Raw genomic sequence first — 144,179 nt, forward strand, 5'->3', positions numbered from 1 at the left:
AATTCATCTTTTTATTAATGAGCTGATGTGTTACACATAAGTTTATGTTTAATTCTCCAAATATTCCTTAAGAAAAGATGGCATAGAAAATGTATCCCCCCCCCCCCCAATAATAAGATAATCAACAATATTATGCTAGGGGTGATATCTGAGGCTTCGGCTGAATTCTTACATGAGTTAAGTTCAATAGTACTAACCTTGTCTGCCCCAGGTTGTGATGAGCCCTATACCTGAAAAAGGCCATACGCCGAATGTTATATTTTTTGCCCAGCAACTAAGAGATGGCCTAATGAAGCAGATGGAGATCAGTCAGACATTTTCTGTGCATATGGATGGCTACATTGGGAAACCACATCATTGTGCAAGGGCGGATCAAGCAGAGGCCAATCTCACTGGGCCAAGGAAGGGAAGGACGCAGCTCGGTTGTCAAGGCAACAACGCCCTCCCCCTCACCTTTGCCTGCCGGTCACCCAGCTGCAAAACAGAGGAGCCAAATATTCTGTTGCCATGGCAGCAGAGATGCTTACCCGTGTTCTCGCGGGAACAGGAAAGAGAAGGGAGAAAGAGAAGGGATGCGCCACTGAGGGGAAGCGCGTGCCTTGTATTCGTGCTTCCAAATCCTCGCTCGTTTGTCTCCCATTTAGTCTTGTTTCCGTCCTATTACATTTTCTACCACTGGGTGGGAATCCATGTCTGTTTCCTGCAACCGACTTTACACGGAGATTGACCATGTACAAAGTGGGGGGCGAAATAGATGAGATTTATGCTGCATTACAGAGGCTCACGTGATGTTAAAACACAGATCCAAAAACGCTGTACGTTCGTCAGCAACAGAGCTGCAATCCTACAGTATTGCCCGTCACAACAGAATATTCGTCATCGTACCGATTGAGTGGCACTGTGTAAAACAGGAGTTTAGTGGCACTGGCACTTCTGGTCATAAATAAAGGCTAACAAAATTTATTCCAGCATAAGCTTTCATGATCATTGCACAGGGCAAGAAATGCCGTAAAAGAAGTAAAACATGAATAAATAATAGAACATATCGGCTGTAGTTATTTGTCTAATCGACATTCCCATATCCTAGCCGTAAAATGCCATTGGATCCCTGTTTTATTTGCTGCTGTAAACTAACATGCCTACTGATCTGGAATTAGCATGTATGGCTGTGGATTCTGCTCACATCAAAATAGGTGAATTGGATGAACCAAGAGATGCCCCTCTCTAGTGCCATGCCTGCTGCATGCTGGTCCAAAATCCAAAAACAAAGCACCACCCCACATATAACCTGTTATTGGGATCAACCCAAATGATGCAAAACAATATGCAAACTTTCAAGTACACCAGAACTTTTCATCAGGCTGGATGTTACAAAATAAAATGAAGAACAAGGCAAGGACGGACCCGGAGGATTTTCTTTTTAAAATACTCTTCTGGTCATAAAATCCCTTGCAGGTTTTCGCTGAGTGGCCTTTCCTGTTTCAAAACTTTGCGCAGCCTCCTTCACACTCACACAACCAGGAACATGTCTAACCTCAGTCCCCCAGGGCTATACTTTTAGGCATCAAAAACTTTTGGGTGGTCCAGGGACCGAACCTGGAGTCGTCAAGCACATGATGCCACGGTCCTTTCCCTGGACTCTTTCACCCAGCATGAATAATGCACTATGATTCCTGTTTGCAGTTCGATTTCATTGTGTGAAACGGGAAAGTGCAAACGATCGCTAAAATGTATTGAGCGTGGATTGAAAATGTATGTGCGAAGGATGAAAAGGGACATTTATAAGGCTTTGGCTAGCCTCTCCTTGTTCTAGTTTCAAAGCCGTCTTCGAGGAAAACCCGTTGCTCAGTGACACTACAAATACTGCGTTGTCCTTCTGCCGCTCGCTTCCTGTCCGCTTAGGGGCGAACTCTGGATCCCATTTGCCACCCGTCATTTAGCGTGGAGGGGAGGGTGACTCGGGGATGAGGCCGAGGAAGCTGCCGCAAGGGCTGCTGGGCTGTAGGCGGGCGGGCGGCCCGGGGCCCGGACCTAAGATGGCGGCGGCGGCGCTGGTGGGGGGGAGGAGGAGAAGGCGGAGGCGGGGGTGGCGGCTCCTGTGGCTGTCGCGAGGCTCGGGCTGTGGAGGCGGCGGGCGGCCGTGCCCGAGCTCGGGCTCGCAGGGCGGTTAGAGCGAGCGAGCGAGGCTGGGAGTAGGTGGCTGCAGAGGACCTGGCTCGGGCCGGGCCGCCATGGGTTCCCAGGTGGTGCAGATCCTGCGCCAGGGCGTGTGGGCGGCCCTGAGTGGCGGCTGGTACCAAGACCCTCACCAGGGCGCCGGGGTCAATGCGCTGCACCTCTACCTGTGGCTCTTCTTGCTCGGCTTCCCCTTCACCCTCTACATGGTGAGTGAAGTGACGGCAGGAGGTGCTCGGGGCAGCCGGCCTGGTTTCCTTCTCCCCTCTCGGGATTCCTCTCCCCTCTCCCCTCTCGGGCTTTCCTCTCCTGCCTCGCGGTGGGCTTGACGCCTGTAACCCCTGTGTCGCCCCCTCCCCGAGCCCCCTTCCGACGCTGGCTTTATTTTTGTGGTTTTTCTTGAAAGTGGTGGCTGATCTCACTTGGCCAGCCTCTCAAGTGTTTGGATTTGACTCTGTCCGGCCTTTGTGGAGTAGGTTAAACGGCGGCTTCTTTTTTTGCCACTGCAAAACATAAGCAGGGAAGGAGAGGTTGCAATGGGCTGTGGAGGGAAATGGCTCAGAGATCTTCTCTAGGGTGGAATAAACAAGGGTTGATGGGCTGGTTTGTAGTGCAACTCCATACTTTCGTTATGTATACCTGGAAGGAGTTTTTGTTTAGGAATTAGCACTCAGTCTGCCGTGAAAGTTAAAAAAGAGATGTGTAAAATTGTATGTGATGATCACACGTTATCTCGCTGAGAAGTATGGAAACACTGTTGAGAACTGTATGTGAAGGGTAATGTTACACGGTGGGGTGTGCCTCTCTGAATGTGATTGGGAAGTAGTTGTCCTCTGCCACACAGAGAATGCCACAGTTGGAGATGTGATGTGGCCATCTGAAAAGGTGCTTGACTGCTGGCTATTGTGGGTTTTCCAGGCTGTGTGGCCATGGTCTGGTAGTTTTTGCTCCTATTTTGCCCGCACCTAAGGCTGGCATTTTTAGAGGCATCTCATCATAACATGCCTTTGAAGATGCCCGCCATAGATGATGGGTGAAATTTAGGAGCAAAAACTACCAGACTACAGCCACACAGCCTAGAAAATCCACAACAGCCAAGTATTCCAGCTGTGAAAGCCTTCAACAATGCATTACTGTATTGCTATTTTCCATCTTTCCCTATTTTGTAGCCTGTGAATGTTGGTTGCTAACCTGTAACTATGATGCTACCATTAAGGGGATCACAGAAACATCTGAGGCTACAGGGAATGACTTGTTTTTGGTTTATTGCATACATTTGGGTTCCCTTTGAATTGATTTGTTTTCCTGATAAAGTTTAGGATTATCTTTCCTTGTGCTAAGTATGGACTGCCAGCATTTGGACATTTTGTCATTATGTGGGAGATGAAGATTGCACAAGATTCTGATGAGCTCCGGAACCTCTCCCTGCTATGACTGTATAAAATCTGTAAACTTGTGTGCCATGTTTTAGTGTGGGTTGTATGTAGGGAAGGAGAGCATGGAAGAGTTTCTTCTTCATGTTTGATCCTACATAACAAATTGTGGTTAACGTTAATCTGTCCATATCATTTTATCGCTAGTAGTGACAGATTTATCAAACCCATCAATGCATGATGAATTGATAATATGCTGGATGCACCAGCTTTACCAACTAGTTTTTTAAAAATGTGAATCATGCACACACGTGCCCCTTTATACTATTTTAGGACATCTTATCCTCAGGATAGCTGTATTTCTTTATTTTTTCTTCCTGGGCAAAGGTAGCCAATCTTCATGCCCCCCTCTAATTTTGATAGGTTGCAGCTTCATAGTAATAGTTAAGGCGTTTCTGTAAATCTTTCTCAAACTGTGTGCTCACCTAATTAGAATTTCTAGGACTACCTGTGGAATTAGTTGTAATGTAAGGAATCAAAGATTTTGGAGGGTGTTACAGACTGAAATTGTGAAATGTCTTCTCTGTTATATGCATTCTCTGTAGGGATACTATTTCCTACCTGCCTGCTTCCCAAGACTTTGTTTTGTTCACTTTATATGGTTCCAGTGAGCGCATGTTGCTCTGGCAACCAGGCAGTGATCACATTTAATTCCTGGCAAATCTAAGTAAACAGACAGCGCAAGGAAAAAGCAGACTTGTAAAAGAGGTATGTGGTTCACCAAATGAGCCTCTAGGGAGAGCCCTGTGCGAGCTTGCAACTGCAGGAGATGAAAAACTCATTGTGAGGGTCGGGGTGCTTCATTAGGTCTTACGTTAGCTTGACAGAAAAGTAGACTCCTTGCCATTGTGAAACAGTGAAAAAAAGTGTTGCTAAGCAAGATCATAGATGGTCATATTTTTGAAGATTGAGATTTTTAGGGTTTTTCCCCATTATACTTATCTTTGGAGAATTTAAGGAGACAGTTTCAGAGGGTATCCATGTTGGTTTTTTAATAGAATTGTTGGATTTGAGTCCAGTTGCACTTGAGAGACCCAACAGGAGGTTCAGGGTATATGTTTGCGAGAGTTAGGGAGCTTTGATTCTCAAAAGCTTATATTCTGAAACTCTTGTTGGTCCTTAAGGTGCTGCTGGACTCGAATCCAGCTCTGCTAAAGAGAGAGTGACATCCTGGTTTTATTATTAAAGTAGTAATGTTTACTAGATGAGTGATCATAGTTTGCTCGGACTAAACAAATGCCTTGAAAGGTGGCTGGTAAGGCAACACATTTTTTAAACATATATTTTCCAGCTTTTGACTTTGAGGTATAGCTGTCCTGTATTATTCTGTAGTAATACTGGGTGTAATTCACTTGATCAAACTGGAATGTTAGGAATGTGGGTTAAGTGGATCTACTCAGTTGATCAAGTGCTTCCGCTTGAACCAAACTTGCAGCTAACCTGTGCTTACTGTGTGCTTGACCACTTTTGACAGCTTTGTTAATAGCATAATAAACGTGGACTGAGTTGCAGTGAGGGTCGCTGGTCAGCAGTTGGTGAATCAATTGCATATGTGTCTCACCAAAGCCATATTATTTTTTAATCCTATGATTTCAATTGTGTCAGGTTTTAAGAAATCAAATGATATTAGCATTGGGCGTTCTGATTATTTCAACAGGGGAAAATACCTCTAAGTTGTCTCTGGCTTGTTGTCATCCAGATAGTTCTTGATGTGCCTGCCATTTAGTCTTGAAGTGCTTAGTGGAGAACAGGCGCCAAATCTCTGTACTTTGCAGTTGGGAAGCTTCCTGTGTATGAAATGGTTTAAAATCCATCTGCTTCATCATAAAAAAAGTGATATAATGAATTTTCAGAACTGTACTTTTACTGGAGTACTGATTGTTTTACGGACTCTGCTTTGAGATTCTGAGTATTGTTTTTGTTATTCTGTGATATTTTATGAGCAGCTGTTCTCAAATTAGGGTGGAACGTCAAGAGGATGCAAACATCCTGGGATGGAACAGAATCATACCAGTATTGCAAACAGTGACTACTAAGAAAATGTTCTGTGTCCCTTGCATATTTGTGAAAAACTAACTGGAAATAGGTTCTGCTGAGCTTGGGGTTTCAGCAACTGGGTGAGGCTATCTCTGGGCAAATGGGAATAGTAAAGGCAGACAACTTTGGAAACACAATTTTCTTCTTACAAATGAAGCACCCAAAAAACTTCCACAGCACCTGCCTGCCTCTTCCAGCTTCACAGACAACTTTGGCATAGACAAGGCTAGGAGATGGAAATAGGCTCTGCTGGGCTTGCCAGTACGTCATTCCAGCTTGTTCAGCAATTATAGCACCAAAATGGGGCGTAACCTAATTTGAGTCTAGTCTAATTTGAAAGTTCATCACCTTTTCCTATACTCTCACTTCAGGCACTTCTCATAGATAAAAATGAAGTGACAGACAATCTGTGACGTGATTTGGGCGGGAGATGCTTGCTACATGGTCTTGGACAAACAATTAAGGCTTAGCAGTGAATATAGGCCAATTAGTCACAAGTTAAAACAGGTAGAGTCATAATCGGCTGTCTCTTTCACATTTATCCATGTGCACGCAGTCTAGTCTAGACATATTTTAAATACATAGATCTACTGTGGTCATTTCATTCCTTACTTCCAAAGTATCGTTTACAGAAGGCATTCTGGAGCTGTGCCACTATGACAGTTGCACAATACAGGAATATTTACAGCACATTCTTTGAGGAAACCCGCAATCTTAGGATGTGGTTTATGACTGAGTACTTATCTTCATGATTACTTAAAATATTGAATGTGAAACCATCCAAGTACCAGTTGTCAGAAAAAAAGAAACCTCTGCCAAGTGTGCATTGGTTGCTGCTTCTTTAGTGTGACAATTCTATTACTGTCGGAGGCTTTCACGGCTGGATTCAACTGGTTGTTGCGGGTTTTCCGGGCTCTGTGGCCATGGTCTGGTAGATTTTGTTCCTAGGAAAACCCACAACAACCCACAGCCCAGAAAACCCACAACAACCAATTCTAATACTGTTTTGGACCATCCCCAAGAGCTTAATTTTATAAGGCCTGTACGTGAATTGAAAAAATCCAGTGTGGTATAGATGTTAGTGTTGGACTAGGGCCAGAGAGTTCCAGATCAAATCCTTACTCACCCATGGAGCACACTGGGTAACTTTGGTCCATTAACTCTCATTCTGCCTAGTCTACTTCACAACCACCTATAATAAGAGGAGAGACCCATGTTCCCTGGATTAAAGTCCTCGGAAAATGGGTGGGATAAAAATGTGGTTGATAGAATTCCAGAATGTGTAAAACTTAACTGCTGAGCCTGGATGTGGTCTTGTGATTGATACAGGATTTTCTGCACGTGTGCCAGGCTAGTGCTTCAGATCCAAATATATACATCTTTTTCTTAAATAAAATGGATGTGCAGGCTATCCCTCGGGCATTTGTAGAGAAAAAAATCTTACAAATCTGGTTGATGTGTCACATGAACCATACTGGGAGAAAGCTTAATATTTCTCCTGAGTAGCCTAACCCTTTCTGAGGACCTTAGTGGGCAGGGATATTTCAATTTATATTACTACTTTCAGATGTTTAATAAATGGAACAGCTTTAGATTGCTACTGGGCTATATTTTATGTGGGTGGCAATAGTAGTACGTATCTCAAAACATTTGAGAAGCAGTTTTAGCCTTAGTGTTATACAGATTGTATTGCTTTAGAGTAATGCAAGTGTTTTTTTCAGACCCATGAAGCCTCTTGTATTGGGCCAGAAATTCCAAATTAACCTCTTACTGGCTATCTTATTTCTCATGTGTGGATGAAGGCATTCTGGTTTGTGCTCTCACTGCGTCCTTCACTGGTTGCTTTCCATGTGATACCAAAGAGGTTTGTGAGTATAGTGGTGCTTTCCTCCCATTTACGGTAATTTGCTAAGGGTTTTGTGTGTGATTGTGTTTTTCTATAAGTGCTTCTGAACAAATGAAAACTTTTGGAGGACTATGAGTGGAGAAGAGTTTGCAAACAAGGATTTCTCTCCCTTACTCCTCTTACTATAACCTACTGAGTCCTTTGAAATTGTGCTCCTAGGAGGATCAGGGAGCCCTCACAAATGGCACGAGGGCATTGTTGGGATATCTGCAGTGAGAAGAGGGAGACTGGTAAAAAGTTATCCTTTCCTTATGCTCAGTGAAACTGTTGCTCTGACACCCCCCCCCCCCCAAATACAGTTGGTTGCAAGTGTTTATTGGGAAATGGCAGACAAGTAAAACCCCTATCAAGGAAATTGCATCTGCAGCTAATACTTCAGAGATCTTCCAGTCAGCAAAAATGTTAACCTAAGGTTTGGTTTAAATTCCTCAGCAGTTAAAAAGAAAACATTAAAAGGCAGCTTTGGCTTTCAAACCACTCACTGGGTATGCTTGATCATAAACTAGCTTATCATTTTTAAGCCCAATGGTGACTTTATTTTTAACACATATGAATGCTTTTTGTTCAGAAAGGACTGTACTATTTTCTCTTGCATCTTTCCCACTTGATTTGTCTAACATTCACTGCACGTTTGGTTTTAAAAACCTTAGTTTCACATTAACTGCTTATTTGTACCCAGGGTACACAGGCCTAACTGAGTAATGTTTATGTACCAGTAGAATTCAGTTTACTGCTCACCGATGCAGACAGGAAGGGAGTTGGCAGGCGATGAGAGGAAATTGTGGTCTAAAACTGGGAAAGAATAAAATATGTAGGGAAATAAACATATGGAGCCATCAATGCAGAATTTGAATACCTGATGTGTTATAAGAACATCCAAGAAGTGCTCTGGATCAACAGAGATGATCCCCCAGTTCAGCTTTGTGTTTTTAATGCTGTCCAGAAAGTCCAAAAGCTCCCATAAGCACTCATCCATTTTGTCGTCCCAGCACTGATCTGTTGTCAATGAAGTTGAGCAACTCTGTTTTAAAGAGCTGTATAAGTGAACTGTGTTTACTGACAGGGGAGCTTCACTCTTCCCAAACCATTCATCACCATCATCAATACATCTAATTCTGAAAATGGCGGCATCTGTTGATACCTAAATCTAAAAGTTAGGGCTCTGAAAAGACAAGGCAGATCTTTTGACAAAACTGAGCAACTGCTCAGGAACTTGTTATCATGCAGCTTGTACAACTCACCCAGGTACAACAGTGGCTGCCATACAACTTGATTCCACATCACTTGTCTGGACTGTGAAGCAGCCTCTGTGCAACTTGCGTCTGGCCAGGTCCAGTGGTGGCTACCATCAGCTCACCTGAATAATTGACTTCTGCACAACTTTTGCATCTTGGCCAGACTTCCCAGGGACAGGATGCCAGAGGGAAAGCTGAGAACTGGTGTGGTTTAGTGGTCAGACTAGGATCTAGATTCAAATCTCCACTGCTATATCCAGTCACACTTTCTTAGACTAATCTTCATCATGGGGTTATTGTGAAGATTAAACATAGGAGACAAGAATGATATAAGATGTTTGGTGTCTCTGCTGAGGAAAAGGTAGGGTATAAATGAACTAAACAAATCCTAATGACTTAGGGAAGATATAAGAAAGGTTGGTTGATGAGTGGGAAGTAGAAAAGGAAGGTGATGAAGGAGAGAGGAAATGGGAGCTGCGAGGAGGAAGAAGAGAGGATCATAGAGTGGGTAAGGGGATACAGCACAAAATAAAGTGACACCCCCCCCACATGGTCTTGTGGGTTCATTGTATATGTTATATCTAGTTTTGTACATGGAACAAAGTGCAGATCCTTACATCTGGGGATGGTTATTACTAGCAACCCCAAGGTACATTGAAGGGGGTGGGGTGTGACAACCAACGTGATAAACAGGCAGCAGCCAGAGCAGATAGGCGCTGAGTGTTGGCAAGGTTTGTTTGAGATGGGAAGGAGCCTGGCATCTCTATTAGAAGATCTGCCTGCTGTGCCACTGTGCTTAGCAGAAAGTGAACACCAGGATTGCAGTTGATGATACAGGTGGCTGCTGAGTCCCTGCTCCCCCACCCTCCAAGTTGGAGGGTAGGTAGGTGGAGTCATGTACCACCCTGGTCTCCCAAGAATTTGGCAAAGGCAGTGGCTAGAGGGAAGGTGCATACAGGAGTTGGTGGGAGAGGGACAGAGAAGGAGAAAAAAAGGGGAGAGCAAGTGGCTAAAGCATTGCACTACTCCAAGGTCTTTGTTTCTGGATATTCAGACTTCAGTTACACTAAGCACTCAGGCCTAAGTCAGGCTTAAGTTAGACTCAGTTGGATCAGCATGTGTATAAAGTTAGGAATGTTTTTGTCTCAAAACTCTTCATTTACTCTTAATTACCTTGAGTCTTGTTTTCCAGTTTTTTTGTGGCCCATTCAAAACATTTGGAGAAATCTTCCCGGAGTTCTTTCTTTAGACTTCACCATCCTGACTTGACTACCTCACTGCTGGTTTCAACTATTTATAAATAGCTTCTTTAACATTTATTCTAGTACAAATTTCAGGCAGTTCACAGCACTGTTTGTGAGAAGGGGCTGTGGCTCAGTGGTCTCTGCTGTGCATGAAGCAGGTCCCAGGCTAAATTCTTAGTATCTTCAGCTAAAAGAATAAGGTGTTAGGTGATGTGAAAATCCTTTTCCTGATAATCTGAGAAGTCACTGCACTCAACCTATACAGTGCTGATCTTGACGGACCCAAGATCAGATTCAGTGTAAGATAGCTTCATGCGTACGTTCCTTCATGGTGAGAACTGTCCACTAATTGTTACCCTCTGATTCTTGTTTTCACAGTTACTAATCTATAAAATAATATGCCCAGTTATCCTATGGTCGATAATTTTAGTCAGTCTTTACTGAAGGTCTATTTCAAAAAACTTTTTGAAGTCCACATATATAATATTTATTGGAGTGCCTCTGTCTGTATGTTGGATGACGCTCAAAGAATTCTAAACAGCTGCTGAGACAGGATATCAGTTGGCAGAACTCTTACTGGTAAATCTTCAGCAAGGTTTACGCTTCAATATATATAATAATTTTAACATGTAATGCTTTCTCGCAGTTTACTTGAGACAGAAGTTAGGCTGTCAAGTCTGCAATTTCCTGGATCCCTCCAGATCTCTTTTTTTAAAAATGGATGTTATGTTAGCTGCCCTCCAATTGGCTGGAGAAATAAGTTTACATTTGAATTCTCTACCATTAATTTGAATGTCGTCAAGCTGCAGTAACTTAAAAAAAACTTGTCAGCTCCAAAAGGTCATTGTTTGTGATTTCTCATTGTGACTGTGAAGTTCTGGAGAAATGCGATGAAATAACTTCCTCCTCTGTTTTTCTGAGGACTGTTTTTCAGTTTTTCCAGTGGAAAAGGTAGGAATGTTGAGGAGCTGAGGGAGGGAGGAGAGGGGAATCCAATGCAACATTTTCTCTTTTGGAATGAGTAAACTGCTTTTTAAGACAAGGAGTTACTCATTCAAAATGAGTAATGAGATTTTATGTGAGGCGAGGAGTTGCTCATTCAAAACGATTTTTATTTAAGACAGTCTGCAGCATTGGAGGATAGTTCTTGTGTGTATGACTTCTAAACTTTGTATGCAGTCTGAGGAAGGCTCCTACCCTCCTGACTTTCCACAAATTATGTGGAACTGAAATATTCAAGAGGGCTTTTATACTCAAGTGATATAATTACACTACACCAAATGATTCACAAAGTTTCTTGGAAGCATTATGAGGGCCTGTAATACTGTGTATAGCTTGCTTAGACTAGGATCCTACTATGGAATTTTGCATCATTTAATATGCCGTGTTAATGCTTCAGTTCTGTTTTTAGACTTCTGGTTGGTTCTATAACCCTAATCCTATTGCATTGTTTATTGAATGTCCCATTGATTGTATCAGATTACTCTGTGTAATCCACCTTGAATCCAAATGAGAAAGGAAGACTATAAATAATGTAAATAAATAAATGTGTAGAACATTTTGTCAATAGTATGTGACTAATCTTGTACACATTACATGTTATGTATATAGTAAGAGCTCAGTGTTTTCAATTTTATGAAATTTAACTCAGTTTTCAGAGATGCCGCTAGTCCTTTTATGGCTGCATGAGAATATATCTTTCTAAATAATATACTTTCTTTTATTCACTATAAGTATTTTCTCTTTTTAAATTTATTTTTTCTTCTCAGACAACAAAAACTACAATACATGTGCTAAGGTAGCACAGGGTGTAATTACAATGCATTCTCAAAAGTACCATTTAATTCCATGAATATGCCTTATAGTACAATTTTTATACTGCTGCCATTGTAAACTGTGCATTGTATGGTGTGGTAGCAGTACAATAAATTTAGGCTTGATAGGAAATCACTGCATGCATTTAAATTCTCCAGAACTTCTGGATTGAGAGGCTTTTTTCAGCGGCTTGCAAATTAAAGAAATTTTACATCTTGCCTGACTTGGATGCCTCTATTAAAAGTTATAATTTAAGTATGTTGACATCTCCAGTGTCCTCTGTAGTGAATGCTGATGAAAAGACATCATGGGCAGCACAGTTCAGGGGGTGAATCCCATCTGGTTGCAGAGTGGGATTCCGCTGGCATCAATGCCCCCTCTGGGGCACTTAGGTTGGCAGAATGGCAAATCCTCTGGCACCTGGCCATTCCAATTCCCTGCAATGCCTTGAAAACCCTGTGGAGCGGGCGGAGTGGCACTCAAGCGGCACTGTTCCCGTCCATCTCAGCTCTGGATTGCACTGTTAATCTCTTCACAATCTCCTTGTTTTCCTTCTTATAGCTAAAGGGTATCTCCTTGCTATTTTACTAATGCTGATGTATTTAAAACAATGCTTGAAGGTTTTTTGTTTTGTTTTTTGCTTTTTATGTCTTTAACAATTTGCTGCTCCCATTCCCTCATTGCATGCCTTATTGTTGATCTGTGGTGCTTATTTTACCAAAGAAGAAGCCATTTTTGCCTTGTATGGCTTGCTTGAAACTATTGAATATCTCTTTGTATTATTTGTATCTGTAGTATAGAACTTATCTGAACATATGTTACAGTGGCTTTCATCTCCAGGCTGCAAAAGGGATGTAACCATCCTAACTCTTTTAATGTCCCGTCTAGCTGATTTCTTTTTGGTGGAGAAGGAAAGAAACTCTGTCTTTTGAAATGTAACGTGATTGTGTTGCATATTCTACTCTAGTTTCACTTGCATAATTGTTTATTTTGGCTGTGATAACTGTTCCTGAGCAATATGGCAATTCTTGCCTCTCCCCCCACTCACTTTTTGCCATCAAGTCACAGCTGATGTGGTGGCTACCTAGAGTTTTGAAGACAAGAGTAACAGGTGGTTTACCATTTGCCTTCATGTCACAACCTTGGTAATCTTTTGGAGGTCTCCCATCCAAATACTGTACCCTTTTCAACAAAAAGAACTAAGTAGAATTCTAACTTCATCCGCTACATGCTAGACTGTCTTTGTTTTAGAATGTTATGCTTGGGTCCTAGTGCTTACCTTCTTCTGTTAAATAGACATTAGGACCCAAGCGGAGCATTCCAAAAGAAAGCTGTCCAGCATGTGGCGGATGAAGTTACAATTCCACTTCATTCTTTTTGTTGAAAAGGGCATATCCAAGACTGACCCTGCTTAGCTTTCGAGATCTGATGCAATCTAGCTAGCCTGGGCAATCCAGATCAGGGGTCTTGCCTCTCTCACTAGATTCAAATTAAATTAAGATTCACCTTCCCTCTCATTGAATTGATGACTACCTTTAACTGATGTTTATATGTTTCAGTAATTAAAAGACTCATTTAAGTTGCTGCATCTCTGGGGGAGTTGAGACAATTGGGTGTTGCAGCATTGTTTTCATCACCATGGTGCTTCAAGGCCCTGGAGCACGTAAGCTACATCTAGTCTGGCAAGGATAAGAAGACAGCTGTCTTCTATCCAAAACCAGAAAAAGGACTAAAACGCAAGGAACAAAATGCATCTAGAATAATGGTCCTTAATCTTTTAATGCTCTGCCACCCCCAAGTACATAACATTATCATTGAATAGTTTCGGGGGGGGGGGGGCATGTTAAAGTACATCAAACTTTGAGTCTCTGTGTCTGTAAAGTGAGCTACAACTCATGAAAACTTATTTCCTGGAAAATTTTGTTAGTCTTTAGGATGCTGCTGGATTTAAATTATCATTGAATCTATTTATTTGAATATTCATAAGCTCTCTTTCCACAAACTTGGCAGTTCAAATATAAAAACATAGCTACCCCATGTTTTCCCAAAAATAAGACAGGGTCTTATATTAATTTTTGCTCTAAAAGATGCGGTAGGACTTATTTTCAGGGGATGTCTTATTTTTTTCCATGATTTTTGCGCCCTCCACGAGACCAGATCAGCTGCACCGGGGAATCTGTAACTAGGGCTTATTTTTGGAGTAGGGCTTATATTTCAAGCATCCTCTCAAAATCCCAAAAAATCATGCTAGGGCTTATTTTCGGGGTAGGTCGTATTTTTGGGGACACAGGGTATATAGCTTTCCTTCATAGTGACCTTTTCCACCTGGGTCTTTTACAACTTTTCCTGCTGCCAAATCTACATTCTGTTTTCAGCGCAAACTTTCCCAAAGGTAGAGGGGACTATTTTAAACATACTCCCCACATAGAGATTTTCAGTGTGCAATAAAAATGGTGTTTGGTTAGAAGTGTAGATCAGTGCAACTTGAGGCATAAGGAAGGCACATTTTTGAAAAGAGAACCATGGCCACAGTGACCAGTCAGGACAGGCTTGATCAAGTTATGTGGATGTATTAGCAATTATGCGGTAGTCACATTGTTGCTAGAGCTCTAGCACAAAAAAGAGAAAAAATTAGGGTAAAGGTGACTGACATCACACTCTGACGGAATGAATCAATTCCTGTGCAGATGAGATTAAATTAATTTAAGTGAACAAAAACAACTCTGTAAATGGAGGACTATGGACAAAAATAATGGAAAATAATTCTAGGTCTCTGTGATCAACACCATATATACTATGGGGTGTGCAGAAAAGACCATTAGTACCCTCTTTATGCCCAATTTTTAAAAGTGTTATAGTTTGTGAAGAGGGATGACAGAGCAGCACTGCACACCTCTTTGCAAAAGAATTTTCCATGAATCCGCAGGCCCCCCCCCCCCTCCAAAATAGGCCAGTGCTTTGATTAAACTTGTAGCTCAAAAGGAGGACACAGTCTGGGAGAATCTCTGGGAAGATTTGGGGTTCTGAACAGACTTGCAACAAGTAATCATATTTTTAAAATAGTTGTACCCTAGAAAAGTCAGGGGTTTTTTTTCATGGATACTATTTACCTGATGTGTATATGATACAGACCTCAGTCATACATTCATTGACCCATGCACCCGGTATCCTTCAGCCAACTTCTTAATGTTAGGCTTGATTCCTATTTGGTGTGTGCCTAAAATTGCAAATGCACCCAAAATTCTGAGTGCCCCCTTCCCAAAGTTCATAAACCAGCTGGAGGCTGTGTTATTCTGTTATGAATTGCTAGTCTGCAACTTGGAGCACGAAGTTATTGGTGTGATCAAGAAATTGTTTCCCCTTGCACCTATACCCTGATCTGCGTACTCCTAAGCTAGCCTGATCTCATCAGATCTCAGAAGATTAGGAGGGGCCCTGGTTTGTATTTGGATGTGCAAGCTCCAAAGAATGGCAAATCACCTTCAAAGTCTTTTATCTTGAAAATTCCCTGTGGAGGTCACTGTAAGTCAACTGTGACTTGTCAGTACCTTGGGCTAGTCACAGCAGTGGCGTAGGAGGTTAAGAGCTCGTGTATCTAATCTGGAGGAACCGGGTTTGATTCCCCGCTCTGCCTCCTGAGCTGTGGGGGCTTATCTGGGGAATTCAGATTAGCCTGTACACTCCCACACACGCCAGCTGGGTGACCTTGGGCTAGTCACAGCTTCTCGGAGCTCTCTCAGCCCCACCTACCTCACAGGGTGTTTGTTGTGAGGGGGGAAGGGCAAGGAGATTGTAAGCCCCTTTGAGTCTTCTGCAGGAGAGAAAGGGGGGAATATAAATCCAAACTCATCTTCTTCATCTTCTTCTTCCTCTTCTTCTTCCTCTTCCTCTTCTTCTTCTTCTTCTTCTTCTTCTTCTTCTTCTTTTTCTTCTTCTTCTTCTTCTGTGCACTGACTTATATACTTTGCTTGTAATAACTTTTCTTGAATTTCTTCAATAAAGCTTTTTTGCTTTGGTTCATGTGAGTTACTCGGGAGTGACTTGAACCAACCTGGACCTAAGTTTGGTTATGTTATTGCACCAAGGCAAGATCAGTCTTGAAATGTGATTGGTTAAAATACATGCAAAGTATAAAGTTGTGTTTAACTGTGTTATGGCACAATGAAAAGAAAAGGAATAATTAATTTTTAAAGAAACCATTATTCACATTTCAAGCTTGACAGCTGCAACGTTCAGAGATTGACCTAACAGGATTAGCTTTGTTTTTGGTGAGTATCCTGAAATCTCTGAAATCTGAGGATTCCTAGTTTAAATATTTAATGTTTGAGGCTATTCCTGTAAAGAATAATGCAGAGTTTAGGGACGACTTAGTTTATCATCTGAGGTTTTTTCTCTGAACTGTGAGAAAACTTAAAAAACAAACCTTGTACCCTGCATTCATAATCTACCTGAATGATTAATTCTACAGAAACTTCCAGGTTTGAAGAAGTAATCCTGTTATTTGTAAACGCAATCCTGAATGTTGAATCGACAGATAAGAGCACTGAATAGTAGCTGTTTTGATGAGTATAGCTGGTGGTAAAAGTCGTGGTGAGCAATGAAATGCATTGTATAAAATAAGTCCATTGTTAACCTGTGCCTATGATACTCCTGTATATAACCTTTGCATTATTAATGATGGTATTTCAATAGAGTGTGCAGATTCTATTTTTAACACTAATAGTTCAAAAGTCCAGTGCTGTCTGAGGCAGATGTTCTTGCCAATAAGCTTCAGTTTTTTTTACAAGGCCTCTTAAAATATTCATTGGTTTAACTTGCCAATTTCTCTTATCTTCCAAGACAATAATTGGGGGTGGGAAGTGGTCTGTGGTCATGGCAGCCACAACTGGAAGATTCCCAGCAACTTTGAATTCTAGAATTGTTATCCCATAACTTCCATTTTCATAAATTGGCTTATGATGAAGATTTTTTTAGCAGGGACTTGGTGATTAGCTACTTGCCAGCCAGCCATTATTTCATTTTAAACAGTTTTTGGACATTCATATTTAACAGTTTGCAAAGAATGGACCCAACCAAGGCTTTCTTGTGAATTTTTAAAATTATGTTCACTGATCTCAACACACTTTATTTCATGCTATAAAGTGATTGAGAATTATTGTAAAGTGTGTGTGTGTGTGTGTTAAGCTATGCGCATTGAGACATTGCGGTTACCCATTATTGCCTTGGAAGCCTTGCTTAAGGAAAGAGCCGTGAACTGTCAGTGAAAGAGGTCTAAATAGGTGATATATCCACAGCAACCATAAAACATTGATCGGCTGCATCTGAGGGGATGATAATATTCTGGGATGTGACAGTACTATATAAGTAGAAGGAACAGTGTGCTGTCAGCTTGCCTTTGTGCACAGTTACTACAGAATTGCCAGATAACCTTTTGGAAGAACACTCATAGCTTAAAGCCTAGCATGTTTATACCATACTATTTTACTTGCTGGAAAAATGCTAGTAAAATCCAATTTAATATTCTACCTCTTCCTTCTACCTTCTTCAGCCCTTTGCTGGCTATCTTTGCTTCAGTTTATAGATAAATTACATTGGTCTAGTCGTAAATAATGACATTTCACAACTGAAGGATTTAGTATGTAGGAATTTAATATTAGAGTTCTATGTTTTGGTTTATTTGAAAGTGGTAACTGTTTGCCCCTCAATTTCCCCCCAAAACTTTTACTCTTGGAGATAAGTGTGTTTGGAGAGACATCTTTGGTCAGTCAGTAGTGGAATAGTTGACCCTGTTAAAGGTTTTGTGTACGGAAGGAGCATGTTCCTGTTAGCTGACCAGGATGCATCCCAAAGGTTATAGTAGAATCTTGTTTTCAGCCTGCTGATTATCTCTGCCAATGAACATTGCTCAGTGTATATCAGTAAATGTGTATCAGTAAACAATGACATGAAATCTCTGTTGCTAGTTCCTGGCATGGTTCTCTGATTCCATCAGATGGTACCTTAGTACATGCTTAACTTTATAAAATCATGATTACACTTTCTCCTGTGAAAACATTTGAAAAAACAAACGTATTGGAATAATACCTGAAATGAACCACTGGGGTCATCTGATCCTTTCTGTCACGCAAGAGTAAAATGTTAAAGCTAAAAAGAGTAGAAGGTTCTTTGTAACAATAATATATATATATTATTCACTGAGAATAATTGAGGACGTACAGGACTAGGAAATAAGGGATGAATGAGCCTGGAAGGGCAGTAAGGATGTTGTTGGTGGCTCATCAAAAGCTTTTCTCTCTTGATTACAGGAATCTCCTTCTTAGTCTACAGGGGACACTACTGCACATATTTTTATTTCTCTTCTTCTTGACAGGCTCTTCCTTCTTCTATGGTGATAGTTGCAATCTACTGCCCAGTGATAGCAGCTCTCTTCATAGTTCTGAAGATGGTAAATTACCGTTTGCATCGAGCTCTTGATGAAGGGGAGATTGTGGAGAGGAATGCAAGTGAGCATATAGACAGGGGTGCAAAAATGGAACAAGATGACTCTTCTGCAAGGAGAAAGGACAGTAACGGGCCTAGGTAAGAAATCTTCAGTGTTACTATGCATGTAGCATATTTTTTGTTACAGGTTATGGTGAAAACACAAAAATGAACTAAACTGAAGAGCAAGCTAACATAATCTAATAGGTTACTATTGAAACATACATGGGGGAATTCCATACTATAAGAGGCCCAAAATAATATGTACAGCTAGATCCTAGTTCAGTAGCACAGTAGAGACCAACATGATTTTCCAGATATATACTTTTGAGGGTCAAAGCTCCCTTTGTCAGATATAAAGTGGCTAACTAAAGTTCACCTGATTCCCCTGTCCATCTTTTTGCCATGACTGTTTCACCATAATTTTTTTTTACGTAAATAGAGACGGATGGGAGTGCTACACAAATAGCAACTTTTAGCCTGGCTTTAATCCTATCACTGGTCCAGTCAAAATCTGGTGTTGCTGTTGGACATTACCCATTTACTTTCAAAAGTCTTTTGAAAGTCCAAGAGTACCCTCATAGGTCTATAAATCTGTCCATCACCTGGTACCTATTTATTTTGCCCTTAGGAGTAGTTTAAGACAGTTTATGTGGTTTTGTTTTCCCCATGTTATCTATCCTCTGCAACAACAATATGAGATAGATTGGGCTGACAGTGGGTGACTGCCCTAAGGCCACCCAGAGAGGTTCATGATTTGAGTGTGAGTCTCCTACATTCTACTTCTCTAACAGTTGCACTGCTCTGGCTCCAAGTAATGATCTCAGAAGGAAATGGATTTCAGCACACAGCCCTGCTTGTTTATCTTTTGCATCTCATCTAACCTTGTTGAGTTGGTAGCTCTTTAAAATAGAGAGCATTTTTCAAAGCTCTTACATTTAGGTTCACATCCTGAATCTGCTCTTTTCTGCTCTTCTTTCTGCAGGTTACTAATATAGGTGAGATGTGAAGAGTTATATGAGAAGCTCCATAAATTAACCAAGATTTTTAACTGCTTCCAGCCATTTTTAAATCTGGTGTGGGAAGTCAGGAGCCACACAATTTTTCCAAAGCCTGTTTTGGAAAGTTGGGCATACCACCCTTAATCTCAGTGTTGTAATTAGCATGTCAGACTAGGATCTGAAAGATCCAGGTTTGAATCTTTACTTGTCATAGGCAGGCCCTTACCAATTCAAGTCAAAAGCAGCTCATAGCTGGATCAGTAGTTAAATGGAATCAAGCACCAAGTACAGAAGGGTGAAATAGAACTGAGTCCAGAGTCCAAAGCAAAATCAAAACCGGGTTCAGCCACTAGAAACATAAACAATAGCTTGCAAGTCCATTCATGATGTTGCTGCCACAATACAGCTTGACTACCAACCCTTTTATAGCAGATACCCCACCCACTAGTGCAAGCACTTTATTCAGCTGTGTTACTGCAGTCTGGCTTCTGCAAAGACTTCTTGTCAAGCCCAGCTTGCCCCAGAGCTGCTAACCTACTGCTGCATCTTCTTCCATGCAAACTGGCATGCAGCTTCCTCCGGGGATGCTCTTGGGGCTGTGGAGACAAAGAGGGCAAGAGGCTGGCAAGGCCTCCCCTAGTTTGGTATCAGGAGGCTGGAGAATTTCGGAGCTGGGGCCTGGCTGTGGCTCCCAGCCTGCTTGCTCTGTTGGAGCCTCTGGATCTGGTCTTGCAAAGACTACTGCAGGTTGTCTTTGAAGAAAAAGAGCAGAAGAGCTTGGAATTATACCTTACCTTTCTCTCCTGTAAGGAGACTCAAGGTGACTTATAAGTTCCTTTCCCTTCCTCTCCCCACAACAGACACTTTGTGAGGTAGGTGGGGCTGAGAAAGTTCTGAAGAACTGTGACTAGCCCAAGGTCACCCACAGGAATGTGGACGTGCGGAAACACATCTGATTCACCAAATAAGACTCTGCCACTCAGGTAGAGGAGTGGGGAATCAAACCCAATTCTCCAGATTAGAATCCACCTGCTCTTAATCACTACACCACGCTGGCTCTGAGTCTCTGGGCCAAGTCATTCAGGAGGCTCAGAACCTGCAAGCATTACCTGGGACTCTGGAGCCAATGCTGTGTCCTTTTTCCCATCTGAGTCCCCCTCCAAGGGGTCCCCAGCTATGCTGGACTGGGCCACAACGTTACTCTGCCATGGAAGCTTGCTGGGTGACCAAAGGCCAGTCACATACTATCAGCCAAGCCTACCTCACAAGGTGGTTGTGAGAGTAAAATGTAGGAGAGGAGAATGATGTAAACTAGTTTGGGTCTCCATTGGGGAGAAAAACAAAGTATAAATGAAATAATTGTATAATTACAGTTGGTAGCGCCAAACGATCCCTATGAACTGACTCTATTGGGGTGTTCACTTAAAAATCAGTAAAATTTGGATTTGGGTATATTGGATCCAAACATTTTTGGGTCCAGAAAAATCCTGAATCCCCATACCAGTTTGGGGAGTGTGGGGGTTTGTGTGTAAAGATTTTTTTTTGAGGAATCCAAAATTAATCCTAGGGGAGCATTTCTGAGGCTTGGGGAGCTGGTGCCTTTCATGGCAGCGGTAACAAATTTTCATTTCAGCTGCTGGTGACTCTGGTTAGAAGAACCACCAAGTTTGGTAAAGATTGAGTCAGCGTACAATTTTGTGTGCCCTTATCTATTCTCCATTCTTTTCAGTGGAGGAACGATATGGGCCCATAAAATTGGATCCCCCAATCCAATTTTTTTAACCAAACTGTAAGCTGTGTTGCACAGCACTCTTTGGGGGAAGGAAAGCAGCAGCAAGGGAGGGTTTGGGCTAGACTGTGAGGGATACCTCTCCTTTTCTTTGTTGCTGCTCAGCTGGAAAGACTGGTTGATCTCTACCTAGCCAACACTAAGGAAAACTGGAACTGCTCACCTGCTTCAGGGGTTAGTATGATGCAGTCTGAAGCCCCTGTTTCTCAGGAGATGTTTGAGAAGCCGTGTTCAATTTGTTTTACTGTATTTCAAGTTTTAGCCTTCTGTTCTTTTTAACCTTGTGTTTGAGCTCATGCTTGGCAATGAATGTACTATAGTTCTATTTGAAGCTCCAGAAGGAAATGATGTAGATTGAAAATGCTGAGTAGATAATTGTTCCATTATTTGTAACTGTGATAGCTTTTTATAGTATATCACATTATTATGTACTGATAAAAAGAGTTTAAGATCTTCTAGCTGGATGACCTGGTTTATTTGTGGGCAGGGAATATCTTGGAAATGATCGAGCATTATTGGTTAATTTCATTTTCTTTATGCTGCCCAGTTAATAGATAACATGATGTCTGAGGAAAGATTTTGCCTCAAGTGTGCTTGATGAAGGAACTTTGAAGTTAGTATCCAAAATAATATCTAAGTGGTCTTCATGGTTCTTTTTCAGTGATCCTGGTGGAGGGATTGAGATGTCAGAATTTGTTCGAGAAGTCACTCCTCCAGTTGGCTGCAGTTCACGAAATTCCTTTGCTGGCTTAGACCTAAATAACCAGGTAAGAACTCTTCCTGAATTGGCTACTTCTGGTTGTCATTACTGTAACTAGGATTTCTATGTTTTCGGTTAAGATCAATCTTTTTAACAGTTTCCAAAGCACACTCGTTCATTTTTAGTTTCTTCTTCACTGTACTAAAGCAGTTTAAAACTTCTCATTTTGTTTGTGCTTCTGGGTTTGTTTCAAATTTCTTTATGTAATTTGGAATTTTTTGTGTCTTTTGTGAGGTTGCATATGTCACAAATGGTTAAATAAGAATTTAACCCTGTTGTAACTAGCAGTTCTGTTCAAGCTGTTCGGCAGTAAGATATAAGCATTGTTATTGTGGCCCTGCATGGCACCTTTTAATCCTGGGCTGGTTAGGCTCTTCGAGGCAGTTAATATGTTACTAGACTGTACATGATAACAGAGTGCAGAGCATAAGCTCTGTTTGCTGATTCTTTCCCAGATCACTGTTTCTGTCAGAGGCCCAAATGTGTGTTGGTGCCATCATTGGGCATTCTTTACTTCGAAGATATGATAATAGAAGTTACCTTTTTTGACATTAAATTGTCTTTCTTCATTGCTGTTATTCTTGTGCATTTATTGTTGGAACACCTTTTAGTAATTAATTTGCTTGTATTTTTTTCCCTTCCCAAATGATGTGTTTTTCATGAGTTTTAATTTAATTTATAATTTAATTAATTTAATTTATGTCTGTATGCCGCACTGAGCCCAACTTTGGTCATGGATTGCAGGATATACATTTAATAAAATAAATATTAGTATATTTTTTCTTGGGAAATGAGAACACAAATTATATTATATGAATCACTATTCCTTGAGCTATAAGGGTAGCTTATTTTTTAAAAAAGGAAAAATGCTTTTGAGGTACAATAATGGACTTGGTATTCTTTGTTTATGTAGCTAAATATATTTTACAATACTATAGAATCAATGTTATTGTCAAGTCATTTGTTTCTTCAACTGTATTTTAGATCGGATCTGGGTTATCACGTCATGGAACTGCAGCCACTATTAAAGGTAGGGCTATGTAGAATCAGAAATAATTTTCTGGTAACTATAGCCAGTATTATTGGTTTCATGTAGCCTGCCTACTTTGGAAGTTCTTTCAATACATGCAGTTGACAGAGGAAAATGATGCACGGTACTGGAATAGTGAACAGGATGCTGACTATAGCAGTTCCCGTCTCTGTCACTCCCTGTCTCTGCTCTACTTTTGCCTTGTAGCCATGTAACAAAGCATCAAAATCATACCTGCACAATGTATATTCATGTTCTCTAGGTTTGCTGTTGTACTTTGCTAGTTTGCTGTACCATTTCAGTCCAGTGTTGCGCCACTAAAAAGGAATGTATCATACAATCATGTTTATTTAGTACACAAAATAGCATACCATGTTTCACCGAAAATTAGACAGGGTCTTATATTAATTTTTGCACCAAAAGATGCATTAGAACTTATTTCCGGGGTAGGGCTCATATTTGGGGAAATACAGTACCTTCACAATTCATTAAGGCGAGTTCTCTCTTATTTTTGGCGGAGGGCTTATATTTTAAACATCGTCCAAAAATCCTGAAAAATCATGATAGGGCTTATTTTTGGGGTAGGGCTTATTTTCGGGGAAACGCAGTAGTAAAATTTGTTTTAGAATTCCATCTAGCAGTCACAGTGTTCAAAAAAGCATTCTAAACAAGCCTTCAAGGTAGCACTTCTGGAAAATTCACTATATCTTCTCATGAACAGGCGATACCGACACTGCAAAGACTTCCGATGACATCACTCTGAGTCTTGGACAGAGTTCCAGCCTCTGTAAAGAAGGGAGTGAAGAGCAAGGTAAGACATCTTAAGCTGCTTTGTGTAAAAGTCCATAGAGGCCATTTTGGTAACTACTGATCTTGTGCTATTATGATTTTTGTGATTATTGTGCTATTAGGGTTTTTTAACTTCATAATTAGCAGTCTGCCTGCATGTTTGTGTGGTCACTAATGACGGTTTGAATTCCATATCCCGTATATGTCTATGTCTATGTGTGAACCTGAAAGGATGGTGATAGTATAGCTACCAGGTTTTTTTCCCTTGAGAGTTCTTTCTGTTTTAAAAGCTTCATTTTTAAAACTTCTTCTGTTTGTCTGACAAAATATACAAATGGTTAGATGTGCTTTCCTCTGTGGGCTTGTATACATTGTGTTTCATAGATGTAATATTCCTCTTTGTTGGCATAACTTGTAGAGAGATAGAATAAAACAGTGATAGAAGTTTTTGAAGACTATCTGAAGACTTAATGGAGCAGTCTTCCCACATCCCCCATGGCGTTTTGCATACTTCAAGATCTGCAGCAATTTTTTCCCCAGTAATCTGTTACAGTTAACATGGCAGTCATACATCATTCATAATTGGATGTACATTGGTCTTTGGTATAAAACACTTTACCTGAAAATGTCAAGAATCAAGTCTTCAACTGTCATGGTTGGGGAATCCCAGTGCAAGGATTAATTTTCCAACACACTCAGCAAGGAAACCCTGTACTTCATTTTTTTGGTAATTGAACCATATTATTTGAACATAGACATGAACCAGTGCAAATCTACTTCCCTTAAAAAGCATAAGACTGCCATCTTGGTCATCTGAGTATGTTACTCCTGCATGAACAGCATGGTTTGCTGGTTGGGCAGCACTTCCTGTATGTAAACATTAGAATTAGAAAGTCTTCTGAAAAAAATGTTCATGAGATATTATATTGATTTGGAAGAAGTTGTGCTTGGGTTTGTCTGTTTTTGTATAATGGGATAGTAAAATTACCCTTCTTTGAGAATTGCATCTCTTGTCCCCTGACATGTTATACTTCATTTCCTAACATGCAGATCTCCATTGTACTCTATTCTGCATTCTTCTGCCTAGTCTTTATTCTAATGTTGTGAGCTTCTGTAGGAAGAGATCTGTAAATGGCAATCATGTGGGCAACTGTGGAGATTGAAACTCATTCCTCATAAAGTTTCCTTGATAGCAGATTTGATCACACTGTCTAAAGAACAATAAAATGTTATTACAGCAGTAAAGGGAGCAAAACTCAAACAATAAAACTCCTGACATTTAAAGATGAAACATAATTTGATTTTGTTCTCTGATGCATTTACCCATATTTCAGAAAGAACAAACGTCACATTTGGATTGACTTCATTTTTAAAAGCATGGAGAACAACTGTCCTTTAGGTCTGTTGAAACATTACATTTGAAGGGGAAAACTAAACTGTTTTTTAGTCCCGGTCCTCAATGCAGAGAGAGCGTGACAAATAAAGTAGGCTGTGTTGTGCTTGTTCGAACAGTTATTGATAGATCACGTACACTTGCCAGTACAGCCAGTTCTCTTGTATCCTGGTGCACAGAGTGAGCGAAAACCCAACACTAATAGAATAAGAAAGCTGCCTTGAACATACGCCTGAGCAGACTTTTCATTGCTTGCAGTATTGTAACTCATGCGACAGTTGTCTCTGTTATTATTACATGTTGTATTGATGGACTTTGATCTGTTCACAGAGTTACTTTTATGCAAAAGATAATTAAGAAAGCGATAGACATAAAGACTGTGGGTGTAGTGCAATAATACGAGCATCACATGAAGTTTCTGCAATATTAGATGGAATGGAAATCGAGCATAATACTTATGGCAACTGTGAACATAGAAATTGTGATTATATTTTTGCCTCATATGGTCAAATTGATCTTTTACTTGCAAGTTGATAAAAGGTGGCTTACTTTACATAAATGTTTGCCAAAGAATGACTGATTTATTTTTTTTAAACAGATTTGACAGCTGATCAAAAGACTTTCCATTTGGTCTCCATTGATTCCTTTGTGTCCATCCAACCCTCGTTGTCATCTGGACAGGAGGTGCCAAGGGACAGCAGTGACAAAGTGTGCCTCCCAAATAATCAGCTTGCAGATCAGTCTCTGTCCAATGCATGTGACACGGAAATGGCTTCTCTTGTCCCATTGCACTCACACTCCTATAGGAAAGATCACAGACCGCGAGGAGTGCCAAGAACTTCTAGCTCTGCTGTTGCTTTTCCAGATGTGTCACTAGGTGACTTTCCCCTTTATCAACAGAGGAGAGGCCTTGATCCTGTCAGTGAGCTAGAAGCTTCCAAGCCTCAATCTGGATCCAAAGAATCTTTAGCTGAGAACTCCTGTATTTCTGGAGTCTTCCAACTGGATGATATTCTCAAATGTAGCAGCCCGCAGCTGCTGTCCAAAAGCAGCAAGAGCAGATCCTTAAAAGCAGACAAAAGTGCAGACAGTCTCAGAAGTCTGAGCACTCGAAGCAGTGGCTCAACTGAGAGCTATTGCAGTGGGACTGATCGCGACACAATCAGTACTGTTAGCAGCTACAAAAGTGAGCGGACTAGCTCAACTCACATAGAGAGTGTGTTGTCAGACCACGATCAGTCGCCTAAAGAGGAACAGAAAAGCAGCCAGAAAAAGGACTGCTCCATTGAGTCTGAGGATGGCAGTTTTGCTACTGACAAAAGGACTAGTAGTGAAGGCACTGCTATAGAAATGAGCATGAGCAGTTGCATTCAAGAGAAAAGGGGTTCAAATGCTTCAGAGGAGATGCACAGTCAGAAGGCTCTTAGTAATTCTGCTTCAGAAGAAGCAAATAAGAATCCTCATGCAAACGAACTGATTATGCTAGCAGACCAAACTCCTGGGAAGCCAGCTGAGAAGAGAGATGAACAGAAGGAGAAATCGTCCTTGGTTGAGTCAAGAACTTGTAAGGAGATGGTTAGCAAGCAAAAGGAGGGGGATGTCAGACCTAAATCGTGCAGCTTAATCCATCGGACCGCTTCCACTCACAAGTCCAGCAGGAGAAGAACAGGGAAAAAACGGGCTAGCAGTTTTGACACGAGTCGGCACAAAGAATATATCTCTTTCCGAGGCGTCTCTGCCACCAAACCCCACAGTGCAGTTTTTTGCCAGGATGAGGACTCAAGTGATCAAAGTGACTTGAGCAGGACCTCAAGCATGCAGTCAGCCCATCAGTTCAGCAGTGATAGCTCTTCCAGCACCACCTCCCATTCATGCCAGTCTCCCGAGGGGAAGTACAATGCCCTTAAGACCAAATACACTGCAAAAGAAAGGGACACCGACTTGGAAAGCTCTTACAAAATCCACTTGGGCTCTGAGGGAAATGGCAAAAAGCATTCAACCCGACAGACTTCCAGTACAAACAGTGCCAAAAGCCGTACCCGGGTTTTAAGCTTGGACAGCAGTACTGTAGCCTGCCTGAATGATCCAAATCTAATGATGCCAGATACCATGAAACAGCTAACAACTTCTAAATCTGATTTAGAAGCCAAAGAGGGAGAGGTGCTTGATGAGCTATCTCTGTTAGGACGGGCTTCCCAGCTAGAATCAGTCACTCGCTCTCGGAATAGCTTACCAAGCCAGGCTGTGTTTGCTGAAGGGGATGAACACGAACAGGGAATTGTTGGTAAGTAATCAAAGTGCTGAATGCAACAATGCTTTCAACTGCGACATTTGTTCTGTCATTGGAATTATTTTCCGTTTTCTGTACGTTAAATCAGTGCCTTCACACAGAGGCCCTGGTCTTCTGGTGTTTTTAATATAGTGCAATACTATATGGTTACTTTATATTAATACTATTACCAGTTCTTTTTATGTTTGTAGGTAATGTGGTGCTATTTCATTGGATCTGTAAAGACAAGTTGAATGTCATATAACAATGTGGTACGTTGGTAGTTGCAGTTTTTTAGTCTGGTACACCAAGCGTATACGTTGCCCTACCTGTGTTTAAACAGCTGCTCCACTTTTTGTGGTTAATTTAAATTGTGTGGTTAATAAGCAAATAACTTGTCATTCACACTTTACACTCAAGATCTCTGTATCTGTACATTAGATTTTTATTCTGCCTTTCCTCCAAGGAGCTCAAATTGTCTCCTCCATCACATACTTGGCATTATCACATCAACTCTGAAGAGCAAGACTGCCCCAAAGTCAATCTGTGAGTTTCCTGGCAAAGATTTGAATCCAGGTCTGCCCTGTCATAATCTAGCACTCTGACCTTTGTCACTGTGGCTCCTTTCTTTTCCCTGTAAAATGTAATGTCAGAATCTTGCTATTTCAGCCATGCTCTAGCTTTCTGTGCCCATTTGCCCCAAGTCAGCCACGAATAATATTTGCACTGCAGCCATTAAGCTTGCACCCAATAAGTTGCTCATGGCAGCTGTATGGTTGTAATTTACATATTATACATTATGAGAGTCAGCGTGGTATAGTGGTTAAGAGCAGGTGCACTCTAATCTCGATTTGATTCCCTGCTCTGCCACTTGAGCTATGGTGGCTTATCTGGTGAACCAGATTAGTTTGTGCACTCCAACACATGCCAGCTGGGTGACCTTGGGCTAGTCACAGTTCTTCGGAGCTCTCAGCCCCACCCACCCCACAGGGTGTTTGTTGTGTGTAGGGGAGGGGGGAGGGAAAGGGTTTTGTAAACCCCTTTGAGTCTCCTTACAGAAGAGAAAGGGGGATATAATTCCAAACTCCTCCTCCTCCTTCTTCAGTTGATATAGTGTGTAAATGAGCTACTTTTAACTTCTGAATTGTGTAATCTCTGTGAATAAAAGCCTATATGTGATGGTCACAACTCACATCCAGGTAGTTGCCATGCACACACGGCTTGGGGGCGGGGCTTACACAGTGGGGTGCTTGCGGGTGCAGGATGGTGACAGTGTTATTGTTGGAGGCAGGCAGGCAGTGGTGCATGCACAATAACAGATTTTGAAAATCTGAGAGTGAGAGGATGTGTCTCCCTCTGGAGTATTTTCCCTCTAGGCGGTGTCCATCCTTCCGGTGGCAGAAAGGGAGTGGAGGCACCACGTTTCCTTTCTCCTGTCTCTTCACCCCGCTCCAGGGGCCTCCTCGCGCCCTCCTTCGAACAGCAGCCGAAGACTGGGGCCCCATCAGATGATGCTCTCCTCAGCAGTCCCATCTTTCCCTCTAGCACACAAAGGTTTGATCCTCCTCCACCACCACATGGCCACTTGGGAATTAGGAAAGGGGCAAGCAGGTGTAGATCTCAAGACTGGCTTCCCGCCTCCTTCCTGTGGTGTTTGCTACAATAGGGATGAGGAAATGGCTCAGATGTGAAGAGAGATCCTGGGTGCTCTCTTAACAAGAGGAGTCCTGCGTCTGTCCTTCGCTTTAGCAAATATCTTCCGCTTGAAGATTCCCAGGCCGGTCATCCCCAAACCTCTTGAGGTGGTGTTATTTGGGAGTCAAAGACTCTGCCTGAGCCAAAACAGAATAAGGCAAACTGAAGAGATCTGGAGAGGGTGTCAGAATTCCACCCTTCCCCAAGACATATGCAGAAACACATTCGCTCACAGGGTCATCCTGGCCATCTGATTGAAGACACTGTAAAAACACCCTCTCCTTAAAACGATTTTCCTAGCGGTTCCATGCACTTTCTTTTCAACTTCTGGCTGAAACATGGCAACCACAGTCTATCCTTTTTAGATAGATGCCCCAATAAGGTTCCAAAATGTGCAGGATTGAGAAGGAAATCACATGTCTTCTGAAGGTGTCAGCTTTTGCTGGGGAAAAAATTGCTTGGATGGCAGGACATACAATTCTTTATGATAGCTATATAAGGAAAGCAAACTGGGCTTAGGGCATATTTGTGCCAGAAGTAAGCATCAAGTGCATCCCAGAACATGCAGAATTCCATAATTTGTTCAGTGTAAAGTCACCAAGCGCAGAGAAAAGGCAAGAAGGGCTGTTTTCCTTGATGGGCACCATTAACCCACCAGCAGTGGTGTAGAGCCCATTTTATTTGTTTATAAAACGGGCTTTACAGCTAGTTGAATATAATTCTTCTACTGAAAGTCTATATATGACTGGCTAAAGTAATTTTTTGTTGAGTTCAATTCTCTCCTCTGCCTACTTGTGTCACTGCTGCTTGGTCCTTAAAGTATAATATTGGGCTGTTAAGCATTGCTTTGATCATGTTGTCTTAATCCTAGGCTGATGACTCAGCTGTTACAGTTCAGACCTTTCTTTTTATTATTCTTTGAGAGGTTTTCTATGAGATTCCAAGTCTTAGAGGGCCAATCAAGGCTGATTATGTATGTATGAAGTTTTTATGCTTCCTCTCCAAGTAACCTGAATCACTATTTCCAGCAGCTTTTACTTCAGTATCTTGAGAGCCAGGAGATATTTGGGTAGAAACATCCTATATATCCATGGTTCCTAAATGTTCTCAGGCAGCTGCCCCATTGGCTCCCAGGCTATATCCCTAATGCCCCCCCCCCCCCACATACCTTGTTTCCCCAAAATTTTTGCACCAAAAGATGCATTTAGGCTTATTTTGGGGGTAGGGCTTATTTTAGGGGAAATACGGTGCCTTCACAATTCATTAAGGTGTGCTCTTGGCAGTCCTTTTGCTTCCCTGTCATGTGTGATGCAAGCTGCATCCTCATTGGCAGGGAGCACCCTGCTGGATCACACCATCCTGATCTGTAACTACTGGTAGAGCTTATTTTTGAAGTAGGGCTTATATTTTAAGCCTCCTCCAAAAATCTTGAAAAATCATGATAGGGGTTATTTTCGGGGTAGGGCTTATTTTTGAGGAAACACAGTTATGAACACACACCTCTTTCTTGCAAATTCAAAACAACTTTCAACACTGTAAATACACAGATGTGTTTCTCAAATAAAACATGACCTAGTAAAAGTAAACCAATTTATTGAGCTGTTTTAGCAATATGAAAGGGTATGTTTGCATCTCACCTGTTACGTCTTCACAGTTTTAATGGAATGGATCTGCAGGGATTTTTTCTCAACATTAGGCTGCAAGGCACTAATCAGTTCCTCACATTCAGTAATTTTCAGCCTGTTTCTCTGCTTGGGAAAAAGCTGGGTGACTGCACTGAAGCCCCAATCTGCTAAATATGATGTTTGGGAGGCAATAAAGTCTATCTGGACTCTGTCCAGTGCAGGGTAGCAGTCACTTTTTGAGAGAACAAAAGCCCCTTCCGCACATTCAGAATAATGCACTTTCAATCCACTTTCACAATTGTTTGCAAGTAGATTTTGCTATTCCGCACAGTAAAATCCAGCTGCAAAGTGGATTGAAAGTGAATTGAAAGTGCATTATTTTGCATGTGCAGAAGAGGCCTATGTAAAGGGGGCAAAGAAAGCGAATAATAAACATGTCTTTGCCTTGACTCCCCACCCACCCTGCTACACAGTGAGGAGAGTGAGGCTGCTTTTCCTTTACAAATTTCTGCCTTGCCAAGCAGTAGCGGTGGGGAAGCTTGCCTTTGCTTCCCCCCCGCCCCCCCCCCCGCCCCCGGGCTACACAGCAAGGAGAGTGTTGTTGCAGAAAGAATCTTGCCTTTCAAAGTAGCAGTGGCTTGGCTTCCCCTCCTTTCCTGGGCTACACAGTGAGGAGAGTGCTGCTCTTTTTCCTTTAAAACTCACCAGTCACCAGGATGGAAGGACAAGCCCTTTTTCTCACCAGCCGACTCGGAAATCCCTGCATCGCCTCCCTAACTGCTCCAAAATCCTTCACCATCCCCCTTGATGTCTCCCCCCCCTCCTTTCCTTGGACCAATATTGCCTGCTTTGGGAATCTCTACTGTATGTGAACCAGCTGTACATGTCGCTGCTAGTTTGCGTATCTGGGGAGACAACAGAGAGAGATTTTTTTTAATTAAATGAATGTTTGTAATGGTCTGCTTTTTTGATTTACAAGAAGAAGCATATGTTCAACATGTCTCAGGTGCTCATCGGGGAATCTTGAATGTACAGTTGACAGAATATGTTGCTTACAGCTATTACTGTTTTATGAATAATAGCTGTAAAATGGCATTATGAGAACTAGTGGTGCAGATGGTTAATTTACAACTGCGAGTGTCTTTCTGCCTTTGTTATGACTTTGCAGCTTCATATGTCTCTACTGTGAAATATGAAAGATCAGTAAAGTGATTTTTAGTTTGCAGTTTTACTTCAGCAGAAGTTTCAAATTGAATTTAAGCTAATAATGTTGGAAAACTGTCACTTTTTCTCTGACAACATTCTTATTAATGTATAGGTATAGGTGTGGTATTGGCTGAACTCCTTAACAGTAGTTAAGTGGGAGATTGGGAATCCTACCAGTCGCAATTAGAAGTGTGTTTGCTAGGTGGCACTAACCATTGCCAGTACAAATGCCATTGTAGACATACTTATGGGAACCATAGTTAGCTCATAGTTGGGGTAGATGGGAATTCATGTGTGCAAGAAATCTCATGATTAGAAAACTGGAGCAGTATGTCTGCAATAGGTTGACTAGTGAAATAACCTGTAACAAAACACTGGTCATTCTGTGCTTTTAGAAAGTACCACCTCTTTAGGTTAGTGTCCATTCTGACATTAAATATATTGCAATTTGCAATGAGGAACAGATCACAGATATTTGTACTTGCATTAGAGAGGGATAATTTCTATAACTGTTTTAAAACTTCAAAAGGGTGGCCTAAATTGTTTATAATCCCCAAATCACTGTCTCAGAATTGGCCTGCAGATATAATCAAGGCATTGTTCACCGTCCGAAAAAGTTTGTGGTGCATCTGTTGAAATGAATTGGATGTAACACATTCTAGTATCATGCATTAGTGTTTTAGCCTATCGCTAATTCTCACTTTCATATACGTTATACATTATGTAAATTTATAGCTGCTCTGAAAAGCACTGCTGCCAATTACATCAGCATTTGGGAAAGAAGGAGTATTTCTGTATGGTGTTTCCCTGAAGATTTCCTTTCTGCTAAATTTGCCAGAAACTTCTCGTCTGTGTTCCTTCACCATTTGTTGGCTTAGAACTATGCTATGAAGCAGTCCCGTCTTCCTTAAATTGAGAACATATACATTTTCTCAATCCCAAGCATTTTTACAAACATTTTTTTAAAAAAACCCTCACATTGTGTTTTCTTATCCATAACATTTGGTTGGATTAATGTTTCTCTCCACAAAGTCAGGAGTTAAACCTCCTGTATTCCTGTCCTCTGATCTACATAATAGAGTATTTTCTATCAGTTCTGTGTCTGTACTGGAACATTTTATCTATTTGGAGATATCATCTTGAAAGATCCAGCTTTTGTCTGAGTGATAAGATGGCACTGTCCCTGCTTCACCACCTATTCAGTGCAGACATTTTGCTGTGCCCATCCTCTCAGCAGTCCAGTGCAGATTTCCATTTGCTGATCTGTTGGGTGTATCATGTAATTTGGCCCTTTAAAAGTTTATGTGGAAGAAAAAAAGTGCCTTTGTGTTCAAGGCACTGGGTGGAGACTTAGCAATGATAGAAATATATTTTGCAGTATGATTAAGATCTAATCTGTACCACAGAGTGCAGGTAGATTAAATAAAAGGGAATAGGGGTTTGTTTGTTTTATTGCAGTGTTAAGCATTTGCCTTTTTAAAAAAAACCCAGCGCTTCTAATTATGGTTGTACTCTGATCTTGTAATTTATATCTTAATCTTCACAGACTTCCCTGGACTCATTGTGATTCATGGCGAAGAACTGGCTATCAATCAATAGTGTAGAGCTTTTTGTGAATATAGTCGGAACTTGGGAATAATAGCTTCATGCAGGAGTGTTAGAGATGTTTGTATGTCATAGGAATTGTATCTACCTATATATCTTCTGAGGAACAATAGCCTCTAAGGTGCTAGTGAATAAAACCTTTCTTTCCAAGTAGATTGCAAGAAGAACTAAAGGATGCAGAATTACTTGTTGATATATCCTTAAAAATGATACATCCACAAAAATGTCCAGTCAAATGCAAGTGTCCTCAACGTGGTGTCCATGGGCAGCACAGTGCTCACTGACATTTTTCCTGGTGCCCTTTAAAGTAGACAGAGCAAGGTGGGGCTTTTGCCCAGCAGGGCTTCTGATAGTGCAGATTAAAAGGTGTCCTGCTAAACAGCTTCTACCTGAAACGTTGAAGAATTTTTATCCATAATCTCAGCCCATGACATTTTGTGGTTGACTCCACTTCCTGGCCAGTCATTTGGTGTTCATTCCCACCACCCTGTGTCTGAATTCCTAAGGTGCCCTCAGGCTTAAAAAGGTTGGGGACCCCCACTGTAAAGATATAAGGCCACTCTTACTTTACTATTTGCTGTGCACTGGCTTATTTGTGTCATTCAATACCCCCTTAACTATTGACTGTCTTAGAAATTAAAAATCAATGTACATTATGCATAATTTTTCCATTAATTGAATTCTGTACAACTTGTATTGGTTTCCCAGATCTTCTGCAGCTTTCTTAAAATCTACTTATGCTTTAATCTGAGTAATATGAAATTACTATTGTTTTTGTAAAAGCGCAAATTGAAGAACATCCGTTATTTGTTACCATGTACAAATGTATGGAGGCTGATTAAATTACACAAAGCATGAACCCAAAGAACATAATTAGTATTGAAGATATATAGCTAATAACTGGGCAAATCTTTTGATATATTGAGTACTTGAAGCATTAAGTGTTCAGATTTATTTCATCGTACAATGCTTCAGGACATAGCTATATCTCTCTGTTTTCTGGTCGAAACATTCTGTGGTAAGTGAGGCTATCAGACTACACTATCAGCTTGGGTAACATAGTGGCCTTTGATTTTACTGCCATCATAAAAAATTAAAACCGTGAAATCCAGATCGCATATTTTCAGAAAACAGTAGTGCTTGTTCTACCCTTACAGTGGTTCATTCATTGAGACTTGATTGGCATCTGAGGCACCATGTATAATTTTTTGTCAGACACACAAGTTGTCATGTTTCTTATCTATAGATAACAGTTCCGCACAAAAGTCCAACAATTTAATTTAAAAATATTCTGTCAAATGGTCTGGTCATACAGAGCAGAATATTATTTGTGAATTGATATACCCCTCTCTCACTCTCTCTCATTCACATACACGCCTCCCCCGTCTAGAACACCCAGGAGCTCGAGCTATTGAATGGAAGAAGAAATAGTCATGCTAAAGCTGCACATCTGAATATGGGCAGTGGTTGCAATTGACTTGGTTTATGGAATTAATTGGATAGTCCTATCCGCTCCTGTTCGATCCAAGAGCTAAATGGAACTTGGCTGGTTTCTGCTTGCCAACCTTGCCAGCAGTCTGAGGCTGTGGGTACACAAGTAGGTAAGCTTTTGCTGGTGTCCACAGTCTTGACAAAGATTTGGCTTTCTGCTTCAGAATGCCTCAAGGCAAAAGGGGCCTGGACTTCAGAATCTACATGATTCTGATTGCTTAGTTTATCTTAGCGAACTACAGTTTAGTTCAGTTCTGGTGCCATGTCAAGCAATTTTACTATATTCAAATTTCAATCGAAACACATAGAAACCTTTTAATGACATATTCGATGACATAGTAGTTACTGAGGTACATTTTAAATTTACATGTATTGATTTAATCTTAATCCATGTTTGACATGTTACTGTAATAATTATGCAATCCACAGTAATCTGTATTAATAAAGTAGTAAAAATTCTTTTAAAAATCCCCTAGTTCTGTAAAGTGAACCAATACAGATTTTGTCACAATTCAGGTCAACACAGATCTACTCAATGGGAGCAAACGCTTCTGCAAAGGCAGGATGCCTAGCAGCCTGCAAAAACCTTCTGTACTGTGGAGGGTTTAGAGGGGGCAGTCAGTGATAAAAACTTTGGCACTTATTGAGCAACCCTGTTATGTTACAGACTTGGAAGGAAGTTATCCCGTAGAGGTAAAGTCGAAGCTTCTAGCTTGATAAGTCTTCCCCAGTAGATGATGTGCTGATTCTGTCTGATGTTTCTTTCCCTTTCACAATACAAGTGATCCGGATTGGGCTGTGGCTCAGAGGCAAAGCTCCTGCTTCGCATGTAGAAGGTCTCAGGTTCAATCCTACACCATCCCCAGTATGAAAAATAATAGAGAATATGAAAGAACTTGACCTGGGGCCCTAGAGAATGGCAGCCAGTCAGAGTAGGTGTTGACTTGACAATACAAGTGATGTGGTTTGCTTAAATGATTCTGGTGATTCTGCAGAATGGGGCACAGAACTGTGATTCTTGGAGGGCAGCAAAGATAGAACGCAGTTCCAAATATTTGCATAATTTTCCTGTGAAGTGATATATCTGTAAACACTTCGTTTAATTTTTTTAACCTGTTTAACAAGAGGACTTTTGTGTCTTGGTGGTTTAATTTTTTTTAAAGGATTTTGCGACCTCTGTGAGCCTTCATTTCTGGTAGTTATCTAGCAACTTTGTCTATATGTGTTTTGGAGTTGAAATGGGTCCTGTTCCAAAGGCTCAGAATTCATCATGGCATTTAAAAGCTAATCCAAATTAGTATCTCCAAGTCTTATGGTTTCTGAGCATTAGATATACATGCAGACCTCCCCCGCAAAAGAAAACGTCTCAAGGTTCTGTTGTGTAAAAGGGGGGTTCAAAGAATGAAACCAAATGCCAGAGAGAGGACTGACTTATACACTAGGCTTCTGAAAGACGGAATTCACACCCTGCCTTCTACCTTCTAAGCTGAACTCTGTCCATTGGGGTTACATTGATGTGGTAGCTATAGCAAAAGTTAGTTATCTAAACCAGGTGCCCCCCCCCCCCCAATTCTATTGGGAGTTAATATCTGTACAACTCACTGTACAGGAGAGCTGAACTTTAAAGGAGCTAAGCAATTGCAGTTTGTGTCACCTTGGCCATATTGGATGGGTAGATTGATTTAAATCAATTTAAACCGTGGTTTAAATCATAAAGAAGAATGGTTGTTGTGGGCTTTCCGGGCTGTGTGGCCGTGGTCTGTTAGATCTACCAGACCACGGCCACACAGCCTGGAAAGCCCACTCAACCAGTAGAGTCCGCCCGTGAAAGCCTTTGACAATACATAAAGAAGAATGTTTGTATTAAATCAGGTTTTTTATTTTAAAATGTATATACCATTAAACAAAGATGTCTGCCAACTGGTTACTAGAGCAATTCTAACTTACTGGTTTGAAATAAAATACTTCTAAGGAATATACTCTAAAAACTTTGGTCGTGCATTACAGTTAGCTCCTTGCCACCAAGCAAATCTAATACATTTTGTAACACTGATTTCTGTTTTGCTTATTCTGTACATGTGCAAAGATATGAAGCAATTTAGTTCTGATGATTAAAGGCCAGCATCTGAAGGATTGTGAAATGCCCACCAGGGCTTTTGGTTTGTTGTTTCTTCCCTCCCTTCCCGCCCCCCCCCCCCTTTCAGTTTTTTCCATGGCAAGTCATAGATTCATTTTTCAAAAACCAGTGTAGGTTTCAGTTTGTATTTATATTTCATTTAAATGCAGATGATACTGAAACATGCATTGACATTTTAAAATGTGAAAATTTCAGTTTTTTACAGATTATTTAAAAAATGTATACACACAGGTAGGAACACTGAGGATATGGCTTTTTAAGATTATGATTTCATCTTTAAATAGTTCTCCATTTGTGCATTATCTGTACAAAACTCTGTACTTGAGTGGTCTGGGCTGCAGTTTGACTTGGTCTGTCTTGATGCAGCAGCACAAGCCAGTGAGGAGGTGGTCACAGTTCGTCGTGAACGCAGCACATTTAGGCGTCAGGCAGTACGGCGCCGTCACAATGCAGGGAGTAACCCTACCCCTCCTACATTGCTCATCGGCTCACCCCTCAGGTATGGTATCTGTGTTCCACCATGTCTAACGTGCATGCAGCTGATCACCGCTACCCACTCCCAACAGTGTTTTAAATGCTTTGTTTTGCCCTTCCCAAATCCCTCTTTTTTCCAACCGGCCCATCTCCTTGAGCTGTTACTGCATGTATTTGAGATCTTTTGGAACTGTGCATGTGTACGCCAGACTGTTTGTGTCCTTCCATTTTCCTGTGAATAGGCTGGTGAATCACTTCCAATTCAGCCAAAATGCTAACAAACTGGCACATAACTAGCTCTTTCATTTATGTTTTGTGTCAAATCTTCAATTGTTTCACTTGTTTAAATGAGGACAAAAATATTGAAATAGCATTAAATGAGGCATCTTGCTACAGACTTCAAAATATCTGAAAGCAAGTGTCATGAAAAAGGCCAACTTGGAATACTGTGCAAAAAAATTATGTATTCTGAGCCTTGGGGGTCATCAGTTTGGGGGACATCAAAATGTTAAACTTCAAGCTTGATTTTTTTTATAGGTTTAAGGTGTGATATGTGTCTCTCAACTTGCTTATCTAGTTGAACTTTTTTGAAAAAAATACTTCATAACTTTATACTTTTAATCCTGAAATCCAATGCATTCTTCTCTTGGCATCTGTATACTACTATATGTGAAACAGAGATATCTTTAGAAAAGAAAGGTATTTGTGCACCGTTGAAAAACTGTTTCAGATTCCTTGGCATCACATGCTTGGAATTCTTCCAGCTCTATATATCTGCTTTTCAGCTTTGAAATCTGACACTCATGATTAAATTAGACCATTCCCTTTGTTCTCAAGGTCCAATTTAGCAACCATGATCTGTGTTAATAGTGTGAGACTATAAATAATAATTTACTAAAAAAGGTCCAGAGAAATACAGAATAGAGAGAAAACAAAGCAACTGAAGGCATAACAGATACGGGATAATATTAGTCTTATCTAAAATATAGTTAGACATATTTCAACAAATAACTGAAATTATATCAAGATTAAGAAAATCTAACATGAAGCAAACATTAAGCATGAATGATAAAATCATTAATAGTATAAGACAAAAGGTATGAAATATATTATGTGAAATTTCCAGAGAAGCATGCATTCTATAGCCTTTTGGTATATTTTACAGCAAACTTCATTACCTCATGCAAATTTTTAAACCTTTGGCATCATTGCCTTGACTAACCCTTTGAGTCATATATTTTATTTCTTTATTACATTTATACCCCAGATTTGTTCCCAGTGGTGGACCCAAAGTGGCATACATCATTCTCCTTTCCTCCATTTTATCATTCTGGTGATTCTGTGAGTTAGGTTAGGCTTAGCGTTTATAGTGGACTCAAGATCACCCACCAAGTTTCCATGGCAGAGTGGTGATTTGAATGTGGGTCCCTTGGACCCCAGTCCAGCACTAACCACTTCATCCCAAGGTAGACTTTCAGCACAATTTTCAATTTAGGTAACTAAATGTGCAATCCTATGAAATGTTAGATTAGAATTTAGATCAGAATCGCCATAATTAGGTCTGAGGCTATCCAGCCTTCAGCAAGGCCACTGGGCCATGGCTGGCAGGCTGGAATGGAATTGTAGTTCCTGAACATCTGGAGAGCCGCAGGTTCCCTACCCCTGATCTAGACATAGACTGGAGTGATTCCATTTAGGCTTGCACTATAAAACAAAATACAAGTTTTCTGTGTCCATTGAATCAAAGAGTACTGAAGCTATAAGGTGAGCAAAACCACTGATATACAAAGTTAGGCAGAATACCAGGTTGTCGAAACTGTAGAATTTTATTTGAGAGAGACCATGTGTTTATTACATAGTTGACATGCTGTGATGATTGTGATCTGAAATGTTGATTATCCCTGAAATGGGCAGTCACTCTGGTTACCATGACACCTACTTTACACTGTTCTGTTGGACTCTACAAAAAGGCCTCAATACTTTCTTGATTGGACCTCAAGGACATAGAGGAGCTGTGTGACAATCAAGCCTACTGTGAATTGAACTCTTACCTCAGGGCTCTTAGCTGCGCTGTGGGGCTGCAGTGTGGTCTACTTGCGTTTATTTATTTATTTATTTATTTTTGGAACTTTTATACCGCCCCATCCCCGAAGGGCTCTGGGCGGTGTACAACAGGTAAAAACAATAATACAGGTAAATAAAACATTAAAAGCAGCAACGATTAACCACAGTTATCAGAAGAGTAAAAATATAAATGTAAATGGGCCCAACATCTTAATTTTAAGATTCCCTCCCCACCCCCCACCCCAAGGGAGGCGTGGTGGTCTCGCTAGATGACATGACCCAATTGTCCGGGTCGGGCGAGGGCCAGACAGGGAAGGGGGCACCACATCAGCGGCCAGTTCCTCCAAAGGCCCGGCGGAACAGCTCCGTCTTGCAGGCCCTGCGGAACTCGCCAAGGTCCCGCAGGGCCCGGACAGCTGGAGGGAGAGCGTTCCACCAGGCCGGGGCCAGAGCCGTAAAGGCCCTGGCCCGTGTGGAGGCCAGCCGCATCATTGAGGGGCCAGGGACCACCAATAAATTGGCCTCAGCTGACCGGAGAGGCCGTGCAGGGACGTATGGGGTGATGCGGTCTCGAAGATACGATGGTCCCAGGCCGCGTAAGGCCTTGAAGGTCAACACCAACACCTTGAAAATGATCCGGAACTCTACTGGGAGCCAGTGCAGCTGGCGCAACACCGGCTGGATGTGTTCCCAGGTGGCGCTACCCGTCAGCAGGCGCGCCGCTGCATGTTGGACCAGTTTTAATCTCCGGATCAGGCGCAAGGGAAGGCCCGCGTAGAGCGAGTTACAATAGTCCAATCTGGAGGTGACCGTTGCGTGGATCACAGTGGCTAGGTCTGCTTGGGAGAGGAAAGGAGCCAGCCGCCGGGCTTGGCGGAGGTGGAAAAAGGCAGCCCGGGTAGTATGGGCCACCTGGGTCTCCATTGAGAGAGACAAATCCAGGTGGACCCCCAGGCTGCGGACGGAGGGGGTCGGCGCCAATGTGGCCCCCTCCCACACCGGCGGCTGGAAGGTCCCCCCCTCTCCCTCACGGCCAAGCCAGAGGATCTCCGTCTTCGATGGGTTCAGTTGTAACCTGCTCTGTCGCAACCAACCAGCTACCGCCTCCAAACAGTGCTGTAGAGCCGCAGGGGCGGCGGCTGCTCCCCCCTCCATCAACAGAATGAGCTGAGTGTCATCTGCATACTGATGACAAATCAGCCCAAAACTCCGCACCAGCTGAGCAAGGGGTCGCATATAGATGTTAAACAACAGCGGGGATAGTAGCGCCCCCTGGGGTACACCGCATTGAAGCGGGCACTTCCGGGAGGCCTGATCCCCGCACCTCACTTGCTGATTCCGGCCCCGGAGAAACGAGACTATCCACTGAAGGACCGTGCCCCGTACTCCGGAGACAGCCAGGCGGTGGGTCAATGAAGTTAATGAATGTGACGTATTTCAAAATAACGTCCCAAATGTTCACCCGTGTTCTTGTTGTTAAAAGTGTAATGGCCCACTTACTACTTCTATTGCAGCAAGGTTTGCTAGACTGAATTTCCTTGATAGAAATTCTTATTGGTTTTAAGTTATTTTTTAAAAACATTTTATTTGTTCCTTTTTGTTCTTTCTTGATGACCATTCACAGATAAACACTTTGAAAAAGTGAAGATGTACTGTAATATTATTCTTGTAGATATAGTTCAGGGACAAGGACAAGGACTCCCCTTTGCACCTTTATTTTAGCGTCACTTTCAGTGTTTTTCTTTTAGTTTCACTTTACCTGCTCCACACCCTCCATCTATCTCTCTTGAATTTATTCCCTGTTCTCCTGTCAGTGTGGAAGAAAGATCTGTGTCAGGAAAGATTGCAGGAAATTTCAAAGCACTCAGTCATCCTGCTGTTTACATCATAGATACCAGTATTCAAGAATGAGTTTAAATTGTGGAGAATTGGCTTCTTATGGAGAGCAGCAGTGGCGTAGTGGTTAAAAGCAGGTGTACTCTAATCTGGAGGAACCAGGTTTGATTCCCCGCTCTGCCACTTGAGCTGTGGAGGCTTATCTGTGGAATTCAGATTAGTCTGTGCACTCCAACACACGCCAGCTGGTTGACCTTGGGCTAGCCACAGTTCTTCTGAGTTCTCTCAACCCCACCTACCTCACAGGGTTTTTGTTGTGAGGGGGGAAGGGAAAGGAGTTTGTAAGCCCCTTTGAGTCTCCTTACAGAAGAGAAAGGGGGTTATAAATCCAACAACATTCCTCCTCCTCCTCCTCCTCCTCCTCCTCCTCATATGGTTTCATTTAGATATTTGGGGGGAAAAATTTATGAGATGCATCTCATGTTAGCATATTGTTCTTCCTATCCATGAACTGTCAAACTTTTCTCAGCTGCTGCTTTGAATTGGTCTTCTTTCAGTTGTATAATTAATTTGATTTTTGGCATTTCCTGTGAGAAAACTTGCAGAAGAAGTTGGTACAGCAAATCTTTCCCTATCTTCTGCATTCCTTCATCAGCCTGCTGCTGGTCCTAAGTGATTGACAGACCTTCATGAACAAAAGGACTATGTGAGGGCTGCAACGAAAAATCAAATGAATTATCTCTGACTGCAGACCCATTGACACATGGTGGGCAAAGCAGCAATTTTGCTCAATTTCTCCTCCTCCATGCAATACCTCTGTACAATTTTCTTTATGAGAACCCCCCCCCCCCCCCAATCTTTAGAATTAAACAATCCACTGAGAGAAGAGAAAGGCTGGAAAAGATTCACTTCTCCAACTTCTTGCACAATCTTTCTGTAACATCCCACCCTAAGCAAATGGTTGGTTACATCTTCCATTTGGCATGTTATACAACTCAGGAATGTAATATCATTTAGCTTTGGTGGTTCTGATAAATTATCAAAACATAAGATATATCATAAATTGAGACAAACGAACAATATTTGTATTATGTGCTATAATGCAAGTATTTACAATTAAGGCTAGTGATGTAACTCTTGTCCAGATAAATAAAATTACTTGGAGTGTTTGGGAGATGAAGCAAGAAAAAAACTAAGTCTTTTGGTAAGTAGGGTCACTGGATAGACTTTAGCATGGTGTTTTGGCAGATCTGTCTAGCTAAATTTTATTCATGGGTTGGTCAAATATTGATCAGATATTTTAAAGTATTAATTTATTAGAACAAAAACACTTACACTAGCGATTAAAATGCGTCTTCCAGAAAATTCTAGTTGTGAACTTAGTTATTTCAAGAAGCTGTTCAAAGTTTAGTGCATGCCAGCCAGCTGTTAAACATTAATCTTTACAGTCTGTGCATGAAATGTAAACAGTGCATTCCAGCCATTTGTAAGTTGCAGTAAACAGGAGTTTTGTTTGAATTTTCATACTTTCTTCCTGTTCTGAGAAAAGTTCCCTCATTCATAGATACAAGAAACAATTTAAATAGTACCATTTTCTCAAGTTCTATATGTAGCTGCAGCTTCATTGTTTAAGCAAACAGAAAAGCTAGAGTTAAATAAAACAAAATACTCAGGATCAGTGTGATCTTTAGGAGGTGTGGGCTCTTAACATTAACTCTCTTCGAAGGCAGTCATATATTCTGTTTCCATAAACATCTCTGTGTACATCGCCTTAACTAAGCCAATTTACTTAATTTTAAAAAGTTCAGCTGGATTTTCTACCATTACAGGATGGCCTTGATTTAATTGTCATCTTTATATTTGATACTGTGATACAATAGTAGTTTTCTGGGGGAAAACTAGGTTGCAAACACCATAAATACAAAGATAGCTTTTTATTATCAACTTGTGAATAATTGTTTGAGCAGTTCCATGTTTTATGATACTCCTATTTATTTACTTGTAAAGATAATGCAAAACTACCTTTGCTCATTTCTTGCCTTGAAAACCCCATGAGGGGTTACTATGAGTCAGTTGTGATTTGATGACAATTATTATTATATTAAAGTTCTTAAAAGTCTCCAAGACAAAGCTTTTCCCATAAATTTTGCATACGTATTACTGATCTCTTGGCTACATTCTAACTTACATTGATAGAAACTTGATTAAAGTGGTTTAGCCCCTTTGCAGTTGGTGATATGTTTGTATACTGGGTCATGGAATAATTGGCACTTCATTTCTAAACATATTTGCATGTCTACAAATCAGACAGTGAACTATCTCCAAGAATGGTAATTACGTTGTCAATCTAATTGCCCAGTGTTAAAGATGTTAATCAGAATTAAGACTGTATTTATGTGCATTGTGACCAGTATAGCCAAGTCAGGATCGTAGAAACTAAGCAGTGTTGCTCCTGGTTAGTATTTGCATGGGAGGCCACCAGGGAAGTCCAGGGTTGTGACAGAGGCAGGCAATGGCAAACCACCTCTGAACAACTCTTGCCTTGAAACTCCCACCAGCTGTGATTTGAGAGCAAGGAAAAAAGCAGAAAGGTTGCTGCTCCCACCTATGAGCTCCTAGGGTCTGATGTGGACAGTACAATGTGTTAAACATGTCTGCAGAGAAACCATGTGGGTAGAAGATGCTAGCCATTCTCCTAGTACTGTGGGAATGGTATAAGGGGCCTTTTCACATGATAGTGGGATTTAAATTCAGTAAATCTGGGTGGAGATTCTGGTTCTGGACCTGTGAAAAGCTCTTGAAACCCAGTTTAATTTCCTGACTAAGTTAGGAGAATTTACCTCACAAATTAGGTAAGAATGATGTGGTTTCTACTGAATGATTGAATCTTTTCTTGTCCGGTCAGACCAGCATCGTTCTTTCTCAGTTATATTGTTCTGACTGGACATGTTAGTATTTGCCTATGTATCTGTTTTGAATAACTCAGCACTGAATACATTTGTGATTGGCATTATGTTTTCATTGGAATTCCTTCTTATTGGCTGTTTCCTTAGTGCTTGCATAAACCAGAGTTATAAGCCACTGTTTTAAATGTACAGATGATTTAAAATAATTTTTGTTATTGCGGTGTTTTACGCACATGGGAGATTCAGACTGTGCAGGAACAGAGCTTGCTTAAAATACCTCTTCTTAAGGGTTCCTATTTGGAAAGTAGATGTGATGGAATCTGCTTCTGCTAAAGGGATCTTCTACTTGGTTGGTTTTTTAATTATCATTTTATATTATCTAGAGGAAATAGATATTTACACACATTCCAAAATTAGTTAGACTGTTCATCTAATGTGCCAAAGAACTCGTTTTTAATGAGAACATAAAGTGAATTCTTCCATAACAATAAGTTTTATATTTAATGCTTTTTAATTTTATTTTTAATTTCTTTATTGGAAGAAACTATGTTATTTTCCATGAGCCTGTTTTGTGCTATTTAGGTGCTAGATGGGGGTGGAAGTAGAAATTGTACTGTGCTTAAGGTGAGAAAATACATTGAGCCAGCTCTGGACACAACTGCATGTAGATAGGAATTTTTTTAAAGTTAATTTAATTTAGCAACTTTAGCATGTTAGTGGAACTGAAAAAAGATAGCTTAAACTCAGTTTGCAATATAAATTTCTAAAGGTCAATAACAGTTCCATTAACAGACATCACTAACTTATTGGAACCGATAATTGACCACTGGTTTTCTGACACTGTTTACACTTGTGTTTGTACTTGTGTCTCCCCCACCACTGACTTTGTAACAAAGGAAGTGGGTACTCCATGGAAGATCTGTTTACACAGCTCTTCCCCTCTCAATGGGGCGGGAGGGGGCTTGGGCCTATGTAGATATGGTTTTGTGCATGAATATATTAAGTGAATATATTAATTTAAAGAGGATATAGCCAGGTAAATGTGTCAACCAGCCTACAAGCAAATGAGATCCATGAAAGGAAGTTTATGAAAATACAATCTAGAAAGGTTTGACATTTGACCAATATTTAAAATTTTGTGAGCCGTGCATGTTGTCAGTTGGGGATTGATACTTATTAAGGATATGCCTAACTACTAAGAAGATGCAGTATTCTGGAGCAGGAACAAAGTGATAGGAAAATGGCAAGAAAAAGTACTTCAGTTGGTAGAATATACTTTATCTGAGACTAATGTTAATCGGTTGGTGGCATACAAAGATCTTCAAGCTGGTCTTGTGTTTATAGTTATTTCTGTGGCTATCTATCTATTTATTTATTTATTTATTTATTATTTCAATTTATATACCGCTATGAGAACTAATACCATCATTATAAATCTGTTGATTAGAAAATCGAAGAATCAGATATTAGAAAGTAATTTTTTATTATTAGAAAGAAATGTATATTGCAAAATAATTACTTCAATATACCTATTAAGCATTCATCAGCTTGGGTCCTAAAGTGTCCTTGTGTAAGCAGGTAGCGTGGAGAAGGGTGTCTGATTTCTGCAGGCTCCTCTCTCCTAGATATCGTGGTCACTGACACAACATTGAATAGTGTTCCAAAGGGCTGCCTGTCACTCAAGGGCATCTTCTTGGGCTGTAGCAGGGGAGAAAAAGAGTTATTCTGAAGCTAGAATCAAAGTGATTTTTTGGATAACAATTAGTTATCCTCGCGCCCCACCCCCCAATACAATTTTTGGACAGTGTCAGAGCACGTCATCAAAGTGTCCCACCTCTGCGCATGTTCTCTTAATCATTCTCCTGACAGTTTTCTTGTCTACCGAGTGATTGTGCTGCAGGTTAGAAGAATATTTCATTGCTCAGAACATGTGCAGATAATTATGTGCCCATGTTTTCCCAGTAAGTTGATTTAGAATTGAGTTTAGTCTGTCCTGATATCTGCCTGAAAGTGCTTAGTATCAGGAATGTAATATTTTAGATTTTAAAGTGTCTTGTACTTTCATTGTCTATGGTGCCCACAGTAAATCCGGGCAGTAAATGGCTGCTTCTCCCTGGGAGGTAAATGTCCACTTTAGAAGCGGTGAGTAACCCATAGCTACCCTGTGAGTCCCTGGCAGATTTTAGTCCTATGTTTTCTCTCTGTTATTAAATGTTAGAAACCTAATGGAAATGAAAAAGGATGGATATTTTTTTAAAAGTTAACTGGATAACATTCTGTGACAGAAAGCTGACATATCTGTCTTAATGGCACAGTTCTATTTGATTTTATGCAATGATTGGAGAAATATATCTTCTGCCTCACCCCAGGTATTTGAACATTTAAAGAAATCATAGCTGTGTGTAATGTCTAATCTTATTTTTCTTTTAAAATTAATGATTCTGGAGTTTGACTGTGAACCTACATGAAAGAGTGAAGTTTGCAGTTTGTTAGCAAAAAAGAAGAGCATTTTTTTCTTCTTTAAAAGTCTTCTCATTACTACATGATACACTGACACAGTTGTGTTTTCTCAGATGCTTAAGACAGACTTCTGTGCTGTTTAGAAATCTCAAAACTGACTCTTCATTATGAGTCCTAGAGACCTTTTGGAATGGCTACTTGGATGGGGTATTTTTTTTAATAGTTCTACTCCTGGACTTTGTCATAACATGCCCTTCATGCATACTGACTTTTTCCACTGTGCTGTTCTTTTGTGTTTAACTTTTTAAAAAGACTAAAAGTATTAACTTGGTTTGTAGCTGTTTCTGTATTCTCCCCTGTAATTTCTCCACCATCCATGTTCTTTCATAGCCTTCAAGACGTTCAGCAAGGTCAGCAATCCACAGCCCAACTCCAGTCCTGCCCCCATTCCCAGGCAGCAGTGCTCAGTGCTAGCGCCTCCTTGTTGGTGAGAAATGGGAGTGTCCACTTAGAAGCACCATATGACTATGCATCTGCTGTAGACGGTAGCAGTTTGCACAATGAACTTGGTATGCAGGCGTTATATAACCTTGGTGAAATTGAAGCATTTATCCAGCAATTTTCTGGGTAATAATGCACTGTAACTTGTTTAGTCTGAGCTTTGTTTCATAATTTTGAGAGTTTTCTCTTATAACCAATTGCTTCTGGCCTTTTCTTTTGCAACACTTTGTATTAAATGATTATACTAAGACAATAATGTTCTCTTGGAGGCGAAAGGCATCTTGTTGGGTGCTTTCCACCCTGGCTCAGGGAGGCAGGAAATAGAATTATGTCACTTCCTGTCGCGGCTTGGAACCCGCCCCTTCCCAGTATTCTTTCCTGCCTTCGCCAGGGAGTGCATGAAATTCTGGCTCTCTGCACAGAATTCCTTTTGACTGCCTTTATCCAGCTCCATTCATTCGTCCCCCTCCCTTCTGTCTGATCCCTTTGTCTCTCGGTGGTCTTTGCTTTTTTTTCTTCAGGGGTAAGTGATTGAGGGCCCCGGGTGGGCTATTAGAGAGAGCACTCTACAAACTCCCTCCACCTTCCCCGGGCCAAAAGTAGCTTCTGCTAATATGGCCGATTTCAACGTTTTCCCCCTCCTAGGGGATACTTTCACAAATCAGCAGCTGAGGCCACCAGGTCTGCGCGTAAGCACTCTAACTCCTCCAGGTCCCTAGAGACGATTGACGCAATCCCCAGGAACAACGGAGCGGCTTCCAGCCGCTCGGAAAAAGGACGCGCTCCGATTAACGAGCCGGACAAGAAGAAGAGCTCCGGCTCCGCCCCCTCTTCCTCGGTGCCAACTAAACGGCCAGGGCTCAAATCGCGATTCGAAGCGCCCCTTGAGCCCGGGCCGTCAGTTGCCAGCTAGTTCCTTCCCGGCCGCGACATTGAGTCAGCCACAGTTTACTTCTCCTTAACGTGCAGGCTCGCCTCCTTGCAGACTCCAGCTGCTTTTAATGGAGAACCGCAACACGGATGCAATTTAGATTCCCCTCCAGGCACCAGTAGACTGGAGCGCACTAGGGAGGAGGAAGCACCCTGCAACTTGGAGGAGGGGGAAGTTATGGTGGATGCCGAGGCCCCCTTTAATTGGCAGTCCCTCACCCCTTCAGACTTTGCCAATTTCCTCAATAAGGCGATTGAGGACAAACTGCAGCAATTTCACAGGGCTGGGGAGCGTGCCTCTTCCACCCTGTCCATTCCAGGGGCCCATCAACCTCATGCGTATGGGTCTAGGGGCTACCCTAGCTCCCCATCGCCGGTGCCAGAAGACTCTTCAACCAGACCTACTTCAAGTAGAACCAGATCTGCCAGGGGGAACCCCCCCCTCCTCATGAATACCCTAGAGCTCACTCCAGATCTCCATTCCCCACATTGGACCCTCTCCATTTCCCTGGAGATGAGGGACACAGTGCAGAAGAGGATGAAACCTCCAGAGAACTTTTCTCTGATTCAGAGGAGCTCCCAGTTGTTCCAGACAACTCTCATAAGTGCTTCAAAGATGAGGAATTAGCCTTCCTCATAGCCAAAACTATCTCTGCACTGGATCTTCATGATGCAGCAGATGCCCAGGTCCCAGGAACAGCAGCTTCGCTCCCACCTGTTAAGGGTTGCCCTAAAGGAAGCACACACTTCTTCCCTCAGGATGAAAACCCACAACTGGTTTTTCCCATCCCTGAATATTTCATCAAAAAGATCATGAAGGAGTGGGAAGCACCAGCGGCCAATAAACATGCCTTAGCCTCAGTCAAGAAACGTTACTTGGTTCCGGAGTACGTGGACTCCATTCTCCAAGTCCCGGCAGCAGACGCTCCCATTGTAGCCACCCAATCATTAGGCCTACTGGTTAAAGAGGGTGAAGGGAACATTAGAGATCCCCTGGACAAACGTTCGGACGCTATGCTGAAAAGATCCCATGAATCCATCTCTGCCTCCATCAAGGCTCTGGCCCCAGCATCGACCGTCGCACGAGCTCTCCTAGTTTGGGCTAACCGTGCCCTAGAACTCCTGCCACCTGAATTGATCGCTGTCAGAGAGGGACTAGACCGCATTAAAACAGGTGCGGCCTTCATCGCCGATGCTACCTTAGATGCTGTGATCCTCTCAGCCCGCACCATGTCCTCCTCCTTGGTGGCACGCCGCAACGCATGGGTCAGATCTTGGCAGGTCGACACACACTCCAAGACCTTGCTTACCAGCTACTCATTCCAAGGTAAATCCTTGTTTGGTGAGGACCTACAACATATCCTTGTCGACACCAAGGACAAGAAAAAGGTCCTTCCAAAATTTCTTCGCTCGGACAGCAACAAACCCTGGACCAGATCTTCTACCTTCCGTTCCCATAGGACACTCCCCAGGACTCCCAGAGATGGCAGGTCGACCTCCTGGACCCCCAGATACGTTAAGAATAATTCCTGGACGAACAGAGGATCTAGCTCCTTTCGTGGCAGAGGCAACTTCAGATCAAAGTTTGACAAAACCAATAGGACTGACGGTGCCTCCAAGTCCTGACTCCTCCCCAGTGGGAGGTCGTCTCCTTCTTTTCCAGCAGGCATGGAATCAAGATCACTCGGACGCCTGGATGAAGGAGACCATTTCACAAGGCTACGCAATAGAATTCATTTCGTTTCCTCCCACCAAGTTTCTCCCTTCCCCCCTCAGCAAGCAAAAAGACAAAGCCGCACGAACACTACGAGCGGTGGAACATCTCCTATCTATCAGAGCGATAGAGATGGTTCCCAAAGAAGAGGCATTTTCCGGACATTATTCTCACTTCTTCACCGTCCCCAAAAAGAACGGGGACTGGAGAGCAATCCTCAACCTCAGGACCCTGAACAAATTTCTCAAGCTGCGCAGGTTCAAGATGGAATCCCTCCGGACCATCTCAGAGGCACTCAGACCAGGAGACTTTATGACTTCCCTGGACCTGGCAGAAGCCTATCTGCACATTCCCATCAGGCCTTCGCACAGGAAGTTCCTAAGATTCTCCATAGAAGACAAACACTATCAATTCAGGGCTCTTCCCTTCGGGCTTGCCTCAGCTCCCCGCATTTTCTCCAAGGTCCTTCTGGCTCCGGTCACACTCCTTCGACAACGGGGTATTCATATACACCCGTACCTGGACGACCTGCTAATTTGGTCCAAGACCAAGGAGCAAGCCATCCAGGACCTCGAGATTGTGATGCAAACCCTTCAGTCCCACGGGTTCCTAATCAACAGGGAGAAAAGCATTCTTACTCCAACTCAACGAATCTTGCATCTGGGAGCCCTAATAGACTCCAGGAACAATGCTCTCTTTCTCCCAGAAGAGAAGATGTCCAAAATCCGGAAGCTGACCACCTCAATAATGCTTCCCAGAACAGCTTCCTTACTATTCCTAGTCAAGCTCCTCGGCACGCTGATTGCAGCCATGGATCTGGTCCAGTGGGGTCGATTCCACCCACGCCCCCTACAACATATTCTTCGACCTTTTCAACAGGACATCATCCTAAAACGGGACCATCCCATCATTGTACCTCAATCCACCAAACAACAACTCTGATGGTGGCTTCACAAACAGAACCTGACCCAGGGCAAGCCTTACCTGTACCCCAACCAGCTACAGATCTTCACGGACGCCAGCCTCCAGGGTTGGGGGGCAAGCCTCAACCAACATTATGCTCAAGGCAAGTGGGAGCAGCACCTATCCAAACTGCCAATCAATGTGCTGGAGGTGAAGGCTATCCTTCTAGCTCTTCAAGCCTTTCAACACCTCATAGCGGGACATCGCATCCTGATTCGGACGGACAACACCACAGCCAAGTCTTATATCAACAACCAGGGAGGCTCACGATCCTCCCGCCTGGCCAAGGAAGCTTCCCTAGTATTGGCCTGGGCAGAATTCAACGTTCAGAGCATCAAGGCAGAACACATCAAAGGATCTCTGAACCTAAACGCAGACTGGCTGAGCCGACAAACCGTTGCCCCAGCGGAGTGGACCCTGAACAGGAGGGTCTTTCAGGACATCGAACGTCGATTCGGCAGACCAGAAGTGGATCTGTTTGCCATGGCACAGAACGCTCAAGTTCCAAAATTCATGTCCCGATTCTACCATCACAAGGCCCTAGCAATAGATGCCTTATCCAGCCCGTGGCCCAAGGAGCTGTTGTATGCCTTCCCGCCCATCCCAGTGATTCCCAAAATTCTCCGGAAAATCACGGCAGAGAGGGCGCGGGTGATCCTAGTGGCACCGCTCTGGCCACGAAGGCCCTGGTTCTTGGCAATTCAGGAACTGGCCATAGGTCCCAGGTACCAGATTCCAGTCTCTTCGGATCTCCTCCATCAAGGCCCAATCCTGCATCCCAACCCAGACTGGCTCTCAAGCTGACCGTCTGGTTGTTGAGTGGAGAAAACTAACTAACAAAGGCTACTCCAAGGAAGTGACCTCCACCCTGATGGCATCTAGACGTCCGTCCACCGTCAGAATCTACAATTACACCTGGAAGAAATTCGTCAGTTGGGCCAGAAACAAACTCATTGACCCAGAAGATCTACCCTTATCTTCAGTCTTAGACTTCCTTCAGGAAGGTTTTGAGTCGGGACTCCGTAGCAGCACCCTTAAGAGACAGGTCGCTGCCCTATCCACGATATGGCACCCCTTCCACAGCCTCCCGGCAACTCGACACCCGGATGTCATCCGGTTCTTAAAAGGGGTCCAACAATCACAACCTCCCACCTGTCATCGCTTCCCATCCTGGAAACTACACACAGTTCTTTCGGCACTGACTAAGTCACCCTTTGAGCCCATCCAAACCATCAATCTGAGATGGCTCAGAATGAAAACCTTATTTCTGATAGCCATCACCTCAGCTAGAAGGGTCTCGGAACTCAGCTCCCTCTCCATTGACCCCAACCTGTGTCTCTTCCACGATGACAGAGTGGTTCTTAGAATGGACCCTACCTTCAAACCTAAAGCGGCTTCCGCTTTTCATCTGCAATAGGACATTGTAGTGCCTTCCTTTTGTCCACGTCCGTCTCACCCCAGAGAATGCTCTTGGCACACACTAGACGTTAGGAGGGCAATTAAAGCGTTCATAATCCGAACAGAGTCCATTAGGAAATCACAGACCCTGTTTATCAACACTTCCAATCCCAAGATTGGTCTTCCCATGTCCAAAGCCTCCATTAGTTCCAACCTTAGATTATGTATCGTGGAGGCTTACAGGGCTTCAGACATTCCTGTGCCAGAGGGAATCACTGCACATTCCACCAGATCAGCTTCTACCAATGCTGCTTTTAGACATAATGCTTCTGTAGAACAGATCTGTAAAGCAGCGATCTGGTCCAACCCCTCGACTTTTGTTAAACACTATAGACTACAGTCTTGGGGGGCAGCCGACACTGTGTTCGGCCAAAGGGTTCTGGAACACATCATAGAAGCGTAACGACAGCCCTCCCTACTGGGGACACTGCTTTGGGAGGTCCCAACAAGATGCCTTTCGCCTCCAAGAGAACGGTCCATTGGTTCACTTACCGTGAAGAGGCCTTCTCTTGGACGGCGAAAAGGCATCTTGACCCTCCCTTATGTCGTTTTTCGCTGTGTCTTTAGTTCCAGTCCTCATTCAGCCAGACTCCAGTGAGTCATGTATATAGTTTGGGAACATTCCTTTTATGGGTTACGGGCTAATTGTTTATGCCTATCATTGTTCAGGATAGAGAGATTCTGTTATACATGTTCTTGTCTCTCTCTCCTCGTGGTTTATTTCTAAGTTTTTTCTACTCCACCTGCTCAGTCAGTCGAATACTGGCAAGGGGCGGGTTCCAAGCCGCGACAGGAAGTGACATGATTCTATTTCCTGCCTCCCTGAGCCGGGGTGGAAAGCACCCAACAAGATGCCTTTTCGCCGTCCAAGAGAAGGCCTCTTCACGGTAAGTGAACCAATGGACCGTTCTGAAAATACTTAGTTGTTTAATTCTATGTCGGGTATATTTTGGACACATTAAGGTCCTTTAAAAGAGTCTACATCAAATGACATTTAGATGGTTGTTTTTAATGGAGATGTAGGTATATAAAGGTATAGGTGCTGATACACGTATATTTGCATATTGTAGATATAATGTCAAATCTTGCTTGGTTATAAGCTTGGGGGACTCTTGTTCTTCCTTCCTGACATTACTGCTCAATAAAAGACTTGTGCTGTTGTGGCGAACCATTCGTTGTTGTTACATAATTTCCAACGATGATTTGACCACAGAGCAGAAACCATAATGTGTGGTTTAGACATAATGTAATGTAAAGTATGTATTTAATATATGATTTGCTGCAAGAGCAAACTATTGGTGGTGAGTACATGGGGAAGGAATATGCAAGCCTGAAAATTCCTCCGTCCCTCGTTTTAATTATCTCTGGAGCATGCCGTTTGGTTTTGGTTTTCAAAACTGTTATTTAGAACGAGGCAATAATATTTGAAAACATTGCTGTGTTTGCGCTGTGATGTTAAATGGTTTTATAAATTGCTGTGTTGCAAGTCTTGTCACAGCATGAAAGTGTAAAAACCTTTTCTATATTGGTACATATTCAATTTTCTGTAGCAGAAGATAACATTTGGATTTTGAAGGGTAGGTTAAATTGGGCAAACTACAGTGAAGCTGGTATTCTGTTCCCCCCAAATCTTATATGAATGCAGCAGAAACATGCTGTAATGTAGTCTTAATAATTTTTAAGTAAACTTGTTTTCAGTTGAATGCATAATTGCAATTTGTCATAGGAATGACTTGAACTGTTCTAAGCACAGAATGTGCTATCTTATGACTGCTGAGCTGTCAGATTTCTTATATAAAATCCAATTAATAATTTAGGCTGCAAGAAAATAGCTACTATTTGGCAGTTCTTTCTTTAATGCAGACAGTAACTCTCACAAGTACATTATCAATAAAAGCATGGGTATCATTTGAAGAAAGTAAAATGAAGTATGAAGTATTATTGTGGGAATACTGGTCTTGCTAGAGATTTCTTAGGTCTAGTTAATCAACAAAGTAATCGGGGTGTTCCTCCATTTCCTTCTTGCATGAATAAGTATCCACCTGAAATTAATACCTTTAAAAAAACTTTTAACACATATATTAGACTTTATGAAAGCGTAGGTTACAGGTTACAGTGAATTCCAGGCGGGTCTCTTAGACTACCAACACTCTTCCTATTCTTTTCTTTTGACTATATAAAAACACTGGAATTTAGTGTTGCCTTCATTGGGTTCGCAATAATCACAAAACAAGGCTTATTACAGCACAGCTGCCTTGAGGATTCAGTGTCTGAAGACCTCCACAAATGTCACCCTGAGCTCCTTGGAAGAATTAATTGGAGTAGTGGATAGCTTAACATCTACTAATCTTCAAAAGCTGCATTGCGTTCAAGTTTTCCTAGGAGTAAGTCCCACTGTATTCAGTAAAATATACTTCTGAATAAGCATAATTAGGACTGCAATTCTCTTATTGAAGCAACAGTATTTGTTGGATTTTTTTGTATTTGTTTTTTGTAGTTGTTTAAACATTCTATAACTGACACATTTGTATTTTTTCCTTCAACAAATGTCGTAAGTTCAATCCTCTTTGGGTTATTTTTGTCCCATTTGTGTGCCATGCGACCTGAATATGTATGGTGTGTACTTATGTGCTTTAAGGGTCAGGTCTTCTCTTATTTGGCTGCTGTAAAAAAGTCATGAGACTAAAGACATAAGAGTGCTTAAATATTGTAACATTCTGTAGGTGCTTTCAGCTGCTGCTCAGACTAGTCTTGGAGTGTACCAGGACAGGATCAATGCTGGTGGCACTGAGGTGGTCACTGGGCAAGTTTCCTGCACTAGTTATCTTTCCCATTTTGTCTTTTACCTGCCCCTTTTTCTAAACCAGTGCTGCAGTGATACAGCAGTCATAGGGGAAGCTGAAGCGTTTGGGACTGTTTAGTTTGGAGAGGAGACATCTGAGGGGGGATATGATTGAAGTCTATAAAATTATGCATGGGTAGAAAATGTTGACAGAGAGACATTTTTCTCTCTTTCTCACAATACTAGAACCAGGGGGCATACATTGAAAATGCTGGGGGGAAGAATTAGGACTAATAAAAGAAACCACTTCTTCACACAACGTGTGATTGGTGTTTGGAATATGCTGCCACAGGAGGTGGTGATGGCCACTAACCTGGATGGCTTTAAAAGGGGCTTGGACAGATTTATGGGGGAGAAGTCGATCTATGGCTATCAATCTTGATCCTCCTTGATCTGAGATTGCAAAAACCTTAGCAGACCAGGTGCTTGGGAGCAGCAGCAGCAGCAGAAGGCCATTGCTTTCACCTCCTGCATGTGAGCTTCCAAAGGCACCTGGTGGGCCACTGCGAGTAGCAGAGTGCTGGACTAGATGGACTCTGGTCTGATCTAGCAAGGCTCTTTCTTATGTTCTTATGAAGGAGCTTGGGGAAATTGAGTGCTTTAAAGTTCCTGTGGTATGCTTAGTTTTATTGCCCAGCCTGGTTTTAAAAACAACTGGAAAAGTACTAGGAAGGCTTATAGTGCAATTGTGGCAACACCTGCTGTTCTGTGGATATATTGTAGAATAAGTTTCTATTGGTCATTTGTGGGTGGCGGGCGGGGGGGGGGGGTCCAAACTAATCAATCTAACTATAAACACTGGGATGTAGCTTCCATCACTAGTGCCCGCTCCCATGTTTTCTTCACTAGCCCTAAGATGCATCACAAAAATCATAGTGTGTGTTAGGGATGTTCTGAGATAGCATCATGACTGAATCTGCTACTTTCCCTATCAGTGTATTTATTTATTTATTTATTTTATTTATTTTTTAAACTTTTATACCGCCCCATCCCCTGGGGGCTCTGGGCGGTGTATGAAACCAGTTTGTATGGAAGCGTAGACTTTGTGGCTAAAGCAGTCCTGTTTCTGGCTGGCAAATGTCATAGTTGCAGGCAGCTTCAGATCCCTACCACGATCACTACCACAGTTATGACTCAGGAATCATGACTGCTTTGCTGCTGAACACTGATTGAAAAGTATTAAAACACAAGGTATCATGGTTCAGGGGATCTTACTGATCCCTCTCAAATGGTTGAATATTTCAACTACAATACTTGAACCAGGGGCATACATTGAAAATGCTGGGGGGAAGAATTAGGACTAATAAAAGGAAACATTTTTTCACACAACGTGTGATTGGCGCTTGGAATATGCTGCCACAGGAGGTGGTGATGGCCACTAACCTGGATAGCTTTAAAAAGGGCTTGGACAGATTTGTGGAGGAGAAGTCGATCTATGGCTACCAATCTTGACCCTCCTTGATTTGAGATTGCAAATGCCTTAGCAGACCAGGTGCTCTGGAGCAGCAGCATCAGAAGGCCAATTGCTGTCACCTCCTGCATGTGAGCTCCCAAAGGCACCTGGTGGGCCACTGCGAGTAGCAGAGTGCTGGACTAGATGGACTCTGGTCTGATCCAGCAGGCTTGTTCTTATGTTCTTAACCAGCACAGGAATTAGGCCCAGGGAGAAGTATAGCCAGTTGTGGGACACCCACCTGATTCTTTTCTCTTACCCATCTTCCATCCTGCTTTCTGATTAAAATGACCTAGAGGAAAACAAAAACTAATGTCCACTTCTCCCCATGCCCCTTTCCAGACTGCCTTTTGACTGAGTGAAATGCTTGAATGTTGTGAACGTGACAGAGCAGGTTGTACTCCATTCAGTGTCTTTTCCAGTGTTATAGTTAGATAGCAGTAGTCCATTTGGAGGGCAAAGTGGCCTTTTGATATGTGAGGAGAGGTAGAATGGGTGGTTGACTCTCCTCACGCAGCCACAGACTGATTTCAACTGCTAAGAGCCACAGAGAAGTTCATTTCCTGATGACCATTCATACAGGGCATGGGTTGTGTGAGCTTGGAATACCAGTTTTCACTTGTTCATCAGCAAGTTGTGCCCCACGTCACTTGATGGCTTCTTCAGAGGCAGAGTTCCTATTTGCAATTCGTCCTGCATTGAGGAAGTTTCTGTGAATGCTAATGGGTTAAAATTACATTCAAAAATATGAATAATGTTGGTTCCCATACTTTTCTTTTCAAACCCCCTGTTCTTAGACCAAGGCCTTAAACAGTAAAATCATAAAATTTAAACAATTTTCTTATCTAAATTTGACTTTTCTCTGCAGCATCTTAAAAATGAGCAACAAAATAAGTATGTTGAAGGTCAGAATCTTCTAGGAGAAATTGAACCCCTTGTTCTAAAGTTGCTCGAAGGAATATGGATCATTCATTAAAACATGACATAATCCATTTTAGTGTAAGTTGGGATACATAATGACATTGCAAAAGGTTGTGTACCAAGCAGTTCACTGACTGAAGAGGGCAGGAATATAGCCAGTCTCAAAAAGGGATCCTTAGCAGTCAACCCAGCAAAACCATTGAAAAAATTCAATTAAATCTTGAGTGCATAAAGATTCTATTTAACTTTAAACTAACCAGAGAATCCAAATAGAAAGGAAACTTTCCCTTAGATAGAAGGCCCAGGACAAGAAGAGAACATGTCCTCTGAGCATCAGAATGAGTGTAATTCCTATCAGTAGCATAGATCAGTTGGGCCATGTGTTTTTATACATTGATCTACAGAAAAAGAGAAAAGGTCCGCCACTGTCAGATTTACAGGTGATAACTTCTGTTCACAAAGCTGGAGCAAGGGAGCCTTATAAGAGTTCCTGAGGGTTAAGCTTTCCAAGCTACTTTCTGGGGCTTCAACGAATAGTTGGAATTAGAATGTAAAGGCGGGTACTCAGGTACAAGCTTCTGATTGAGCTAAGACCAAACTCATAACAGAGGACCAATGATGAAATACACCTGGAGAGCGCTCCAATTATTCAAAGAAACAAGAACTGCATTCTATTTATATAGAACTGTCTACAGCAAAATCCATATAGGGATTTCATCCAAGAAATAACTTCTGTTTTGGGAAACCTGGTTATATGTTTGATTATCAGGTTATGTATATGAAATCAATCTGGATCACATTCCCTCAGTAGCTTGGTATTTCTGACAGTTGAAATGGTCACAGTTTTGATGGATTAATAAAAATTTAAAAAATGATGGTTCAACAATTCAGTTAGTTGAAATACCATAATGTAAACTCATAGTTTCCTGTTTTTAAATATTTCACAGCTTAATGCATGGCTTAATGGGTCTATCCACTGGATGTCTGTAATAAAATGTGATACCCAAACTATGTTCATGAGTTGTTTGAGGAGCAAAGTAAGACTATATCACAAATTGCATGGAGAAATATTGAGAACATTGTGCATACTGCTTTCGGTGACCATGTGCTGTGCTTTTAATATGTGTCCCAGTGACAAAGTAAGCATATATTTGATATTCATGACAGTGTTTCATGGTGTTTGCTTATTAGCCAAAAGCCTATTCTAGTGGGTCCAGTCATCTTCATTGCCATTGTTTTCTTGTCTTTCATAAGCTAGCTGTTGTTCCTTTCCTATGAGAGGAAGCATGCCAAAAAAAATGTCCAGTGTCTATTATCAATATGTGTGTGTACTTCACTAAAGGAGCCTAAATTTTGTGCTGGGTGGGGACCCCAAGGTCTTCAGTTGAAATTACCAATGCAAATTTGCACAAAAAAATTTGCTCTAAGTATACATTTGGGTTATGGCTGTGTATAGCAAGGTATGGTGACAGGCACCAAGAAATCAGCAGGGCAGAGGGCAGTAATAAGCACCTCAGGTTCTGTCTAGAAGGTTTAGCTACTTCTGCCTAAGATACCTTTAAAGGATCTCTTTATAATTCTGGAGTTTAGAAACCAAGCTTTTGTGTATGTTGTAAAGTGGGATTGTGCTGTGACATAAGGAGAGGGCCCAAACTGAATTATCATAACTGAATGTATGTAAATAAGCTGGTTTATAAAGTCTTTTGACACTTGCCACCAGCAGTTAACAGGACTCATCTTCAGAGGCGTACAGGGTCCAAACAGCGCCCGGAGACAAAGCCTCCTCCTGGTGTGGACTCCCAGGAGCCCCCCAAAGCCCTCAAGCAAGACGTCTTCTCTGCTGCAGGGAAGGCGGAACACTCCTTGGCTCCTGGCCCTCCCACTGCAGAGCTGCAGGAGTTGGGCCAGGCCTCCCAGCCCTCAGCCTTCTGGGTCTGCCTGGAGATCAGGGACATGACCTCCTTGTTTTAGCAGGCCCAGAACTATCTTTTCAAGTTATGGTGAGTATTTCAGCAATAACTTGAAAAGATAGTCCAAGGCAGGACTGGGCTTCTAAATGCAGGGGGATGGGGCCACATTCCTGATCTCCAAGGTCAGTGCCTTGGACTATGTTTTCAAGTTATGGTGAGTTTTTCAACAACATACCCATGAGCCTTTGCTAAATATGCAAAATTTGGGCACTAACCCACTCCGCTTACTTAAATTCTGCCGGCTCCAGCTAGGCCTGTTTCAGCTCCCTGCTTTGTCAGAGTTGCCTCCCTCAGGGAGACTGACTCGCTGGTCATGTGGGGGCCGATTTTGTGCCCCCCCCATGTGACCAGATGGCATGTACCCGGAGACATGGGTTACCCCATGTCCCCGGGCAGATACGTCACTGCTAGTTTTTATAAAAGATGCATTTCTTACACAATTTGTTGGATGAGTGAAAAGCCAGGATTCTCACAGGGATTGTTGTTTTATTCCTCAGGCATCCATATTTTGAGGTGCTAATATAAGAGCAGGGGCTGAAGCCAGAAGGAAGAATTGGAATAAATTCTTACTTGGGACAGGGGGACAGGGCAGCTACTGGTAAAGCCTTCTTCAAGCAGTAGCCCTTCTAGGTGCCTCCCACAATATTCATGGGGGGCCCTTTGACCTTCTGGAGTGGATATCAGTGGGTATAAGGAGCTACAGTGAAAAGGGGGAAGCAAAAGAAAAATCTTCATATTTCCTCTGCAATTCCTTAGGATCCATGTGTCTATGGCATTTTTGCCATGTTATAACACTTGAAAAAGAAGTGTGTCTGCTAGCAACATAGTAGAAGCCATATCAATCACAATTTTCATTGTGCATTTGTAGGCATATTTAGCCTTCAAATTGTATTGTTTGGGCAAAGGATTATATATAATTATCCATACTATACTGTAAATTTGGGTGAGTACTCTGATTTGTGCTATATTCTGAAAAGAAATCCAGTGACTCTTTTTCATTATAGACATTTTACTAAACCATGGCTTAGGCTTACCATAGTTTAGGTCGGAAATAATGGTTTAGAGATGTTTGTCTAGGTTTCCCCCAATCTGTATCATACCAAACCAGAATTAGCTGAAACTATGGCTTGCAAACTATAACTACACTGCTTAACCAGTTGGTCAGAAATTAGGGTTGTCAAGTCAGACATCAACAGCAGACCTTAAGTTCTTTAATCATATGGTAATTTCTTCATTTGAGCATCTGTCAGCCTTGCAAATAAGCACAGAAGTTATAAGGCGACCACAGTTACCATACTGCATAATGCAGGGGTCCCCAACCTTTTTGAGTGTGTGGACACCTTTGGAATTCTGACATAGCATGGCGGGTGCCACCCAAAATGACTTCTTTAGAAGGTGGAACCAGCCACACAGTGCAACTTTCCTTCACTTACGCAGTAAAGATCCTTGTGCTATGGTGGCAGCTACTGCCAAAGCAGCATTTTTTTTTTTTTTACAAATCTACACTTCCAGTCAAATCTCCAGTGGTAAAAGCGACACCTGGTCACACTGAGGGAAGATCTCAGTGGGCACCATTAACCCACAGGTACCACTTGGGGAATCCCTTATGTAATGTGTAATACACCAGTGTTTAACATGCCTTGGCAATTTGTATCTACCATGCAAATGTTTAGCATGAACATATGCCTTGTTAGGGCATGTATGGAGGACACTATGAATCTGACTACAGCTGTTTGACTTCCTTCCTTTTTCTGATCCAGCTGTATCAGGCCATGTTTCTACATAATCCAGCACTCTCTTTCCAACAGTAACCAAGCAGGTTCTTCTGAATAACTCAAAACAGCTGTTAAGGGTGATATAAGGGTTAGCTACATATTATTTAATATACTTGCTTTCATCTATGCTAAATATGCTGTCAATCAGTTATCTTTGGGTAATCCCAAGCTCTGATGTAGCACATTACAACATTTTCCGTCTGCCCCCGTAACTAACTTTGTAAATTATCATATCTCTCCTTAGACTCGCTTTTTTCCAACCAAATGTCCAGCTTTTAAAATATTCCTGTGTAAAGAAGATACCCTTTTACCTTTTTCAGCTCTGGTGTTCTTTTTGACATGGGATGACAAGACAGCATAATATAAACAAAGACTGGATAGGATAGTGAAACGTATGTGCATATGTTACTGCCATGGGGGAATGTTTGCCTGTGTGTGCTAATCTGTATTATTGATTGAGACAAATTTGGACACATTATTCCAGACCAACAAAAGATTCCTCCTCAATCCCAAATTATATGTAAACAAAACAATTTAGATGTGGATGGGTATTCTGTTAAATGAATGAAGAGTACATGTCCTTATTACTGTAGCTTTCTCATGAAGTTGAAACCTTATTAAAACTATTGTATTTTTCTTTAATAGGTAAGTTCAGTTCTACACTCTACGAGACAGGGGGCTGTGATATGTCGCTTGTGAATTTTGAGCCAGCTGCAAGAAGAACATCTAATATCTGGTGTGTTTTTTGAAAGCCAATCTTGGTAGTACATGCTGCAATCCTGGCTATAAAGACCACTTTAAAATATTCTGAAGTGTCTCTGTACTCTTGTGAAAGCCTAAGATCACCTGCAGAATTAAGATTTGAAGCTTACAGGAACAACTAAGTCCTTGATGTTCAAATAAAGCTTGGATTTTATATAGAATATTTCATATGTCCAAATTACTTCACATAAATACTTGAGCAATCTTGAGGGTCAGCCAATATTGTTATCTTTACATATTATAAACTAGATTCTTTGTATATAAATGGCGACCCTGTTAATTAATTTGTAGGTATTTTTTTTCTGACATTTCTCTAGAAAATGGGTTTGGAGGGATGTGCCATAAATGTGACTCTGCATGCTGTTTCTAAGTCCACATAATGTAACTTTCCTTTCTGCGTAGCATAATATTGGCAAGTATTGTTTTTTCAGTTTTTAAATCTTTTGTTACTTTGTTGACAAAAAAGGGGGGAAGAAAAGTGACCCTCTCCCCCTTCAGTGCCCCTTCTTTTTGAATTTGTGGAGGCTTTACAGAGGAGTGAAGTTTAAGTAAAGCATCTGCTGGCAAGGGTTATATTTTTATAGTTTGCGTCATGAGAAACTTGCAGCTCTTGGGGCACCTTCCAAAAACAATTGAAGCCATGGAAAAGAACTGATTAATATAATACTGGTGATTAATGCTGTTTATCTCAACCAAAGTTGTCATTTCTCTTGTATGGTGCAGTCCTTTGCAAGGAAGTGAGTCATTAGGAAACACTGGGCACAAATTTGATAAAAATCTGCAAGAAAATTGGGTGCCACCAGAATGCTCTGCACTTGTAAGCAAAGTTATAAAATGGTTGTTACAGAGAAAACTCAGATGGAAACCTCATTTGCAATGGACAAATAATGTTTATTGACAAAATGACCCCATTCCTCCCACAGTTTCACTCAGATGACACTGTCTGTCAGTATCCCATAAATGTACTGGTTTCAATAATTCCTTTTAAGCCATTGGGAACATGGAATTAATCATTTTGTGCTATGATCCCTTATCCAACTACCAAGGGAATGCATACGCATTCCCCCAGGCTTGTCTCTAGTTCTAAACTATTCCACATTTTGCCATCTTGACCCCCCCTACCCCTGATCACTAATCACTATTGCCAGAGGGAGGACATTGTAAAAATGCTAATGAGGACAAGGAAAATTAGGGCTAATATTATCATGCAAATAGGCAGTTCCAAGAACAGAAGATAAACAGGCAGAATCTACAGATGCTTCTTGACAGATCTCATCAGGGAAAAGGTATGACAGGCAACCCGCCCCCCGCCCCCTCAACTCGCAGAACTGGTTCTGACTTTCCAGTGAGCTGATTCTGAAATGGAGATGTGTCTGTGCCCCTCAGACTTCTCTCATGGCTTGAGCATTTCTGAAAATTATCAATCTATTCAAGTCAAATAAAGGACAATTTTGTAGTATCATTGTAATCTGACATTACATGTTAGATACTCCTATATCTGAATAGCTAAGATTGGGGGCTAGGTTAGGTTTTCACAAATAGCACTGTTATTGGTAACTGAGATATAATTAGTTTTAACTTTCTGAGTTTTCAGTTCCTTGAAAGAGGGTGAAGACAACGCCCCCAAAAGTGTTCTGCTTTACTTCCTACTTCAGTTTTGAAGGACTGCTTGTTTGGGTAATGGGGACTATTAGGATGATCATGTGCAATTGTCCTTTGGTTAAGTCCATGCAATTTTACTTTTAGCAACTTTTTTAAAAAATAGGGTAATAAACATGCTAGAAATGACAAAGACAGATGAATAGTTTCTTATACTAGAATTAAGATTTGATTTTGGCATCACAGTGAGCTACCAAACTGAAGCCTGCCTTTTATTATTACAGTGACACGGACTCTCATGTATCAAGTTCTACCTCAGTTCGTTTTTATCCACATGATTTAGTAAGTTTGGGATTTTGCACTCACAATTTATAAGCAGATGGTCACATATTATGTTATATGCATCAATACAGTGTGCTTAATTATACCATTTATATGAATGCAAGACTTAATGATTTCACTGTTCAACAGCTGGGGAATGCAGAGATATCATTTTGCATGGGTTTTCTGTGCTACAAATAACTACAGGAAAGAGCAAGTTGCTACCCTGAGAGTCTTGAAATGTGTCTCAAGTCTTGCTCGAAGCATAGTTTGGATTGTTTCTTACGCATTTTCGAGGTTTAGGTTGTGATTCAAGGCCAACAGCACTCTGAAGACCAACAACATTTTTGGGCTTTTAGCTTTTGAGAGTGAAAACGCTTTGTCAGGTTTAGATCATCAATTGAAATATGAAATATTTGTTGCTCCAGAGGAAATGAACTCTCTCTGGGCAGAGCCTGGTTTGCTGTTGTGTCATCCGTACACTATCTTTGATCCTTGAAAATGGGGTGTGTTTTTGGGTTTGGGTTTGCAGAGTCACAGAGGCGGATTGTACTGAACTCAGATCATTTCTGTATATGCATTTTCAAACCTGCCATTCAGAAGTTTTTTTTTACCAAGAATACAATATGTAAAGGTTAGGGATAGTTTATGCAACAGGACTCTGCCCCACGACACTTCATATTCTTTCAAAACCATCATATTTAGGCTCAAGGAATAAAGTAAAAAGCAACTTACTATTGATTTTTGTTGTAGCTGTCCCTTCCACAGATCAGGCTGAACAGGTTGCTGACCATAGATACAGATCTCCTGGAGCATCAAGACATTGACCTAAGCCCTGACCTGCATGACCACCTGCAGCCTCCAGAAGAAGCAGCCCAAAAAGTCAAACACTATTACCGCTTTTGGATCCTACCAAAGATCTGGATTGGCATCAATTTTGATAGGCTAACTCTTTTGGCTTTGTTTGATAGGTAAGTTCCTGTGTGTGAAAATTATTCTGTCACAGTTCAAGAAGGCAGCCATGAGGTCCAATTAACTGATTTAAATCAAAAATCCAAACTTCTGAAGCAACTTACTAGAAAACCGCATTCAGGAGCCAGCTTTTAAAAGGTTCTGGAAAGAATTGTATTTAATAACAATTAAAGGGGGGGGGGGTAGTTTTTTTCAGAAAAAAAGCACCAAGTTGAAGGGCTGAGGAAAGTGTGTGTGTATATTTAAATGAAATAAGTATATAATTACGTTCACTCCTGTAACTGACTTTTGAAACTTTTTTTCAGGTAGTTAGGACAAGTATCAATACGTTATATTTTTTATGAGCTTGTTTTCAATTACGTACTGGTGTGGTTTTAACCAAATCAGTGATTGTTGTAGACTGCAATTTAAAGATGCCCGGCTTTTCTGTACACCTTTTTGAGAGTTTGAGGAAATGCAATTGAACTATCCTTTTACTGCTCACTTCTAATGGAGATCCAGCATACCACCTTTGTTTGGCTTAATAGATTAATTCTTCTTCAGGTAACCCTGGATATTTATCTATAGATTAAATTTCTGCAACAATTTAGTATTTAAGACCGTCCCTGGAAAGCTTGTTATCTTCTAATAACATTGATAAGTTTTTGCAAGGTGGTGAATAGATATTTCTACCTTATGTCAGGTTGTAGTGGATGACAATTTCATCAATCAGTCTGGTTTGGTAAAATGGTGAGCACCTTGAGTTGCTGTAAAATTGTGGTTTGTTTAAGAAAATTATATGAACAGTAAGGCATCCTCATACTTGAATTATTTATGGCATAAGAATTTTGGTGTGATTGATGGGGTGGGAGCCAATTGGTGGTTGGAGTCAGCACAAGGTGTGCCGGTGCATTTGCTTAGGAAGGACAAACAGGAAGGTGGGCCATACCCAGAAAAGCCTGTGCCCCACAGAGCTGTGCAGGCCTAACCCTGGCCACTGGCACAGCTGGTGGTGGGCTCGGGATGTTCCTAGGAATGGAGCTGATTTTTGTCGGTTTCCACTGGGCTTTTGAGCCGGGAATGGTGTAGGCCCTATGGAGGGCTTTCAGGTGGCCGGAGGTCTCTTGGTTTTTGTTGCCTCTCTGTGCCACCTAGGAGCCTTCTGGAGGTAGCATGGCAGTGACGATATCCCTGGCCGCTGGAGCCCTCTGGATTGGGTTCTACGGCTTTTATTCCTATTTCACATTTGTTTGGCTTATCAGTACCACATGCTTTTTGTTTCTCCATAGGAATCGGGAGATCTTGGAAAATGTATTGGCAGTCATTCTAGCTATTCAAGTAGCTTTCTTGGGTTCTCTGCTCCTCATAGAAGGCTTTTTCAAGGATATCTGGGTCTTCCAGTTTTGCCTGGTAATTGCAAGCTGCCAGTATTCCTTGCTCAAGGTAATTTCTGTCCTCAGTGTCAGTTTTGTGTGCTAATATACTGAGTTGTGTCCTACTCCTTGCAGCCAACAATTGAAGAACCTTTTGAGTGGGTACTTGTGATGACAGACCATTTTACCAATAACTGTGCTGAGTAGTAGGATCAGTCCATTCTTTCTATCTCTTGTATAACCAGTTGTGTTTTAATAGCCCCTGTAAAAGTAGAGACTTGATCTCTAAATGTAATGATGTATTTGCTAAATGTTTTGCTTATTGCTGTAATATACTGAAATCTTATCAGCTACGTAACATAGGCCAGATCTGGATAGTCCAGGCTCACCTGATTTTGTCAGATCTCAGAAGCTGGCAAGTTTTTGGAGGGGGGGGGGGGTAGGGCTCCAAGGAGCACCAGGATTGTAATGAAGTGTCAGTCAATGGCAACTCACTTCTGAACTTCTCTTGCCTTGAAAACCCCATCAGGGGTTGCCATGAGTCAGATGTGACTTGACAGTCAAGAAAGAAAGAGATAGAAAGATTGCTTCCAAATAAAGAATTATTCTTGGATTCCCTCCCTGTCCCCACCCTGCAACTGCTGTTGGTTCAGATTTCTTCTGTTGAAATGTTCCAAGATATTAAAGTGTGCACATCCAGAGTCCATTACTTTTACGCATTAGTAAGCCAGAGCACACTACAACCAGTACTGATTCATCTGTGTGTAACTCTGTATTTTTGTATATCTATAAGACAAAGTTCCCCAATGGAAGACAAAACAATCATCAAGCAAACCTAAGCTATATATATAAAATGTATCCATACAAACTAATGTAATGGTGTTGACTAATTGTTGTTGTTAATCCTGTTGTTAATAACCTTGCTCAGGTCTTGCAGGCCTTTCGGTACTTGAAGTTAAATTGGTTTGGGGGTGGCGTAGGACTTCAGTTTATAGCTGGTATGCTGGTATATTTTGGCCTGGGAATGCCCACTAGTGCATGCAGATTAAAAGGTCTGTAAAAACGTTCCTTTTCATAACAGGTGTTTTAGGGGTGTTTTGTGACCAGCTGACCTTAAGGTTTTGATTAAGCCTCACTTTTAACAGTTATTAGGTTTTTACTTCAGTTTATTTTTATTGGCTATATTCCAAGTCTCATTTGTGTAACCTAGCACTAAGGTATGATACTTCCACCCTTGGCAATACAAGGTACTGTTCTTTAAGTTTATGGATTTGGAAAGCTTGATGAAATCATGGGGATTCATCATGGGAAACATGGGTGCTTTCTGCACAACACAAATAAAATGTCTTAAGGACATTAAAAACACATTTTGGGAAGGAAGTTTGCACAGCTTTTCCCCCAAGGCATCCTCAAGACGTTTTATTTCTGCTCAACCCAAGTTTTTTTTTTGAAAATGCTAAACGGGCAATTTTTTTCCTCAAGACGGATTGAAGATGTTTCCTGCTTGCTGTGTAAAAAGCAGGAAACATCTTATTTTTCCCACCTAAGTTTAAAGCTCTCACTTTTGGTTTCTCTGCAGCTCGCGTGTTCCATTTTCTGCTGCTCCAGGGATTCACCAAGCTGCCTGCCTTTAGCTGAGTTGTTCCCAGGGCTGTTTCCTCCACTTGCATTGCAGGCAGCTATTGTTTCAGCTCATAAAGTACATGAATACAACAACAACCTTTATTAGGCATTTAAAAATAGGCTCTAGAGCATTACCAGACATTTATGAAGTACAAATCAAGAGTACATTCAAAACGCAGACAGAAAGACAGTATATAGCAGTATACATTACTTAGAAAGTTCTGTCACTTGCAAAAGAAATTTTGCTACTTTTTCGAAAAGCATGACATCTGTATTGTTTAACAGGAGCTCCACAACAGAACTGTCAGAATCTCTTTCAGATTTGTCAAGGGCCAGCCTGCGAGAGAAATTCCTAATGCCCACATATCTCAGACAGTCAAGAATAATGTGAGCAAGAGTCTCCACTTGGTTTTTATAGTGTGGACAAACCCGATCCTGGAGAGGGATGGATAAGTAACGACCCTTTGTAATGGCCAATGGGAAAGTATTGGATCTGGCCCTTGTGATAATCCATCTCTGTTGGGGTTCAGTTAATAATTCAAGATATTTGGCTATGTGCCCCTGTTCCAGTATTATTCCGACAGAGAGGGGTGAGCATGATTTATTTGCTTGCCCCAACAGGATGTAGTATTCTTGTTCTAAAAGTCGGCTTTTCAAGGTTTGGAAAATCTCTCTGGGTGACAGCATACAGAGATCTTCAAGTAATAAACCTATTGAGTAATTTTTTGATTTGAGAAGTTGATACCATTCGGAGGCAAATAGGTCTGGGCATGCAGTATATGTTAAACTGTGCACATCAGAGTTAAAACATAATTCGATCCAATACTTGAATGTATTCAGCCATGCTCTTGTTTCAAGTAGGTTCTGACCAGTTTCTAAGCATAGTACAGCATATGGTACAGAGTGCGGTAATCCAAGTATTTTATATAGGAAGCCAGATTGTATTCTTTCAACGGAATTGTTTCATGCTGTTATCCATAAAGGAACTCCATAGAGAAGTTGCTGAACTACCTTGGAGTTGAAAACCTTTAGGGCTGCTGGGACATATCCCCTTCCCCTGGTGTGAAAAAACTTTCCCACCGCTGAAGCAGTGTGATAACTTCCTTTTATAGCAATGTCTCTGTGTCTGGCCCATGTGGCTTTATGATGAAAGGTATTTAAAGGACTTGGAGTGTTCGACCTTAGCCCCATTAATAAGCCATCTAGAAGGCTTAAATACATTGGAAAAAATGACAATTTTTAATTTTTCTGGGTTTAAGGACAGGAAGTTGGTTGTACAGTACTCAATAGGTTTCCTAAGGAGCCTTTTAAGACCCACTTGAGACCTAGAGATCAGTATCACGTCATCAGCATAAAGTAGGGGTGCTATGGGTTTGTTTAAAAGAACTGGGCTGTGTGCATTAACATCTGACAACACATGTACCAAATCATTAATAAATAAGTTAAGCAAGACTGGGGCCAATACACAGCCTTGCTTAACACTTGTCACGACAGGAATCTTTGGGGTTAGGTCTCCAGAGTTTGTACATTTTATCTGGCAGGTTGTGTTTGAATAGAGAAATTTGATAAGTAATAATAATCTTGCATCGATCCCCATCTCTGTTAACTTAAGCCACAGCAACTCTCTTACAACTGAATCAAAGGTACTTTTCAAGTCCAGAAAGGCAGCAAAGATCTTAGATCGCCCCCTTTTTTGTATTTTAATAACAGGAGGTTGAGGATCAGACAGTGATCAAGTGTAGAGCAACCTTTTTAAAATCCTGTTTGCTCGGGGTAAAGAATTTTTCCATCATTGATCCAGGTACATAGCCTATTTAACAGATGTTTGGATAATACATGAACAAACTTCCCTGTCACTGACGTCCACATTTCTTTTTTCTAATTTTTCTAAAACCCTCTTTGCGAGGGTTTTACTGATAGTTTTAATACTGGACGCCATGTGGGCCGCTGTAATTTTATGTTTTAATGATGTTATTTATATTAATTATTTGTTGCTATTACCGTTTATGTAATATTGTTTTGTTGTTCACCGCCCAGAGGCCTCAGGGGATGGGACGGTATATAAATATGATAATAAATAAAATAAATAATTTTTTAAAATTCAATTAATTGTCTTTGAAGCTACCAAGACATTATGTGAGAATTGCAGCCAATTCTCATATTGTATCTTTGTAGCTTTGAAGACACTTCATTGAAAACAAAAAATTAGTAAAAAGACACATGCGCATCCTTGACAGGGAGAACTAAGTTTATTCGTGTACTTTACAAGGTGAAATAGCAGCCTCCTGCAATGCAAGCAGAGCAAACAGCCCTGGGAACAACTCAGCTAATAATGGGTGGCACAGGGAATCCCTGCAGTAGAAAATGGTGGGCACAAACGGCAGAGAAACTGACGCCAGAGAAAGTGACAGCTTGCTGACCGGGCAGGAGAAAAAAACCTGCTTTCTCCTCACATACTTTATTTGTCTGTGCTGTCCAGACAAAAAATGAGCAAACGCTTTTTTAAAAAAGACATTCCCATGATGTCTTATTTGTATTGTGCAGTAAGGACCATGAACATCCATTGAACACATTTGTAGAGATTTGTTTCCCCAAGTTATTAAACCTTAAGTAATGTTGTCCTTTCTCTCTTTCTTGTCCACTTTTCAGAGTGTCCAACCGGATTCTTCTTCTCCTCGACATGTAAGCTATACGACACAGTATTTCAGTATTCTGAAAACCCTAGAATTCTGCTGGTATTTGTTCTGGTTACTGTGGAAACATGAAAAAAAAATAGTTACTCTGGTGCAAGGCGCCTATTGTATGTTATTGCAGTTGTAATACATGTATTTTTAATTGTATAAGATATGCATCATTACTCCTAAATGTAAAATTTCTAAAAATTTTGAAATGTTTTTGGTAGGGGATTGAAATATATGCAAACTTTCCTATCAAACCTAAACTTCTTTTTCTGGTTGAACAACATAAAATGCATCCTTTACAACTGAGTTAGCATATAAAATTGTATAACTTGACATATTTATGGAATTTGGAGGTATAAATAACTTTTTGTATTACAAAAATGGCAACTGTACCTAATACTGTACCTAAACAGGATAGTCTCCTGTTGATACCACCCAGTTTTGGTGAAGTTTGGTTCAGGTGGTCCAAAGTTATGGACACTCAATAGGATAGCTCCATTGGATGGGGGATGGGGCACCCCCTTTGAGGGTCCATAACTTTGGACCCCCTGAACCAAACTTCACTAAACCTAGGTGGTGTCATCAGTCTCCTGCTGATATCACCCAGGTTTGGTGAAGTTTGGTTCAGGGAGTCCAAAGTTGTGGACCCCCAAAGTGGGTGCCCCATCCCCCATCCAATGGAGCTATCCTATTGAGGGTCCATAACTTTGGACCACCTGAACCAAACTTCACCAAAACTGGGTGGTATCATCAGAAGAGTCTCCTGAAGATAGCCTAAAATGTTGGTACTATTAGCTTAAACATTGCTCCCTGACAGGCACCCTCAAAATTTCCCCAGGTTCTCTCTTTAAATCCACTCCCTGGGCTCCCTAGATTAATATTGACATTGAAAGTATTGTCCTTAGATAAACAAAAAACATTGAAAGTATTGTCAAAGGCTTTCACGACCAGATTCAACTGATTGTTGTGGGTTTGTAGGGCCATGGTCTGGTAGATCTTGTTCCTAACGTTTCGCCTGCACTTGTGGCTGGCATCTTCAGAGATGTATCACAGAGAGAAGTCCGTTATAAGAGAAGTCTGGACACAGTTTATAACAGATTTCTCTCTGTGATACACCTCTGAAGATGCCAGCCACAGGTGCAGGCAAAACGTTAAAACAAGATCTACCAGACCAGGGCCATGCAGCCTGTAAAACCCACAGCAACCAACATTGAAAGTGATGCTGTTTGAGGGATAGGTGGGGAATCTACCCTGAAACAACATCACTTTCAATGTTGTTTAAACTAGGGAGCCCAGATCTGTTCAAGCTTTTGACACCTTACAGAATACTGAAGAGGGTTATTTGAGTAGAAGGATTTCGACACCCTGCCCTCCAGCGATTCTTCAGGCGCCTCAGTTTGCATTATACACCCCAGTTTGCATTATAATAGTAACAATTTGAGTGATAAATAATTCAGCCCAAAAGTGAACTTGAAATATAGGCAAACGGCACGCAATACTGTAAATAATGGAATTTACAATCATAACCTTCTATGCCTAATGCAGAAAACTGGGTCATATAGTATAAAGAAAAGTATACAACTCGAGGTAATAGAAACAGCAAAGAAATCTGATGATTACACAGTGCATTAGCTGAAGTGTCAGAAGTGTAACTCATGAGTCTTTGCTAATAGTGTGTATTATCTAATTATGATGCTCCAATTTAATGAGGAGTAAAAATACTTTCTAAGTCAAGGTTCCATAGATTTGCCAGGTTTTTACATTAGAACAATATAATTGAGGTTAACATATAATTATGTTGTGAGATGCTCCAAGCCTGGTTTGGTGGGAGAGAGCAGGGCATTAAATCAAATAATAATAAGTTTATTTTGATCTGGCATGCAAAATGAAGTTTCACTATTTAGGAGGAAAAAATACTAATAATTAATCATTTGGATAAACAAAACTTGAGTTAAGCAATCTTGTATTTTCAGGGTCATAATCGGATCATAGCCTATAGCAGGCCTGTTTACTTTTGCATATGCTGTGGTCTCATTTGGTTATTGGATTATGGAAGCAGGATCACTTTTATGGCAAAGTTCCGTTTGTATGGAATGGCTTTCACTAGTCCAGTTTTGCTGGTTTCAGCAAGGGATTTGATTATAGGTGAGTAACTTCTTCATACATTTTGTCGTAAACTGGAAGGTTTTTTTTTAGTTAGAGTAATTCATTTTATCACAGTGGGGACAATTTAGTTTTTTTTCTATGAAGGAAGTATGAAGAAGTAAATAAAAATAACCCTTTTTCTGTCTCAAATAGTCTTTGTAATCCAATAACAGGGGTTTGGGCGGTATACGAAATCAAATAATAAATAAATAAATAAATAAAAATAAAAGTACATGAGCAGTCCTTGAATTCAGATTGATTGATAAAAGATCTGCAAGACGGAATATTTAGGAGTCTAGGCAAAAGTATCTTCGTATGTTTAACTCCTGTATTAGGCAGGAGTGTGTGAACAGAGTTGCAACCTAGTATATACAGTTCAAAGTATGCGCCTTTGAGCTCACATTCTTTATAACATTTTTTCTGTCATACTGGAGCCTGTGAATGCTCAGATAGCTTTTGTCCTAATTCATCTCATAATCAGTGGGTGTTACATGATAGGAAAGAGACCCATAAATATGTGCTGGTTAGGCAAATTTCACCTATAGTGCATGTGCTTTAGAGGGCTGTTAAATAGCTTGCAGCAACATGTATATTCCCCCCCTCCCCCCCGCATCCTTCTGGATGTCTCTTCTGTGGGAATGCTGACATTAATGTCACCATAATTGTCACAGTGCATCCAGTCCACACTTTTTTGTCTAATTCTCCCAACTTCTCTGTTCTACCAATTCAGCCGCTCTACAAGGTTCCTTGGCTGACTTGAAGCTGAGAGAGCACTGCTCTGTTTGAAGGGTAATTGGAAAACAGATGCCCTCTTGCTTTGAGTGAGAGAGTTGGCTATCTTAATGTCTATATTATATTAAATAGTGCTGGCGTCTGTCTGAAAACAGTATGTGATAGCTGAGTGGAACTATTTATTCTGAGAAATTGGAGCAGGTTTATCCTGTATAGTTAAAGTGGAAAAAAAGCCAGATACTCATGTGCACTTATTTGTTTTTTATTGCTTTTGTTTTCTGTAGTGTTTACACTATGCTTCCCTATAGTGTTCTTCATTGGGCTTCTGCCTCAGGTGAACACGTTTGTGATGTACCTCTGTGAACAATTAGATATTCATGTCTTTGGTGGCAATGGTGAGTTGAGCTTTTGCATTTTATGGTAGTTATTGAGAATCAACTTTTAGATAAATGTGAGGACTTAAAAGTTGTCGAAGTTAAAAGTTCCCACTTCATAGTGTACCCTTAAACTTAAAATTTAAACTTAAAAGTTCTTATATCATAGTGTACCCTTACTGCAAATAGTGTACCCTTTGCAAATAGTCTTTCAAGCTTTCATTGAAGGCAACTGCCTTCTATCAAATTAAAATGTTTCAGAAGCCTCTTGTTATCAGTTGTTACCAGAGGATGCCAGAGGATGCCACCAACACTTCCATTAAGACATTTTGGATAGTTTACGAAATCACATATAGTTCTGCTGCCAGGAAGGGAACTGCATGTTTGTAGTACAAATGTTACCCATTCCTGTTTGAGAGCGAAGTTGATATGACATCCCCACAACTGAGAGAAAACATTTAAATGCTACAAAACAACTAAACAACATACATGTTTTTTTGGGTTTTACATTGTAACAAAAAAATCTCTAGTATGCATAATAACTTGGATCTTGGGCAGTTGGAAAAACATAAACCTCTTTGAATTTACAGGATAATTTCCCAACTGTCTATGTTAGATATCTGAGAAAACGCTTGCTATCAAGCTTGAGTATTGCAGGTGGAGTTTTCCCAAAGAGGTTAGGAGAGCACTGACTCATTATGGTTAAGATCTGGAAGACCCAGATTCAAATCACTGCTCTGCTGTGGAAGCTTGCCGTGAGTCCTTTGGCCGTTCTAATCTCTCAGCCTAAACTATATCACAGGGTTGTTGTGAGACTAAATCAGAAAAGAGGGGAGCAATGGAAGCTGCTTTGGATCCCCATTGAGGAAAAAGGCAGAGCAAAAACAAAACAACTAGAGATAACCGTTTGATTTTAAAAACTTGAATAAAGCTTATGTTATTGTTTTTGTGACATATCTATCTTTAATATTCTAGCCACCACAAGCCTGCTTGCAGCACTTTACAGTTTTGTCTGTAGTATTGTGGCAGTAGCATTGTTGTATGGATTGTGTTATGGTGCCCTAAAGGTGAGCAATACCATTGCTACTATACTTTTTGCATATAAAAATCTTAGGCTAGTTAGGTTGGTTTCTACTTTTGATATTACCATTTAGAGAGTTTAAAAATTCAATATTTTATTTGTTGGCGAACTTTGTATCATTATAACTGATTGGTATACCTGTTTAAAGTCTCTTTAGGAAGTGCCTTGTATAGTTGGTATTTCTGATTTTGCTGATAGGTTGGAATGTTTATAACAAACACAGACCTGTATAGTGCACGCATACTGTAAGTCTTCTTTTCCCTTCTGTCTGCACAATCCTATATGGAATGAATCCAGTCTGCCCCCTGAAATCAATGGAATTTGCCTGGAGTGACCCTACAAAGGACTGCAGTGTTTGGGACTGTTTAGTTTGGAGAGGAGACGTCTGAGGGGGGATATGATTGAAGTCATAAAATCATGCATGGGGTAGAAAATTTTGACAGAGAGAATTTTTTTTTCTCTTTCTCAGAATACTAGAACCAGGGGGCATTCATTGAAAATGCTGGGGGGAAGAATTAGGACTAATAAAAGGAGACATTGCTTTCACCTCCTTCATGTGAGCTCCCAAAGGCATCTGGTGGGCCACTGCAAGTAGCAGAGTGCTGGACTAGATGGACTCTGGTCTGATCCAGCAGGCTCTTTCTTATGTTCTTATGCACTGTAAATCATCATGGCCTTTCAAATTAGCTAGATTAGGTTAAACTACTATATACCTTGATTTAAAAAAAATTCCATGAAACAAGACTTAACACTGATGATTCTATATTTCTGTGTCCACAGGATTCTTGGGATGGTCAACATATTCCTGTACTGTTTTCAGTATTCTGTGGTTTGTTAGTGGCAATATCCTACCACCTCAGCAGACAAAGCAGTGACCCTTCTGTGCTTTTGTGAGTGCTAGCTACCTATTCACATATTACTTGGAAGTCTGTTATTAACATGATGAAGAAACTAGTATGTTAGGAAAGTTGGTTCAGAGACTCCTGTAAAATTGAGATTTCTTTCTGGAAATTATCATTTGAAACATACCCATAATATATAGAATGGGACCTTTTAGCAATCATGGCTATAGACACTGCTACCTTCTGCTTGCCCTGGTTGAGATTTCCCATTTTCTTGTTAGGCCTAATGGCACTGCTAGAAGCACATCACTGTAAGAAGAGGTTGTTTGTTTGGAACTTGATAATCCTAAATGCTATGGGACCAAACTAGTAATGAGGACTACACTGCAGTGTTCTTGTCCCCTCCCCCTTCACCTTTTCAACTACCAAAACTATTGGTGGGGGGAGCTGGTCTGGCATTTGATAAGATGTGGGGCCAGAGCACTTTAGCCCACTGTGCTGCAGGCCCAAGTGCTTTAAAACAGTGACTGTGTTCCATAGGGAAATCACTAGTTTGGCCTCCAGTTGTGAACATTTCTGTTAATATGTCTAGGGAGTTGAGAGGACTTCAGACCATGTGCCTTTCTTAAACGCACCTGATAAGAACATTTTGGTGGTGAGTTACAGCAGAATTGATTCTTGTTCTTCAAATCAATTCCACTGTAATTATGGGTGGATATAGATCACAGTTTATCAAGTATTATGTAATGATGAAAATGGTATCATACCAGGCAGAAATTTGGAGATTCAGAGGTGTAGTTGAATTCCTGTTCCTATGGGGATAGATGCTACAGACTATTCATTCCCCTATATGATTCGATGCCACTATGGCAAGCTGTACGTTACTTTGCAGTAGCACTTCTGTTTGAATGCTGAGAAAACAATATCTCTACAACATTTTTTATCACTGGGAAAAAAATTCAGATCTAGCAATTGCAGTGGTAAGTGTCTTGCAGAATGTCATTGGGTGAATGTGATTGTACAGAGTGTGCAGCATTATATAGTGAGTGTCCTTCATACAAGGGAATAAAAAATAAATAACACAATTTTCTTCTCTCTATGGCCGTTTCCGCGAATTAATCTCGGCTTTCATCGCCTGGGGCGTAAAACGCCATTTCAGGCCGCTGTTGCGACAGGCGCCGCCGCTAAAGCTGCAACGCGAGCAGCGGCGACCTGACTCGCCTTCTTCCTTCAGGGCTGCCTTTGCTTCTAAACAACTAACCCTTTAAAGGGTTGTTGTTAGGAAGCGTCCTTCCGGGCGTTAGTGCTTAACCGTACCGCTGGGAAGACGCTGTCTCCGATTATTTAGCTCAGTTTGTTGGCGCGTCAGAGTTCGGGCTTCACATTGTCCTCCGACCTCCAGGGGTCGGAGGGCAGCGTGGTAATAGTATCGCCCAGCAGGCGACGGCGAGACACCGCGGGAGGGTGGGGAAGGGGAAGCGAGCGGCTCCATGCGAGCCGCCTGCCGCCTGTCGCTCGGCCAACTGCCATGCGAACGGGTTTATGCCTTCATCACCGCACCTTGGCGCAAGGAGGCCGCATGGAACGCCTATGTTTATTAACTTCTGTTTTTGATCTTAGATCAGTGCACAGTCTTTACAGAGATTTTCCTTTCTATTTTTAGTTCTTTAGTACAATCAAAACTTTTTCCTACTTCAGAGGATAAAAACCCAGAAGATCCACTGTCTGAAGTTAAAGACCCATTACCTGAAAAGCTTAGAAATTCAGTGGTAAGTTGGAAAATATCTCAGATTAGCTTTGTACATTAACCAGTTTCCATGTAAATGTGGTAAATATGCAGGAACTAAATCCCTAATATATTTTGAGCTGAAATTTTTCAAAGGAAAAGCTCTGTTTTATTTAGTTCAACTTTTTGATGGCTTTATGAGTGCCTTTAATTGTAGTTAAGTCAGAATTTCCAGAAACAGATCACCTCTGGACAGTCTTATAGACCATCATGTACCCACATTCTAAAATGTTATGATCACAGAAATCAACATTAGAATGGGAGAATGTTTAACATAATATTTATTACACCTTCCACTCCTAGAAATAATTTTTGAGACAATAATTAAAAAATTTATTTCATTATCTTCTTTAGCTTATTGCATTAAATATTTCTCTTTTCTTCTCAGAGTGAGCGTTTGCAGTCTGATCTTGTTGTGTGCGTAGTTATTGGTGTACTTTATTTTGCAATCCATGTCAGCACAGTATTCACAGTATTACAGGTAATGTTGGTTGTGTTTTCAGATTTTCTAAAATACCTGTACCAAGTTTTTTGCATGTGTAGCTTAGACAATATTATTGTTTTAATAGTTATATAATGGCAGTTTTGGATTCCTCATTTGCATGGGATAATTGTTTTCTTAACCCTCTCTTTGCTGTGGGATCTGGCCAACCCCAATAAATGCCTTTAGGAACAATATGGAAGTAAGAAAGGTATATTAAGCTAGCCAGGAAGCCCAAAAATATTTCATTTCTCCATGTTCATCCTTGTTCTGTCCTGAGGAATTTTCTGTAGATAAGCCTTAATTGACATAATTATAGTCTTGCTTCTAATAGAAAAATTGATTTTAAAGGTTAGTCTGTTAACCAGCCAGCATACAAGAATGTAGCTGTCTGGACAAGAAATTAATTCCTCCCCCTTGTATTTGATTTATGATGAAAAGTCTTGGAAAGAAGATTTAGACAGTCAAATATTAGAACAGTATACTGTCTGGAAGGCAAATTATATGGGTAGTGCTTGATATCTCTGTGATATATCATGGGGCTAAGAGAGCCAGTGGATCAGGCATCTTGCCTTATTAATTGTGTGTCATTCTGGATAGATTTGCATGTAAATAAGACAGTTCTGCAGAGAAAGCATTTTTAGATAATGTATTCACGTATGACTGCTTAAAGCACCATCTCAAGAGACACATTTCTTCATTTGTGAGAGGAGAGATATCGCTGAAGATTGCACATGCCACCTGTGTGTGGCATTTATATACAGTTATGCTAAAAACAGTTAAGAATTTTCTTTAGAACCTTCTACCCAGTTAATCAGAGGTAGCTTTGGTCAAAATGTTCTTTGCTGATGATTCAACTAGACATTGCAGTCCTACCTGGAATGTATCCCAAGAAAAAAACAACTGTTATAGGTGAATCTCTGTAGGGGAATGATTTATTTGTTGGTGTTGTAACTGAACTTTGTTCGTGCATCTTTTTTTTAGCCCGTCTTGAGATATGTTCTGTATGCATTGGTGGGCTCAGTAGGCTTTATAACGCATTATGTGCTGCCTCAGCTCCGGAAACAGCTCCCTTGGCACTGTTTTTCTCACCCATTGCTGAAAACCAAGGAGTACTATCAATTTGAAGTCCGCAGTAAGTAGTACCAATCTTTTTTTAAAAAATTGATCTGTGGCAATTTTCCATGAATTAAATTCTTATTAAATATTGCTTTTAATAATCACTAAATGCTGTTGGCTGGAAGTTACATCTACCCATTTCCTTCTACGTAAAGCTTCTTTACTTACAGAAAAGGTAGAACTCTGTGCTGATGGAAAGCAGATTTTCTATTACAGTGACTGCTATGTTGAATGATCTCTATGGGTTAGAAGAAGCTGAGCTTTATTTAATTTTGTTTGTTCTGGGTAATACCCAAGCCATACCCCTGATCTACGTAGTTCCATATTTAACTCTGTGAATTTCTTTTAGATGCTGCACATGTGATGTGGTTTGAGAAACTTCATATATGGCTTCTTTTTGTGGAGAAAAATATTATCTACCCTTTAATAGTCCTCAATGAACTGAGCAGCAGTGCAAAGGCTATTGCTAGTCCAAAAAGACTGGATGCAGAGTAAGTTTGAGCAAATATTACCGTGTTTCCCCGAATATAAGACAGTGTCTTATATTAATTTTTGCTCTCAAAGATGCGCTATGTCTTATTTTCAGGGGATGTCTTATTTTTCCTGTGTTCTGTTGGTCGGGCATGCTTCCAAACAAAAACTTTGCTATGTCTTACTTTCGGGGGATGCCTTATATTCCGCACTTCAGCAAAACCTCTACTATGTCTTATTTTTCGGGGATGTCTTATATTAGGGGAAACAGGGTATACTGGTATTATTTTGACTATGTAACACTGTATCCTATATGCTTTGCCAGTATTTAAAATAAACTCTTGCCTTTTGGCCGGCTTTATCTGCTGCTTCCGCGATGGGTTAATGCTTTGGGGGTCGGCGCACATGACGCTGACTCCAATTTCCTGGGACCTGCGACGGTGGTCCTGGTGGTAACGCATCGGGAAGACGGGCGCTGTGTCACGCCTCGATCAACCTATCATCCTCGGGTCCGGCGATCGCCGGAAGCCAGGGGACACGCACTTCTGCCCCAGTAACCGCTCCAGAGTCGCCAGCAGCTGCCAGCCGCCGTTTTCAAACCTCACTCCAGGGAGCTGGGGAAAATGGCGACTTCACGTTGGGGAGGAGCGAGGGCGGCGGGGCTGTGAAGCAGCTGCTCCCCCCATGCAAACAGCTCCCTCGGGACAGTGTTTTTGCCGTCCCCAGGGCACCGTAAAAGGCCAGTGCGGAAAGGGCTTCTGTCACTCCTAACTCTCTCCTCCCCTGCCTCAGCTTATAGCCCTTTGGTATTAAACACTTTCACCTTCAAAGGCCTTTTTGTTTGAGCTCCAACTTCCTTAAGTTTCCCATCTGTGCCGCCCTTTTTCTCAAGCCTCCTGTTTCCTTCAGTTTGAACATAAAGTGGTCTTTTGAGCGCATATAGTGTTATTTTTTCAGGGATCCTTAGTATGTATGGAGGATCCAACTGCAAGTGTGTGCTGGCACTCTGAAATAGTACTGCCGAGATATTGGTTTACCATGTATTCTGCTTTGGGAGGCGGGGAGCACGGCCCTTTCCTTCCCTCATACTAGACACATTCTCACAGTTTGTTTTCTGTTCTGTCGAAACGTCCATGAAAGACTCTGTGTGCCATCATGCCATTTCAGCCAATCTATGTTTGAAGCTTTATCACCACAAACAATCATTCAAATAAATATTTCACCTTTTAAATGTGAACAACCTCCACATAAACACTTCAAGTAATAAGTGGTAATAAGTGGTGTTCAGTTGTGGAGCTAATAAACATTTCTGGAATCTGAGATCACAACATCTTGGAGTGTACACATAAAACTAACTAGTACTGAGTCAGCACGTTGGTTTATCAATATCAATATTATCTATTTGGACTGACAATGGATCTCCAGGGTCTTGGGCTGAGCTCTTTCCCATCAATGTATTGTCGAAGGCCTTCACAGCCGGAATCACTGGAGTGTTGTGGGGTTTCCGGGCTGTATGGCTGTATTCCAGTAGCATTTTCTCCTGATGTTTCACCTGCATCTGTGGCCGGCATCTTCAGAGGATCTGATGGTAGTAAAGCAAGTGGAGTATATATACCTGGACATTCCACAGGTATAGTCATATCCTAGGTACAGAAGTATCTGAGAGTACAGTAGTATCTGAGAGTAGAAAGATTCTGGGAGGTAGGTGCAGAAACCTAGTGAGAATGTGGCTAAAAAAAAAGATATAGAGTTTGGACTAAGAAACATGAACCCAAGTCTGTGAAATGTGAAGAGTAGGGAACTTGGAGAAGATTGTAAAGGAGTCTGTGAACTGGACATGAACAGTTTAGTATAAAAGGAGATGAGATTTGATTGTCATATTGATTTGGGCTAGTCAATCCAGCATGGTGTAGTGATGAAGAACAGTATAGTTGAAGAGCCAGCGTGGTGTAGTGGTTAAGGGCTGCAAACTCCAACCTGGAGAACTGGGTTTGATTTCCCACTCCTTCACATGAAGCCTACTGGGGGACCCTGGGCAGTCACAGTTCTTTCACGACTCTCTCTGTTCCACCTACCTCAGTAAAGAGATTACTTCCGCCCCACCTACCTGTTATCGGGAGAAAGGGTAGGCAATTATAAGCCAGTTTGAGACTCCTTATGGTTGAGAAAAGTGGGGTATAAAAACTGGCTGCAGAATTCTACTGTTCTTGAATTGATGTAGCATGCTAAAACAAATGACATCAAAAGGGAAAATACAATGAATACCTCCTTGATTAATAATAATCAAGGAAGTAGGGAAGGTACAAAAAATGAGCAATAGAATGATGTGATGACTCAACCAGCAGATGCTTGCGACATCTGACCTGTGTCTTTTTTCATTGCAGGCTTGGTGCTTTAATGATTACCATAGCTGGTATGAAGCTGTTGCGCTCTTCTTTCAGCAACCCAACCTACCAATATGTGACTGTCCTTTTCACAGTGCTTTTCTTCACATTTGACTACAAGCATTTCTCAGAGACTATGCTGTTAGATTTGTTCTTCATGTCCATTCTCTTCAGTAAGGTAACATCAGATGAAGCAGCGTGTTTTCTTGCCATCATGTGACAGTGGCCTCCTTCGTCATCATGGATGGGGAAAAATAGTGGAACTGGTGTGGCCATTGTGCCTTCCCATTTTAAAAGCATCTCATTCACACTTAGTGTGGTGTAGTGGTTAGAATGTTAGACTCAGATCTGGGAGATCAAGGTTGAAACTTCCGCTCTGCCGTGGAAGCTTTCCAAGAGACCCAGGTTCAAATACCCACTTGTGGCATCGAAGCCTCTTGGGTGACCTGGGGCCAGCCACTCACTGTCAGCCATCACCCTGACTAGAATTTGAATGGGAGACCTCCAAGGAATACCAGGGTTGTGGCACAGAGGCAGGCAACGGCAAACCACCTCCAAACACCTCCTGCCTTGAAAACATTGCAAGGTTGCCATAGGTCAGATGTAACTTGATGACCAACCCCCCCCCCCCAATCAACAGCAGCAACAGTTTTGTGCCCCCTCAGTTAAATATGTTCAACTATGGCAGACATTCACAGGTTAAAGGAAATTAAAACCCTAATTCTGCTTTTTTTATCCGCTGTTTGCTGTTAGCTTCCTTGAATCTAACAAATAAGATGGGATGAAAATATTTTAAATTTTTTGTTTTGAGGTTGAATGAGCTGGTCAACAAATGTGGTGGTTCTAAAACTACTACTATGAAATTGAAGGTGGATATATTATGAGTACAAGATCAATTTGCTTTCATTTACAAATTACAATTAAGTATGTGTCTGTGTTCTTTCTACGTTCGTCTAGCTTTGGGAGCTTTTTTACAAATTGAGATTTGTGTACACTTACATTGCTCCTTGGCAAATCACATGGGGATCTGCGTTCCATGCTTTCGCCCAGCCTTTTGCTGTGCCACGTATCCTTTCAAAGCTCTACCATATTCTCTGTCCTGTGATTTAGAATGAATTCCAAAGTCTAAATCACAAAAAGTACAATTCATAGCGTAAGTGCATAGTAAAATTCATACTAAAAGTGAAAGCAAAAATGGCCGTGATTTTGCTGGTTTGGTGAACTTAAAAGAATCCTACAGGCATGAAAACTCTGATGTAGAGTGTGTGGTTCTGTTGGGTAGATAGTTGGAAAGGGGAGTCAGGAAACTTAATTATTCATCTCAGTTTTCATGCCTCATGAAGCGTGGCTTTCAGAACACCAGCAGAGCTGCATTACTGCAGATTTGTGTGTATGGTACTTGCCAAACTTGAATAATGATACTTCTACTGTTTTCGAAACAGTATGATCAATTTTTACGTTGTTAGGGTGTTTATGTTGCTATTTTGCGTTCTGCCCTGTCAAAATAGAACCAGGTGACAATCAAACCATCCTTAACTCTGTTACCCTACAGATTCCGCAATGCTGTTTGTCCAAGCAGTTGTGTCTGCTTTTTTCTCTACTCCTCTAAACCCTTTTTTGGGAAGTGCAATATTCATCACTTCTTATGTCAGACCTGTTAAATTCTGGGAGAGAGACTACAAGTAGGTGCCATTTCAGCCCTAAAACATGTATAGTGTTGACATTTCAAGTGCAGAGTATGATGTTTGGAGATAAGTTTACTTGAATGATTGCTTCCAGAAACCTTGTCTATACATTCCCTTGGTGGTAGTCTTGTTGATGCTACAATACATACGATACTACACAACTACATAAATATTTGAGTGTTTAAAATGTTCAAAATAGCAGAGCCCCCAAAACACTGTGCAACAAATAACCTTGTTACAATGGATTGGAGAGGGGAGGGGTTCATAGTTGCATAGTATTCAGGAGACATTGTAAATTCAATCTCTGCTTATTTGGCTTCTGCACAATTCTGTGTGCAATGTGTGCTAACAAGTTGCTTCAGATTATGGTGACCCTATGAATTAATATCCTCCAAAATGTCCTATCATTAACAGCCTTGCCCAGTTCATGCAAACTGAGGGCTGTGGCTTCCTTTATTGAGTCAATCCAGCTCATGTTGGTTCTTCCTCTTTTACTGCTGCTTTAACTTTTCCTAGCATTATTGTTTCCATTGACTCTTGTTTCTCATAATAATGACCAAAGTATGATAGCCTCAGTTTAGTCACTTGAACTTCTAGGGAGAGTTCAGGCTCAATTTGATCTAGAATCCACTTAGTTGTTTTTTGGGGGAGTTCATGGTATTCGCAAAACTCTCCTTTGACACCACATTTCAAATGCATCAACTTTCTTCCTATTAGCTTTCATCATTGCCCAACTGTCACACACATACATAGTAATGGGGAATCCCATGGTATAATTTAGCTTGATCTTGATCGCCAGTAACATCCTTACACCTCAGTATCTTTTCTGGCTCCTTCATGGCAGTCCTTCCCAGTCTCAATCTTCTTCTCGTTACTTGATTCTAGTCTCCTTTTGACTGATGATGGAGCCAAGGAATAGAAAACCATGAACAATGTCAATAACTTCATCATCAACCAAAAATTGTGTAATCCAGCTCTGGCATTTTCGGCTTTAACCTTCATTAGTAGCCATTTCAGTTCTGCACTGTTTTTTACAGTCATGTGGTCATCTGCACATCTCAATTTCCACACCACCTTCATTACATCTAATTCACTTTTCCTTATAATATGTTCTGCACATATATGGAAGAGATGGTGAGAAGAGAAAATAAATTCTTGACATCTTTGCCAATTAGAAACCATCCTGTTTCTCCTTATACTGTCCTAACATGCAAGTTTGCATCAAAACAATCAGATGCAGTGGCATACCCATTTCTTTTAAAACCAGTCATAGATTTTCATGAGGCTCATGCAGTTAAAAGCTTTGATGTAATCTGTGAAACACAAGCTGATTTTCTTTAAAATTCTGCTGTATGCTCAGCAACCAGTGTAAATTTGCAATATGCTCTCTAGTGCCCCTTCCTTTTCTAAATCCAGCTTGAACGCCTGGTATTTCTCATTCCATATACAATAACAGTCTTTGTTGTGTAAGATTTTGAGCATCACTTTACTCATGTGAGAAATTAACTTGACAACCCAATAGTTACTGTTGGTGGTTTTTGAAAAGATTCTTCCTGGAAGAAATCTAGTATCCTTGCATCTCTTCTATATAGTTCTTCAGTGTATTGTTCCCACCTTTATTTTGTCCTGCTCAGTTACTGTATTTCTATCTTGATCTTTCTGCGTGCCTTATGTTTCAAATTTTACTTTAATTTCTTGGATTTTGTGAAACAGATCTCTTGTTCTTTCTTTTCTGTTTTTCTCTGCTTTGTTATTCACTGATGATTATAAAGTTCTCCTTTTTTTGCAAGTCACTGGAATGATTCATTTAGACCCCTGGTTGTATTTCTGTCACCTCATCTAACTTTGGTAGTTTTAAAGGTTTCATCAGTCATTCATCAAAGCTTTTCTTTCCCTTTGGCTACAAATCTCTTTGCACATTCTTCCTTGATAAGATTTCTGGTTTCAACCCATTGTTCTTCAGGCTCACATACTTTCTTTACACAGCCTTTAAACTCTTCAGTAACGTTGTTTAGATTGTAATTAGGACTGAATATTTTGGTATTTTTCTTCTGCTTTGTTCAAATTTTCAATATTAAAATTCATGGTCAGCTCCTGAAAGAATAGACTTTCTCCATCTTTTTTTATTATGTTATCTATTTTGTTATTTTATTAGCCATCTGTTGATATCTATATATAAACAATCATCTGTTTGACTGCCTGGAATATGTTCGCTGTAAACAAATTATTGTCTTCACAGAATTTATGAGCCCCCCTCCAACAATGTTTCATTTTTTTTGTTTCCTGCTTTTGCATTTTAGTTAAATTTTCAGATTAAATTTTACATTTAAGCTGAAAAATGAGAATTGTTGCTAGTGCCACCCTCTGGTGAAGTGCGCAAGTCAGAAATAACGGGCATGTCTTTCTGGTATGTGAAGAAGCATAGGAAAAAATATCATTTTCTTTGCAAAACCAATCAGAACCTGTGTTTAAATTTTGCATTATTACTATAATTTCAGAGAGCAAAAATCAGGACTTTTTCTACCAGTCTGGTAAATTATGAGCTTTGAAGAAAACACCTATTATCCACTTTGATTCTCCTGCTTTTTGACCAGTATTTCAGCTGCTTTATAACTATTGTCTCTCTAACAATTGATTTTCACAGCAGTGTAAGCTTTAGTTTTCAAGCTTGATGGTGATCATATCACCTTGCTTTATTTCCTTAGCTGGGTCAAAATCATAAGATGTTCTTGCTGCTGTGAAAGCCATTTCTTTTTTAGTAGACTGTGTTGAAATTTGAAATACGCTCACCAGATGGGGAATGGGTTCTACATGGGCTATCTTACTGTTGCATCTACAGGGAAAATGTGGTGTCAGATAGAGTGGGAAGGAAATGGAAGTTTCAAGGGTATTGTAACCCCATTGCTTACGCTTTCAAAGAGACTAAACAGATCTTAACATTTTGCCACTTTCTTAGCACAAAAAGGGTGGACCACTCAAACACCAGACTGGCTTCTCAGCTGGATAGAAACCCAGGTAATCATTTATTTAAAAGCACTGGTAAAACTGTGTGATATATGTGTATGCGTACATGACCTAACCTTTATTGCTTTCAGGGAAAGTAAATTTAATTTAAATCTAATTTACATATTACTTGCATAGATATTAACTAAGTCATTGTATAAATCAGTGTCCCTTCTATTAGCTGCTTAATGAAGTTTGTACATATTTGTAGCAATGCTGATATGAGTACATGGAATTCAGCCTTTGGGACATATGTTACCACCTTAGTAATGTGTTTCATGGTAATTAGAAGACAGTACTGACATTTAGAAATAAAGCTACTGGGGCAGTCAAAGTTAAATATTCCTGTTATATTGTTTAAGCTGATGTATTCGAATGGGCAACTCCCAGCTCATACTTCCGCATGATATACCTTTATCTTTAATGTAGCTTTTCTTCTATTGCTGATCCCATTAAGCTTTTTCACTTGTCTACTCAAATTTTTCTTCTTTAATTCTGCATAGTACTTACACTATTGTCTACTCACAGTTGTTACGAATTTTTAACTGAGCAGTTCTTTGTTTATTCTCCTAAATGACTTTGAGGTTGCAGCCCATTTTGTGACTTGGTGAAAGATATGTTTATCTTTTGCTAACACACTTGTGGTGTCTTATAAATCCTTACTACTTTTTCATCTTGAGCAAATTCTTCTTAAGAGAGAATGCAGGTTGAATGCACAATACCTGATTGGTGTCTTTATTGGATGAACATAAGAAAGAGCCTGCTGGATCAGACCAGAGTCCATCTAGTCCAGCATTCTGCTACTCGCAGTGGCCCACCAGGTGCCTTTGGGAGCTCACATGCAGGAGGTGAAAGCAATAGCCTTCTGCTGCTGCTGTTCCCGAGCACCTGGTCTGCTATGGCATTTGCAACCTCAGATCAAGAAGGATCAAGATGGGTAGCCAGAGATCGACTTCTCCTCCATAAATCTGTCCAAGCCCCTTTTAAAGCTATCCAGGTTAGTGGCCATCACCACCTCCTGTGGCAGCATATTCCAAACACCAATCACACGTTGTGTGAAGAAGTGTTTCCTTTTATTAGTCCTAATTCTTCCCCCCAGCATTTTCAATGAATGCCCCCTGGTTCTAGTATTGTGATAAAGAGAGAAAATTTCTCTCTGTCAGCATTTTCTATCCCATGCATAATTTTATAGACTTCAATCATATCCCCCCTCAAACGTCTCCTCTCCAAACTAAAGAGTTTCAAACGCTGCAGCCTCTCCTCATAAGGAAAGTGCTCCAGTCCCTCAATCATCCTTGTTGCCCTTCTCTGCACTTTTTCTGTCTCTTCAATATCTTTTTTAAGATGTGGCGACCAGAACTGAACACAGTACTCCAAGTGCGGTCGCACCACTGCTTTATATAAGGGCATGACAATCCTTGCAGTTTTATTCTCAATTCCTTTCCTAATTATCCCCAGCATAGAGTTTGCCTTTTTCACAGCTGCCATGCATTGAGTTGACATTCCCATGGAACTATCAACTGAGATGCCCAAATCTCTTTCCTGGTCTGTGACTGATAGCACTAACCCCTGTAGCATGTATGTGAAGTTTGGATTTTTTGTAACAGTGTTACAGTTTTACCTTGATGGATTTTCAATTTTTGAACCCCATTCAACCTATTAAAATCTTCATTGTTTTGCTTGACACTGTTGAAAAGGGCAAATAGAGGAGGGGACACCTCAACTCACTATATGGTAGTCTTCTCTTAACAATTTTGTGTACATGGTAAATGACATGAACTTCATGCTTTTGGGGTAAGACTATGAATCAGTGATTGAGCATTTGTTTTACATTACATAGTTGCAAAAAAGAATCACATGGTAGATAATGTAAAAGATCTGTGATGTCTGAAAAGTGGTACCTGTAAGATTAGACAGTACTAACCTTGACATACCCATGGTTTTGACTTTTTATGCGGCAAGATAGATCCGTGCAGAACACTATTTTCCCAGATAATACTAATTTTTAGATGGTTAGCATAAAACCTGACAATGACCATCTGGTCATTGATTTAAACTTTAATTAGAATAATTTCTTTTTGCTGTCGGTAAAGAACCTACCTTTGAACACTTTTTATTGTCAAGAAACTGTAGACATGAATTGAAAGCTTAACTTTGGGCTTACTGAGGTCTGGAATTTCCCTCCTGCAGGTTCAGATGACAATAACTTGAACTCAATCTTCTATGAACACTTAACTCGATCTCTCCAACATAGCCTGTGTGGAGACCTGCTGTTAGGGCGATGGGGAAACTACAGTACTGGAGATTGCTTTATTCTTGCATCTGACTACCTCAATGCACTAGTACACCTTATAGAAATAGGCAATGGCCTGGTCACCTTTCAGCTGAGGGGACTGGAATTTAGAGGTGAGAATTTTTACTTGGGCAAACTTTTCCTTAGTCTATTTGAAGATGTCTTCTCCTGTTTCAGAACCTTTCATTTGCAAACATATTACTTTAAGCTTGATCCTTTAATTTGATGCACAGTTTATTGGCAGGTACTTTGTGTTCCCAAGCTCCCTGTTTCAAGCTTGTATATTAGTCAGTTTAAATATTGTTTACATTTAAAGCTCTTGGAAAGGTCCACCTTTTTCGTGAACGGCACATTTGACAATTTCTGACAACTTCCTACTTGGCTTTGGCATCATAAACAAGAACTTGAACTCTGTAAGCAGGATTCTTCAGTTCAAAGCTTCAAGCAAGTCACTGGATCTCAAGTGGGGAGGAGGAATATACTATTTACAAGGCTGTTGTAATGATGGTTGGCATAATGCATGCGAAGCTCTGTGACTGCCCAGATAAAATATTAGAAATCATTGGTGCTATTAGAGTTATTTTGTTTTCCTTCAGGAACTTACTGTCAGCAACGAGAAGTAGAAGCTATCACTGAGGGTGTAGAGGAAGATGAAGGGTTTTGTTGCTGTGAACCTGGTCACATCCCTCACATATTATCATTCAATGCTGCCTTTGGCCAGCGTTGGCTAGCCTGGGAGGTTCTGGTCACAAAGTATGTCTTAGAGGGCTACAGCATTACAGACAACAGTGCTGCATCCATGCTCCAGGTTTTTGATCTAAGGAAGATTCTCACCACTTATTATGTCAAGGTACAATTTTGGATCCTACACATTGGTTTCTTAGGGTTGAGGGTGGAAGAATGGATATGAAATGGAGGTTTATGGAATGTTACGGGAAAAGCTGATGGTCAGCTAACTAATTAAAAACATTTGTCCTTTCATGAGTTTTAGAATACCAGTACCCAGTCTGTTGATGTCTCTACCTCTGAAAATAGAGTAGCCAGTATTAAGAAGATGGAGCCATATTTTTAAAAACACTGATTAGAAATTGTGAGCATTAAGACTCCATGTGTTATTTATGTATGTGTTAAAATAAATAAAAATTCGCAGAACAAGTCTCCAACTCATGCTTCAAAGAATGTGTGGTAGGAACATCAAATATAAACCTTTTGAAAATATAAACCCTTTGAAAATAACAAATCTTGTGAGCCTAGTCATGAAATGTTTTCAAAATGTCATTTGTTCAAAGTTTCTGAGAAACTGGGTAAATCAAGACAATTTTTCCTTTTTCCTCATTATTTTCTCTATCCTTCTGTCAGAAAACGATGGACAAACCCTTTTCCTGTATTTGCGAAGACATACATAATTGCCCTGAAACATCGCTGTCAAGTTTACATACTTTAACATGTTTACCTTTGTCTTTGCAGGGCATCATCTACTATGTCATATCTTCTCCCAAGCTGGAGGAATGGTTATCAAATGAAACAATGAAGGAAGGACTGCTACAGTGTGCAGACCAAACCTATGTTGATGTGGATCCTACATTTAATCCTAATATTGATGAGGATTATGACCATCGTCTGGCAGGGATCTCCAGAGAAAGTTTTTGTATCATTTATCTCAACTGGATAGAATACTGTAGTTCTCAAAGAGAAAAGGTAAGCCATGTTTATCCAGGAAGTTCTGATTCATTATCCAGGAAGTTCTGATTCAAGTTAACACAACTTAGATGTAGTATTGCTCTTAAAAACAGTGCAGTAAATGTAAAAAAATGATAATGGTTCTATTACAGTGGTTCAGCCGGTTAGCTACCGGTTCAGGAGAACCAATGTGAAACGGCTGAATCCAACCTCTGGCTGAGACATGACTCACTGTTACACATATCTATATGTTCCCCACAAAACCCCAGAGATCGAGTCCTTGAGAAAAAAAGCATGCAAGGTGAGGGACTAGGAGCTCTTCACGGCCCTAGCCTTTTACGTTGGCAACATTAACTTACCAGTCATTTGTCCATTCACATCAGCATTCTATTGATAGTCTCATTTTGAACAAAATTAAAATGAGAGGAGGAAAAGGAGGGAGGGAGGGGAAGGGGGGAAATGGCTGAAAATGGAGGAGGAGGAGGAGGAGGGAAAGGTTAGCACTAATTTGTTCATTCACATCACCACTTTATTGATAATTAGACTTTGAACATTAAAAAAAATCTGAGGAGAGACATGGAGGAAGAGCAGAAAACGGCTGACCAAGGGAAAGAGAAAATAGCCGAAAGGGAAGGTGGGCTGCTGTGAGTAGAAGGGAGGTAATGTGAAATTGGCAAAACTGATCCGATCCACACAGCCTCTTTGCTTCTCTGACTGATCGTATATTTAGGGAGTTCTGTCTGAAATGGACAAAGCTAGTCTGATCCACTGTGAATATGCAGGAGAAAGGGGAGGGGAAACAACTGAAGGGAAGATTGGTGACTATGTAGAGGGCATAGATAAGAGCCAGGGATTTGACAGGGCAGAGAAATAAACAACAAATCATTATGATCACACACTACTTTTGGCTAAGCATCATGGTAAGAATGTACATGAAAACAACAGAAAATATTAACTGGAAATGTTTCCATAACCAAACTGGGGGGGAGGGGGGGTATGAACAAGTCCATGGGAAAAGCATAACATTTCCCCGCAGGATCTGTAAACATTCTGTTTACTGGTCTTCTGTTTACTGGTCTTCTAAGCGAAAGAATATTGAATGCCTTGACTCTTTTTTGGATGTTCCAGCACCCTGATAAATTTGGCTGCCTTTTTCTGCACGTATGTCAGTTCCCTTTTAAGAGCCAGCATGGTATAGTGGCTGGAGTATTCATTTAGGAGTCACAGTTCAAAGTCCCCACTCAGTTATGAAGCCTTCTGTGGGATATGCCCTCTCATCTTATAGCTCGTCTCAGACTTACTTTGAGGGCAAAAGGGGGAAGAGAGAACCACATACACTGCTTTGACAACTTAAAGGGATGATGAAAGTATGCTAATACCTTTTTTTTTAGTTTGGATGGTCTGAACTGTGAATGTTAGTTCAGATGTGGCAGTGTTATCAGTTTATGTAAAGATATTACAGTTCTGACTGTTTTCAAGTCTTTTTACCCCTAAATTTCAACACTAAATTTGTACATATCATGGTAGATATACACCTAAATTACATTCTCATATGTTCAGGCTGATTCCGCATGGGTGAAAAACAGCGGTGTGAAAACGGTATAAACCCTTTTATACTGTTTTAAACCCTTTTACACCATTTTCACACCGTTTTCACACTGCTGTTTTTGGCCCATGCAGAATCAGCCTCAGATGTCTTCCAGCAAAGATGAAAGCTGACATAGCTGCATGACTTTTACCTCAAGTTAAATGGTATGATCCATTTTCCAGGCTTTCAGAATCTGAAAATAAGAGCTTGGGCAGAGTGCACCAGCTGTTTCCCTCATGCAGTCTTATACGACATGGCATGACAGGGATGTTACCAGAATGCAGTTCAGGTAGAAAACAGCTCCAGCTATTAATTTCAGAGTGCCAGGTAGACAAAGGTTCAAAAGAGTTTTCCAAACTTGGGGAGGGGGGGGAGGAGGAAGAGAGAGAGAGAGGGTTAGGAAACTTCAGCAAACGTAGCTTTGATCCAGTGCCAGGCATGGTATTCCAACCCTCCTTGGTGTGTGTTATTTAACCTTCCCATCTTTTTGATAAAGTTTAAGGCTTGCATTCCTGTGGTAGAGGGGGAGAGTGTACAATCTCTGAAGGACTAACTGATGTGGGTGTGGGTGTGGCAGAGGGGGGATTGTCTTTAAAAATGTGCCAGAACTCATATGCAAGGATATCCACCAATTTCTCCCTCAGGACTTAGGGCAACCCCTAGTACTCAGTACTTCTACACACTCAAAATGTGTGTGTTCGTGCGCGTGTCAAAATGTTCATGGAATTAGGCAGATTCATGGAGCATAGGTCTATCAGAATCTATGACTAAAGGGAAGCTCCATGTCCAGCGGCATTAAACCTCTGAATGTCAGTGTGATGAGGCAACAACAGGGGAAATCCTCAACCTCTATGTCCTGTTGTAAGACCTTCAGAGGAAGTGCTTGGCCACTGTGTGAGACAGGATGCTTGACTGGATAGACGTCTGTTCCAGCAGGGTCTTTCTTATGTTCTAAGGATGAAGAAGAAGTGTTTGGATATATACCCCACCTTTCTCATGGTGTACACTCTCCCCCTCTACCACAGGAATGCAAGCCTTAAACTTTCCCTTCCTCACCCCACAACAGACATCTTGTGAGGTAGGGGGAGTTGAGAGAGTTCTGAAGAATGGTGACTGATCCAGGGTCATCCAGCAGGAATATAAGAATGGGGAAACAATCTGGTTCACCATATAAGAGTCTGCTGTTCATATGGTGGAGTGGGGAATCAAACCTGGTTCTCCAGATCAGAGTCCACCTGCTCTTAACCACTGTACCACACTAACTCTCTTGGATGTAGGGCAATGTTAATGTACACATTCTGCATTAACACATCTATTTATTTTCTTACATGACAACTTCCTTATAATAACAATTTCACACTCTTCTCTATTTGAAGCCTTTAAATGCAGATAAAGATTCCTCATTAGTGACCCTTTGCTATGGACTGTGTGTTCTTGGTCGGAGAGCCTTGGGGACTGCCTCACATCATATGTCTAGGTAATGCACATTTATTATTCTAAAATGTTTCAGGGAGGAAGGTCAAGTTGTTTCATACATCTCTTCCCACCCCCACCCTACAGATATTAGCATGAAAACATAGATTGTTTGTGTGAGGTATAGATCAAAATCATGAGTAATCAGTGACATTTAATGAGTAGGTAAGTGTCTGCAAATGGAAGTGATAAATTGTGACTAATTCTTGCAGTAGAATCATATAATTGGAGGAGACCACAAGAGCCATAAAGTCCAATCCCCTGCCATGCAGGAACACACAATCAAAGCACTCTCAACATATGTTCATCCAGCCTCTGTTTAAAAACCTCCAAAGAAGGAGACTCTGCCACTCTCCGAGGCAGTGAATTCAACTGTCGAATAGCCCTGACAGTAAGAAACCTCTTCCTAATGTTTAGGTGGAATCTCTTTTTTTGTACCTTGAATCCATTACTCTTGGTCCTAGTTTCTGAGGCAGCAGAAAACAAGCTTGCTCCCTCTTCAGCATGACATTCCTTCAAATATTTAAACATAGCTTTCATGTCTCCCCTTAACCTTCGCTTCTCCAGACTAAACATCCCCAGCTCCCTAAGTCTCTCTTCTTAGGGCATGGATTCCAGACCTTTTACCATTTTGGTTGTCTTTTTCTGGACATATTCCAGCTTGCCAATATCCTTTTTAAATTGCAGTGCCCAGAACTGAACACAGTACTCTAAGTGAGGTCTGACCAATGCAGAATAGAGTGGTACAATTATTTCCCTCGATCTAGACACTATACTCTTATTGATACATTCCAGAATTGCCTTGGCTTTCTTGACTGTCACACTGCTGACTCATGTTCAGTTTGTGGTCTACTAAGACTCCCAGATCCCTTTCACACGTAGTCAAACCAGGTGTCACCCATCCTATAGCTGTGCATTTCATTTCCATGCCTAAATGTGGAATCTTACATTTATATCTATTGAAATTCATTTTGTGAGTTTTGGCCCAGCTCTCTAATCTGTCCAGATCATTTTGAACCCTACCCCTGTCTTTCAGGGTATTAGCTACCCCTCATAATTTGGTATAATCTGCAAATTTGATTAACATGCCCTCTATTTCATTATCCAAGTCGTTAATAAAAATATTGAATAGCACTGGGCCCAGGACAGAACCCTGTGGTTCTGATTAACATGCCCTCTATTTCATTATCCAAGTCGTTAATAAAAATATTGAATAGCACTGGGCCCAGGACAGAACCACTACTCACTTCTCTCCAGGATGAAAATGAGCCATTGATGAGTACTCTTTGTGTTCGGCCTGTCAACCAATTACAAAGCCATCTAACAGTTGCATTGTCTAGTCCACATCTTTCCAGCTTACTTGCAAGAATATCATGAGGCATCTTGTTAAAGGCCCTACTAAAATCATGGTATGCTACGTCCATAGCATTCCCTTCAACTACCAAGTTTGTCACTCTGTCAAAAAAAGAGATAAGATTAGTCTGACATGAGATAAGATTAGTCTGTCATGGACCTGACAGGTGTAATAATCCCTGATATATAGTGCTACTCCTTCACTTTCCTAGCTGATCTGTTTCTCTGGAATAGGTTGTCCCCCTCAATTACTACATTCCAGTCATGAGATTCATCCCACCAGGTTTCAGTGATGCCTATTATATCATATTTATTATGCAGTGTTAAGAGTTCCAGTTCATCCTATTTATTACCCATGCTTTGTGCATCAATGTAGAGACATCTAAGGCTTTGGTTCATGCCCTGTGGGTGCTTATTTAAGGTATTATCTCCCTCACTGCTGGGTTTTTGAACTATTCGCTCAGTTCTCTCTATAACTTTCACCCTATTCTCACTAGTACTAGGTGAAACTCCTTCCCACTTGAATATTGTCTCCCTCCCCCACTTCACTCAGTTTAAAGCCCTCCTGAAAAGGCTTGTCAATCTCCTAGCAAAAATGTAACCCATCCCTTGCCAGTAGATTAACAAGAGAGATAATAAGCCTAGCCTCCCACTGTATTCCACAAAAACTTGTAGAGTGTAACTGAGACAAAGTCGTGGGCACTCTGTTTCAGGAGACCTCCTTTCTAGAGAAAAGTTATTATCTACTTAATGGTAATGACAGGTCTAAATACCCTGGTCAAACTCCCACAAAAATGGCAGCAAAATTGTTAGTTCAGGTAGTAACCTCAAGGGAGGGGAGTCTTGCATAAGATGTAAAGCAGTGCTCACTGGAGGAAACATTGCCAGGCAGAGCTTTTGCAGCTCTCATCAACCAGAATAATTTTTAGCCTGAACTCAAGCTGCTGTCTATGTAAATTACTTCATTACCTTTTGGCCTTTCAGTTCACCCCTTTGTGCACAGCCAGAGCAGATAAAGACTGAAGGTATATTGCTAACCCCCCCCCCCCCCCCAATTGTTCCAATTTGTATATGCGCACACTCACAGTTCAAATTCTTATCCACAATTGGAAGTGCTGCCAGTTGTGCACAATGATCTTTCTGCTAGTATTCGAGTCATTTGAGTTTTTGTGTTTAATGTTTTGGACTTCTTTTCCAATCCAAACAGTAATCTGGAATCCTTCCTGTATGGGCTCCATGCTTTGTTTAAAGGAGACTTTCGTATATCCTCAATAAGAGATGAATGGATTTTTGCAGATATGGAATTGCTCAGGAAAGTGGTGGTCCCCGGAATACGCATGTCATTAAAACTACATCAGGTATGATGTCTGTTGGTGTCCCTGTGTGTCAGGGTCAGATGAAGCAATGTAGTCCACCTAGGTGTTCGGTGTGGATGCTCTGTTGCACTGCTCTTTAGGGAGACATAACAATTAGACCTAAACTGGAGGGCCAAAAGAAAAAAAATTGTAATAATATAAGGAAACACTTGAAGCTGGCCAGAAATCATTTCAACAATAAGCTCAGCACTTCACAGGAAGCCATGAAGCTACCAATTTACCATTCACATGTTTTTAATTTAATTTTAATGTTTATATGTTTATTTTATTACTGTATTTTATGTGTTGCCTATTGGCCTTACTGTTCACCGCTCAGAGCCCTTCGGGGATTGGATGGTATAAGAAAACTAATAAATAATCATCGTCATCATTATCAATAATAATAATCAATAATAATAATAATATCTTGGTCCAACTGAGTCAGTACTATTTACTCAGACCGACAGTAGTTCTCCAGGATCTTAGGCAGAGGTCCTTCACATCACCTGCCCCTGGAGACGCCAGGGATTGAACCAGGGGCTTTCTGCAGTATTTCATAAGGTTCTTTGTGTTTAAATTGATGATCAACTATGTTAATATATTTGTAGTTGACTTTATTTTTGCCAAGTCTGGTGAAGTTTTCCAGCAGCATAATTGCATAGGACACAGCTTTGAAAAAGTAATGTTCCTTTGACTGAACCAACTTCAGCAAATAACTTCAATTTTGTGGCAATCTAAAATAGTCCTCTCCTTTTATATCTGGAAAGTGCTTAGAATCATAGAGTTGGAAATGTCCACAAGGGCCATCAAATCCAACCCCCTGCCATGCAGGAAGACACAATCACAGCACTTCTCGTAAACGGCCATCCAGCCTGTTTAAAAACCTCCAGAGAAATATACTCCACCACACTCCAAGACAGGCTGTTCACTGTTGAACAGCCCTTACCATCAGGAAGTTCTTTCTGATGTTTAGGTGGAATCTCTTTTCCTATACTTTGAATCCAAAGTACTTTCTGATATACTTAGTAAATGTATACTATTTAAATATTATCCAAAATGTTTGCTTTTGTTAGCATGCATGGCTGTCACTGTAGATTTCAAAATCAGTTTGGATAAATTTCTTTCAAATGTAATGCCCTGCTTTGTCAAATAAACACTCTGCTGAATAATATGCATACTCCTTTGTTTAGGACCATTTCACTTCTCCAGATGAATATGATGACCCCGCTGTTCTGTATGAAGCCATCACATCCCATGAACAAAATTTGGTTATTGCTCATGAGGGGGATCCTGCTTGGCGGAGTGCCGTTCTTTCCAACTCTCCCTCCTTGCTTGCCCTTCGCCATGTGATGGATGATGGCACCAATGAATATAAAATTATCATGCTGAACAAGCGCTATCTCATCTTCAGAGTTATTAAAGTAAGTGAAGAGAAGGAGGCTGATATGTAGGCTTTCCGAGATAATTATGGTGAAGTATCTTTACTTTGTTGCAAAGGTCAGATAATTCCTTTTGCAGGTTTTTGATTCTCCTGAGTGCAGTACTTAAACAGTGCTTTCTATAAAGCTAAAAAGAAAAGGGTGGGTTAAAAATTCTTCAAGTAGAAAAAGAAAACAAACTCTCAAAAGGGTAACACTAAGAACCCCAAAGCAGTGTAGTTAAGGGTAGCATCATTTGAGTTCCAGCTTGCATTTTGAGCATGCATGCGTGCATCTATTAAATGTTTGGTTGTGACTTAGTAGCAGTGGCGTACCGTCTATGGAGACTTGGGGCCACCAATGATGCCGGGCGCATGCCTGTGGGGGCGCCCAGCAGGCTCCTGCTCTACCTGCCACCACCCGTTGGCCGGCCGGCCGGCCATCCCCCTCACTCACGCACCCTTTTCTTTCCCCGCAAGCTCTGAGGCTCGGCTTCAGGGAAGCTGCTGCTCGGGCAGCCTGTCTCTATGACTTTTTAAAAAGGGCAATGCTCCAAAGATTGTTTTAAGCCTGTGGGGAAAGGAAAGAATGAGTGAGTGAGGGGGATGAGGCGCTGTGCGAGTGAGCGCTGCAGCGCTTACTCGCAAGTAAGTGGGGCTCTGTGAGCGGCGCCCAGAGGGTTTTTTGTCTCCGGGCGCCATTTGGACCCCATACGCCACTGCTTAGTAGCTCCTGTGAACTTCTTATGTGAAACTGCAAGCGAAAATTAGCACTCAGAACATTATTACCCAAAGTCGTCATAACAGAGTTTGAAAAGACCTGCTGCAAGGTGGCACTGTTTTCCCTTCTGAACTTTCCCCATCTGTACACTTGCAGGTCAATAAGGAATGTGTACGTGGTCTTTGGGCTGGGCAGCAACAAGAGCTGGTCTTCTTGCGTAATCGGAACCCAGAAAGAGGGAGTATCCAAAATGCAAAGCAAGCTTTGAGGAACATGATAAACTCTTCTTGTGATCAGCCTATTGGCTATCCAATTTATGTCTCTCCTCTAACTACTACTTACTCGGACACCCATGATCAGCTCAGAGAGATCCTTGGAGGTGCCATCAGTTTGGGAAACATCAGGAACTTCATAGTATCAACATGGCATAGGTGAGTCGCAGAAGAGATCTCCAACAAGTATCTAGATTCAGTATGCTCTGCTGCACCCGTCTTAAATCATAGCACAGAGGTTTGTTCTAGACCATTCTGCTTTTTGTGGCAAATACAGCAAATGGTTGCTGCCAAAACAAGGGAATTCCATAGTTTTAGAAATATAAAACCCATTCCAGTCATCCTGTCAATTTGAGTTTTACTTGCAGTAATGATTCTTTTTAAAAATGTTGTTTGTATGAATGGGTAGTACCCAGATATCACATGAAGCTGCCTTTCACTGAAACAAACCGCTATTCTGTCAAGCACAGCATTTCCTGCTCTGACTGGCATTGGCTCTTTTGGCAAGTTTTACTATCATTTACAAAGACTTGTTTTTTGTGACATCCCCATTGTCTACAGGTTAAGAAAAGGCTGTGGTGCTGGTTGCAACAGTGGGGGGAACATTGAAGATTCAGATGCTGGAGGTGGAGCTTCCTGCATAAGTAACAGCGCAATTGCTAATGACTCTCAAAGCAGTGTTTCTCAAAGTGGGGGAGGAGGAGGAGGAAGCACCATGACTGCTGTGCAGGGACCTGGAGCCGGACTGCACCCTCCTATCACATCTCACCCTGCAACTCTAGGTATGACCGAACTAGTCTATGAAGGAGAGTGGATTTTAAATACATTTCTGTGCTGATCACATTGTGGGGAAGGTAAGGTGGGCAAAGAAGACAGATGGTAGCAAAGTCCTTAGAGATGTCCTGCAGGAGAACATAACATGTAATTCAGTCACAGCAGTTGCAGGTGGGTCGAATGTAAAATAGCCGTCTTTTATTTGCAGACTGCCTTGTGAAGGACTTGGGGCTGTTGCAAATTATGGCTGCTGTTTCAAGGCCACTTAAACATGCCTTGTGTGACTGCTTTTAGCATACTCTTTTTTTATGCATGCAGCAGCTGACTGTGCAAATGAGGTAGTTTATTCCATGTCTCCAAAATAAACCATAGTAGCATGGGAAAGAAGTTGCCCAGTGTGAGTAGTGAGCCACTTCAAGCAAATGGCTGGAGTATAAGTATATAAAAGCAGTGGTACTAGACACAGCAGGGGCCCTCTAGTCCAGCATCCTTTTTCACATACTAGTCAACCAGGGCATGGAGCCAAAAACCTGCCATTTTTTTGCCCCCAGCATCTAGCATTCAGAGGGTTTCTGCCTCTGAATAAGAAAGTTCCATTTGTTCATAATGACTAGTAGCCACTGGTGGACCTTTTCTAATTCCTGTTGAAAACCAGTTAAACTGGCAACCATTACTGCATGCTGTGGCAGTGAATATTACAAGTTGATTGCTTAGACAAAGAACGTTCTTTTTTCAGTCCTGAATTGACAGCTTATCAACTTGCACCCCAAGTTCTGATATTATGGGAGGAGAAAAAGGCAAACTATCTGCTTTCTCTGTCTTATGCATAAATTTGTAAACCCCTATCATTTTGTCCCTCTAAACTAGCAATCCCCAAATTCCAAAGTTTTTTAAAAAAATTATTAGGATCAGAGGAATAAAATACAAGAGGCATAAAACATAATGCTACAACACAAAAAACCCATACAGAATCATTACTGTCTTATCATTCAGAACTAATGAGTCCTCTAAAAGTAGCAAAACTAATGGGCCCTCTAAAAATTGCAACATTTCATCACAAAATTGTGAAAGCTGGGGATGTCAAAAATGAGTAGTAACTCCCAAATCCTATTCCCCAACCATGCTGTTCCCTTTCAGCTCACCTAGCACACACATAATGTCTCTTGGAAACAATGATTACTTTAACATCTAAACAGAAGTTATACAAAATCAGAATTGCTTGTTTTAAGGAAGCAGCTGTTGGACATAACCACCACAAACAGACAACAACTTGATGTAGAGGGATAGCAAAATTTTAAAAAGGAAGAAAAGTCCAAATTCCTAAGCTTTTTGTTGTAGGCAAGATGCCTCAGTTCCTTCATCATTTTGCTTGGCCTTCGCTGCATCTTTTCCAGTGCTCCAGCATCCTCTGGGAGATAATAGTAATCAGAACTGAACATAATATTCCAAATGCAATGGAACCATAGATATAGCCAAGAGCATTATGATGGCAGATCTCCAGTGTCTTTTATATCCCTCTAACATAAAATCTGCCTTTTTAACCACTGACCCAACATTTTCATTGTGTTTATCCAACATGACCCCAAGAATTCTTTTCTGATTAGTCACTGCAGTTCTGGCCCTTTCATTTATCAATGAAGTTTGGATTTCCTCTCCTCAGCGTGCATTCCTTTATATTTACTCACAATGATCCTCATTCGCCACATGATGACACATGGCATAGTTTAAACCTTGATGTGGTAAGTGCGCAAGCCCCAAGAGGAAAAGGTTTAATATGAGGCTGGAAAAGTGTCCTTTTTATCAGATGTCTGAATGAAACCTTTATCAGCTGATGGAATTTCCTGAGGGTAATGGAATTAACTCACAAATTGATTTTTTCAAAAAAGTGTATCGAAATGACAAGGAGTGTTTCCAGTTTGTCCATTGAGATAGACCAAGGTACAGCAGACGCTTGAGAACAGGCATTAATGCTCTCATGCTTGTATGCTTTCAGGCACCAGCCACAGTGCTCATTCAGTGCAGTCCAGCCTTGTCAGACATTCCCCTGCTCGTGCTTCAGTTGCCAGCCAGTCTTCTTACTGCTACAGCAGTCGTCATTCATCTCTCCGCACCTCTGCTACTGGCTTTGTGCCTTGTCGACGCTCTTCCACCAGCCAGCTCTCCCTTCGTAACCTTCCATCGTCCATCCAGTCACGTCTGTCCATGGTGAATCAAATGGAACCCCTTAGCCAGACGGGTGTTGTCAACATACCACATGGCCTGCCCTCATCTAGCAGCTCCAGCCAAAGCATCCCTGCCTGCAAACAGCATGCCCTTGTTGGTCTTCTAGGGACAGAAGGTGTGACTAATATTCCGGATGCACAGCCAGGCACTAACACAAGCCCTGTGAACCAGACGCAAACCAAAAGAGATGATGTTATTTACAGAATCCAGGTGAATTAATTTGAGGAACAGATCTTTTCATGCCATCTGCTGTCAACTGGTCCCAGCGGGTTTTTTGTAAAACTAAATTGTACTTTCAGTAATGCAGTATTTTAAAGCATGAAAATATCTGTAGACATAAATGTAAATCAGTGAGAAAGTGTTCTGCTACTTAAATGTACACTGTAGTATTCTCAGTATGCGAGTGTAATAGATTTGTTCAGATTAGTCCTTTTTCTGATTAGTAGAAAAATAGTGAACACATCCATGTTTTTCAGCTCCTGGGCCATGAAGTGACAAAATCATCAACACATGTGAACTCTCTCATCACTTTTTTTTTGTATACCAAGTAATGCTAAGTTCATCTTCGTGGCCGCTGTGCAACCCCACATTGGGATGGCGCAGAAATCAATTTATTGCAAGCTTCTAGAAGAATCAACCAAGGAGTGCTTCCCTGACCCCTAGCAACATCAATGGAACATTTCCCACCCAAATGTCCACATGGCCTGTAACTGTTCTTCATTGAGTGACTCTCTGTGCAGACACACATCCCTCCCTCCTTTCCTGTTGCGATCTGCCTATTTGACTACATAATCTTGTTCCCTTTTTCTTAGGTAGTTCTGCATTAGTGCTGGAGAACTGAGGGGAGGAGTGCACCCTGCCCTTTGGTCATGGGGATGTTTGGGCGGGAAGTGTCCCACCACTGTTGCTAGGGGGTGGGGAAGTGCTCCTCAGTCGATTCTTCTAGAAGCTTGCAAGAATTTGACCTCTTCAGCCAGCCTGCACAGTCCCAATGTGTGTTTGCACAGAGAGCCACTCAATGAACCAGTTACAAGTAAGTGCAACACTGTTTTTACTAGTTTGTGTTTTATGGTACAGGAAGGGGCAGCAATTTGTTTTAATATAATATCCTGAAGAAGAACTGGTACAGCTTCCCTAATGTCTAACTGAATCAAGTCTTGTATGTGTGCAGATTCATGTATTTTCATATTCTATTCAGGCCTGCCAACAGTACCCAAATAGCTGTGACTCAAAAAAGTGTAAAAAAAATCTCTTGTAGTGCTTGCAATGAGGTTTATGACTATATAGTCCTGTGATTATCACCAATCTTTCCTCATCTCCAAGGTTAAGCAGTAAATATATTATTCTTTGTGACATTCATCATTCTTTGAAGGACATCACAGCGAATAATAAAAGTTTATACACAGAAGAAAGACCAAGCATATAGGCAAAAGTAGATGGGCAAGATTATTAGGCAAGATTCACCATCACTTGAGGGTGTTACAGCAAGTTGTTGACCAATTTTGTACCAAAGACAGACTGCTGAAAGAATTTGAATACCTAATGTTTGATAGGTCAGAGCCTTGAATTCTAGCTACGAAAATGGGGTGTCTTTTGTGTGCCAAAAAGGAAGAGAGTTCAGTTTCCCTCTGAATGAATTGTTTCAATATTTTAAGTTGGTTTTATTGCAGATAATGGATCCCAGCCAGGTACTGGAGGGAATCAATTTGTCCAAAAGAAAGGAACTGCTATGGCCAGATGAGACAATTAGGCTAAAAGCTGGAAGAAACAGTTGGAAAGACTGGAGTCCTCAGGAAGGCATGGAAGGCCATGTAAGTTTTGTTTTGAATCAGTTGTGGAACTAGCATGTATTGCTTTATTTTTTCTACGAGAATTTTTATTTATTTTACACATCTAAATAGCACATATATGGAAAGATAAAGAAAAGATCCCGATCTAGCCCCCCATAATAATAATACTAAATGAAAAAAAAAACATGTACACAAGCACCTACACAAATATATGGTGACTTCCAGCTACCTCACTAAGGATCCAAGCATAAATCTAACTCCGTTCTTATAATTAACATGTATTGCTTTCAAAGCCCATTTCAAATATACAGTTCAGCTAGCTGGGTGGATTTGATTTAAATCAAATTGATTTAAATCACAAGTAAGTAAGACAATTTAAATCATTTTTTACATAAAGACTCACTCTTGCTAATATAACCGTAACATTTACAATGAGATGAAGGTTTCAGTTTTTGAAAAATAACTTTTCAGATTAGTTTTACAGTCATATCAAAGATTTCTGATTTGGTTTTACTATTAGAAATCCATAGTTAAACAATTATGAAATTCTTGCAAGGTGAACCATCTCCAGTTTAATAGGTTAAGTCCTATTTGGACTTTTGTGCTGTGGTTTATTGAAAGGAAAAAATAAGCATTACCTTCACAATTTAAATAATTTTATTTAACTAAAACATTAACAGTACAGCATATGTGATTTTGCATTTGCTTAAACATGTTTGTCAACTGATGTAGTTAAACAAAATATCTTTAAAAACTTAGACTGTCAGCCAGGTCTACACATGAAAATCTTAAAATTACTGCCTTCTGTATCTTATTCATCTTCATTTTCTTGTTTGTTTATAATCTGGAAAAGTAAAACAAGCTTTCCTGTTTTATCGGTTCCCAAATGAGTTCTCAATTTGGAACGAATGAGTCAAATAAAAGAGAACATTCTTTCTATGCCAGCAGAAGAAACTACTGCTGTTAAAAGTGAAATCATTCCTTCAGCAGTCTCTATAACCAAATTCTTAATAAGTGGCCTCCACCAGTTTACAGGTGTGACTTTCTTTAAGACATCATCCGCAAGCATATATTTCTTTTTTAACTCTGAGGTTTATTATAGTTGACATCACAGATGGATGATTCCTGCATACTCACATCACTCAACAACAAACAACAAACAAGGAACCTTTATTGGCATAACAACATTATATACACAGATCCACTTAACCAAGTAGAGGGAAGCTAAAATAAATGTACAGGTAGGGAAGGCTGATGTTCAGGATTTGCTCCTAAAGCACTGTTTTATGTACAAATCCAAAAATTTGGTGACTGCATCGTTTGCATCACTACTGGAGCTGTCCAACAGAAAGGTAATCTTTTGCCAGTCAGATGCATACTCTTTTTTGAGTAGCAGAGGTGACAGGTATTTGACTCTGGGTCCTGTGTAAAGTGGACAATAAAGTAAGATATGATCTATAGAGTCTACACAGTTCCCGCTGCATATGCATAGCCTTTGGTGGTAAGGGGTTTTAGTGAATCTCCCTGTTGATACGGCTGATGGAAGGGCATTGCAACGGGCCAACATCATTGCTCTACGGAGCCTGGGCACGGCTATCTGGTGCAGGTATTGAGCCCCCTTGTTACCAGTGTAGGTGATACCTAGAGCTAAAGGGGAGCAAGTCCTGGCAGCCTTTTCGAGTAGGATCTGATGTTCCTGGTCAAACAGCCTTCTCCTCAGAAGCCGGAAAATCTCTTTAGATGGTAACATGGCCAGATAATCCAAAGAATAGCCCAATTTGTTAATTTTTGTTTCTATAATGCCCCACCATTCCGAGTGGCAAGAAGTCTTGAGGGCTTTATATGACAAGGAGGCTGCATCGCGGTTGAAACAGATGCGCAGCCAATATTTGAGCGTGGCAAGCCATGCTCTTGTCTCTAAGAGATGTTGCCCAGTTTCGAGGCACAGGGTGGCGTAAGGCACGCAGTGAGGCATGCCCAAAAGTTTAAATAAAAAGCGAGATTGTACTCGCTCAGCTGTGTTAGACCAGGAGCCTATCCAAAGTGGGACTCCATATAATAATTGCTGGGCCACCTTGGTGTTAAAGACTTTTAATGCTGCAGGCACAAATTGATGGCCCTTGTTATAGAAAAAGCGTAAGATTGCTGATACACTGACCATGGAGTTTGTAACAGCATGGTCTCTGTGGCTGGCCCAACCCCCTCTATAATGGAGGTGCGCTCCTAAATATTTAAAGCATTTGACCTGTTCCAATTCGTGTCTTCCTAGCATCCAACAGGATGGCTTCCAAGATTTTTAAAACACTACAACCTTCGATTTTTGAGAGTTGAGTGTCAGGCCATTGATTGTACAGTATCTGTTGCAGGTTGCTAGGAGTCGCTTCATGCCGATTTTGGTATACGACAGCAAAACTGCGTCGTCGGCATATAGCAATAGAGGGATTGGATGTCCATCTAAGTTTGGGCAGTGTGAATTTACAGATTTAAGTTTGCTTGCTAGGTCATTTAAATAAAGATTGAAAAGAACTGGTGCAAGGACACAGCCTTGTTTTACTCCCTTGGAGATAGATATTTTGAGTGTAAGCGATCCCTCCTGATTGCATTTGACTTGGCAAACTGTGTTCTGGTGTAACACCTTGATTAGGGAGATCACATCACTCATCTTCTTCAGCACTTAAGATTTGACCCTAGTATTGAATATAGAAAAAAAATTCAAAAAAAGGAACTGGAGACAAGTTTTTGTATTGCTTGTAATTTAATTCTGTCATTGTGCAGTTCTGTTTTAATGTGCTCACTCAGTACCTTCGAAATTTCAACAGCATCAGCAATGAAACAGCTGTTTTTCTGAATGTTGTTTAAAGCTTCAGAAATGGGTTTCAGGATTATCAGCATACCTTCAACATTTCTCTTAAGCTCAGTGTTGAGGAGTTTGGTTGTAACAGTGCCATCTATTTTCTCTCCATTTTGCTCACAAACTGTCATCAGACTAGGCTAGTTCTCACTCTGAGGGGGAGGGCATCTTCAAATGTGAGTTATACCGATTGGCCACTCAGGGAGGCAGAACTAAACTTCTGTTTTTTATTCCCTGTTGGGCTTTATTCCCTTTTTATTCCCTGTTGGACTGTTACTTGCCAGTTTAATTTCCTGCTTCTCATAGGGAGAGTGGCTCAGTAAGGACTCTCTGTAGCCTCTAGCTAATCTTACTCTTTCACTTTCTGCTTTTCCCCTTCTCCTATTTACTTACTTGTATTTAAAAGACCAATCCTTCTCTTATCAATCCTTCTCTTATTACTTTTTCATTCCTGAAATATCCTCCTGGGAGCAGCAGTGGTGTAGTGGCTAAGAGCAGTGGCTAAGAGCAGGTGCACTCTGATCTGGAGGAACCGGGCTTGATTCCCAGCTCTGCTGCTTGAGTTGTGGAGGCTTATCTGGGGAATTCAGATTAGCCTGTACACTCCCACACACGCCAGCTGGGTCACCTTGGGCTAGTCACAGCTTTTTGGAGCTCTCTCAGCCCCAGCCACCTCACAGGGTGTTTGTTGTGAGGGGGGAAGGGCAAGGAGATTGTAAGCCCCTTTGAGTCTCCTATAGGAGAGAAAGGGGGCATATAAATCCAAACTCTTCCTCTTCTTCCTCCTCCTCTTCTTCTTCTTCTTCTTCTTCTTCTTCTTCTTCTTCCTTGCCACCACCATTTCTCCCACAGAGCTGGGCAACATGGTACAGGAATGCGGGAGGGCTGAAAACTCCAAAGAGGGATTCCTCTTAGAGGAGGACACAGACCCGGGTCTGCTGCAGGTGCAGCAACCGAAGTACTTCTTGCAAGCTACGAAGAGACCAGGAGCAGCTCAAGGAAATGTGGCAAGACAAACCGCAAAAACGAAAGCGGGAAGGAGCGCAGTCTAAAAAAGGTGCAGAAAAAGCTGTGGTGGCAAGAGCCCCCCCAAAGCAGCCAGTTTGGCACTGGTCAGGAAGAAAAAGGCAGAGATCATCTTTACAGCTCCTGAGTAGCCACAGAGACCATGGTTTCCTATATTAGTAGAAGTATTCACTCAGGAACCACGGAGACTACCACCAGTCCCCAACCTTCTCCACCAGGCCCAGCCACTTACACACGGCCAAAATGGTTCCATCTGACCACATGGCACTTGAGAAACAAAGTCTCATAGGACTAGGCTGTGACAAGGTGGTCATAGACACCATTACAGCCTTCAGGACACCATCTAAACGCATATATAACACTTCTTGGAAGGCCTATACTAGGTGGTGTAACCATAAAAATATGAACCCACCCAACCCCGGGCTCTACCAGATTTTAGGGTTTCTCCAGGAAGGAATCAGGTAAAATCTCCAGTTTTCCGCCTTATTCAGAAAGGTGGAAGCAATTGCCACAGTTTTACCAAAGATAGCTGGAAATCCATGTCAAAACAGCCTCACCTCCTGGCCTTTCTGAAAGGTCTAGTGCAGATCACAATTGGCCATGGGAAAGATCTAGTGCAGATCACAATTGGCCATTCTGGCAGGGGCTGATGGGAATTGTAGTCCATGAACATCTGGAGTGCCATAGGTTCACCACCACTGCCCTAGATCTACACGGGGTCTGATGAATATTCATTAAATGCACATCCTCAGCAAGGACATCAGGCTCCCTGTTCATCTCCATCACTGCACCTAATGAGGGCAAAAAGATCTCCAGGGCAGACATTAACTATGTGATGAAACAAGGCATAATTCAAGCATACCAGTACAGCAGTCTACAAGTTTCAACAGGCATAATGGTGCATTCAGTAAGAAGTGCAGCCACCAACGCCACCCTAGTCAGACAAGCATCAGTAGAAAAAATCTGCCGTGTTGCCAGATGGTCTTTAATCTCCATGTTTGTGCTTCGAGAAGAATCCCACCTCTTCAGCAGAAAAGCATTCGGAAGAAGGGTGTTGCAGAACATTGTAGATGAGTAAGAACTCCCATCACACGCAGAAAGACATCGCTTTTGAACATCCCATGTTTGAAGATGCCCTTCGCCTCAGAGCGAGAACGAACCTTGATTACTTACCATGAAGGTTCCTTCTCCTCTGAGAAAGGGAGAACATCTTGCCCACTTGGGCTTATGCATACAGTGAAAAGACCAACAAATACACAGCAACAAGTACCAAAAGACAAATGCTGCATCAGAGAAAACAGCAGGAGAAAAGCAAAAGCTACACACTTGCAAAATCACAGACAATTTCTCCCCTGCTATACTATCCTAAACTTTGTCCATGAACTAAGAAATCTATAGAGTTTTTAATACATAACTGAATTCTAAGTTACAAGAGTTATGTTCTAGTTAACCTCTATAGCCCGGAGAGTTTTAAGCTAACTAGCAACAGCCCAACAGGATGATAAAAAGCAGAAGCTTAGTCCTGCCTGCTTGTGCAATCAATGGGAATAACCCACATTTGAAGATGTCCTCCCCTCCTCAGAGCAGAAGGAACCTTCATGGCAAATAATCAAGGTTTATTCTAGATATACTGCTCAAAACAGTCCACTACAGAACTCCATCTGATACCTTGTGGGAGTGTTAGCTTGATTCCACCCATTCCTTTCAGAGCTGCTGCTGCAAAAATGATGGTTACGGAAGTATTTAGCAGTTTCAGCAACATTCATCTTTAGTTCTGGGACACTGAAGTCTTTGGCTAGGAGGTGCAGCAAATGAATATTGTAACCACGTGTTATTAGCTTTGTGTTCTCTTCATGCTCTTCTAAATTTCTTCTTGGCTTGGATACATTTACACCATTGTCTGTGACTAAACGGCTACAGCATTTAATCCATGACTAAAATGTACAAGACATTTGAATTTTTGTTCACATTTTATTATATCTTTTGCTGCTACTTCTTGTGAATGTTCTGCTGTACGTGCATTTCCTAACATATCAGTTTTCTTCTGCAAGAACTACATTCACTTCTTCTTTTGTTATATAAGAACATAAGAACAAGCCAGCTGGATCAGACCAGAGTCCATCTAGTCCAGCACTCTGCTACTCGCAGTGGCCCACCAGGTGCCTTTGGGAGCTCACATGCAGGAGTGAAAGCAATGGCCTTCTGCTGCTGCTGCTCCTGAGCACCTGGTCTGCTAAGGCCTTTGCAATCTGAGATCAAGGAGGATCAAGATTGGTAGCCATAGATCAACTTCTCCTCCATAAATCTGTCCAAGCCCCTTTTAAAGCTATCCAGGTTAGTGGCCACCACCACCTCCTGTGGCAGCATATTCCAAACACCAATCACACGTTGCGTGAAGAAGTGTTTCCTTTTATTAGTCCTAATTCTTCCCCTCAACATTTTCAATGTATGCCCCCTGGTTCTACAGGGGGCATACAACAGGATCATTATGGACATTACTCTACCCATCAAGATATAGGTGAACAATTTTACCCTCTAGATCTGTTGCACATTGCTCCATTTCTCTGTCATACACTTAATCCAGTAGTTTCCCTGCAACAGCTACTGTGCTGGATGTACTGTATCCAGGTCTCAGTGACTGAAACATTAATGAAGTGCAGGTTTGCTGCATAAACGAACTGGGCAATTTTTTCATCAATAAACATTGTTTTCTAATTTGCGGGGAGTTATTTTCACAAACTTATCTATTCTGGTTCCTGGATGGTTGGTTTTTTTTCCCTATCTTATAGATGATATCCTGTGGATATGTGATGTAACTGAAGCACTATCCTGGACAGATAACTCTGAAACTGTAAAACAGCAGGATGGTAATCTCAAAGGTGGCTCATTCCCAGAATCCTCTAGGTTGATGATGAATTCCCCTAAACAAAAAAAGTCAATGCTATTTTATTATTGATTCCATTTTAGCTTATTTAGTATTTAGTAATTAGTATTCATTGCCACTCAGTACTGCCCCCCAAAAGTAATATTTGCTTGTTGGTGTGGGTTTTCCGGGCTGTGTGGCCGTGCTCTGGTAGATCTTGTTCCTAACATATCACCTGGCTGGCATCTTCAGAGGTGCATCACAGAGGGAAGTCTGTTACACACTGTGTCCAGTCACTGTGTACACAAGTTTGCAAACAAACAATGGGGCTACGGTCTTTTTCCCAACTCTGTTATGTATGTTATTTTATAACATTTTTGCTGTGAAGAAACTGCATGTTATCTCTGCTGTCACCAATGCACAGTTTGAAAAATGCAAAACCAAACATTTGTGATAATAACTTCTAGATCAGTGGTTCCCAACCTGGGGGGCTCACAGGGTACACACCAGATCATTTAGGGGTATGTGACAAAATTATGTAATGGGTTTGCTAATATGGGGTACAATTTTAGAGAAATGGTTGCCGAGGGGAGTGAAAAACAGTTGGAACCATTGTTATAGACCGCAATTTGCCCAAAACAATCTCACAGAAACCTCTGGAAAAGCATGGCATCGTGAATGTATTAATGGAATTCATTTACCAAAAAATTTAAACATTGCATGAATATACAGCCTAGTGCTACACAATTAAAAACTAATCCTTATTTCATAATGAATAACTTCTGGACTATAACGTACCCTAAATAGAAAACTACATTTAGATAGATTTTTCCTCAAAAAATCATTTCATTTTTTAAAAATTCAATTAAAATGTCAAAAAATCTGATTTTAAAACATTTATTTTATCCACCCTGTTAGTATTAAATGCTTAGTTCTGTAACCTGTAAACTAAGAAATGCTTAATATATAAAATTATGAGGAAAAGTATTCTAATTCTGTTTTTGTAACTCAGGAGCTAATTAGCAAGAAGCTCTTATGAGGCATTGTAGCTTCACCCTTTCCACAATACCTCAATTTCTGAAATTTCTGCAAGCATTCTTCATATGCCTTTAAAATGCACTTCACAGCTATAAGTGCTAGAAACCCCAGCTTTTTTAAAAAAAAACAACCACGTGAAATTGCGCCTTTTAGAAAAGCAGCTCTTTTATGTGCTCTATCCCTGTGTAAATATTTTCAGGTTTTAATGCCTTTCTAGAGAATTTTTTCTACTATGATTAGGGGATCTTAGTGTACACTATTTAAATAATTGTACCCATGGTGCAACAGATATACCAGAAGAGCAGGTCAGAAAATATGTCCTTACAGTTTCACTATGCATGTGAAATTGATCCAGGCCATTGTCTTGTTGTAGAACAATGATCAAAGTTTTCACTTGCCTATCTGAAACAGCAGTCTTCTTTCTTTTGATCTACCTTCAGGTGATTCACCGCTGGGTGCCTTGCAGCAGAGATCCAGGAAGTAGATCCCACATAGACAAAACCATCCTGCTGGTCCAAATTGAAGACAAATATGTTGCTGTGATCGAAACCGGAGTCCTAGAACTTGGAGCTGAAGTGTGAACTGCTTTGACAGTTAACTTCCAATCACCCCTTTAAAAATGTTTAAGAAATATTTCGGGGCATTCATGAAGATTTTGCTAAAACTTTAAATATTGTTCAAGTGACAGGCGGGCTTAAACCAAGTGGATGTGTTTCAATATCTGGTTCAGAATAAGTAAGAGAGTCTCTTGGTATTTTTCAAAATAGCTGCTGAGAAACATGTTTTGCATGAAGGATAAACATGCTTGTTTCATACTTTATTTTATGCATTGCAATGCTTTAAAAAAACCCAACATTTTCCTGTTTTAAAACATCTCATTTTTCTAAATGTTTTGCCAAAAATTGCCATGTTTTATCAGAAAAATATGTATTCCATTCATATTTTTCAAACAACTGAATAGTGTACAAATTGAATTAATGTAAAAAAAAAGAATGGAGGGATTATACATGGCAGAAACAATCAGATTTAAAGATTTTCATTCCTTGCGAATCAAATGTCAATGAGAAAACTGCACTAATTTTTTATGGCAATGCACTAAACAAAATCTGAGTTTGCTCAGAGCATTTATATTTATATATATATACATATATAAATATATAAAAAGAATAAACTACCATTATTTAAATTGCCTTTGGGATTTACCCCCTCCCATCATGTCATATTCTCATTATTGGACTGTGCCATTGGCTTGTTTTGATATAATATAATGGATTGCACAACAGTGCATTTACATTGTCCTTTTCAGAATACCAGTTACCACTAAAGTAAAACGACAGAGAGTGCCTCTCAAGGTGAAATCAATCAAGTGGCAGAAGTGTGCAGAAATTTCACTTAAAAAAAAAACAGTCAAATGTGAATCGGCTTTCTCCAAATGGTATTGGCTGATTTCCTATTTAGAACCAGCTAAAATATGCTGTTTGTGTCCTTTGGAAGAAATCTGGTTTATTTGAGGGAAGCTGGATGAAGCCCAGTGTGTGTGCAATGAGAAAGTGATACTCTGTGTGGTATGAGACTTCTTCCTATTTTCAATCAGGTGAAACAACTTGACTTTTTTTTTTTAAGAAAAGGAAAGATGCGGGAGGCACAGCCCGACTATCTCATTGTTTGTACCATTTCGCCTTTTAGCTCCCTTTAATCTTTATCCTTTTCTGTGACTTGAATTTTATTTTCAGTTATTATTATAATTATAATATATATATATATATTCTATAATAACTGTATTTTTAACTGTGAAATTGAATTATGTTACATATCTTAGGTTTTACTGTGTTGGGTTTTCTTTTTTAGAGTGCATTTTCAGGGAAACAAGTTACTCAAACTTCATTGGACTGAGGAGAGGAAGCTGCAGAATCTTACCTTGCTGCTTCTGTAACTCATTCAACAACATTCATGAAAATTGTTCATGTAGTGATTGTTTCCTGTGTATGATCTGGAACTCTGTGGGGCTAGTAGGAAGTTGTGCACAATCCACAAGTGTAATTTCTGGAGGCAGCCATCTTCTCTTTACTTGTTAAAACAATTGATGCGTTTTTGCAAGGGAGGAGTTGCAGTGACTTCTGCACTGAAAGCAAAATCATTTTATACCTAACCAAACAGTTGAAGTTCTCATGATCTGAGAAGTAACATCTTAACACAAATCATCTCATGCCACGCATCAGTGTGGAACATGTTGAATCTATAGTCTTGGTAAAGTAACTCACTATGCAAAAAGTTTACACTTCCTAGCATGGTGGGTTTCACTGCTGCATATACTATCATTCCCATGCACATGCAATCATATATTTCATTTTACATATATGTATTTTATCAGTTCTGGCCAGGCTGCTACCTGTGGACCTAAAATTGGACCTGAACAGCCTGCAGTTCAGCACCTGATCATATGGGCATTTCTACCAAATTACAGGCATGAATGTAGTCAGCTTCTATATTACAAGTAATTCTTGGCTCCCTTTTTAAACAAGAGTGGCATATTTATTTGTTAATTGCTCCCATCCTGAGTTAGCTTTCTGTACTTCCAATGTTTAACATCTAACTGGCAACGAACACTCCAAAAACTTGGCATATTAGATGCTACTTACAAATAGAGCCTAGAATGTAGAATTGAGAGGGAGATATGATAAACCTTCTGGTGTATTCATAATGAATCGATTTATAATTTGCTAGGTTCAGTTTTCTTGAACAAATTATGTGTGCTTGGTTTTCAGTTTCATTAATATTGTGTATAAATATCTAGTTGAGCAATACAAGAAGATACACAACTCTACTTTTACCATCAAGTTTCTTCTGCCGGAATCCTATTAATTTGAGAACAGAACTCTGGGAGTATTGGTTCTTAATACATGAATTTCAAATTACTACATATAGAAATTTTATTCCTATTTATGTTTCTCTTTGTATTCGGTATGCTTGTAAATCCAAAAGATCAGAACACTTATTGTGTTGAAGTATAATCCATATGATTTTATTGGGCAGGTTTATTATCAACATCCCCAGCAAGATTGATAGGCACTGTATTGAATTCTTAAAACATTTCTTTATATTGACTATGAAGTCCTTTTAGGAAAGTTTGCCATTCAGTACATTGGCAATACTGTATGTAGCTGGTACTGTATAAGATTAACTTCTTTCTGATCTGGGAATATGTATCCAAAAGTCGGCATTGATAGAGTTCTACTAAATAATCTAACTACCCAACTAAGGGATGGCACAGAAACCTGCGTATCTTATTAGTTAATGTTCTGGGAAACTAATGCAGACACTGTCCTTAACCTAATTTTAGATTTTTCTTCAATTCTACACAATTCTCCTAAAACCAAATACTTCAGTAGTGAATTCTACACTAAACCATGCAATGAAGATGAGCCCTTGGTGCAACAGCAGAGGGATTTTTATTTTTTAACAAGTTCCTTACAAGTTTCTGAACTACACTCTATCATGGCTTTACCTCAAATTGTCATATTGGTATTAGGAAGATTGTGTTAAGTTGATGTGTCACAGGAATGGTATAGCAGAGGCCCCTGGTGAAAAAATGTCACAAAGCTAGCTTTGACGTACTTTGTTCAGAGATTTGACCTCCCAGTCATGCCTACCCTTCACTCAAAGCCTTTTTTAAAAAAGGATAACACATCTGTCATATGAAATAGAATAAGTGGGAGAGCCTTTGTAGAAATACTTTATATTGAGTCTTAGGATTTAACCGCCATGGTATTATATACCCAATTTTACTAAGGATTTTTATTTGCCTATTATATAGGTTTCTATTTGTCTGGCCTTACTTCACGTTTGATAATCTGGTGCCCTTTTTGCCCTATAATGCTAGACAGTGTAAGAAATTATAGCAGTATTTAATATGTGCCTTACTAAAATGGTGGGTACATAACACCTTGGTGGGTGCTTCCGCTCTTGATTTCTTTTTTTCACCAGATTTTTAAAAGGCTTTTTTAAAAGATGGCTGCTCCAAAATGCTTCAGAGGCATATTGTATCATTCACAGGCAACATTTATGAACATGCCATTTGGATGTTTCTACTGTGTATTCTCCCAACCCAGTAAAATCACTTGGTTTATGATGTCTACACACGAAAATCACAGTTTGAAAAGTTAAACCTCTTAGAGTTCTTATGAAACAAAGGCTGACAATGGACTGCTCATATTTAAGAGGGGAATTACAATAGTGAATAGGGAAGTATGAACTGAGTTTGAAATGCGACATGGGAAATGTACTTTGCATCTACCAGCATATGAAGATCTTGCCAGGGATAGGGGTATGTATACTTGGCGTGTGTCAGTGAGTGTATGTGTCTGCGTGTGTGTTGTTTCAAAACTGCCTTGTAAATATTGTATCTGTTTAAAATTTGGGAAATGGAGAGGTTTGCAACATATTGCATTAAAAAGACAGTATTGACAGTGGAGAAAAGCTGAAAAATAAAATAAATCTTTTTTCTCCTGTTGTCCCTTACTTTATTCTCACTGCACTTTTTCAAATCTAAAGCTTTTTTAGCAAATAAACATACACACATTGAACACTGAAGAAGAATTTTTTGTCATAGATCCCAGGTTCCTTGATAAACCAATAAGCCAGAACTCTTCTTGAGCAAGGAGAGAAGGCGCTAAGGGGCAGTCCTGTTGATGGTGTCCTGCAAGCCATCATTCCATGGTGATAAAAGGGCCTGTACAGAGTCTGTATGCAGACTCTCAGAGTTGACTGGAAGGTAAAAAAAGATCCATCAGTCTCTGAGGCTGGACCATCCTACTGCTCAACTACCACATTTGTCGAGGGCAAGCATGGAGGCCCTTTAACCTTTGGCTACAGCAGTCAATGATCTCTAGTCCAAGCAAGTGTTCTCACTTCCATAAAAGACAACTCTTTCAGATCTGAGAGCCAGATCAAGTGCTCTTTATAATCTTGTTTATCAACAACTGTGTGCTTGATCTTCAAAATACAGAAGTTCTGACATGAGCTTTCAGTCCCATTTCTAAAGCTTGAATTAAAAATATTTCCTGGGGTGCTCTACTTGCATACATTGTCTTTCTCAATCCCTCTTTCCTGTAGATCCTTGTGTTCTATAAGAAGCCATTTGTGAGGATCAGAAGAATCCTCTGAAATCAACCACAATGTAGCATTCTTCAGGTCTACTGCATATGGTGATGGGAATGCTTTCTAGGTGATTGAGATACTCTCCCGGATCCATGCAACTACTTAAAATAACCAGCCAGCTATATGTATCTGTTGCCATCTGTGCATTCTTTCCTTGATCTTTGTGGCTTCACATGCTTTGTAGGCAACTAAGCTTCCCCTGGTACTCCTGTCCCAAGGGAACTGTGTTCCATCCGTTATCTGGTGGAAGCCAGGTGGCTTTCTCTTGCTATGTGCTGCTGACCTTGGGGCGCCTTAACTCCAAAAACTTTTTCACAAACTCTTGGTTTTCTATGGGGGATAAATGCTAGCTTCATCAGAACTGGCTTTGCCAAGTGTGGTGCTTCAATGCCTATTCAATAAACACTACTGATCAATAAAGAGTCCGTTTATTGACTTAAGGTCGCAAGACCTAACAAATGGTTTGGGAGATTTCATATCTTTTGAAGGCATTTAGCAATGTAGACATACATTCCTTGGCACGAGAAATGTTGTGAAGAAGAAACTTAGTCAGTGGTCTTGGGGAAATTTCCATAAAGTGGTCAACCTTTTACATAGGTTTTCTGAAGGTTGGAATGTAGAGTCCTGATCAAGTGAGTAACTGAGTCTTGTGTGTTAATTTTTTTTGATGAACTGATTTGCAGTATTTACATTATGCTTTCATTTTTATGATTTGGTGGTACAAAAATGAATTCCCTACTTAATTTTTACTTCCAGCTATATCAAAAGCATCTTTACACTAAAATGTTTTTGATGTACTTTGGCAAGTGAATAAAACATTTCCTGTTGCCCCTTTCGGTGAGTGCAGCTGGGAGCTAGCAAAACTCAGACCAAATGAGACACCATGTCATCCAGAAATTCCATCAGCCAAATAGTTTTGATGAAGCAACTAGGGTTAAATTTCAAAGCCTGACCAAAACAAGAGAATAGTCAAAGTTCAGTTTATTTTGAAACAACAACTGCTCGAGGAGTATTAATAAAAATAAAAATTGCTACATACAATACCAAGACTAACAAAAAAAACCCTTATATGTGCCATTATAATCCAAACATCTGCTTTTGTATTTGCATGCCATCATATACAATTTTGTTACAGTATGAATAATTTCTTTAGAGAAGTCTGAACGGAGGAGAGAAATGTAGAATTGCTTCGATCTTCCTGGGGAATTTATTAAAATAGGTGTGGCATATTGGGAATGTACATCATTATAGTGGACAGTGTAGTAATGTTTGACAAACTGTCTCAGCTTTTCACATTTGACAAGGGCAAATCTGTTGGAAATAAAGTGTGAAGATAACTCTTCTCGAAAATCTGAGGGCAAGGCATTGAAATGTGCCGAAGTGGCGGTTTTGTAGTGCTTAGGAATCTCTAAGGCAGTGAAGTAGTCTGCCAGCAAAAAATGCTTAGTATGCTGTGTTGCAGTAGGGTACTGCTGCAAGCCATTCCTGTTGGATTGAAGGGCCAGATCCATTGCTTTATTATTTCTTTGACTTTTTGGAAGCCTAGATGTAATGTTGGGGAGAGGGGAGGCCATTGAAGAGGCCAGAATTCAGTAATTTTCCCTCAGCAATGACTTGAAAGATAGTTGTCCACAAGAATAAAGGAAGTTCGTTCCCTGCAGTTTAATTTTAACCAATAGATGGGCATTTGAACCCACGTGCATGCCTCAAGTGGAACCATCCCTGCCTCCAGGCTGTGGAGATAGCCAACCAGTGCTGGAGAACCAATTTTATATCCAAAGAAGCATGTCCAAAGTATGCTTGAGAAAAGGTTTAGTGCTCGAAACACAAAATAAGTTTGCTGCATCTTTGGATAGGTTTGATTCGGAATGGTGCCACTTCTCTATGTAAATCCTCCCAGCAGAGGGCAGTAACAATACATATCACTGAAGCTGTGAGTCAAAGCACTCCTACTTAGGAGTAAGTATCATTCCCACTTATAGAACTTCCAACTAAATTTGGATAGTAGTGGGGGATGACGGGACCTTGTTTGGAACTATACATAGTACCTCATAATCCAGGCAATGCTCGTTGATGCAACCTGTACTTGTGTTGTGAGCATGTGCTGAAAAGCACTGGCATGTAGTAAATTTAGTTTATTGAATTTTTAGACTGCTCTCTCCCACTATGCACTCAGAATGGTGTACATCATTTAAATATAATGAAACAGTAATACAAAAATACAATAAAACAAAAAATATAATCAAATCATAGGTCAGGCAGAACAGCTTGGTTTTACAAGCACTGTGGAACTGCCACAAACCATGCAGGGCCTTGATCTCATTACACAGATTGTTCAATAGGGCCAGGGCCAAAAAGGCTCTGGTTGAGGACCACCAGATACTCCTCAGGCCAGGAACCACCTGCAAGTTGGTATTAGCAGAGTGTAGTGTTCTTGGGGGGGGGGGGGAGTTATTGGAAGAAACGATCATGCAGGGTCCAGGACCAATAAGGGCTTTAATGGTTTTTTCCAAAACTTTGAACCTGACCAGATACTCCAGCTGGAGCCAGCTGCTGTTGTTGGAGCACTGGTTGAATGTGAGTTGTCCATAATGTCCCAGTCAGGACCTGTGTGGCTGTGTTCTGGGTCAGGTGAAATGTCTGGAGCCGTCTCAAGGAAAGCCCTGCATAGAGTGAATTACAGAAGATAAGGCTGGAGGTAATGGTTGCATGGATCACTGTGGGTAAGTTCTGCTGACAGCCCAGCCTGAAAGTCTGGACCAACCAGGCAAGAGAGTGCATATAGATGTTAAGTAGTATCAGAGAGAGGATCACTCCCCGAGGAACTCTCCACAGAAATGGATGGTGTGGTGGCACGCTCTTCCCTAATGCTTCCCTCTGTCCCTGACATTGGAAAAAAGATATCAGCAACTGAAATGCTGCTCCCTGCCCCCACACATCCCAGTGTTGGCAATGCAGTAGTCAAGAGATCATGGTCAACTATATCAAATGCAGCTATCAGATCGAGAAGTACCAGCAGCAGTGGCGTATCTAGGCAAACTGGAGCCCTGGGCAAAACCTGAGTTTGATGCCCCCCCCCATGGGCAGCCACCCTCCCCCACCGTGACGAAACAATGATTTTTTTCCACCAGGTCGAAATTCAAAGTCACCATCACATTATAGAACATGCCCCAACTCACAAATCTGAACACAGAAATGGGCCATGCCACATAGCAGAAATATTTTTAAAAACATTTTCAAAATGCTTTCAAAATGTTTTATTACTGCTATGAAAACATTTTGTGGTATTGTATCCAGTCCCCCCAATTGGGAGAAACAGCATCACTTTCAATGTTATTTAAACTGGGGACCCCAGATTCTCCCTTTATGGTGGATTTAAAAGGAGAATCTGGGCTCCTTATTTTAAACAAGTGATGCTGGAATCCACCCCCAAACAGCATCATTTTCAATGGTGTTTAAACTAGGGAGCCCAGATTCTCCTTTTAAATCCACCTTAAAGGGAGAATCTGAGGTCCCCAGTTTAAGCGACATTGAAAGTGATGCTATTTTGGGGTGGATTCTCCCCCACCCTGAAACAGCATCAGTTTCAATGTTTAAACTGGGGACCTCAGATTCTCCCTTTAAATTAACAATGATAATGATAATAATAATAAAAACCTTTATTAGGCATTGAGAGAAAGAAAGAAAGAACGAAAGAACGAACGAACGAATGAACGAACGAACAAGCATTGGCAGGAAGGGGGTGGATTTAAAAGCAGAATCTGGGGAAATTTAGGGGGTGCCTGCTGTCAGGGGTGCAATTATTAAGATAGCAGCACCAAAATTTCAGAGTATCTTCATGAGCCCCTACTGATGATACCCCCAGGTTTGGTGAAGTTTGGTTCAGGGAGTCCAAAGTGATGGACCCTCAAAGGTGTAGCCCCCATCTCCTATTAGCTCCCATTGGAAACAATGGGGATGGGGCACTCCCTTTGGGAGTCCATAACGTTGAACTCCCTAAACCAAACCTCACCAAACTTGGCTTATATCATCAGGAGAGTCTCCTGAAAAATCCCTGAAATTTTGATGCTGCTAGCCTAAAAACTGCCGCCCCGCCCCTTGCAGGCCAAAAACCAAAAAACCACTGAAAATACAAAAAAAAACCCACAAACGAACCTGCATTTTCGGTACCCCCACATGGCGGCACCCTGGGCAACTGCCCACTTTGCCCAATGGGAGGAATGCCTCTGACCAGCAGTGCCTTAGTCCTGTTGCCTCTAAAGATTTCCATGAGAGCAACCAAGTGATCTCCATCCTGTGGCCAGGTTGAAAGCCAGAGTGGAATGGATCCAGCACCAGTGAGCCTTCCAAGAACACCTGTAGCTGCTTAGCAGCTGTTCTCTCAACTATCTGACCTAGAAATGGCAAATGCAAAACTAGGCAGTAGTTGGCTGAGTCCAAAGGTTCCAGTGATTTTTTTTCAAGAGTGGGGATGCCTCTTTCAACTCCCCTGGAAAGACCCCTGAACTCAGGACAAATTTGTACTGTTCATCAGGGGCCCCACAGCCATCAGCACTGGCTTTCATTTGCCATGATGGACATGTGTCCAAGGGGCAAGTAGTAAGCTTCATAGCTTCCAGGATTTTGTCAACATAAGCCTGAGAGAGTGGGCTAAATTGGTTCAATGCAAGACCGGCGGCAGCCAAGGGGCCTCCAGTTTGCTAACTGTATCAATATTGGCAGGAAGGTCATGGGGCAACAAGATTTTGTCTGCAAAAAAAAGCTTGCAAATGTCTCATAGCTAATGGCTGAATTCCTGTAATTTGAAGATCCTGCCCAAAAGAAGTTAAAGACTTAAGTATCCTAAACAATTGTGTTGGGCGAGAACTTACAGATGCAATGAAGGCCACATGGAATGCCTTCTTAGCGGCCTTCACCACCACCTCATACAATCTCATAAATGTCCAATAAGATGCTCTTGCCACATCATCATGAGTCTTCCACCAAATTCGTTCTAGCAATCTCAGTTCCCCCTTTTTCTCTGTAGCTCCAAGGTACGCCAAGGAGCTAGTTTGGAGCAGAGGTGGACAGAATGTTGGAGTGTGATCTCGTCAATGGCAACAAAAAGACAGTTTTGCCAGTCCTCTAGCAGATGATCCAATGAGTTGCTGGGAGACACTGGATTCTGCAGATTGGACCCACAAGTCTCCTTGGACAAGCATACATTTGCTCACTGTCTATGCAGGGATGAGTTGAGATAGGTGGGCCTTCAGAGCACAATGGTCAGACCATGGCAGTTTAGGTATGAAAATCCATCCAATATCCATCCCTATGCCAAAGATCAAATCCAGAATATACCTGCCTGATTGTGTGGGGCCTATTACAAATTGCATGAATCCTAGCAATGCCATAGAGGACAACAGGTCCACAACCCATGTGAAAATGGACTGTGCAATACCTTTTTCTGAAACAATAGGTTCATCATGGGCTTCCTTGGAGACAAGTGTTAGTGAACAATCAGCTAGTCATTTAAAACAGGTTGCATGATTTACAACTTGTACCAGCTTGCCCAATCTTGTCAGACCTCAGAAGCTAAGCAGGGTTGGCCCAGATTAGTATCTGGATGGAGATAGGAACCAAGGAATTCCAGAGTTGCTATGCAGAGGAAAGCAATAGCAAACACCTCTGTTCATCTTTTGCCTAAGGAGTTGCCACAAGTCAGCTGTAAGTAGATAGGACTTGCGTACACACTGGGGGCGAGGGATTATATTGACAGAGTTGGTTATTTTGAATAATAGACTGGTCAGAGGTATTTGGCACTCAAGAGTTGTTGTTTTTTTGAAATGCAGTTTTAAATTAGTTTTATTTGTCTCTTTGTGGGATTTGTAAGTCATGTTAGCAAATCTTCAATAACTGGAAATGTAGATTGTAACAGAGTAACAGAATTGAGAAGTTTGAGAAGGTAAAGTTCAATACTTCCAAATGTATAACGGTGATTCACATACAAGTGTTTAATTCTCTATTTTCTATTGAGGGTGGTTTCTCTTGGCAGTCTCTGGTTAGTTTCTTAAACTTAAGTTTCTTTTACAGTTTCTTAGACTTTAGCTTCTTTCTTTTTTACACAGTGGTTTTTTACTTGTAGGAGTTAGGAATATCAACACACTTTCTCAGTTCCTCTGCCAAACTCTCCTGGGATCACTTTATTCATGGGAGCTATTTTCCATTAAACTTTTAGGAATCATTATATAAACCTTAGATCTATTTTCCCCTAAATGACTATTTATGGATTTTGTCCTGATTCAAAACCCCAAAATGTATTCCTTTTTACTCCTCCAGTAGACAACTTACAGTTCACACACCTGTTTCTAAGTTCTATCTTTTAATTTCTCTTAGTCAACTGTCAGTTTTCAAACATCATTCTCATAATTCTATTTGGATTCCCTGTCAATCACGAAGGTTCTATAATGGGCATAGCTCTTTAGAATGTAGCTATTGGTCACACGTACACACAGTGGTTACTAGAAAAGAAGTCCCTGGTAAATAGTTTCCCAAGTTTCCATTGTGAGAGATGGTGAAGGGACAACCCTTTAAGATGGAAATCCCTCTCTGCTTTATAGAATGCCTTTCTTGTTCTAGCCTGAGTCCTATTACATCTCTGTTTTATTTTTTCCTCTAAGCAGCTGGTAACCCTAAACTTATTGCCAAAACAGGGAAGCCCAGAGCAACACTCTGTTGGGAACACTTGCACCATTTAGCTTTTCTGCATGCCCTCAACTCCCACAAACACAGGGGGCTAAACTATCCGACTGGGGGGCAGTGCTTCCTCCATTCTGTTTTTACTAAAAATATTTAGATATTTGAAGAAAATTTTTGTATGAAATTTCTGAGGTGTAAAGATTAGTCTATTCGTGTGAAATGAAGGCATTTACATCTAAAAGTTATTGGCAACCTCACTGGAGCATTGATGTTGGTTTAGTCCCACCCTCTTTGGTAGTGAGAGAATCAAGGATTCTTCCTCAGGCTACCTACCCACTTGGTCATAAATCTAAAGCCTTTTCATGTCATAAATGAGCTGATCAGTGGAGCTACAGCAAACATGCACTGCAGGGCCCACTGCTCAAGCCCTAAATTTAATCCCTAGCATCTTCATTTAAATACTGAGATCTTAGAAAGCCCCTGCCACTCAGAGTACTCATGGCAGAGTTACATGCATCGTTGGCTTCAACTGTTGCTTTCCCCCGTGTCTTTTAACATTTTTTATTGTATATAATGTTTATATAGCCGTTACATACAATATATTTATTCAAACTATACATTTCCCCCCTTTTTTCCCTCCCTCCCCCTCTTCTTTTTCCCGGTTGTTCAAGCAAGCACCAGAAGGTTCATTCTCCGTGTTCTCCCAGATTTATTCGTTAAATCTGGCTTCTCTCATCCAGATCTCAAACATTGTCCATATCTTCATAATGTCTCTTAATTTCTCTTGCCATAGCATATTTTTTGCCATCATCTCAAAAATTTCTAACTGTATTTGTTCCCATACCTATTCCAACCATTTTGAGATTGTCCATTTCTTATTATCTCTCCAGCCCAATGCTATCACTGCATGTGCAGCTCTGATCATAATTTTATACATTGGTCCCAGAGTTCTATTTACCCTTTTATCTTCTATTATTCCTACCATTAATAAACCATTATTTATATCAATTTTCATTTTTACTAATTGTTCTATATACTTCAAAAAAATTTCTCAAAACTTTTTTACCTCTTTACATTCTATCCACATATAGATGTAGTATGCTCCCTGTTCACCACAATGCCAACATCTTGGGCTCAATCCCTTAATCATATAGGCTAGTTGTATTGGGGTTCTATACCATTTAAGTATTACCTTTCTTTTCCAGCGTTCCACACATAATTTTTTCCAATCTTTATCTTATTCATACTATCCATGATTCTTTCTATTTTTTCATCATCAAAGAGTTTCTCTTTCTCCCATTTTTGCTTCAACATTCTCAACATAAAATCCTTATCTTCCAACATATATTTATAAACTAATCCCAATATTTTTCCTTTTAGTATTTCATGGCTCTTCAACCACTGGATTATTATACATTCACCTTTTATTCTAAATTTATTTAATCTTTCCCAAATCCCTCTTAATACCAGCCAGTTCTCTTTCCCTCCAATTTCTATTAAATTTTGTAATGATATAACCTCTCCTTCATGGACTAGATCCACCACTTTTTGTATTTCCCCCCTGTGTCTTAACCTCACCCCCAAGCCCTTTTATTAACCAACAGTGGTTCTCAAGCTGGTGTCCATCCATATTTTATTTGGGCAGAGGCAAAGTATCTGAAAATTCTAGTAACCCAAGGGAACACGTTGCTTTGCACAGAATTGGTATACTGTTTGGTGCCAAATGGCAGTGACTTCATCAACTGGCTTCAACAACGAAAGAGGCCAGGGAGACACAAAGTCCTGCTTCTTCCAGTGAGATTGTTACAAGGATGATCTTCAGTATAACCCAGCAGTACCTGCTGCTTCTGAACCTGTATAGAATTTTCCCCCCTCACCACTCTGAAATATCAGCCTATTGTTACACCTCTGCAGCTGAGGAGCAATGGTATTGCACTGTTCATCTTAGAAAGAAACCATTGCCCCATCTCACAGAACACAGTGTCAAACTTCACAATACTACACCTATACCACCACAAAATGTTATGATGATTCCTTATTCCATCTGCTTAGCAACAGGAAAAGATAATAAACCTGGCAGCTGCATTTCCCTACCTCACATTCTGTATATGCTACATAAGCCTTAGAGAGCATTAACTTGTTTAGTGCATTAACTTGCTATTTGGGGGAAATGTGGATAAACGGGGTGGCAGAGTAACTTCAGATTGCCCAGGATAATACATCTGCTTTTATACTTCTCCCTCCATTTCCAGCCTGTCTTTGAGACTTGGAAGGCATTGGTTGCTCTGCTGGACAATCTTAGTCTTCAGATCTTAATGATCTCATAGTATCTGTCAGTAGCTGTTGATAAGAGTGTATCAGTTGGAGAGAGACATGGCTGATGGTTTTGGTGGTTTCTGCTTCACTGGATGTAAAGAGAAGGCAAATATATATTTCTCTCTCTTTTCTTTCCTTTTTTGCCATTAAGTCACAGCTGACTTATGGTGACCATGGTGGGATTTTCAAGGCAAGAGAAATTCAGAGGTGGCTTGGCATGCCTCCATCATGGTATTCCTTGATAGTCTCCTTTCCAAACACTAACAAGGACCGACCCTGCTTAGCTTCTGAGATCTGATGGGATAGGCTGTCAACATCAGGGCAAACCAAATCTACTCCCTAGGACTTGACACAGGGTGCTCTGCAATCTGTCTTCTTTCTATTTCTGTTTAATTGCTGTATTGAACTGCTGGGCAAGACCATTCATAGCTTTAGAGATATGCAGTTTCAAAATTATTGTTTTAATTCTGTATTAGAAAGTTGAGGATAGTGTTGTTATCATTTCCATTGAATATTGGGAGCATTGTTATTGTTCTGAAATAGCATTCCAGAAATACGAGAACAATACTCCTTGTATTTAATGAAAACTATAATTTAATGAAAACTTTTCTATACAAAGTTACCATAACTTTTCCATAAGATTCAAGAGGGAGAGAGAAAATGGGTCACTGCCCCTCAGCTGGGCTGTGGTGCATGGCCCTTTAAACTTTAAAGAGGCACTAAGTTCCTATAGGCCAGTGGTTCTCAACCTTCCTGATGCCTTTAATACAGTTCCTCATGTTGTAGTGACCCCAACCCTAACATTTATCCATTGTACAGATGGAGAACACTGATGCAGAGAGTCTTAGGCAACCCCTGTGAAAGGGTTGTTTGACCCCCCCCCCAGGGGTCCCAACCCCCAGGTTGAGAACCACTGCTAAAGGCAGTCGACATGGCCTCTGACCTCTGCATGCTAAGTCTTCCAGCCATAAAAAATTGTCTAGAACTGGAGCAGGACCTCTCCTAGAGGTGGAGTCATCCCTGGCCTTCCGTGTGAGGGGAGGTCCCGCAGTCAATTTTAGGGCCATTTCCATCCTGCTTGGCAACTCCAGAACCATGTTTTAAAGGGCCAATGCACAGAAGTCAAACTGGAGAGCACTTCCTCCTTCCTAGCTTCTCTTATTCCCCAACTGGATTCCAATTCCAGTATCACTGGGAGTGGTAATATTAAAATCAGGAAATCTGTCTGTGTAACAGGAGCAGTATTGGATATTGTGAATCTGATATCTAAAATATTAGGTATTTTATAAAATCAGTAATATCCAGTTGCAAATCCCTAGCTTTGAAGTTGGCTGTCATCGATATGCTGATGACACCCAGCTCTATATTTCATGAAGTAAGCTTCCAGCAGCAAGTATCTTTGTCCTCGTGGTCAAGTGGTTAGGGGTGGGGGACATGCTGAAGCTGAATCCTGATGAGACTGAAGTAGTGCTATTTAAAGAAACTGATAGCTGTGTTGCCAACTTTGTATGGGATAACATCTAATTGGAACAATATGTGAAAAGCTTGGGAGTACTTTTGAACCTGACCTTGCTGATCAAGAGAAAGGTTGGTGTTGCTAAAAGTCCTTTTTACCAATTGCATCTGGTTCCAAGGTCAACTTTATTCTTGAACTCAGACGATATGCTCATTCTACTCTATGAGATTATAACCCTTGAGGCTAGATTACTGTAATGAACTTCATATGCTTTTGAATACTACAAGGAAGTGCAAAAACATAAGACAATGTTGCAATACAGTACTGTAATCCTAGTAATTATAACCATAAGGCTGCAAAAGGTATTGCATTTCAATTAGCCATGCTCCAAAAATTCTGTCCACAAAGTCAGATTATGAGGTTCTTTGCAGTATTTGAGAAGGGATGGAGTTTACTCTTGCAACCATAAATGCTCTCCGGTGTTGAGGAACAGTTTAAAAATCTAAATATCGTAAGGGCGCCTTTGGATAAGGCAATCCCAAGTATGAAGGGAAGCATTTCCTACTGGTTATCTTCATGGAACTAGATTATTTTATTCAGGCCTCTAGCAGTTGTCAGAGAGTCGTTTGAAGTGTGTGAATATTAGGGTCTCCAGGGGGAGGGGGCTGCCTAACTCAATACAAACTGCCATGAGCCCACATTTTCAAGAAAAATGTGACCCCAAAAAATTTCAAATAAATAAATCCCTAGTATTTTTCATATTTATTGTGTGAGGAGCCTTTTGTTTATCTGCATCTGTAACCCCCATGCCCAGAATGGGTTGGCCCAGAATGGGTTGACCCAGTAAGGGGTGGAGACTCGGAGCAGCAGAGAGGCTGAAAGAGCTCTTTTGCAGAAGAACAAGGCTACCAGACTCGGACCTTGATTTCTATAAGCCCTTAACACCTTGTTAAGGTAATTTCAATATTGTTGGGAACTACTGGGAAGGTAGTTGTTTGTTTTTGCTGTGTTGTAAATGTTGGAGTTTATTGTTTCAGGGTTTCTTTTGTGGTTGTAATGGGTGAGAGTTCTCCTGGAGACCTTCATCATGTTGCAACCTGTTCATCAAGCCCTTGGAGTCTTCAGGAGCCAGCCAACTTGCAAAGAAGATTTGTTCTTGGCAATATCAGTAGACTGTAAATAGAAGGACTTGAAATGCAACCTGAACAGGACCTTGAATTGTAACGTTAAATGTTGATGTTATATGTTATATGTAAAGAAAAGTAAACTGTTTTGTTTAAATTTGGTTCTTTGCAACTCCTTCCAAGTACTGCCCCACAGAACCCACAAGCTGAGGTTACACATCCACTTAGGTAGCAGTGAATGCATTCAAAATGTTGTTGCCTGAATAATGTACTACCACACTCATTCAATAGTGAAAAAACTCCATACTCCCTATTAATTCCAGTTTGACTACAACAGAGACAACAGATGTTGCTGGAAGGGAAGAATCAAATCTCCACATGGTGATTTTTGCATATGTCATCAGTGTTCATGTATATGTCATAAGTCCTATTTAACCATTGGTCCCATTAGCAAAACCACTACAATTTTGCATCTCAGTCGAGCCAAGGTAGTAAGTCAGGATCTGGACTAGTACCACTTTAGACTACAGTTCTTGAAAGGTATGTTGGAGCATATAATATTCCATGGCCTGCCAAAGACCAAATAGGGCAAAAAAAAAATTATGTAAAGCGTAATTGTTTGGACAAAAACTTAGGTAATGATTTCCTGTTAAAAATTGCTTCTGGTGTCTCTGCCTCAGGTCCTATTCACTTCCTATCTTGATAAATCAAGTTGACTTTCCTGTCAGAATTCCCCGAAGGCGGGCTATGCACAACTTAGTCAAGTGTACTACCACTAAAGAGGGTGATTTTTTTTACGTACCTTGAAATATGGATTTGTCACTTTCTTTCTTGTCTTGCATTCCCAGATGAAGGGAGTGGAGGGTGGAGCGATAATGAGCCCTTAAGAGCAGTGATAAAAGTATGTGGAATTTCCCATAAAGTGAATGAAATGTTTCACATTCGCTACAGGGCCAAATGTAACTAAACAAAGGACCAGTTTTGTTATTTCTTATGGTATAGGACAAAGAAAACACTGGCTTTGTCATACAGGCTGAAGAAAATATATAGGTCATGAGGTAATTTTATAGGCCCAGGAATCATCAAGAAGTTTGGATAATTTCAGCTTTCATTACAGAATACTGACCTTCTGCATTTTGTCAAAATTATAAAAATGGGATGAAAGATGACACTGACCAAGACTATTCTTTTTTTAAAGATCCTGGTTTTATCTAGATAGCTATCTCTAATATTCATGTGATAGCAACCTTTCTCCCCCCTCCCCAGCTTCCACAGTAGAAAAAAAATACTGGGATTCTTAGAGGAATAGGTAACAGAATCTTTATTGGCATGTAAAAATTAACAAACAGTATGCCAGGTGAACTGTTTTGGGGAGAGAATTCAATAACCAGAAAAGGCCCCTTTTTTGGGTTGCTACTAAACGCTTATGAAACAGAGCCTCTGGTGCCAGCCTTCACTAGTAGGTAGTCCTTGTCCCAGACTGTTTAGGGATTTAAAGGTACCAGCACTTAGAACTGTGCCCAGAAACCAGTTGGCAGCCAGTGAGGTAATTTTAAGATCTGAAGATAAGTTCTCTGTAGTACTGCTTTTCATTTTGCAGGCCCTGATCAATTACTACCCTGATCAATTTGTGATAACAGAGTCATGATAATAAAAAAAATACTCCATCTGCTACTTTCATGTCCTCCAGACTCACCAAGTACTGATAATTCATGAATGTCATGGCTGGGTAGAGAAAATAGGGAGTAATTAACCTAAAAGGGGAAAAAATGCAAAGGGAGAATGTGATGGACAGTGCCATCAAATCACAACTGACATATGGCGAGCCTGTAGGGTTTTCAATACAAGAGACATTCAGGGGTTATTTGTCATTGCTTACCTTTGTGTGGGCTGAGAGAGTTCTGGTAGAACTGAGACTGGCCCAAGGTCACCCAACAGGCGTCATGTGAGGAGCAGGGAAACAAATCCAGTTCACCAGATTAGAGTCTGCTGCACTTAATTGTTATGCCACACTAGCTCCCAGAGGGAGAACAGCTTGAGGAAAATTCCATGGCATTTTGACTGTCCATACAACCTAGTATTGCAATAGCAATTTAAGTTTCAAAATAATTATACAAACTGTGTCTGGGGGAAATAAACAGGCTGTCAGCAGGGAAAACAGGCATGCAATAGTTTGCTAATGACTTCAGCTAGATTCTCTGTGAAAATGGAATGAATGAATCTTCGTAATCCCATGTCTACTATGGAAGCGTCCCCTGTTGAACCATCTGGGGTTTGATCTTGATAACTGTACTGATATTAACTAAGTGCAGACTAAACAAAACCAAGTTTATTAAGAGCAGCTTTTTCTATAGACATGCTACTCTAAGCATATGTGGGTTTTGTATGTATATTGCAGAATTGATTCCATGAAGAAGTGGGATGAAACTGCCACCTGAGACAACAAACTCTGTACTTTCTGTCAAAAATAAGCTGTCCTTAATCTGTCTGCAGGAGTGGTGAGGGGCAAGAACCTCTAGGATGAGGACAGACAAGCTTGCTTGAGTACTTTGGAGTACAAACCTCGCATGAGTACTGACCAGACTCTGCCTCTGTAGACAGCCTGCTCAATGCCATCTTGTGAACCCTCTTCCTCTGTTTCTGTCGCAAGGTTTTTAGTAATAGGGCTAAGGGTATGGAAGAATTGCTATTGGCCTACTTTAGTGTAAAGTTAAGATCTTCTCTGGCATTGCGCATGGATTTTGGAAACAAACTGCCATTGGCGGCTTTGTTCTGTGCTGTGTTCTGATTGGTGTGCTTTTGGATCTGAGACCCTATTGGTGCAAACACAGGATTCAGGCTATGATAAGATAATGTAACCAGCCCATAGGAAAATGGCCACTAGAACACAAATAGAAGATGCACTGCAGAAAGATTTCAAGATTGCCACAGATATGGTGATAGTATCTGAGAGATGACCAAATGGACTTTCTTGGATTGATTATCGTATCATCCAGGGTTTTTTTAATAGAGGAATTTCAATAGTTTTATTGTTTCTCTGGCAACCCTGGGTCATGGTTTTATGACCAAAAAGATGTGATTAGGTATAGAGATTCAAAAGAGACTTTGATCAATGCATTCCTGGTATATTTCGGATGTTTGACTGTTCCCATGCTAGGAATGCCTTTTAGAGTTCTTTGCTCTGTTCAAAGAGCCCTCTTTTATCATGAAAATAAAAGCATTTCCTCTCACACCTGCCATTTTGAGATCAAATATTCTGTTCCCTGTACTTCTGACATCTTGAAGTCAAGAGATTTGGGAAGAGAGGGTGTTGTCCCATGACTCTGGTCTGTGTAAACTTAGGAACTTTGGGGTACACACAAGACTGGTCTTTAATAGGGGCCAGTGAGCTATGTAACATTACATGGTGATTTCCCAGCAGCATAAGATGTTTGCATTGCATTGAAACACTAGCTTTTAAAAATCCCACTGTTCCTTCAAAATGATCAAGAGACTGTTTGTGATTCCCTTGTGAGCCTGGTTAGGGTCAGAGGAATGACTAGTTCAAGGTAACCCAGATTGGGTCTACTACTGTCCAGTCAGTTCTGCAACTCACAAATGTATCTGTGCTTGTAGCCCTAGACCACAGGTGTCAAACTTGCGCCCCTCCAGATGTTATGGACTACAGTTCCCATCATCCCCTGCCAGCATCATGCTGGCAGGGGATGATGAGAACTGTAGTCCATAACATCTGGAGGGCTGCGAGCTTGACACCTGTGCCCTAGACCCAGAACCTCAAAAGGAAAAGGAAAGGAAAGGGAAAGAAACACACACACTCCTTATTCAGTTCCAAGTATTCCAAACAAAACATTAGTGACGGACATTTATTAATTCTATAGTGTTATCTTAGGACACAGGAACAAAACTGGCAGATGAAAAAAAGTATTTTTATTCCAAGCTCTGCTGGTAGCAGTTGATTACTGCTGCTTAAATTATTATCAAGTTTTTTCCTTTTAGCAAACTGTGCCTTTTGTAAAAGGCGAAAGATTTATATGATCTGAAGAGAAACCAGAGTATGTGTGTGTGTGTGTGTCTTTTGTTAAAGGTCAGCGACAAAGATTAAAATATAAAATGAACTAAGTGTAAAAATATATGCTGACTCACCCTTCTGTAAGGAGGCTGGGAAATGTTTTCAGAATGAAACAAGTAAGAATTAATCTTCATAAAAGCACTTTCCAGGCTCTTTCCTGCAATTGGCCTGCAGGGATGAAAGACAGAAACAGAGTTTTAAATGTACTCATGTCAGGTTTTCAACGTGGTTGATGGCTATGAAATAATGCTAAATTTCCTGGGTGGAGAGGTCACCCATGGACAGCTGTGTGCTACTGGAAGTGCATTTTGGTCCTCCAAGAGCCATGTTTCCCTTAGAGGGATACACATTTGGGAAGGGATTCCCTCCTCCTCCCCACACACACACACATATTTTCACCTCTCCTCTCTGTACAAAGGGACAGGAGAAATCCTTGTCAATTTCACTGATTGCAGGAAACTCTTCTCATCTTCTCCTGGTCCCTGCTGTTGATGTTTCAAGAGGAGGAGGAGGAGGAGGAAGAAGAAGACCAGTGCTGATTCATACAGTAGTACCTTAGTATTACAAGGAAACTGAAAAAGTGTTGGCGAAACTGACAAGGCCACTTATCACTTTCATTAGGTGGTGGTGGTGGTGAAATGGCAGAAGCTGGAGGGTGGGGGCTTAACAGGTACCTGTGAGTGTTTCAGCTCAAAATGGGCTGGCATGCGGGGGCGGGGGCATAGAAGGATTGGGACTCTCATTTGGAAATTACATGGGTTTTAAAAGCACTGTCTCAAACAGAAGATAATGGGATAATGAAGACTGGAGATTTGGGATGGAGGAGTCAGCTCAAACCAGTTCTAAAAGAATGTAAAGAATATCATATCCCCTGTGGTGGCTTGAAATAAGCCAAATCAAGCAACTTAATATTTTACTGGTTGACAGTAGCTCCTACTTATAAACTCAAATTTAGTATCTGAGCTCCACATACCAGGCCAGATTTAGCCTCTGAAGAATGCAGTATGTATGCCTTGGGCATAAAATTCTAGGAGGAGTGAGGTCATAGGTAGATATTTCATTAAAAACAAACAAAAAAAAAACCCCGCTACAACTGTGAGCACACATTAGTGTCAAAAAGTCAAATGCTGTTAGCTGCCACTGCTACCTTGGGTGTGTGCATGTAGACTGACCATAAACTTCTATTTTGTTCCGGATTCTTTCGGAAGGCAGCAAATTTGGTTTATAGACTATCTTGGCTTGTGAAAACAAATTGCAGTTGCCATTCCAAAAGTGTCTGGTCAAGTTGGGAAAATCCAAAGATGGGGCAGGCCTGTTACCACATGACACATTCAAATCAGCAACTTCCTGTTATCCACCAGCCTGCTGCTGTGTCCAAGCAGCACAATTCAACTACCTGTGGAAAAAATGTGGCTAACGAAATTAGCAGTTTAGTGCAGAAAGAGGAGAGAAAAGATGGTTGCAATTTGTAAGGAAAAGTTTTTAGAAAGATCTTTTTTAAAAGCTCTTTTAGTTGGTGTGACCTTTCCCCCTCCCCACAATCTTTAATGCAGTTTGTAACATGTTCCAAATTTGTGTGTAGCTCTGTAATAGAGATAATGAGTCTCCGCTCTCAGCTCATGAGTTTCCAGCATACACTTGCCTATGAAAACTCAGGTCACCATTAAGAGCTTAGGAAGCAAGCCTAGGTGTACTTAAAAGTAAATCCCATTCTATTCAATTAGTCTGCCTCCCAGGACAGGGTCCTTAGGACTGCAGTCTAAGCCTTTAAAGTGCACAGGTCCTTTTTCTGTCTGTTTTGAAGGTGGGAGGAGAGTGTGTGTCAATTTTATGGAGAAAGAAAAACAGAGGGACACCAAGCAATGTGCCAGCAAACCAAAAGGAAAAAAAGATGCAAGGTGACTGGTGACAGCTTTATTGTCATGTAAAGCCACTAGTTCAGTGGTTGTGGAAAGGTTCAGCAAAAAGAACTCTGATTCCCCTGATGAAGCTTATACAGCCAAAGGGAAAGAGTAGGGGCAGTATGTGACAATAAAGCTGTCATCAGTCACCTGCATCATTTTTTAAAACTTTTTTGGTTTGCTGTCAATTTTATGTCTGCAACTGGAAGTCCTGTTTCTTACCATGTGCATTTTTGTGCAAATCTTGAGTATCTGCCTTTAAAAAATTCTCCGCTTTCTTAGAAAAAAAGACAACGTTTTTAGCTGTCATCGCTTAAAAAACCACAACAATAACGGAATGTGAGAGATTTTCAAGTGAGCAGGGTATTCATAACAAACCAGCATGACTGAATGAGTATGATCATTAATTATATATTGACTGCTGGTTTTCTTTTAGTGTACGGTACATACAGTAAAGCCCCAGATTTTTGGTTCCTGTACATGTATATAACACATGTTGGAAGCTCCCAATGCACATGTGTTTACATTATATTTTTATATGTAGATGTAGAATATTTTCATACACATATCCTGATACACACACATACACACAGCTCAATCCATGTAGCTGCAGCTGCTGATCCAGATTGCATCTAGAAGCACTTCAGTGCTCACTCAGTACTCATTAAACTTGATAGATACGTTTGATGTGAGTGGAATTCTATTGCAACCGAACAGACAGCTGACACCCAATCGAGCGGCATGGATGCATCAGGCAAGTGCTGAACTATCACCATTTATTTATTTACTAGATTTCTAGTTCACCTTTCTGCATTCAGAGCAGTTACGATTCAGAATAGTTCCTATAATGTAATACACATGATACACAAGGGAAATGAGTTGTTCCTGTTGGCAGCGGAGGATAAGACTTGCAATAACGGGTTTAAATTATGGTTGGAAAGGTACCGGTTGGATAGTAGGAAAACAATTTTTTTTACAATAAGAGATGTTCAGCAGTGGAATTGGCTGGCTAGGGAGATGGTGAGCTCCCCCTTACTGGCAGTCTTTAAGCAGCAGCTGGACAAACACTTGTCTGGGATGCTCTAGACTTATCCTGCATTGAGCAGGGGGTTGGACTAGATCAGTGGTTCTCAACCTGTGGGTCGGGACCCTTTTGGGGGTCGAATGACCCTTTCACAGGGGTCGCCTAAGATCATCAGAAAACACCATCGCCAACCTCATCACATATACCCTGTACAAATACGTGGGTCACCACAACATGAGGAACTGTATTAAAGGGTCACGGCATTAGGAAGGTTGAGAACCACTGGACTAGATGGCCTGTACGGCCCCTTCCAATTCTGTGATCCTATGAGTACATGAAATGGGACAAACCATTTCCCCTGGAATTTGGAGAGTGTTGCTGGGCTCTGTGGCATTGCACACAAATCCAGTTGCAAATTTTTGTGTGTTACAAAGTGCACTCAGCGTCATTGCCTGTATATGTTACTCTTTGCACATGCACATAGTTAGGCAAGTGAGAATTTTAAGTGAGAATTTTAACTGTCTTTCCCTCAATCTGCCTGCACTTTGGCCACCAAGATCCACTGGGGGGCAAGTACAAACCTGAAGCATTTTATTTCAGTGTGTGTGTGTGTGTGTGTGTGTGGTAGGTTGGTAGTGGTGGTGGTGGTGGTGAGAAATGTTGCCTGTCTTTAAAAGCTTATAAAACAAGGAAGTTCTCCCATTTCCCTTAAGTTTGGCAGGCTGTATCTGCTGTGTGCATGATCCAAAAATACCAGAAGTGTAGCAGCTGGAAATGCATTGAAACAAATAAATAGAATTGCAAAAAACAAACAAAAGGAATAGATGTCTTTAAAAATACATTCAGTTGAAATGAAAAAGAAGAACACTTCTGTGCATGTGTCCTGATAAAACATTTTGCATTCCTTTAGAAATAGTCCTCCCTCTAGGCCAGTGGTTCCCAGTCTTTGATACTGGTGACTCACAAGTCCAAATGTGCTTATTGCATTGACCTACTTAAAAAAAAAACCGAGCATGCAAAATCAATAAAAACTGCATAAGCCTGGGGACTTCCACAGGTTTTGCAACCCACTTTTGGGTGGGAAGCCACAGGTCTAGGCAACTGGCAAGAGCAAGCCCAAATTGCAAACAGTCCTAAATGCTGGTGAATCATAGCAGAAACTAATGTTGGTGAAAAGCTGTGGGCTGCTTCATTATAGTTTTGTAGGTTATCTGACTGCAGAAATCTACCTACTCTTTGTGGTTTGCGTGAGTGAAGACCAACACTGGTATTGCTTTTTAAAGATACAAAAGAAAGGACATTAGGAGCTGCCAGATTATCACCCAGAAAATGATTAATGTTCCATTCGATGCTTTGAGAGATGATACAGTCACAGGGAGGTATGCACGCTCATTTTTATTTTCAGTTCATTTTACTGCAAAACAATAATACGGTTTAGTTAAACCAGTCATCAAAGGGGTTAGGTTTGGTTATACCACTCAGTTTCCATTTCCATTAGTTTCACTAGGAATCGCAATTCTTGCTGTAATTTCCCTGACCCTCCATCAATCAATCAATCCAAATGAAATATTCAGGGATTGTCACCTGAGTGACTCTCACAGCTAAGTTTCAGACTAATAGGAGAAAGCATCCCCGTTTCATAGGCAATCAAGATTCTCACGCAGCATGGACACAGGCTGGGAGTTTGGCAGATGAAAAAAGCAGGATACAAACTTAAATAAAAGATAATTGTTGGTTGTGTGTGGGTATGTTTGTGTGTGTGTGATGTATTTACTACCTACCCATGCGTAAAAAAATTACCAGAATGGAGTGGGGTCTGTTTTGAAAGAAAAACGGAGCACAGGTTTATATGTTTTGTTGTTCCATCTGTCCAATGGTGTTAAACAAGTCTTAAAAGAAGAGCAAAAAAAGCAGCACAAGGAAACAGAACCTAGGTCTGAGCTTGGTCTCTTGCTGCACTGACCAGGAACTGTCTAGTGAATTGCCAGCATGTGTAGTGAACACACAATATGATCAATGAATCACGTGCTGAGCTGTTCTAAATGGATTCTCCCCAATTTTATATAGACAAATCAAACTGAAAGACCTACTTCACTCATACACACTTTAAAATAGCTTTAAAAGAGCTACCATGCCCTTCCCAGACCCCACTCTCTGTTCTGGGGTGTCTCCTCTGAGGATACATATTACTATTCCACCTCTGTACTGGAAGTTATAGAATAATCCAGTCATATCCAATAGAGAAATGCAGTCAAATTATTCTGTGTCAGTGGAAAGACATTGGCCTCAATGTGCAGTGGACAGTGTATGTGCAGGACTTTGGGGTAAAATGGTTCTATTAATTTATTCCTCATGGCATATAGCTTTGGAATGACTGTTGTAAATTGTACATGCCAGGAATGGTAACTGGAAAGCTGATCTCTATTCTGAGACTACGGGCTGGGTCCAGACTAATGTTTTTATAGGCACAAGGGATTATATCCATAGAGAAAACTTTTCCATCTTCCCCCAAGCACAGGATTTCAGGGGGCATTTCAAACTGCCAGGGGAGCAGGGAGGCAGAAAACCCCACTCTGTGGGCAGAACTCTTGCTTCTGGAAACATGAGTTTGGAACCAAGCCTCTCACTTGGCCGCTCATCCAAGGCTTTCTGCACAGTGGAATATTTAGTGACAGAATATGATTGAGCAGTGGCACCTGGTAGGTAATTCTGGGATTTCACCAAAATCGAACAATAGCAAAAGACCTTCGCTGCTTCTATGCTATTTTAATAGCATACATTTCTCTCCCTACCCCTCCTCTCTGTGCACACCAAAAAGACTACTTTTTCTACAGCTGAACATGTAATGACGCATGATTCCTTACTTTGCAGACTGTGCTTATGAATAGTTCCATATGCTTGCATTAGCTCACTGCCACTGCCTAATTTCTGCCACTTTGCAGAGAAATGACTGTGCATCGCTAGGATCTTGCCTGCTGCTCCTTGCTTTCAACCAAGGAGAGCTGTAATTGTAATTCTGCTCTGTTCTCCAAAGTGCACTGGGGGCCTGCAGGAAATTACATTGCTAATTAAACTACTTAAGGGTGCACAAAGGATACAAAGCATAAACACTCAACCTCAGTTAAAATTTACTTGACACGCATTGTCATTGCTGGCTTTTTGAGCAGTGTGGTGGTGATTAAGTAAGTAATGTAAATGCTACCAAATGGTGGCACTAAATGAGAATAAGGGTACAACAGTTATCCCAAAATGCAAGAGCAAAAAAAGTCTGACACCCATATACAACATTAAAAAAACATGCAAAAAGATGACAATGGTTTGTTGCTTCTCCATGAGCAACAGAAACCCTGAATGTGTGCTTGGAGGCAGTTTTAGAATGTATACAGGCTAATAAACTGAAGCTTAATCCAGACGGAGTAATAAACTGAAGCTTAATCCAGATGGAATAATAAACTGAAGCTTAATCCAGACGGAATAAATCCTGAAGCTTAATCACTGATGGAATGCCACATGAAACAAGGAAGTCTTCACCTACTGGAGGAAGACTGCAACAGAAAGGGATGCACAAGTTCCCCTGAGAATTCCAGACCTTTGGTGCCACTACTGAAAAGGCCTTCTTCTTGGTCGCTATACGCCTAATCTCAGAAGGTGGGTATACCTGAAGCAGGGCCTACAAAGATGACCTTAGTGGTCAGGCAAGTTCATAAAAGAGTAAGTGGTCCTTCAGGTATGTTTGTCATAAACCATAGAAGGTCTTGAAGGTCAAAACCATCACTCTGAATTGTGCTTGGAAATTAATGGGAGCCAGGAACCTTGCTAGAAAAAAGGGTGGCAACTATAGTCATCAGATTCACTTCTTAACTGGACTGTGGTATTCTAAAAGAGAATTTTTCCAGGTGCAGCTTTGCCAAACAAAAATGGAAGAAATTTAAACTAGTAGACTTTTCTGTTCTATTCAGCACCTAAAGATTTTATAGAGGTACAAATGCCAATCTTCTTTACATCATCACTTACATCACATTGACACAACATTTTACATGGCACTATAGGTTAAGCCTCTTACATACAATTCCATACATCACATGATCCCTAAGAGATAGGCTTCTAGCACCTAGGGGTGGAGAACTTACTATGGTAATGAGGCCCAGGGCAATCTTTGGCCAATATTTCAGCCGAACCAAAAAAACAGTCTTCTGTTGAAGGTCATACACTTGCCATATAACAATAAAGCTATCTCTTGGGAGTGTAGGAAGAGGCTAATTAATTGCCTATCAGGATGCCTAGTGTCTAAGCAGAGTCCTTAAAGTTCTGGAGAACTGTAACTCCCCTTTGAGCTATAGCCAACAATTCTGATACTTCAGGAAATAATTCACTTTTCAGACTATTCTATTGACAAGGCAATGGATACAGCTATCTTCCTGGTCAGATGGCGTCAAAGATAGGAGTGAGGATTCCAGCTATTAGAATAATACCATAAAAATACCATAGGAGATTGCCTTTAAGGATGGCTGCTTTAACAAACAATTTAAAAAAGGAAATTCCATTCTACTATTGCAAGCTCTTATGCAAAGTTAATGCAACTCAAACTAAACTAATATTGTCGAAGGCTTTCACGGCTGGAATCACTGGGTGCTGTGTGGTTTCCGGGCTGTATGGCCGTATTCTAGTAGCATTTTCTCCGGACGTTTCGCCTGCATCTGTGGCTGGCATTTTCAGATCCTCTGACGATGCTAGCCACAGATGCAGGCGAAACATCAGGAGAAAAGGCTACTAGAACAAGGCCATACAGCCTGGAAACTAAGCTAATATTAGCAATAGAAGAATAACTAGAAAATGCATTGTATTCCCTATCAGCACCTGTCAAATTTTGTATTGCCATGCAGGCATTAAAAATATAGGAGTGAAAGGGCCAGAAATGAAGACAGCTACTTAAACAATATGAAATAAATAAATAAATAAATAAATAAATAAATAAATAAATAAATAAATAAATAAATAATATTACTGCTTCAAGATGAGAGTTGTGACTCCAAGAAAGGTATCGTACCTTTAAAAGTTGTACAGAAAGGTAAATCCTACCAGGCATTGCTCAGGCAATCTTCTTCCGGCATGAATGGAATAGAATGCGACTAAGCAATTCTTAGCATGGGACATCTTAGTATGGGACATCTTGTCACAATACAATTTTTTGAGGGAAATTTTCTAAATGTTTTGTGAAGCTCTGTTGTGGCTGAGACCAAACAGTCTTGTTTCTGCTAGTTTGTTTTGCTCACAATGAGCGTTTGCCTGCATCACCTGTGAGCGCAGAGATCATTTTCCTATTTTTCTAAGTCATGTTTTACGCCCTCAGAAAGAGAGTTCAGAATTTACTGCAACCTTGGGAAAGATGTAGGAGTAATTATGGTTGTAGGCAGATTTCAGTACTGATGCATCTATTTGTAAGATGGTTTCGTGCTTTTGGTTGGAAAGGTAGGAAGAGAAGTATCAAAACAAAGCCTGAGATTAGCATTACATGGAAAAGACATTAAAAGACAAGGGGATTTTTGGAGGGGGGCATCTAGTGATGATATATTGCATTTTTAGATTATTCACTGAACTAGGTTTTTGCACTAATACAGCTGAAGTCTGTTAGGGGTTAGTTCCTGGGTCATTATAGGGGAAAGTCGCCATCGATGTTCATTATTACCTAGTTATGTTGATTATGTATGTTGCTGTGACTATTGTTGCTTCATATGATATTATAGCTACTGATGCTTGTTGTTTATCATGCTAGGTTTATTGTGTTCATAATGTTATGCTTTATGATTCTATGCTTATTGTTATTTATAATGTTATATTCATGATGTTATGTTTTGATGTTATGATGTTATGCCTATGATGTTATCTTTTCTGATCCTTGTTTATTAATATTATGTTTTTGATGTTTGTAGTATGATGTTTTAATTGCTATTGTTATCCTGTTGAGCCTTTCGGGGGAGGGTGGTATATAAATTAAACATCGGCCACACTGTTTCATCTTTCCCTTCCTTGACAGTCTCTATAACATCTCCCTTCTTTCTTGCTTCTTCCTTTTTGCCTCCCGCACACTGGTCAACTGACCTTTATCAACCCCCCTCAGCTTTCCCTCCTTGTCTCCTCATGGAGCCCTCTCCTTGGAAAAGCCTCTGCCACTTTGTGCAGCACCAGCCACTAGGTCTTAGCACAGCTGCCTAGTGAGGGACGTGCAAGGAGTAGTGTAGGGCTCTCACTTCCCTTTATATCTCCTTTCCACTCTGTTTCCTCTTTCTCCCTGGCAGCTCTCCCTTCACTTTTTCCTTCCCATCCACCAACCTACCTTTTCTTAGACCCTCAGTCTTCAGCTATATTTATTATTTATCTTCTTTGTTTATAGTGAGGGTGTGCATTCAGCTAAAGTTGCACAGAACCCCCTTTCCCCTGAAAAATAACTTATTGGCATTTAGAGGGTTTTCCCCAGAAAAAAAGACAGTCAGAAGAGGAAGAGGAAGAAGAGGAGGAGGAGGAGTTTGGATTTATATCCCTCCTTTCTCTCCTGCAGGAGTCTCCAAGGGGCTTACAATCTCCTTGCCCTTCCCCCCTCACAACAAACACCCTGTGAGATAGGTGGGGCTGAGAGAGCTCCGAGAACCTGTGACTAGCCCAAGGTCACCCAGCCGGTGTGTGTGGGAGTATACAGGCTAATCTGAATTCCCCAGATAAGCCTCCACAGTTCAGGCGGCAGAGCTGGGAATCAAACCTGGTTCCTCCAGATTAGATACACGAGCTCTTAACCTCCTACGCCACTGCTGCTCCTAAAGGGACATTGCTTCTATTATTTTGGGGTGTGTGGTTAACCCTGTTGTTTGTTTTAGATTTCAGATTTTTATGCTTTTTCCAGGTCTGCTCACAGTTCCACTTTCCAGACTTAAGAATCTACACATTTGCCCACATTGAGAATTAGATATATTGACAAGTAGGAACCCAAAAGGACTTGCAGGAGGCATTTCATTTTCCCCTCCCACACTATGTCCTCTTTCCCTTTCCTGAAAGCCCCCATTTCTTCTTTCCCTTTTTCACCAACAGCCAACCTACGTTTATTTGCCCCTTTGACTTCAAGTTTCCCCTCTATCCCACAGCATCCTCTGCTTACCTAGGAATATATGGCCCAGTGCTGGCTGCTGGACCAAGCAAACTTTCGTGGTAGGCTCATAATATGTAATTGATCCAAGGTCACCCAGTGAATTTCCAAAGCAGAATGGGGATTCAAGGTCCAAGTCTGAATAACCACTTCATTGCACTGGCCTTTATGGGGTGGCTGCTGTGAAGCAGCCTGAATGAGCCATGCAAGGTGGGTATTATCAAATTGTCTTGTGATTGCTGCCCGGCCTGGCCCATTGAATACTCTCTCAAAGTCCAAAACAGCCCTAAAAAGGGCCTTGCCCCCACCCCTTCCTTTTACTGAAAAAAACCAAGCAGAAACCAATCATGGGCCAATTATGCACAAGGTGTCTGCCACGCTGCAGGGGTGAATGTCTATAGGGGCAAGATTTAATGTACAGATTATTTCCATGAACCCCACTTTCAATTTCCATTCTCCCCAAGTCAAGTGACACCATTGTAAGCATCACTTTAATTTTCTTCACTTCCAGAGAGGGAGAGATCTGCCAGGAAGCACAGTGAGCACACATTTTTCCTCCGCCCACCCCCAGCCTACCTAGTTTCACCCCTCCCACTCCCTTAGACCAGAGAATAGAAACAGGGGGCAGCTGGTGGTCAAGAAATCATTTCAGATTTTTTATTTCAATGTTGGTTATTTATGATATTATAGAATCAATATAATAATATAAAAAGATAATCATTGTAAAATTGATGGTTATTTGTGCTTTTTGAAATTGGATTTTTATCTCTCTCCTCCCTCCTGCCAAAAAAGCACTAATATGATTGTAAGGGGATTTCTCCAGTTGTGGTTAGATAACCACTTGCATTGCAGCCCCCTTCCCCTTGGCGAAAAGAGTACTTATCCCTGAAATCTTCAAACAATATAAATTGCAATATATGCTGCATAAGATATTTGAATGATTATAGCCACTGGATTAGTAAAACGAGGGAGGGTTTCCGGAGAGGGTGGGAGGGGATGTCCGATCACATCCAGTGGGAACATGGCTGGGCTGAACAGGGTGGAGTTGCCAATCCAATGAACATGATCCTGCTCAGCCCCGCAAAAAGAAACACCAAAAAGAAAACACCAAATAAAGGGTAATGCCTACCATGCTGCAGACAGGGTGAGAAGTGTGGGGAAACAGGGCAATTGGTAACAGCAGCAAACATGCCCCCAAACAAAGGCTGCACAGTGAATGCTATTTCCAATTGCAGTAAGCTCCCCATGCATATGTTGGATGTAGCAATGTCTAGTGTGCTAAGGAACTGAGAAGAAGACTCAGCAGGGTGTCACCTCTTGTCTGTCCTTAGACTGATACTCTCAGGTCTAATATCCTGCTTCTTAGATGTCAGTTGCAGAGACTCTTCCTAGCTAGCAAGATAGCAGCATGCTGTCTTTCCCTCTTCCCTATCCTAAATGTACTTTCTAATAAACATTTACCTTTTAGGAAGTTGTGGGTTTTCCAGGTTGTATGGCCGTGTTCCAATCGTATTTTCTCCTGACATTTCACCTGCATCTGTGGCTGACATCTTCATGATCCTCTGAAGATGCCAGCCACAGATGCAGGTGAAATGTCAGGAGAAAATGCCACTGGAACAAGGCCATACAACCCAGAAACCCCACAACATCCTAGTGATTCTGCCCGCGAAAGCCTTTGACATTTAGCTTTTAATCAGCATTTTAGCCACTTCTCGGTGCAGGATACTTCAACAGCATTATGGGCCCTAGAATGCTGGCTAACTGTTATGGTTGCCTAGAACAGCCATTTAGAACCACTGTTTGTGAAAGC

The 144,179-nt window shown here is 40.9% G+C and overlaps 1 protein-coding gene across 3 annotated transcripts; it reads left to right on the forward strand.

Annotated features, from left to right (window-relative positions):
- The first annotated feature begins 2,089 nt into the window (after positions 1 to 2,089).
- On the forward strand, positions 2,090 to 116,015 carry PCNX1 (pecanex 1). 3 transcript variants are annotated; one of them, XM_048484054.1, is made up of 36 exons: positions 2,090 to 2,384; positions 18,216 to 18,424; positions 21,777 to 21,882; positions 22,860 to 22,905; positions 23,627 to 23,716; positions 25,686 to 27,371; positions 37,482 to 37,614; positions 47,246 to 47,424; positions 62,028 to 62,118; positions 64,028 to 64,085; positions 64,818 to 65,035; positions 66,305 to 66,458; positions 70,661 to 70,693; positions 72,666 to 72,837; positions 73,854 to 73,964; positions 74,919 to 75,010; positions 75,805 to 75,914; positions 77,530 to 77,635; positions 78,041 to 78,133; positions 79,118 to 79,268; positions 79,602 to 79,743; positions 82,108 to 82,285; positions 83,065 to 83,173; positions 83,660 to 83,789; positions 86,749 to 86,807; positions 88,986 to 89,201; positions 89,685 to 89,938; positions 90,556 to 90,786; positions 93,733 to 93,833; positions 96,390 to 96,540; positions 97,728 to 97,958; positions 98,832 to 99,106; positions 99,509 to 99,729; positions 101,715 to 102,154; positions 103,615 to 103,755; positions 111,953 to 116,015. In XM_048484054.1, exons 1-36 carry the CDS (start codon positions 2,232 to 2,234, stop codon positions 112,091 to 112,093), a joined length of 7,011 nt encoding a protein of 2,336 aa, XP_048340011.1. In that variant the 5' UTR covers positions 2,090 to 2,231; the 3' UTR covers positions 112,094 to 116,015. The 3 variants fall into 3 exon arrangements, with proteins under 3 accessions (XP_048340011.1, XP_048340012.1, XP_048340013.1); XM_048484055.1 differs by lacking the exons at positions 47,246 to 47,424; positions 62,028 to 62,118; XM_048484056.1 differs by lacking the exons at positions 37,482 to 37,614; positions 47,246 to 47,424.
- Positions 116,016 to 144,179: the final 28,164 nt, after the last annotated feature.

Source organism: Sphaerodactylus townsendi, linkage group LG02 (assembly GCF_021028975.2).
Source record: "Sphaerodactylus townsendi isolate TG3544 linkage group LG02, MPM_Stown_v2.3, whole genome shotgun sequence".
Classification (NCBI taxonomy): domain Eukaryota; kingdom Metazoa; phylum Chordata; class Lepidosauria; order Squamata; family Sphaerodactylidae; genus Sphaerodactylus; species Sphaerodactylus townsendi.

Excerpts from the sequence above, each read along its gene's own strand:
- PCNX1 (XM_048484054.1), top strand. The coding sequence starts at position 2,232 with ATGGGTTCCCAGGTGGTGCAGATCCTGCGCCAGGGCGTGTGGGCGGCC. Across the intron at positions 83,174-83,659 it reads CCAGCCTTTTGCTGTGCCAC|ATTCCGCAATGCTGTTTGTC; the intron begins GTATCCTTTCAA and ends GTTACCCTACAG. Across the intron at positions 86,808-88,985 it reads TCAGCTGGATAGAAACCCAG|GTTCAGATGACAATAACTTG; the intron begins GTAATCATTTAT and ends TCCCTCCTGCAG.